The sequence below is a fragment of the Coloeus monedula genome, assembly GCF_965178545.1.
Source record: "Coloeus monedula genome assembly, chromosome: 3".
Classification (NCBI taxonomy): domain Eukaryota; kingdom Metazoa; phylum Chordata; class Aves; order Passeriformes; family Corvidae; genus Coloeus; species Coloeus monedula.
The window spans coordinates 28,503,190-28,624,176 of NC_138783.1; the positions used below are offsets into that span (position 1 = coordinate 28,503,190).

Genomic DNA, 120,987 nt, shown 5'->3' on the forward strand with positions numbered 1-120,987 from the left:
CCACCTGAACAAGAGGAAGAACTTCTTTACTGTGCGGGTGACTGAGCACTGGGACAGATTGCCCACAGAGGTTGTGGAGTCTCCCCCTCTGGAGATACTCCAAAACTGTCCGGAGGCAATCCTGTGCCCTGGGCTCTGGGATGACCCTGCTCGAGCAGGGAGGTTGGAGCAGTGACCCTCTGTGGTCCGTCCATCCTGACCCATTCGATGAGCCTGTGGTTTGGGCGAGGACGTGCTGTTGACTTGTTCCTATGGTTTTCCGTTCGCCTCGTAATCCAGCAGTGACGAGCAGCTGCTGCTGTGTCACAAAAGGAGACGGGTGGTCTCTGCTGCTACAGGACTGGTACAACCTAACACTTCCAATAGACTAACAAAGCAAGGGAATGAAGTTAAACCTGTGACCATGCTCTCTTTTTCTTCATCATGCCAGACCACTTTTGTGACCATACACCACGAGCCACTTGAAGGTTTAGAGCCCCTCGAGCTATGGAGTTGAGGAGCCCTTCCCCAGCCGTCCATTGCTACATGCACAGCGTGGAGTGGTGAAGTCACATGTGGGTATGGAGGGACTAAGACAAAATTATCTTACTTCTTTTGATCCTTAGGTTCTAAGATACACAGGCTTGTTTTTCCAAGAGGTCAGCATTCATTTAGCATCCTATACCGTTTAGGAGGCACTGGGTTTGGTAAATACTACATTTCACCCACCTTTCTCCTGCCTACTGCCCTACACCGTTCTGGTTTTTTCTGACAGTCTGTATAATGACAGCCATTGCTCAGGACTGAGTGCTCCCAGGTTCTGGCCACAAGGAGAAGTGACTAGATTTCTTTTTCTCTCTTTCCTCCCAAAGATCTTCCAAGACACCATGCCTTTATTTGGATGGATATACTGGGATTAAGTCTTCCAGCAGCCTGCACTTCAAGACTGAGAAGGTGTTATATAAAGGAATTGCAGCTGTTCGAACTATGAACTATCTTGCTGTTAAAACTATTTGGTTAGTTCAGAGATCCCCTATGTTCTGGAGTTTTCCATTCCTCTTCCTACAGTCATTTAAGTTATTTATGACATATTTTTAATTATTCAAAACACATTTCTTAGTCTTTCCAGTTCCCATGTGGAGCAGCTGGCTTCAGTTAGCTGAACATTATTGTTAAGCCTCACTTTAAAGTACTCCAAAATTCTTGTATAAATTGCCTTACACTCTTAATTAAGGGGAAGGATGTGGCTGTTACATTAAAAAAAAAAAAAAAATCTGCTCTCTATACAATGTCACAGTCCTAAACCAGAATCTCCCAAACACATCCTGCTTGGGGCTACCAGGGTGAATAGAGCTGATGTTAAGAATTAGACATTCTTAGAAATCACTAATTTGGTTAAGAGACCACCTGGGAACCCCGTCTTATCCCCCAAGCCAAGGCTAGGAAGATGTCAGAATTCTAGACCACTGAAATGGAGAGACAAACTCCCTCTGGACTTCTTGCCATTGCAGATACAAACGACAGGGCAAAGAAGAGACAAAAATCTAAATGCCTAAAATCTAAATTGCCAATCTCAGTAAAGTGTACAATTGTACAGTCTTTTAACTGTATGAACTGCCACTGTGAAGTTGCAAAATAAAGGGGAGAGGCAGTTTTGTGTGCCTGTGTGGTCTCACAGCAGTAGAAACTCTACCATTCTAGCAAAAACTAGTTCTGAGCCCTCAGTCCAGGAAAGCTTGTTATTTTTGCTTTCTTTACAAAGTCAAAAAGAAGGTTTGCATTGCTCAGGTCTCCAGAAGCATCCTCAGCCACAGAGGAAGTGTCACCATGGTAGTTATTCGTCGAGAGGTGGAATATTTTTTAGAGTAAACACTTCAGCAAGTTGAAGTCTGAGCATGGGCACAGATGATGGGCAGGAAGGTGCTTTCCCAGCTGAAGTAAGCTCTAGAGACCCGTGACCATTTATGTCTAAGCCTCAGCCAGCCTCATACGCTGATCCCTTGGCAAGTGCGGTAGTAACAAAGCCACATAGGCTAACCCCTGTGGTTATCACACTCCTCCCCTTCACCCCAGTTTGCTACTACAGCTCCATCCTGTAGTTAATCCTGCAGGTAGCTCCTGGTTCAACAGAGGACCTGTGGGATGAGTGATGCTGTCCAGGCCTACACCCCTCCCACAGGGAAGCTGCATGGCCTACGGAAGCAGTCTGCAGGAGTGGTTCTCAACCTTTATTGCTCTACAGATGTCGGTGTGTTTTCCCTTGGCAATGTGAACGCCTGCATACCAAATTCAAGCCTCCAGCTTTTCAGTTACCTTATGGACTTCTTAAATGTTGTCCAAGGACTGTGAAGTGAAGGCCAGTGCTTGAGAAGGATCCTCATGCAGAACCCAGCAGGAGACCTATAATGTCAGACTCTTGTTCAGTTACCTTTTGGCTGCTGAGGTACGTTCAGGTCTTCTCACTCTTTTAACATTCTCAGTTCAGAGGTCTCTGAACTTTGCATTTCCTGTCTTCAGGAAACACAAGAGGTACCCACGCTTCATTCTCACGAACAGCAAACGATTGATCTGCAACACTTGGCCCCAAGCTAAGGGTTAATTAGCTTTACAAATAAAAGAGGATGCCAAAGGCCACAGATTATTGCTGTGTCCATGTTTCAAAAACATATCCTGCTTCAGTAGCAAAACTAGGCATAGACTCTAGTTCTTTGGTGTCACGATTTCTTTTCTTGCAGTTTTTTTCCATTCATTACACAGACACTACATGAAATCGAAATGTTTGTTGGACCAAGTTACTACATCTCTCTAGTACTTTGGTGTTCTACTATACAGAAACAAGAAACCATGCACACAAATTTAATCTGTTGTACCTGAAAGGACGATTGAACAGGTACCTATCTTGTAGTTAAGGAAGAGTACAGAGCAATTTCATTCTGTGTTCTGAAACTGCACTAGTAAACTTGGGCAGCTTTCAGGTACATTACCTGCAAAATATTAGAAGAAAATCCTAAACATGATATATATCCTTTAGTTGATATAAAGATGATAAAATAATCAATAAAAATATAGAAGACAGACAGAATCTCATAATTATATTCTACATTAGGAAGAAAGTTGGATGATGTAGACACATCCATGAGGTAATGAAATATTACCTATTGCCAATGAGATTTAGGAAGATGTTTAGTTCTACTCATTAAATAAAACATCCTAGAAGTTGCATAGCTAGAAACTGACAATCAGTAATTTGAAAAGAATTATCTGGCAAGCAGATGGAAGCAATGGGCTTTCTTTTCCAATCAACTTTGAAGTTGTGAATGTGTTCCAGAAGACCAGCAAATACTTTTACTTAAAAAGTATTTGCAAAGCAAGTGGGCTCATCCAGGTTGCTGTAAGGCAGTTAACCTAACACTGATGTGGCAAAATCACAGTGTCATTGACGGGTTGCACTCAGCTAAGAAAAGAAACATATTGCTGTTTGTTTTAATTTAAAGAAAAAGACCTCATTAAAAGCACTAGATATCTTTGTATGGCAATATTAAGTTTGGTGGCTCAAGATAGCCATCTAGGCCTAATGCAGCCAAGACTTTAACTGAACACTACACAGCCTGGTCACTGAAGGGGAAAAGAAAGGCAACAGATAAGAACTACACGATGGAGCCAAGCCTTATCGTGAGACACCTAAACCAGCTCAATTTAATTCAGCTGTTTGGAAAGATGAATACAATGATTTGATCATGGTCTGTTATTCATTACATGAGAAGAAAGACTTCTGAGAGCAGAAGATTTTAATGTACTCAACAAAGGCATAACAAGACCCTATGGATTAAAGTAAAAAAGTAGTGATATAGAATGGCAGTTTCAATGGCAGTAATAACCAACAAAAAAGGGACATGGTTGATTAACCAAAAAGCTTTAAATTATAAAAGGCTTAAATCTTTTTTTAAGATTTAACTGAATTATAGACCAGCAATACTATCATTAGTCATGGCTGAGATTCAGTTACTGTTTGTGGGTGACTTTTCTAAATGATTTCCAGCCTACATGATGTTGCCTTTTAAAGCAATGATAATTTGTAAAATCCAGCTAAGAACAGAAAATCAGCTTGGAAAAGGACAAGGAGAAAAAGTGCTATTGCTTTTCATCAAAGATATGAGATGCAACCTAATACAGAACTCCAGAGTCATTGTCAAGTCTTCTTGGGTACAGACATATAGAAATGAATGGATTGGCATCACAATGAAAATGCAGGGTCAAAGAATTCACGGAGCTGAAGAAGGACTATGGGATCTTGTTAAGAGAATATTCCACTCTTGTGAGTGGGAGGTAAATAATTGAAGTTGTTGGCTTGAGTGCACAAAGCTGCAGACTGCAGAACCTCAGGCTTCATCTAAAGAGGGAAGAATTTTGTAAAAGTTGTTACATTTTGTGTCTCCCAGGTAGCTCCTGTACTTTTTAAACCACCTGGAGCACTTTGAATATGTTAAACAACCTTGGGAATCCAGAAAGGAAGACCTAATCCAAACTCAAATAAGTGACAAAGATAACAAGGATAAGGTATCTTCAATTATTCCCACATCGGCAACAGGACTGGGTAAACAGAGAAATTCTCATTGATAAGAAAGAAAAAGAGGCCTGGAATAAAGTGGCATTTCTGAAGCACAATGGGAAAGTCCCTTAGTAAGAAATAATTAGTTTCTTCCTGGGCAACAGTAAAAGCTATAGGCTCAGCAGCAAACTGCACAAACACGAACAGTAACACCTTTGAAATGACTGGTAACACAGGAATTGTACAGCCTTAAGTATATATGGATGCCCATGCTAGGTAGCAGATTCCAAGAAGGGAAAGGGTAGCAGACATCAGAAAACAACACATCAAACCAGGGACCAAGAAAGGCGATTTCAAGCACCTTTAACATATAAAACAAAAAATCATTGCAAAGAATTTTAACTTGTGAGCTATTCCCCAGGAATTCAACCAGTCAGCAAAGTATTATTCCAACTTTTAAAGCCTTCCCAGCTTAATTCAAGACACTGCACCCAAACCAAGCTATTTTTCAGACTTCAGGATGATGCATTCAAGATGAGAGAACAACTTGAGTGAAGCTGGCAGTTTTGTCCTGTTCATGTCAAATATGGACATACAGAGGAGAGCCACAAGTAGCAATAAACCTGTGCTGAGTCTGATAACTTCCAAGGGGAACAAAACTTTAAACTGAGTTGTCCATGGGAAAAAAAGAAGGCAGAGGAATATGAATTAAACTCTCCTGTAAAGAGAAACGTAACAGATGGAAAAAGTGAAGACCAGACAGCAACCAACATAAATTAGACACTATAAAAATAGAGAAAACAGTTAAGAAAAGCTTAGTGACTAGCAAAACTAATGATAAAGGAAAGGAATATTTTGCTCTTTCATTCCTTTCAGTCACAAAAGAAACAAAGAAACCTTACTAATAGTACTGATCCAAGGTAGATAAAAATGGTGAAAATGCTAGTGACACGAAACAGGAGAAACCAGTCAACAAATAGTTCCAATTCCATATAAAGAAAGGAACAGAATGGAGCAGTCATATGAAAATAGCAACTTCTATCTAGTACCATAGTGTCAAAGTAGGAGATGAGACAACACCTACTAGGGATGTATATTTTGAAATCAGGAAAGAAACAGGAGTCCTGGAAGAGTTCACTAACAAGCCCTCTAGCCCACTGACTCTGATCTTAATTAAACTTAGGATATTAGAGAAATACCTTAAGACACTCATGACATTTCTCCCAAAAGGCAAATGAAAGGACTCAGTAAGAAAATTATGGAAAAACTGTAGAGGTGAAGAACTAGTGAATGAAAAAATAAAACCTGTAACACAAAGGTTTTATGAAATACAGATTCTGTAGTTAAAGAAGGAAAACCCAAACCCTAATTTCATTCTTAGATGACATCATTATACATTTGGTTTAACAAAGGGGACTGCATAGGTACGACATACTTAAATTTTTATAAGGCATTGACCTAGCACCGTAAGTCAGAAAGATCTACTGTACATAATCAAATACTAAGAGGATTAAGAAATGCCCAGCCTACAAGTCTCAAAAAGAAGCTAATGAAAAGTTGCACTGAATGATGCTTTTCAAATTAGCATAGGTCAGATGCAATATTGCATTTCAACCTGGATCTGAACGTAAAAATAACAACTGATACAGTTTGTGGGTGACAGAACTATGGAAGCTGTGAGTAACCTGGTCCATCGGTCAGCCAGGTCCATTCACACTGGCTGGACTTGGACACAGCCCCACGTGAAGCATCCAGGAAGTAAGAACCCAGAGCATACAGCAGAGAAGGGAAAACACTATCATGGAAAGCTGATGGAGACTTTGGATGATGAGACTTCACCAGACAAGCAGCCATTGTGAGCTCCTGTGTAACACTGTGAGAAGAGGGAAAACACAATCTTCTGCAGACTTAAGGCAAAGGGCCAGGGGGACCTCATCCATGGCACTGAGGCTTCAACACCCAATTCCAAAACCAACATTTTTATAAGATACTGAAAAATTTGACCAGATGTAGAAAGAAAAGACAAGAATTCATGGGCCGGAGGAAATCCCTTACAGTGGAAGGTTTACAGAATTCTATCTGTTTACCGTGTCAAAAAGTGGATTGAGAAGGGACATTAGAGTGTTTAAATACAAGTCTGAGGGGGAGAAAGTCCCATTCAGGCTCGCTGAATCACAGATTTGGATGTTTCCAGAACTAGTAACCAGAAGCAAAAGGAAGGAGAAATCTGGCTTAAATATTTAAACAATGAGAACACTAAGCCCTTGCAGCAGGCTACCAATGGATTTTGTGTCCCAGTGCCTCAAAATGAAGCCAATACATTGTCAACACAGTTCAAATACACATTAGTTCTTGGGGCTCAATACAGCCTAAATGGATTGAAATGTCACCTGTGAAATGCAGGAATAAAACCAGACAGGTCCTTCTAGCCTAACCTATGCACCTACCAAACACTCCACCCGTCTGCAGCCAACCCTGGTGACTAAACGCAGAGAAAAAGGTCTCTGCCACAGGCTCCCCGCGTGCAGAGCTCCTCGCTCTCCTCGTGCAAACCCCAACGTGCCAAAGGCAGGGATGCGCCGCCCTCGCGCCCGCACAGCCCCTCGGGACTCACAGCAGCCACAGGCTCCTGCAGGGGTTGGGTGCAGGGGGAAGGAACACACGTCACAGGGGCAGGGTGCTCACAGCAGCACCTTTGAGGAGCCTTTTACACCAATTTATTTCTATACAGGGTGGTTAAAAAAAAAATAGAAGCCCCTATTGGTTGTTCATACAGAAGTCTGGGATTCTATAGGCTTTGGGTGGGTGACTGATTTTAAAACCCAACAATACATGCTTTTTCCCTTGCCTTCTCATTCTCTTCCAAGTCAGCCTCCATGATCCAAAGAAACTAACAAGTAACACACAAGACTAGCAGTCATGTGGACCAATTTAAAAAAAAAAAAAAAAAAAGAGGAAGAAGAATTGAAGACGAAGAGAAAGGGAAAAACAAACAAAGATTGAAAATAAAAATTCGCCAGGATAATGCGTTTTATAAACACAGAGATAGAAACAGTTACAGCAAGGACAGAGCGGGCCAGGGGTGGGGAATAGATATTTATATATATATATATATATATAAATTCAAGGGGCCTTCAGTTTATTCTTGTTGGCTCCCCCTTCTCATTAGATTGGTCTCTCTGTAGGGATCTTCATCCCCTTCTCTCCACTGTCCACCTTTTGGGGATTCTCTCCCATGACCAGGGTCCAGAAGAGGCCACCACTGCCATGTGAGTCCAGCCCGTCTTGGCAAGAGGGAGCCTGGGAGAACACTCTGGCAGGAGATGAGCAGGAGAAGCTAGCCTTTCCCTGCCTCCTGCCAGCTCCTTGAAAAGACTGGTCTATTCCTCCTCCTCTTCCTCCTCCTCCTCTTTCCCTTTGGGAAACTGGGGACAGGACAGGTATGTGAGTGTCAGAACTGCTGTCATTCCGCCTTTCAGGAAAGGGAATAGAGAAAAGGGTGATGATTATTTTGGCAGTCTCTTACCCTCCCTCCAGTTGCTTTTTGGTTTGTTGTTGATGCCTGCAGGCTTTTCTGAGGAGGTGAGGGGAAAAGCAGGAGGGAGAGGAGGAGGAGTACAAGCTGCTAGGATATCATCCACAACAGGCAGGAAGAGCAATGAGCAGGAACCCACATTCCTACGGGGCCATCGTGCTGCTCAGACAGCTGGGAGAGAGAGGCAGCAGCCAGTTCAGACAGACTCCTCTCTATTGCTCTCCACCAGGGGAGGAGAAAGAATGCAATACTCCACAGCCCTCGGGCAGTGTAGGCACCTGTCCATCCCAGAGAACATGCCTCACCTCTCCCCCCTCCACTGGTCTCACCTTCCACTGGGGAGAAGGTTTCTCCCATCCAGTCCTTGGGGCAGGACGAGCGACCCCTCCTCCCTTTCACAAGCAGGAGGGACAGGAATGGATATTTCTCTCTTAGACACTCAAGGCAATCCTCAAAGAACCCCATCCAGCTGTGAACCTTGCCACATTCTTCTGTGGCCTGCTAAAAACACGTGTCCAAGCCCCTGTACATACAAGGGCCATCTCTCCATCCCATCCACCATGCGTGCCTCAACACGCAACCCCACTTCGTACACATCCTACAGTGAGAGAGAAGGCAAAACAGGGGCCTTTCTTTGGGTTTCAAAGGAGGGGCTCTTGCATGAGGAAGTGATCCCAGCACAGGAAAGGGGCTCTTGCACAAGGAAGCATCCTCCTACCAGGCAGGCTGTTGCACAGAAGGAGCACCCCCTTGAGACAGGCTGTTGTTCAAGGGGCTGCCATGAACAGGGTTACACGGCCAGAAGAGGCTGTTGCAGGAGGAGAGGCCGGAAACTGTTGCACGAGGAGGGCCGCTGCACAAGCGGTGCCCCTGGCACAGGCTATGCACAAGAGGCGTTCTGCTCCCTGGGTTGAGGTCTCTCTAGGAGCTGGAGAGGTGCTCCACTTGGATGGCGCTGGTGCTGACAGTGAGGCAGATGTCCTTGTGATGCTCTGAAGTCTTGTAAGGAGTCAGGTCAAAGGAGCACTGGGGGGGAGGGTTGGGTTGGTTAGTGTCTCCAGAAGGGCCCCCTGCTGCCCCCCCGCCCTGCGGCTGGAAGTGCTGCTGCTGCTGCGAGGCCTGGGCTTGTGCCTGAACCACCTGCTGCTGTGGGTCAGGGATGTTGTGTTTCCGCATGTGCTTCATCAGGTACGTCTCCTGCAACGGGAAGAACCGTGTGAGAGGAGGGGACGACGCTCGCAAAGCCAAAGCCAAAGCCAACAGGGAGGGACATGACAACTCAGGGGACTACTCCCGTTCGATCTAGAGGAGCCGCTCCCTGGGAAGTTTGTCCACTTCTGCTACCCCCAGGGCAGCAAACACTCACCGAGGTGTAGGCCCGGCTGCAGATGGAGCAGGTGTAGACCTTGGCGTGTTTCACCGTGTGCGTAGCCAGGTGTACCTCCAACGAGGCAGCATCCGTGTACGCACGGTGGCAGTTGTGGCACTTGAAAGGTTTGTCTTTGTTGTGCTGCCGTCTGTGGGACTGGGGGGCGGCAGCAGTGGGGAGGAAAGAGAAAGCAAGCATGAGGAAGTGAGTATTAGTACTGGAGACAGCTTTACCTTGGCTTACCCCTTCCAGCCAGGCCCCAAGCTCCCAGCTGCTGAGGAAGGTACACCTGGCTCCCAGCGTAGGGACAGAACTTCCCCCTCCAGCCCACCACACCTTCCCCACACACGCCCTTTCTTCTCAGGCATACTGTGCATATGAAGAGTAGAGACTTAATGCTCCACAACCCCCATCTTCTTTCCATGTTTCTATGCAACTCTCAGTCTTTTCCTGGTCTCTCCTTTTCTGCCCCCCTACACATCTGCTCCCATCATCTAATACCTTCAGGGCAGGATTTGCTTTAACTGCTTGCAGGTGTTTACAGCTCTTTGCCATTTGGCACACTCTACAGTTCCCCTCCTCCAGGGTACTGCAACAGGACACACCACCTCTGCTTCCCTATATCCCTACCCTTATGCCCTCCATTTCATTGTAAAACAAACAAAAACCCATCCAGATACCCAGACTTTATTGAGTGTTACATTTTGCAAAAGTCTTGCCCCAGCTAAGTTAGAAAACTGCAAAACAGATGGGAGGAATTCATTAAGGTCTCACCGCTTTCAAGTCAAGTTAACAATTTTACAGATGTGACTGTTTATGTGGCTTCTTTGGGCCACTAGTGCTACAAATCAGGAATCTTTTCCCTGCCCAGGGCTTCAATAACTTTCTGTATTCTTTTACTCTCCTCCCAGCTGCCCCACTTCTTCCATCTCCTCTATCACAGGCACCCATGCCAACCACCACTGGCGAGCAGGACACGCCCAGCCCCTTACCTGCAAGTTGGAAAGCTGGGTGAAAGCCTTTTCACACCCAGGGTGAGCACATTTGTAGGGTCGGTCCCCGGTGTGGATACTGTTGAGGAGGAAGAGCACAAATGGGAGGCAGTGAGCAGGAAGACAGGGCAGACTGCCAGGGCCTGCTGCTGTGAAGGGGATGATGTTGCCTCCAGATGCTGTTCTAGCTGGACAAAGGGAGCTCTGTCCAGCTCCTGTGTCCAGTTAGAAGTTGGAGAGACAGGCAGTCAAGCAGATTTCAGAGAGTGACTAGGACTGAGGAGCAAGAGCTTATGAAGGCCTGGACAGCTCAGAAATGTGTTGGGAAGGGGTCTGGAGTCCAGGCTCCCTGCTCCAAGCTCAGGAGTCCCAAATGACCAAGAAGAGTCTGTTCTCTTGCTTCCACAGTACCAAGAAAGCAGCTCTGTTCCTTCTCAGGGTAGACACTCCAGCACTTTTCCTTTTAAGTAACAGGCTGAGTTTACCTACAGTGTTAATCTGTCCCTGTCCCCCTGCAATGCCAGGAGCAGCTTCCACACACGCAGTCCAACCCCCAGGTGCCAGGCTGGGATCCCCTACAGCCAATGCCTCTCTCTCTATCGCTCTCTCTCTCTGCGCCGCCCACGGTGCAAGACCAAGGATCCCCAGGGACAGCACGTGCCCACCTCAGCCCTGACGTGGTCAGTGTCTCCTGCGCAGCCTCCACTCCGTCCACTCTGGTGGGTCACCTCCTTCTGGGGGTGCAGCCGGCCGCATTCCCCGCCCGCCCCCCGCATGCTTGGCGCGCGTGCTCCAGAGGTGCATGCCGGCAGCGCGGGGGGACCAGGGCCAGGCCCCCAGCCTCCTCTGGCCCTTACCGTGTGTGCTGCTGCAGGTGGGAGAGCTGGCGGAAGGCCTTCTGGCAGTAGCGGCAGGTGTAGGGCTTGGCCCCCGAGTGGATGCGGAGGTGCTGGGCCAGGTAGGATGTGTTGGCGAAGCTCTTGGAGCAGTGAGGACACTTGTGCGGCTTGACAATCGCCGTGTGGAGCTTGGAGTGGATCCTGCCGAAGAGGAGGAGGAGCAGCAGCAGTTGGACATGACCGCCATCTGGCTAGTGCTGATGGAATGAGGGCACAAAGGGGGTGGGACAGCACCACGCTATCTGCTACATGAAGGAACTCCAAACACAGCATGAGCTCTCTTGGTCTCAAACTGTGCTCCGCTTGGATTCAAGAGACCATGGTCTGTCTGCACCGGGGAAGGATCCAGAGAGAGGAACTATAGAGCTTGGACTGAGGGGCATTGGCAGAGCTGTGTGTGGGAAGCCTACGGCTGAAATAGCAGGGGGGCTGCAAGCCTGGACTTGAGATGTTTGGCAGAACTACGCTGGGGTGACAGGGAACAGTCCTCCTATGGCCACTCTACTCTCACACTGACACAACCAGCCCTACCTCCTGTCAGAAAGCATCACTCCACTGCGAATGCCTCTCTGGCTGAGCAGAGCACCCAGCCCCTCACAGCCAGGGACCAGTCTCATGTGCCAGATACCGCTACTGCCAGTCTCACGTGTACGAGACCTGACCAGCCTGTGAAAACCAGCCAGGTCTCCCCAGGCCGTTGCCCACTGAGGTGCTCACAGCATGCTGGGATGACGGCAACATGCAGTGCGGAGGGCCCCAGCCTCCTCTGGCCCTTACCGTGTGTGCTGCTGCAGGTGGGAGAGCTGGCGGAAGGCCTTCTGGCAGTAGCTGCACGTGTAGGGCTTGGCCCCTGAGTGGATGCGAATGTGCTGGGCCAGGTAGGAGCTGTTGGCGAAGCTCTTGGAGCAGTGAGGACACTTGTGTGGCTTTGTCTCCGTATGGGACTTGGAGTGGATCTGCATCTCCGACTTGGAGTAGAAGGTCAGCGAACACATCCGGCACCTGGGACCGGGGCGAGGGGAAGAGACAGCGTCACATGGGGGTAAGCCCCAGTATGGATCAGCTCTAACTGCATGGGATATTCCACACTGAGTGAAGAAGGGGTGTTTTCCTACTCTGTGGTGCTGGGGAGGTTTCACCTGGGACACTGCTGGGCTGTGAGTGCTCCAGTCCCAGGGGGACAAATTTAAACTGGGAGCTGGTGTAACAGACCAAACAATACTTCACAGCCAGACAAGTAAAGGTGTTGGAAGAAACCAACTGGCTTGCAAGAGAGACAGGGCAGCACTTTGGAAATTTTCTGACAGCAATCCTAAGGGGACAGGAATAATTCCCAGACAAAACCCCCACTATGTTAGTCTATGATTTATTTTGGTCAAAAAAACCTTGGAAAACCTGGAAATCCCAGGTTACAGTTCATACTGAAGTTAATTCCATGTGCTGTGAAGTCTGTGAGAGCAGTTATGGCCAAATCCACTTAACTCTGCTCCCATTTTTGGCAAAGACACTCAAATATCTAGGATACAAAATGCTGAGAATAACAGCAGTGCTGCTTTCTTAGCGGGTCTCACCAAGATACTCTGGATATCAAATGTGGTATTTCATTGGTCTAGTGGGCTTTCATCATTTCAGTCTTACTGATGTGATGTAAAATGTTTTGTCTGGGCGTTTGGATCCATCTGTTCCCATAATGATCAGAAGTGTATTTGTTAACACACAGACTCTTTGAACAAGAAGAAGCAGTTGGCATCACTCTGCTATGGATGCTGCTGTTAAAAACTGTTCCTCCACCACACCACCAGGCTGTTAAGAGAAGCTCATACTGTTTTACAATTCAAGATGGTAAAAGCTTTTGTGGTTGATAATTTGACAGAGAGATAGAAGCTGCATCCAAGTTACTAAACTTATTTCCCCCACCCCCCCTAAATGTGTGTCAACCAAGGGGCAGAGTTAAGGTTTATCGGAATTTCGGCTTTTCATTTGCATTAAAGACAAAATTGAACCTCCACATGTAACTTCCAGGGTCACATTTGAGAGAAGAAATGCCATCCAGAGGAAGTCTGGTTAACACGAATTCAACCTTCACAGTGGTTTTGTCTGGGAATTTCCTGGAGTTTTATAGTGTTTACAAAACTGCTCAGCACCAGAAGTCTCTACAGGTATTACAAGCCACAGAGAGCTGATCCTGCTCCTCCCCATATCCATCTCCTCTCAGGAGGATACTTCATTACATCTACTGTTGTGACTCTGTTGGAGCCAGAAGCTTTATGATGTGTGCAGTCTGATTAGCATATGTCATGTAAGCAGTATTTATCCAGCACCTACCTTAACTTCCACAGGCCCTTCCGAGCCACAGCTTGATTCCAAGCCATATAGCTGGAAGCCATGCCTCCCTAGCAAGTGCTCTAACACACACCTGTTGTAACATGGCCCTCCTCTCCACCTCTGCTCTTTTACATTCATTATCATCTCTAACGGTTGTTCCCACGTGTTCTACCTTCATCTTTCTCTTAATCCATTTTAATTGCAAGCCCTAACAGAACATGCAAACTAAGTACATCCTTACATAAATCCCTCCTCACACACCAATCCCTTCTGGAATCAAGGAACAGAAGCAATTTGGCTGTTTATGCCTACATCTATTAAAGATAAAAGGAGTAAAAAGGAACATCAGCATCACCTTTTTAAAAAAAGTAGCTCTTGGTTTATAAACCAAACTATATCAAGTTGCAGTTTGCTCCAGACTTGCCAAAATGCTAGACTTGAATACAGCATATGTATTTTGCAGTAATCAAGTCATACTTAGAGGATGAGGACTGTGTATCCTTAAAAGCACCAACGTTAGAAATACAATTTGAGGTGAATAGTGAACTGAAAAATTCCTTTGAGTCCCCAAGTCCAGTTCCCTGCTAATGCAAGCAATTACAGCATAATCCCATGCTTGACTTTTAAGCAAGCTCCTTCTCAGCAGATGCTGACTTCCATTACTCTCAAGTGAACCCCGTTCCACAACATCAGCCCTCTGAAAAGGAACCATTCAATTGAGAACAAGCTCCCAGTGTGATGCTGTGCTAATATGGTTCACCAAAACAAATGGGAATAGCAGGTATCCTTTTTGTATACAGGAGGGGAGCAACTGCTCTTGCCAACAGCATGCCTCATTCTGAAGTCCATGTCCTCAACGATTACTGAGAAACTCACACAAACTTAAAGAATGATGGCATGTGGAAAACTGGCTTTGCAGGAAAGATTCACTGACTCCAGTCAATCTAGGTTTGGAGTAAAGCTTAAAGATAACTTGGTCAATATCCAAATAAATATACATAGGGAGAAAAACATCAGTTACTAGGGGCTTATTTTATGAACAAAAGAAGATATAATGAGAAAAAACAAGTGACAGTAGAAGTGAAAAAAAAAGAGGAAACAGGCCTTTTCCAACCGTGAGAATAATGCATCTTTGGAACAATGCTCGGAGGCTACAACATGATCTCAATCACTTGGCCCCTACAATCAATATTTTGAGAATCCAGCTACCTTTCTGAGAGAAATATCCGTCTAAGGGTTTTGCTCTAGTTTAATCTCTTCTGTGCTGTACACAGGACACTGTATTTTAAATAGTCTGTTCTGTTCTAAAAAATTAATGAACTTTACCATGCTGTCAAGTCTAAGTAGTCCCATGCATTAAATCTACAGTGCCATAAAGCCATCTACTTTATCTTCTGTAACTTCTGTGCACCCTTTCCTTTATTTATTTTCTTTGCCAGCTATCTGCCTTCAGGTCAGAAATTCTCTACAATAAACTTCAATGAAGAGAAACAGACTGCATGTCCTTTTCTATCTTCAAAATAAAATTATAAAGAAGTTGTTTCAAAACCTTACCAGCACTTGTGTGATTGTTAGAAAAAACAGGCCTCAACACCAGTAACAAAAGCCCCCCAAAACTCCAACCCCCTTAAAACCCCCAAAATCAAAATAAAAACCCCAAACAAACAAACAAACCAACCAACCAATCCCTGTTGTCTGAATTTAGCAGTTATAGACATTCTGATACTGTTTTTCAAACAACATTTAGAATGAAAATCTTGCAAGGACTCATTTTCTAATCATCTAATTAGCATCAACCCTGAGAGTGCAAGACTGTTATGCAGCATTAACAAATTCATGAGCCTTATGAGTTAAAAAAAGCCCTGGAATATAACAGAAAGCTGCATTTCAGAATTTTTTATTGTGTGGTATCAGGCTTTTTCAAGGGAACAAATGATCCATTTAATTAAGGGCTTCACATTCTGCCTCAGACAACATCAAATATTAAAGGAGAAGATGCAATCAGCCCTCTAGTGGGCAAATGTGGATTCAAAAAAATGTTAAATCTATATGGATAATGAGAACATCCCATCTGACAATTGCAGCATTTCAGTATTCTACTTCAGTGAAATTCTGGCTGGGGAGAGGAAAAGTAGGGAGTGCTCTTTGCTAAGCATGAATGAAACACTATATGAAGTAATTGATTTCTATCCTCCCTCTGTTTAATATCCATTTTTAATAGTCTCCCCACTGTGCTTCTAAACTACCCCTCCTTTGGCTGCATTCTTTCTGACAGCAAGTAACAGAAATGACTGCAGCATTCCCATTGACGGTGTGACACAACATCCCCTGCAGCTGCTTGTTATGGCTCTGGAAATTCAGACAGCCTTGGAGAAAATATCCTTAATAACACAGAGGTTCATATCAACAGTTAAATTAGCACTCAGCCATATGCCAGAGATCAAAAGTAACCCCTTCCAATGCTTACAATGCTTTCTTTTTATAGGAAATAAAGACATTCAGAAAATGCTCATGTTAGACAGAGACACTGAAAAATCATGAAATGCCAGTAAAAGGTGGATGTGCAATTCTAATTCTACTCCCATATGAAAGTCATCACAATGAGTCATAAACAAAATGATGCTTATAGCAACTACACTACAACTCTGTGGCACACAGCGCTGTATTTTTTTCCACTTTTCATGGAATGTTCCGCCTCATTCATCAGATGCAGTTAGGAGATAAAATACCATCTGAAACACCAGCTCATAGTAAAAATTGCCTAACATGGATGAACAGCCTTTTTCAATCAAGTGCTTAATTAATCAGTATCACAGTAGTGAAAACTATGTAAGCTTTTACATGGCTCTGAGAATTCAAATTCCTAGTATCTACTGAGAGTAGACTTACAAGTTAGTTGAGTCCTTGCTCCTTCTGTTAGGCTACAAATAGAAGTTAGACTATGAGTTTATTAAAATAAAAATCAAAACTGGAAGGTCTGAAGTTAAACCAGATTTAGGCTGTCAGAGTCAGCAGTTCATTTAGCAAGGAAGGAAATGTCCTGCCTTTGCAATGCAGAGTTAATGAAGTAACTAATGCAAGCATAGCATAATAATGGATGCACAGTTCATGATAAATGCTAACTTGACCCTTGCATTCCCTCAGTTTTTTTTTTTTTTAAGCTGAAGTTAAAACACTTTCTTGTTAATATTTTGTAAGAGGCAGGGAAAGGAGACAAAACTAACATCCAAGATACACAGGTACACTTGGGCAACACCTAAATAAAGCTAGCAAGTATGAAGATGCCAAATGAAGGCACAGGAATTGTACCTCTGTTTCCACACTGGCACACCCAGCATCAGCTCCTGTTCAAAAGCCAACACTGTGCTTCCACTGAACAATTTACACTACTGGTGTGTGTAACAAATCTATCCACTGTGGTCAGAGATCTTGGGCAACTTATTTCTACAGTCCTTCAGTTACCTGGTGGCTTGATAAGGCTGCAGAAAAGCATAGTCTCATATACTGGCAAGGCAGAGAGTAGTTTTAAATGCTCTCATCATATGGCACTTTCCCAGTTCTCAGATTTGAGAACATCCCTGAATTTTGTCCATTTTTCCAAATGACCTTAAAAATACCTGACCCAGAATTTTGTGGTATTTCAGCATACTTCACAAGTTGCCTGTCTTCTTTTAATGACTCTATTGTTTATGCTTTCAACAGTTGCACCTTAACCTTTTCTGTCATACTCTCGCACTGGGAGCTTTCATGATGTCACTTAATTCCTAAAAGTCTTTTTCACAGTCATTGCTTTCCAGGATACTGTTCCTCCCTTCTCCTTATCTTTAGATCAGAGACATTCAATAGTCTAACAAGACACTTCTGTCTGATAATGTTTCCCATTGTGTCCTAACATCTGGACCTCAATCCCTGGCTGCTGGAGACATCACGCTGTCCCAAAAGGCTAAGTCTTCCATGGGACTGTATTAAAATATATTTTGTCTGAACAATCAACCACATAAAGATCCCCTTTTTTTACAGCTATCCACCAGCATTGCTTTTATCTTTAGGTTATCAGCCATGACTTTCTGTTGACCTACAAATCACCTAACATCAGGCCTAAGATACTGTCTGCCAATTTTTGAAATCAGTCACCATTAGCATAAAAGACCAACAAAACAATAAAACACAATAAGGTGCTTCCTAGTATGGTGATAACATGCAAGAGCTAAAATTAGAAGAATACAGAAGCCCCATTAGAAAGCACTAGGAAATTTGGAAACACCAGGATTAGGGTCATCCATGTCACCGTAATTTGGCTCTGCAATGCAGGTGTGTTCTGATACAGCCTTATCGACTGTTTCCACAGAATTGCACTGTTATTTTGTTACACAGACATACTTAACAAGCAAATGTGGAGTTTTTTCTTTCACCACTCTGGACAGCCATAAGCCTTGTCAACCACATGCAATTCCAACCTCGTGAAGCAGAATCACTCATCTCTTGTACCCACCACAAAAATATCAGTGCTCCATAAGCACTCATCTATCCCCACAATGTCCCTGTTTTATTTTTTGTAAGGGAAAGGAATCACAAAAGACAGAGGGAAACACAGTAAGAGACATATTCACTAATTCCAAGTGGCCAAACTGATATCTGTGACCCCTTTTTTTCCCTTTGAAGGAAAATTCCTATCACATACATCCATATCACTGCTCCTATAGATGTCTATGCCACTGCTATGAGATGCAACACTTCTGCAAAGCAAAGCAGGGTCTGACCCGTGACAGAGGACTATTCAGTGATACTTGAGATTATGCTTTTGGGAACACCAAATGTTAATTATTGCAGGGTAACTCTCTGTGGTCATTTGTAGCCTGAGACAAATGCAAATCCACTGAAGATTTGACCTAATTCATACTTGCACACACTTCAAGGCAAGATTATCTGTAGGGCTGTATGATACCACAGCAATCTGTGGCAGAGGCAAGTGTAATCAGCAGTTCTTTGTACCAGCAAATGCCTTCCCCAGATCATCCTCCTCAATTCCACAATCCCATGTCAATGCATTTTATTTTCTTTTGACAGAACATTCCTTTCAGATTGAGCAAACATGCAGGACTCTGACAGGCTATCATGTACCAATAACTAACTAATAAAGGATAGTATCAGAGGGCATTGACTCAATAGGGCTGAATTAAGGTGTGATCAGGTAAGAGGCTCAAAAAATAGTTTTGAAGTTCCCTCTCTCCCAAGCTGAAATTGTAACTGTCCCACTTATTCCCTTGCACACACTCATTTCCATTGACAAGTAACATGCCAAAACTAGAATTTGTGACTGAAGAACTTCTCCTGTCAATTCCTTCTGTTTGGCACTATGAGGAACTGCCAAGGGAAAGCACATACATGCACACACACAGTTACAGTATCTCACCAGAAGGGAGAGAACTTACCATAACACAAGTTTTTACCTCATTATACTCTGAGGCATGTGGCCAATCTGATTGTCATTTTCTAACCTCCAAGCACTGCATTTATGTACAAAGCAAGGATTATGTGTACAAACTGCATGTGTATATGTAAATGTGCATGTGCAACTCTCTTCCTTAGAGTTGTGAGATCGTAAGCCAATTCCAACCAATCTGGAAAAGGGGTAAGGATCTTAAAAGTCAATACAAGTCTCAAAAATATGCAGCTGAGGAAAGAAGAGAGACTCTCTTGGAGTCCTCTGCTGAGGGAAAGGGCTAATAAGCTCACCCTTGATTAGACATCAGAGAATCCACACAGGAGAGAGCCGCTGGAAACCAGGCATCATTAGTTCCGCTGCTCACGGAACTACTTGTTAAAAAAAGCAAACAGAAATTCCAACATGTGGCATCATACTGACACCCACGTTGGTCATCAGCAATCTTAAAATCCATTGCACAGACCTCTGCCACTGCAGCTAAGATGATAAATGACAGCAACAATTCTTTGTCACCTTTTTCTAGCCTAAGAGGGAGATGAGGTTCTTTGCCAGAGGAGGTCACATTTTTGTGCTGACATCAAAGACAGGGCAAAATTTAGAAACACTGGGTTTAATATTTCTAGGCTTTGGAGGGAATGTGGTCAAACTTTCTGCCTGACACTTCAAACTTAATTCCCCCTTTGCCCTTAGCCTTCTAGCCCAGAGCAATCCCCTCTCCTGCACCAAAGCCCAGACCCAAGCTTTTTACCCATGTACCCCAGCCTCTCGATCCTCTACTGCAGGGGCTCTTCCCTATTTCATTCCCTCAATCACCTAACACTTATCTCCTCTCCCCCATGCTTCTGTTTGTTGGTGTACATCCCATACTCTTGTCCCTCTCTGTTCTGCAATTTCTAGCTATCTCATTTTCCAGCACCTAGCAGGTCTGGTTCTTTCCTCCTCCCCTCAGTTTTGGCCATTTACAGCTTATTCCTGCGCTAGCTCTCCCATCTCTCCCTTGCAAAGAGGCTCCCCATCATATCTGCTGCTGCATTCCCTAGTTTGTAGGCTCTTGTCTTTTCTCTCCTCCTTTCTAATTCCCACCTCAACCAAGTTTCCAGATTTACTCAACACAAACAGCTCCAGTCCCTGCACATATCTCATTCTCATCCCTACCACATTTGAACAACCAGTGTCTTCTCACGCCTTGCTTTTGTGCCCATCAGAAGGGGAGGTTACTGTCCACACTGAGCACTAAAGATTCCTTCCAAAACAGAAGGAGGAGCAGCTGTGCCGGAAGGAAAAGCATGCTTGGCCCTTCAGTGCAGCTCTGTAAGATGCTTAGAGGTGCCAAGAGAGCAGATACATAATCCAGCCTCACACAGAAACTGAAAGAAGTTAGGGTGTGTTTCTCTCCTCTCTGTGGAGATGGGATTGCCTGTGCCTGGAGTCGTGCAAGCCTCAAGAAACAGCAAAGAGAATATAACCTTCACTTATTTCAACCACCAAACTATAAATCATCTCAAAGCATGCTCAACAGATTTTTTCTAAGCTCAAAACAGGCCAAATTCAACAATAGTTTCACAGACATATGTGGCTTACAAAAGCCATAGCCACCACATTACAAATCAATTCAAAACTATGGGAAGTTCACCAACAGCAATGCTAAATCCAGTACAGGTCAGAAAAAACAGGCTCAAAACAAGGCATGTCCCAGAAGATGCTCACCTGCTGTATTCAAACCACTGGTTCCCCTCGTGTAGGTAATTTGCTCCCTAATGAGGGTCTCCATCCAGGTTCCTCACCTTCTACAGCTCAATTTACTAAGGCTTCTGTTCACTTTGCACCCTGGATTCATCTCAGAAGTTTCCTATGTCCCTCAGCTGCTTATTGTCTCTCAAGCTCCCTGCTGCTCCCCAGTGAAAGTAGGGAAACCTCAAAACTAGAAGTTGAGAAAACAGAGGTTGTTGATTACACTATGACAGCAAGGCCCTTCTCAAGCCTACGACCTTTCTGTTGGTATCCGCGGCTCCAGAGCACAGCTTGCAAAGCCATTCCAGACTACAAACCGGTATTCATCCTAGATTTTGCTTAATACCAGAACCTAGCAATGCCTATACTATTCTCTTACAAAGAAACTACTTAGACAAGTGTCAAGAAAAAGAGAACTGATGATCTGGGCCAGAGCAGCTGAACGACTTCATCAGTCTTGTCCACTGATCACATCACACCACAGACTTCTAAAAGTGCACATGTACAGGCACCACACCAGGACTAAACAACAATCCTACTGTATCCATGACCTGTTTGCTACCTTTTCCTCAGCACCTTTTAAAGCACTGGGATTCACAGTGCCAGCACCTTTCTAGAAAGACTCTTGATGCTGATCTCATTTTCCAAAGAAAAAGCAAGTTCTACAAAGATGTCAGGGAAGATTAACAAAGAGCTGACGATGAATCCAGACACAACTGAAGTGACATTACTCATAAAGGAAAATCCTTCACAGGACTGGGTTAGATGCTGTCCCCTGAAGGTGCAAGCACTCTTCCAGTAGCACAACGCAAAGCACCAAGGACTCTGCCAGACTAATCCTAAGGACAGGCATCGAAGAGCTGTAAGTACTGCCATCGTTAGCAAAAACCTCACACCTTTTCTTACAGAAAAACCCCTAGTCATAATTCTTGCACCACTTCCACAGCAGCCTTCTAATTCACTTCTAGAGATGATACAGCAGCAAAACAGCTGCCATTTGCTGGAGAAAGCATCTCTACATTTAGTAGAGAATGGGATGAGCTGTAATATATGTATCAAGGTATGTGCTTCAACTCCTTCCACATCTGCCTAGCTATGCTGCTCATTCAAGGCCTTACTCTGTCTTTATCACCACACTAGGAGTCAGGAATTACCAATATTAGCCACCTGCCCAGACACTCAAGACAAGAGAGCTCACAGCACTCAAAAAGAAAGCTTAAAAATATAATTAAATTTGACAAAATAATCCCAGGCTTTAGGAACTGGGTATTAAAAAAAAAAAAAAAAAAAAAAAAAAAAAAAAAATCACACTGATCAATATAGTACAACTCCTTCCAGGAATCTGAGTAGATTATTCTCAGCATCTCATCATGGGAATCAGTGAAATCATACAAACGTAGTCATATGAATGCCACAGCCAACTCCTCCTCCAGCCTGAGAAAGAAGCAGGAGTAGATGAACCTCACCCACAGCCTTAATTTAGCTAGCATATGTCTGCATACTGTAGTGACGGGAACTACTGAAATCATCCTCTAGAATACAGAAGGATCCCAGTATTCCTCAAAGTTTTAACTTGCGAGTCTATTCATATGCATATTATAGAGAAACGATTTTACTATGTTTCACAAAGGTTTTCTCTCCCACAGCTCCAAGAGAAGGTAACGCTTTCCTGTGTTTTTCCAACAGTCATTTTTAGTTCCAAACTTGCAAATGAAATGCATCATCCAAAGAGCAGATCTCAAGGAGGGCAGGAGCACTCCTTGGTGGTCTTCAATAAATCTCAATTTAGCTCTCTCACACCTTAGCACTGCTCAGAGGGAAGGCCTGCTTGGGATGGGGGCTGGAGGAAGAGGTACCACACTCGGACTAAACATAAAGAAATCTTAAAAATAAAGAAATTACATGTCCTCACATATATACTCATCTGTTTTTTCCCTGCAAAGCCTTTTTCATGAGCTGTTACACAGACTATGCGTGTTCATAAAGTTTCTGCTGAGTCACTCCACCTGGTCCTGGGCATTTTTTTTCCAAACTTACAAGTAAACAAGGAGCTATAATTAAAGCCCTGGTTCAGCTTTAATTCTAGTGTTCACTGCCAATTGTGTCCCCTGTAAATACATATTTAACAACCTAATTAGCAACCCAGACTGTAAGCAGCTTGAGTAGTGTGGAACTGTGGCTATGGCCCAAAATAAATGGTGGGATTACAAATAGCAAGCTACCTAACACTCCCACCCTTCCTCACCATACGCTGATTATATTTTCAAAGTGGAAGAACTGGGACATTGGCTAAGATAAAAAGGCTGATCCAAGCTCTAGTTTTGTACCCATTTAACCATGTTGATTAAATATGTAAGTATTTAAAAAATGCTATAGTTAAAAGTGAAAAAATGCCTGAGGTGGGTGCACAGATTCTGTGTAGATGCCTTCATATTCCTATGGCTTAATTCCAGAAAGATAACTCAATCTGTACCAAAACAAAGAGTATCTAGAATGATAAAGAGAAAACTGTTTGAGATGGGATCCTGGGCACATTGCAGGGAAGTGAGAAGACCTAGGGACCATCTTCTGTTTCTGTTTCAATTTGGCTACTAGTTCGCTTCTTATTTATCTTAATCATCCATCAGAAACACCTATCACTGAATCACCCATAAGTGCTCCTGCTTCCCACTGAAGACAGACCATCACATTTATTCCCTACCACTTTCTGCTCTGTCTGGTTCCCACCTTTTCTGAAACACCCATACTGTTTATCCTCTGGTTCAAGTATCCCCTCCTAGCTTATCTCTCTCCTCCCCATCACTCGTAAACTCAAGCCACATCCCTCCAAACTCAGAAACCCAACCTCAGGGCTCAGAACTCTCCTCCCTCTTATCTGACACACTTAGGGTTCAGAACCACCCTTATATTTAATTCAGAAAGACAATTTTTTTCCTTGTTTTATTTGGAGTGCTGAAATAGGAGGAGATCACATGGGGCAATACACACAGGAGCAAACACTATCACCACAGTTCACTTCCTGCTCTATGTGTCTCCAGTTTGTAGTCTTTACACTGGACAGCCTGGAGTCCTAACTGAGGAGCACCCAGGCACACCAGGGCTCTCAGCTACACCAAAAGTGCTCCAGCTGCACCAGACAGCACTGCACTCTGCAGTGCACCAGCCATACTACCTGGCCGTGACATCAAGGATATAGTTTAGCCTCCATAACATCCTGGTCATTAACTAACCTAGTAACATTAACAACTATATATTCAGGAAATCAAGACTGTCCACTAAAAGGAAATCCTTAGTTTTGGGTCAGCCCATCAGTAAATATTCCTGACCAGAAAGAAAACTCAACTCTTTCTGCAGCTCTAAGATTCTCTACTCAGGGACTTTCTAGGATCAAGGCAGAGATCTTCTCTTCCCCATGTAACCCTCTGAAGGGTTAAATACACCCCCATCCCCATGCAATGTTACAGTAAAGGTTTAACCCCACTCCCCACCTGTATGTCTTGCCATCCTTGTGCTGGTCCTCATCATCCTCGTTTGTCAGCACAAAGGGGTCACTCATCTCTGGCAGCCCTGACTCCTGCAATCGTTTCTTCTTCCGGCCCCGGGGTGGTTTGGGGGCAACTCCCCCACCCCCGCCACCCCCTCCACCTTCAGTGAGGGTGGTTGTCCCTTTCTTGGACAGGTCTGGAACCACCTGCAGGGCTGCCTGGGAGCCAGGGGGTAGCGCAGAGACAATCATGGGAGCTGAGATGGGAAAGGTTTGGGCAGAGGCGGCTGTGGTCACCAGAGAACCTGACGGGGAAGTTATCACCAGACCAGGACCTGCAAACAAAGGAAGGTGAAGGAAGTCAGTTATTACATCTCCAATTATGCTCAACCTCCTTATCTGACAGAAGCACCTACTTTTGACTACAACACAAGCAGAAGGGTAGCTTCCCCTCCCAAGGTATTCCCAGTCTCCACTGCTGGAAGTCAAACTTCCATAAAGAGGGGAGACGCATGGGGTGCCTAGAGATTCACAGTGAAACCATGCCAAGGCAGTCCACACTATCAGTAAGGCTAGGAATAATCTACAGGCCAATAAGGATTCCCCAGGATCTCGTGTTCCCCCATCCCAGAGTGCCCTCTGTACGTTGCTGAAGCCTTCGGAGTGCCCTACCTGCTGTCATGAGCCCAGCAGACTGCACTGGTACCACAGTGATGTTCTGAGTCACAGGGGCTTGGCTGTGTGGTGTCAGCTGCTCTGGCTTGGTGTCTGAGTCCATGGAGATACCAGTGGGCAGGGCCACAGAGGTGGGGACCGTCAGCAAGGCAGGGTAGTGGGGGGGAGCCAGGCTGCAGCCCTTCTCTGTGGGCAGTAGCTGCTCCTTCATCTTGTTAATAAACATGGTGTTCTCAATCTAAATGGGGGGGGAAGGACAGGTTTTAGCATACCCTGGCACAGCTTTGTCCAGCATTTGGCTGAGCAAGAAGTGCAACAGAAGCACTCATCATGCATGAACTTCTAACAGGAAGCAGGACCAACGTAACAGAGGTTGGAACATCTTACCTGTCCCGAGACGGTGGGCACTGCTGGCCAGAAGTACGGGGAGGAGTTGAAATGAGATTCTTCCATCCTAGCTGGGCACAGGGGGCAGGAAGAAGGGGGGAGGGAAGAGGAATGGAGGATAAGGAAGACAGACAGACACACACACACAAAAAGCCCATTAAACCCAAGAGACTCCAACATGGAACTGACTCAGTCTATTGCTGTGACAGTTCCTTAATCTCCCCTGTCTTTCTTGAGCAACTTCTCCCCCCTTTTGAGCTATCTGCCCAAATAAAAAAAAAATTATTTTCAGTGGAAAATGTTATTCCCATGGGCTTGGGTCCATCTGAAATGCCTCTGTCCTGGTAGTCCTCCATGCAAAGAACAGGACTGACTAGAAACCCAGAACACATCCAAATTTTCCCAATTATCATCCACCCAAGTACATGGCATAAATGAAGTCTGTGCATCTGCAACCAGGCAAATACAGATGAAAACTGTTTTTCAGCATCACAGACAGTCTGACCCTACAGGCAGTGAAAATTTTGGACTTTGCCTGTCCCTCCACCCCAGCTCAACACTAAGGACCCAGATGCAGCAAAGGGACATTAGCATTATGTTACACAGGAAGAAAGACAGGCAGAGAGAGGGAAATAGACTTGCCCAAGATAACAGACAGCCACAGCAGACCAAGAAGTCATACTTAGGGCTCCTAACTTCCTGCTGCCCATCCAAGCCCCACTCTTGAAATAAACACAGAAATATCACTCAGTATTCCTGCTCTCCTCCAATGAGACTAAGCAGTAGGAAAATAACCTGATTCCCCTGCTCCTGAGATACCCTATTTAAGCAAGATCACGTCACGGCTCTCTATTGCCCATTTCCTTCCTATCTTTGGGACAAGATTCTGTAGGACTGTCCCCAGCCAAGTGCCCACTGCTCCATCTCAACCCTCCATGCATTCAGAGGATCAGTTAGACACCAAAAGACAGTCTCTTGTTCTCTTTGGAAACACCTGACTGAAGAAGCGCTTTCCTTTCTAATCCTTACATTCCTCTGTGTAATACCATTAGTGGACAAAATTTGTTACACTTGCAAAAAGCTATTCAAAACCTAAAGACATTAACAAACCAATATTTTCTGAAGCAGAAGATACATCTATTCCTAGACAAATATGGCAAAAAGGGGTAGGTAAAAACTATGCGCAGAATACATCTGGCAGAGAGCGCAACCACTGTAGGTTTCTCCTGCAGCTGCCTGCAAACTGTCCCAGTCCTATTCCTGTTATGGTCTGTCAGCAGTCTAAGTAATTAAACAGTATTTTTTCTGAAGGGTCTATCTCAATAAGCAGGGAAGCTCAGAGGCATGCCCCCAGTAGCACAGAACACCTACATTACATAAGTGTATCAGGACAGAATACATACATGTGGAATTGCTGTGCATGAGCCAAAATGCGAAGATAATTTTCCTCTATGTGGAGAAGCAGTATTTAAATGAACCAAATTACCTGATAATTTTGGTTTTATGAATTGCTCATGCAACAGCAAGGCCAAGTATTCCTGCCTCACTCACTCACTGCAAATCAACCAATAAACACACTTAAGGATAAATTATTTACCTTACGTTGGTGGCATGCAGTCAGACTGCTCGCTGCCTGACTGAATTACTCTGGATTTACATTGCTGTGATTCAATCAGAGGCTGATGGGGCAAGACTCTTACCTTCATTCCTCTGCTTTCTTTTCTGAGCCAAATTAATTATTAAGTACACTGCCCACAGCACAGCTCTATGCAGGTAACGCCTAATTACACTTTTTTCTTCCACAGGGTGGGCACACATGAAGAGATAACACATCCTTCACAATTGAGCACCACCTGAATCAAAAAGGGTCTTTTGTTTGGAATTTCCAAGTTTGGGGGGTTTTGCTTGGTTTTGGTTTTGTTTTTAAAATAAATATGCCCTTATTTGCTTAGCTTCCACATCAAAACCATCAAAGTGGACCTGACTCTCCAAAAACATAAAGTCTCATATAATAATCAGATGCATTTCCCAAAGAAACTTTGTAGTTGTCCAAGACTCCCTTGGATGCAACTGCAAACTTCAGGAGTTTAACAGAAAGGTGCCAATTTAAGCAAAAATCTCACAACAGCTTTCTTATTTAAAGAGAACAAGTAATGAAAAGCAAGTTGATTTCCAGATTCCAAAATCCAGACTAGCAGAGGCCAGGACATTCAGTGTTTGCCTGTCTCCATCTAGTCTTCCACCAGAACTCCACAGAGAATCTAACTTTTGTTTGCTCAGTTTACAAAGTGTGCAAGTCAAAATACGGCTCTTACTGATTCTTCAAAGGATGGCTACACTGATTTCATTAAACTCCCTTAGAATCCACCTCCCCATCCAAAAATCTTCACGCTTGAGCGTATTATCAGGCCTCAAACTTCTGGCTTGAAAGGCTGGAGTGTGATGGAGTTATAAGAATGTGGAGGAAAAGGAGAAATGGTGTAAAAGTTGAAGCTTTCATGCAATTTAACTAGCAAGCCAGTCTTCCAAAGGCAGAAAACAAAGGTAAGATTCCTCCACCAACCTACTTGTCCTAGTACCCACAGCTGTCCCTCCCCTACCCCGTTTTTAGGCTAAAAGGGTATTTTGAAAACATGCACCCCTATTGGCAGCCCCCACTCAGACGCTGCTCACACTTACTTTACCAGAACTCTGCACGTAACCCTTCCAATTGCTCTATAACTACCAGACATGGGCTGGAGCTTCAACCCTGTACCACAGCACGTTCCCACTGCAGTGCCTTCATCATCCCAGCTTCCACAAACAGGCCAGAGATGGGACCTTCTTCCTATTCACCAGTCTAGTATCAGACAGATGTCAACGTACCCTCCTGATATAAACCAAAAACACTTTCTATGTACAGGCCACAAAGGTACATACACCAAATAAACAACCGAGTGAACCAGAGAACTCACAAGGGACAAGGGATCTGGAGGTTAGATCTCACAAGAGTACTTCACAGAATCATATACTTAACATGCTGGATTTATACTTCTTGGCAGGTCATCACTTTAATCATAAACAGACAGATAAAAGCATGTGCAAGTACACGGTGAGGTAGAGGCTGTGTTTCTGGAAGGCACAATCAAGGTTGGATATGCAGGTATTTATTCAGAGGTTGACTTTTAACACGGTTTTCTTTATTCTCCAGATGCCTGGCTTTTATTTCCTATTCGGCACGGAGCTTTCAGTCAACAAAAGGCCCTGAGTGTAATACTCGGGAACAATTTGGACGGTTGTTTTATGTCTGCCCAAGATCTTTGTTCAATCACAAGGAGCTTTTAGGCTTAATTGCTGCAAAATACTAAGGATGCTGAAAGCCACACAGGCTGTTAGATCAAAAGCAAAAATGCTTCCACGGAACTCATAAGCACCAAAAAGTTCAAACGCTGCTACACCTTTAGAACAAGCGCATTTGAACACACATCAGGAATATCCCGAATGTACCGGACAAAGTCCTGAATCCCAAACCCGCACGTCGGAAATAGAACTTTGGTGCCGTTCCCCGACACTTGTGTAGCCTCCACCCCGACCGGGCGAGCCTCTGTTGGAACAGGTGCCTGGAAGAGGGCATATCCTGCCCCTCAGTTCCTTGCAGGCGGTCAATCCCTTCTCCCGCACCCTGGAGCTCAAATGCCTTCAAGCCCCCAATTCCGGGACCCGCGGCCCATCCCATCTCCTCCCACACCGCGGCAGCCCCCGGGGCGGGGGGGGGGAGTCACTCACGCAGCTCCGGGAGCTCCTTACCCCTCTCACTCTCCCTCCTCTTGCATTTCTCCTCCTTCCAGGGCCGGCTCTGCAAACAAACCGCCTCGGTTACCGGGGCGCCCGGGGCCCCGCATGGCAGCGGGCGGCGCTCCGCGGGGCCCGCGGGCCGGGGCACCCCGGGCATGTGCCGGGCAGCCGCTCCTCGCAGGGCCCGGACCCACCTCCCCCCGCGACGGCCGAGGGCGGGGCCGGCCCGGAGCGCGGCTCCCCCGTGGCGGAGCCCCCGACACCGGGACAGACGGGCGGACGGACAGACAGACAGACAGCCCGCCCTCCTCCATTTCCGCTTCCGGATCGCCCCGGCCCCGGAAGTCCCGCTGCCCGGCCCCCTGCCTGCGGCCCCGCCGCCCCGCACATTACCGGGCTCCCCCCCCAGCGACGGCCCCAGCCCGGCTCCGGCGGCGGCGGCGACGGCCTCCTCACCGGAAAGACAGCGGGGAGGAGCTTCCGGGTCAGGGGGCGGGGCGCGCCTCGGCGCTTCCGGGTCGCCGAGAGGAGCGGAACGGCGTCATCAGCGGTTTCGCTTGAAAACGGGGCGGCGGAGCGGCGGCGGCGGCCGGGGGCAGGCTCCCCTGGTCGGGGGCACCGGCGAGGTCGCCGCGGCCGGAGGTCGGGGTGGGGGTCGGGCGCGCGCGCGCGCTTACCGGAAGCGCGGAGGGCGCCGGCGCGCGGGGAAGCCCGGGCTGGCGGAAGGGCGGAAGTGGCTGTGGCGGGCGGGGGGCGGGCGGGCGCGCGGCGTCCCCGAGCCCGGCCGGCAGGGCCGCTTCCGGCCTCGCGGCGTCACGTGACGTGAGCGGGCGGGGGGGAGAGGCGGGCGCCCTCATGAATATTCATGAGCTACGTGAATAATAATTCGGCCGCCGCCGCCTCTGGGTCAGCGCGGGCTGGGGCTGCCGGCGGAGTTGTCCCGAACGCTGTGCCTGCCAGCGCCTGCGACGGTCCCGGCCCGCCGGGGTGATCCAGGGGGGTTGTCCCAAAGTTTGGCTGCGAGCGCCTGGGACGGTCCCAGCCTGTGCTGGCTCGAGCGTTTCCTGGCACGCTGTTAAGCATGTTTGTCCTGCTAACCCAACAGAGGGGACTGCCCGCAAGCTGCTTCTGTGCCAGATGGGCAAACTGGACCATCTCATTCCCTGTCGGGAACAGGAGGGCAAGGCCAGGCGTGGAGGGGAACAGGGCAACCCTCTTCCCGCAGTGGGCAGCCGGAGGCTCCACGTAACCTCACCCAAACAGCAATTGTTCTATTCGTAAGCGTTCACAACTTGACCCCAGAGGGGGCTGCAGCTCACCCTCGTTCTCAGTCATTGAGAATGCAGTTTCACAGATTCAGCCCACCCAAGTTTTGTCTGGCAGCCTCCCGCTGCCTCCCGTGCGCTGGCACTGCCGGGCGCGTTGCCGTGCAGCGGGAGAAGCAGCAGGCAGTCACTCCCTTGAGCCTCGGGCACCGTGCGGGAGAAGGCAGGAGGCTGTTCCTGGCAGGAAACATCCCGGAGCCGCTCCACCAGATCGCTAAGCCGGGCTGGCTGGTCACCCCCACACCAAACTGCAGACACCCCACGAAATCAGCGCGCCGCGGTGGCTGTTGCTGCTCTGCTCTGTCTTAGACACTTCAGGTGGAAAAGGACTTTAGGATAAGATACGCTTCGTTCCGCTACTCGTAGCAGGGTTAACTTTGGCGCTGGGCCCACCTCCCAGGTCAGGTTAGGTTACCTTCTTCACCTGTGGCGTTGCGCACCGGGCGTTTGGCTGAGCTGTTTCAGTGCTCTGACTTGAGAGAAATCTCTTTTTTTAATTGTTGCATGAGTTTGCTGCCAGCTTGGCATGCTGGAACAGCTTTCCAGAGCCAGCATGAGTAAGAGGGTGGGACCAGGGAGAGCACAAGTACAGCAGCCAGCGGTTAGATTGGCTCGGGCGATCGTGCAACCGCAACATCCGGAGCAGTGGGCAGAGGGAAATCTCTCGGCGGCTGCAGCCGCAGCGGCCGCCTGTCCCCAGAACGTGCTGGGGTATTGGGCATCCCAGGCAGCACAAAACTTCGTCGTGGGGGGAGTCAGGATTAGCTCTACGTTCTTCAGCAGGAGTCACATGAAGGCAATTGTTGATTTATTTAAATAAAAGGAGTTGGCAGCCTAATCAGTTTGGAAATTAATTTCCTTGTTAATTTGGGGGTTTTGACTTGCTCATGAATATTCACAAATGCTCATCTTGTTGTGTTTTTTTTTTTCTCTCCTCTATGTAATTTATTTTTGTGATTGTCAGATCACCTCTGAAGGTGACATTTCTCTCCTCGTTCTGCAACGCAGCAAATGTATTCAATCTTATGCTGTGGAAGAGGAACTCCAGCCTGGCACTGACATCTCTTTTACTTCTCTCTTCTTTGCCAGAGAGTCCTTTATAGCCTCCTTGCTCCCTGCATGCTGCCTAGGAAGAAACAGGACTGAGTCTCCTCGAAGAGGGCTGGCCTGGACTTGATAACTGGGAGCGCTTGTCAGAATGCCCTATACCTGGCAAGGGAAATTGTCACTTGAGGATTGGGACAAAGTGGTTAATTTTTCTTAGGGTGCCTGGAGTTTTTTGCTCCCCCTCCCGCCCCGCACTGCCAAGCACCCTTCAGCAGCACGTGAGGCAGCGTGACTAACATCTGCCACAGACACTTGATTTGTCTTATCTCCTTTCATTCGGAGGAGGCAAAGTCAGAGAAACACGGGTATGTGTCTCTGGAGAGTACAGCTGATCTCTTTACCTTCTTTCCCAGCTCTCTGTTGCCTTCCTTTACTAATCCTGCCTGCCCTTGCTCCTCTCCACACCAGGGAAGAGCATCCTGGTCACCACTCCTGGTTTCTCCGTGGTGAGACATGCTCATGTCCCACGTGTGTGTTTAGGGCTTCTAGGATTTCATAACACTGACCGGCTGGGCTCAGCTAAGGAGTGTGGTGAATAAAAACCTGTGTAAAACCACTGGTGCTGGGGGCAGGAGGAGCAGTGTGGGGTGAAGAGGTGCCCTCCTTACCCTGTGCTTATGCACTGAGACAGGCTTGGCTGAGAGCTGGCCCCACAGCAAGTAGCATGATGTGTGTAGTGGAGACCCCCAGGCCCAGCCCAGTTTCCAGACCAGCTCCTTTCTTTAGAAAGGCCAACTTTGGTACAGCCTCCATCTATCCAACTTGCTCAGAGCATGCTTTCTTGGGGCTTGGAGCTGTGTGAGGAGGGGCGGCCATGCTGCACCAGCCATGGGCTTCACCCAGCGGCACTACCAGCCTCGGCTAGGAGCTGGGAAGGGGGTGACAGAGAGGTTTACAACTCCGCAGCAAGAAAATAAGCCAGCAGCAATGCAAACTAACTGCAGGAGGTAACCGAGCGCTGGAGCAGGCGGTAGGTGGAGGTTAGTGGGGCCTCCCTCCTGGGAGCAGAATCATGTGAACAACACAGCCGGGTTCCCACCTCCTGCTGAGGGCACCAGCTCCTGACAAGCTCAGAGAAGAAAATGTGTGGAGAAAGCCAGCCGGTTACCACGACAGTTGCTGTGTCACAACCTTTGTAACAAGCTCTTCTATGCAGCTTTGGCCCGGGAGGGCGGCAAACACACACCTCCACGCTGGCTGCCTGTTCCATCTCCCATCCTTGTTGCCTCCTCCACAATCACATCTGACTGTCACGTTCCCACCTCAGCGCTTTCCTTCTTTATCTACACTCCTGATTTCTCCATTTCTCTTTTCACCACCCCAACACAAGGCACCCACCCCTGGGCCTTCAGCTATGATTACAGACCATCCTCCCGGGGTGCCAGTGTATTCTCTGTGCTTGAACACCTTTTGTTTGCTGTCTGCGTGTGAACTGCACTGTTCATGGTGGCTGTCCCGGTAATCTAGGTGGTATTTTGTGTCATAGGATCCTGCTTGGCTGGCTTCTAGGGCTGGTAAACCTGGCCTGTCATGTTCATTAAGCTGGCTCAAGTGGTATCTGAATTCATTGGGGGTACTGACCAGTAGGCAGAGATGGACAGATAGACTCGGAAGGTGTGATGATGTAGTGACACACATTTTAAGGATGGCGGCTGTTCATTCTCGCCCAAATTTTTAGCTGCTTGTAGGACAATATTGGGTTTATCCTGCAGCTGGTATTTTAATCTGGTGAGTACATTTCTCAGCAAGGCGTGTTGTCCTCACTCTTTTCAGGGAACTGACATCTCTTTGGCAATCGGCTGATTAAATCCCCTGGCAGCACACAGCAGAGAGCATTTCAGCACGTCATTCTTGGTTGGGTTTTTTTTTGGTTTTGTTTTTTTTTCCTGCTGCATGGAAATAGATTGCATTTTCCCCTGATTGGTAACTTTTCTGCTTAGTGTTGTTTAAGCTTTCAGAAATACATGGTAATGGAGAGATATAGTTGTGTGTTATCCTGCACATGCTTGGTTGCCTGAATCATTTTGTTATAGTGGCATCTTGCTCTCTTAAGGGCAGAAACCACACACCTGGGATACTCTTTGGAATTTGAAGCATATGCAGCAACAATCCAATGCTTTTTCACTGAAAGAAGTAGGTTTCTCTGGAACTGGGAATTTGGAGGCAGGTCCCTGTTGGGCAGGAATGTAACAACCTCTGATTGGATCAGCCTTGGCTCCAGGCTGAGTTCATTTGGCCACTGTAGTGTAGTAAGGGCAGTTAGTTACTCAAACTTCTGGCCGATGTGCCATGAATACAAATCCCATGATTTCGAAGGAGGAAAAGTTATCACTCACTGGATGTGTCACCGCAGCAAGAGCGGCTGAGGACCTTCAGCACAGGGTGAAAATCACAGTCGCATCAGAAGTGCCTGAGGGAGTCTCTCTTGAGTGGGCACAGCCAAAGCACACCACACATGCACAGGCAAAGCCTGTGATAAGTTCTCTGTGGCAATAACCCCATACTTTATTAGATCCCCACAAAGTATCAAGAAGCATTTTAAACATGATTCAGCAGGGAGCCCTTCAAGCAATGAAAGTTCCCTGAAGCCTAGGCTGCATTAGCAAAGGTGTAGTCAGCAGATCAAGGGAAATTGTTGTTCCCATCCACCTGGGCACTGTGAGGCTGGAAGATTACACCCAGGACTGGCTCCTCAGTGCAAGATGGATGTTGACAAACTGCAGCATGGCCAGCAAAAGGCCCCCACGGTGGAGGGCTAGAGCACACAATGCACAAGGAGAAGGCTGGGGGAGGTGGTTTTGTTAAACAGAGAAGACCGAGGGGGTGTCTAGTTGCTGTCTGCTCCTACCTAAAGGAAAGCTGGAGAGAAGAGGAAGCTGGACTCTGAGAAAGCAGTGTAGTAAAAGGTCAAGAAACAATGGACAAATTTTGAAACAAAGAAATTCTAAACACGTGTGAGAAAAAATTTCTTCGTACCTAAAAAGAGTGGGATATCTCCATCCTTGGGGATGTTAATATTGTGTGAGCAAGGCCCTGAGCAAGCTGGTCTAGCTTTGGGGTTACCCTACTGTAAGCAGAGAATTGGGCTAGAGACTTCTAGAGATCCCTTCCCACCTGATTTTTTGTGTGGGTCAGTGTTTTTGTGCTGCTGATCTGCCGTGAGCCAATGTTCAGTGTCTTCATAACGCTGGAAGGCAGAAGGGCAGTATGCTTGCTTGGCCCTGTGGAAGTGCATCTGTGCTGACAGCAGCATTAGCATCTGTAAAGCCCTTCTGCACAAATGTCTCTTCTCCAGCTGGCTCGCCACCTTCTGTAGCACTACTTGTCCCATTTTATACTACAGATGAATCTCCTAACAGCAGGACCTGGTTGGTCTGGGGGTGTCTCCTTAAGCTGTAGCACCTATGTTTTTCTGAACAGCAGCAATCACTGAAATGTCATTTAAAACTATACTGCAGCATGTAAGAGTTCCCTCCCTACACACAAACCCTTCAGAAGCAGAGAGACTTTAATAACTCCTTTAAATTCTTGGGTTAGGTGTTTGCATGTTTCTGTGCAGTCAGAGAGAATCTGTGACGAGTTTCAGGGGATCTCTCTTCCCTTTCAGAAGTTAAACAGTCGCTTCTCAGGCCCCCTCTTTTTGAGAAACGTACCTGTCTGATAGCCTAAACTGTGGCTTTCAGCTCACCAGGAGAGCAGAGGGGTGGGTGCTTGGCTGATAGGCTCCTCACACCACCTTCAGTGCTCACCACAGTGCTGCTAAAACATGTCTGGGTCTTTACAGCTGCCTTGTGTCATTTCTCAATAAGAAGGATGATGCTGAAAAAGGTGGGAGAAGAGGATAGAAGAAAGGGTGGAGAACAGTAACTTGATGTATTAAGGCAAAAGCAAACCTCAAGAACCTCTATAACAGCAAAACCGGAGCTCACCACCTTACCTTGATATTTGTGGGGTTTTTTTTCAAAGCCGTCTGAGCAAGCAGCAGTTTTGGGAGCAAAGATTTGCAGCATATCTATCAACTTCAGAGTAAGCATGTCAGGGCTGGGAAAAAGGAGCTATATTTCAGGAAGAGAGAAAACAAAGTACTCTGGGCAGCTGCAAACCCATTACTCTAGTCTCAACAGAGTATAAGGTTAAGAACAAATTACAGAAGGAAAACAAAATTAAAGCTACAGCAGTAAGTGGAAAATGGAATCAAATACAAAATGGGTTTATCAACAAAAGCACTGTGTGCCCTTAACTTGATCCTTTACTCTACCTTTTTTCCCTTACCTGGGTGAAAAAAGAAATTGGTAAATCTAATCTAGTTGGATTTCAGTAGGGCATTTGATGCAGTAAGGGCTGGAAGGCAGCTAGATAAGCTGAAGTGAAAGGAATTAGTAGGAGAATTTTAGGTGGGTAAAATGCCGGGGAGAGGCAGATGATATGTGGAGTCAAAAGGGAACTGCCACCATGGAGGAATGTCACTGGCCTTGGGAATAATTCTGCTTGCAGTAATGGCTCTAGCTCAGCAAAAAGCAGCATGAAAAGGAAGTTTGCTGATTAAATGCATTTAGGAGAATTACTCACAGTCTGAAGCAGAGAAGTGCGAGGTCCTGTTCTTTGCTCCTGCTAACAGGAATGTCTTTTACACACAGAGATTTGCTGGTTAGAAATGACAGAAGAAGAGACAGATCTGGGTGCATTCATCATTCACGAGATGATTATGAAGCCCCGATGTGACGTGATCACAAAGACAACAGCCTTAAAGAGATCATTACGTTAATCTTATTTAGGATGCTATATACAATTTGTCACTCATATTCAGCAGTGGGCTCGGGGCTGGCAGCAGTGTGGGGGAGCTGGAACAACAGAGTCTGTCTCCGTGCCTACCCCTGCTCTCCATGTGAGTGTTGAAAGGACATGGAGTCTTCCTTAGCTTATCAAAAGGCTGGAATGGATGAACTTCTCTCTAAAAATCCATTTTGTACACAGGGATGTGCCCAGCAAAATGAGCCGTTATAGAAGGGAAGGAGCTCAGCCATGATTTAGTTGGGCAGTCCCTTTCTTTTCTGAGTTTGGCTCTTTTTAAGGCTGCACAGATTTACCTCTCCCTGCAATTTGCTGTGCTTCCTTGGCAGGCAGAGCAGGTTAGCACGACAAGCACAGCATTATAAGAAAAGATGTACTGAACACAGGCCCATAAGGCCACATTTTTCTGCTCCATCCCTCAAAGAGTTTTTCCTTCAAGGGTAAGAGATCAGTCCAAAGTCCTGTGCTCTTTATGAAGGCGACTACTTGGTGTTTCTCCCACACAATGCCTGCTCCCGTAAGCTCTCAGAATGGAAATTTAAAACCCAGCATCTCAGAAAAGGCTTGGTTCTTTGGAGAAATATACAAAAGCCAGTCTGAACTAAATGTACCACATGCCTGTGCAGCAGAGCTGAAAGGGTTTCATCGTGCTGGTTTTCAGTGTTGGGGAAAGAGTGGTAGGTCTTGAACCTGTTTACACCTGGATGGGATTAGTGCTGATCTAACACTTGACTGGGGGCGGGGGGGATGCAGTAGGTATAGCTTGCTGCAGCTTGCTTCTGACAATGATTTCTGAGGTTTATTTAATTTAATTGGGGGAAATGAAATTGGGACGAGACCTCGGGCAATCATGTAATTCAGCCTCCTGACCCGACGACAAGATTAAGTAAGCACAACTCATTCCTGACAGATATTTGTTGAACCTGTTCTCAACAGCCTACAGTGACAAGGCTCCCTGGCCAATCTAGTCCAGCGTTTTATTGCTCGATAGTTAAAAAGCTTTTCCTACACACAGCTTAAGCTTTCAGTGATGGGAATGAATCTATCGGTTTCCACGGCCCCGCTGAAAAGTGCCTTTCCGCCCTGACAGTGCAATCTCCCCAGACCAGCTGTATATACTTTTTGGCAATTGTGTGCATCTTTTGGCAATTTCAGCTGTGGTTTTTTCCCACTCTTCGTGCCTTTCACTCTATCAAAAGCTTTGAAGTCAAGATGTATCACATCTACTACACCCCCCCAGTCCACTAGTGCAGTTACCCTGTCAGACAGTGAGGTTAGATGGGCTTAATGTGATCTTCCTGATGAATTGGACGATTTTTTCAGGTTTGAAGTGCACATTGGAGAGGAAGCTAATTCATATGTGCAGCTGCTGCCTGACAGGGATGAGAAAGAAGCTGGGGGAGAGGGGCTTGGGGCTGTGGCCAGCTGAAGGGGCAGGAGGCAAATCCAGCCAGGATAAAATGCAGTGATGGACAAGTAGTCTGCTCTTTGGGTTCTAGGGATAACAGTCTGCTAGGGGCCCCTTGGGTAAGCAAAAGTGTGGAAGGACGGTCTGCTACAAGTGCTTTAACAGTCTGTAACATCAGAGATGCATCAAGTCTGTGCACCGTGAACCCCTCTGGAATTCATTATGGACTAAAACATACTCAGAGGTTTTCAGAGTTAACAGGCTTGGGCTGCATCACTCTGGGTGGCTTTTCATGTTTCAGCAGTTCTTGCGCCTCTATTGTATCCCAGAGTTTTCACAGCATCTGGAGCAGATCCCTCTGGTCAAGACTCCCAAGTTTCAGGTAAACATCATGTTCAGGGAAGTAATTTTTCAGATGTGTTTACAACATCAGCAGGGAGAACTCACCAGCTGCCTTGCTTCCTCTCACTGTGCTGTGGACAGCTTATCTCCCAGGGTTACTTCATCGTCCTCCTTGTGCTGTAGTTCCCAAAGAGCTAAGCTCAGCAGCAGTAGTGTTAGCTAGTCACAGCACATCTTGCAAGCTTGCCACTGTTTCTCCCCCATATCACATACCTGGACACTCCTTTTTCCCCAGCAGGCAAGACACATAGCCATATGGCAGGAGGGAACAGCTCCTGATGAGAAGAGCAAGTTGCAGTTTCCCTGTCCATCAGGGAAACTGTCTGCAACTGTATGTCCTTTTCTCCCATACCAGCTCCATCCTTCCCTCATTCTACCTCTTTGTGGGATGGGGAAGTCACCCTGTCCTTGTTAGAGGCTCAGCCTGCCACCTCCTGAAGCCATGGCTGTATTTGTGCCAGAGTACTCAGCCCTGGGACTTGCAGTCACCCGTTCTGTCACCCTGCTGCTGCAGTTTTAGCCCAATTCAGCTATTGCTGCCTGAGACAAGGCCCAGGCACAGCCTGGGGTGGCACTCTTCAGAGACCATTCCCAGTAAGTGGTTTCACAGAATCACAGAGTGGCTGAGGTTGGAAGGGAGCTCTGGAGGTGATCTGGCCCATCCTGCCCCTGCTGAGGAATCACTCAGGGGCCTCCATCAATCAAGAGTCAATGCTAGGTCCTGGCTTCCCGCTAGACTTTGTGCCACTGCTCAGCACCCTCTGTGCCTGGCCATTCAGCCAGGTTTCAGCCACCTCACTGTTTGCCCATCCAGCCCATACATCAGCAACTTGTCTGTGAGGGTCTTGTGAGAGATAGTGTCAAAGGCCCTGTTGAAGGTGAGGCATTTTATCATAGAAGGTTATCAGGTTGGTCAAGCATGACTTCCCCTGGGTGAATCCATGCTGACTATTCCTGATGATTTTCTTGTCACCCATGTGCCTGGAAATGATTCCCAGGATTACCTGTTTCATCACCTTCTCAGGGAGCAAGGTGAAGCTAACTGACCCTGGATCCTCCTCCTTGCCCTTCTTGAAGACAGGAGAGATGTTTGCTTTCCCCAGGCCTTCAGGTACTTCTCCCAGGTGCTGTGACCAATCAAGAGTTATTGAGAGTGGCCTTGCAATGACTTCTGCCAGCTCACTCAGCACTTATGGGTGCATCCCATCAGGATTTGATGTATTCCTTCTGTTTCAGAGGCAAGCAGATCCAACTGCCTGTATCCATAAGCGTGTTCTGTCTGTTTGACAGAGCACTGTCCTTTTCTCATTTTGCACTCTCCATCTTTATGTTCCTCACACTCCACAGTGCTGTCTGCTCTCTGGGTAGTTTTCCATTATTCCAGCTGAGTGCACTATTTGAGCAAGAGTTGCAAACTTGTTCCTGGGCCCTCTTACCAGACCCAAAAGCTCCTGGATTATTTACTGATTCTCCATGTGGAAGCTTCTCTAGATAGGGCTTTAGGGAATCCAGACATGGCCAGGTATTCTGTCTGGAGGAATGTGGGACCCAAGGGCACAGGTTTCCTGCCCAGTGCCTCATCAGAAGCAGCAAGTCCTTGGATCAGGGCAGGTGAGTGCAGAGATGGAGCAAGTAGCACTCTGCAGGTTCAAGTGCTTCCTTCCCACTCATCTGGCTGAGCTCCTCCTCCCAGACAGGCTGGCATAATGATCTCCACATCCGCAGGGCAGTCCTCAGTCTCACCTAGATACTCAAGAGTTCCTAGAAAATCTTTTGCATCATTGCCGCGCCTCATTTTAGTAAGGATGCTTGTGTTTTCCAGGAACTCCCTCAGCACCACGGTCACCTGGGGCTTCATTTCCTCCAGCCTTGCAGGCAGAGTGAGCATCTGTCGCAGAAGCCTTGGCTCTGTCTGAGGAGCAGCTGCCACCTGAGAAATCACTCTTTGCTCATTCCCTCTCTCCTTTTTCTGGAGTGGAGCCCTCCAGGCCTGCTAGCTGACGGCCCCCAGATCAGCTCCCATCATCTGCACGTCCTTGCTATGGCAAGTATGGCCAGCTGCCGTTTTGGGTCAGCAAGAGGGCAGGTACAGCACACATTCCATATGTGAAAAACTACAGAAAGTAGAGAATAAATTTGAGAAATGCTACTGCTCCCCCCAAACTGCTGGAGATCAGGAGCCCGGTGCAAAGCCTAGCTGGACAGAAGGATGCTGAGCAGCCTGAGGCAGGATTTGTGGCTGCCCTTCATATTGAACTTTCTATAAGCCACTCATTAGAAAATACATACCCAGCAGTGAACACTGTAAGAAAATTTGTTTTAAACATTGGCAGTTTCTAAAGCATTAATGTTTTAATGCAGTGAGAGAGGTGAGATGGGTAACAGGGCAGTGGTGTAGAGAGGGAGTCCTTCTGGCCATTCTCTGCTTCTGTGCTTGAAGCTTCTGCAATCACCATGTATTAGAATTTCCAAAATTTTCAGCCCTGGCTCTTGTGCACTGTACATCTCTGTAGCCATGCTGGCAATCCTGGCCTGAATTCCTTTAATATGGAGCCTGGGATGGGGCTGAAGCTCATGGCAGCCTCCTAGCATCCTTCACCTTAGACACAGCAACCTCTGTGGTAGAAACAGCATGACTGCAACTTGACAAAAGGGCAAACAGCCTGATGCTGCCAAAAATCGCAGGAATCCTCCCCAGCTGTGGTTGTGCCAAACTTGCTGGGCTAGCTAAACCTGGAGATGGCTTTCCCCCACCCCAGTGACCCTGCAATGCACTGGGTCAGGACCTGCTCTCCCGGTGAGCACTGGTGTGCTCTTCGCAAAGCACTGATGCCACACGGCTGCATTTTTATGAGTTGATGCTTGCCAGAAAGTTGTTGCCTTCGGTGTTGTTGCAGAATGGAGTGCCTGGTGAAATCTTTACCCCAGGACGTCCTAATCACATGTAATCTCCTTCTGTCCTTGAAAGTGGTGCACTGAAAGAACCTGGCTATCCCATGGGCAGAAACACTTTGCCTTTCATCCTAGAGATGGCAGCCAGAACCCCCCCTCCCCTGCCCCCAAGGGACTGGCTCTCCCCTCCTTCCTCACCCCCTCCTGTCCCAGGTAACGCTTCCACTGATCATCACAGAACACTTTATACTTGACACAGTGAATGCAGACAGAGAGCTGACAGTCCCTCTGGCAGCTGCCAGCTCAGAAGGAGCACAAGGAAGGTTGCCTGGGCATGTACTTTAACTCTAAATGCCCTGTTTTTCCACAAGTTTGCGTTTTGATGAACATAATGTTCTGGGAATGAATGAGCTATCACCAAGCAACATTAACTCTGTGTTAACAAAGGGTTTTGACATTGAATTTAAGCCTGAGGACAATGCTGGCACAAGAATGAGTTATCACAGGCTGGGCCATGGGTGCACTGAGGATGGAAATTAGAAGGAGCTTCCCACCTGCCAGTGTAAGGATCTGGAACAGCCTTTCAACAGCAGCAGTGAGGCCAGGAGACAACTTGTTTTGGGACTGGCAGTCTCTGAGCAAGAGGATGCAATGGGGCTGCCTGCTGCAGGCCAGGCGATCTCTGCCAGTCCTCTCTTCTTATGCAATTGCAGGACATTTTCAGAACGACTTGGCCCTTAAAGCAGCTCAGGCCAAGCTGAGTGCCTGGGGCTGCCTGGAAGTGGGGCTGTAGGGGGCTGTGGGATGGTGTCCTGGGGATACTGCAGTGTGCTGTAGGGTTGTAATTACCCATGGAGTGCAGGATGTGCATCCTCCTGCCTCCAGCATGCAGAGAGCTAAGCATGGAAATTGGAGGGGACAGTATGTGACAGGCAGGCCCAAGACCAATTGCTTCAGGTGACGGCTGGGTGTCTTGCAGATCTGAGGGCATTTCTGATGAGCAGAAGAGGGCTCCTCCACACTGCAGCCCAGGGGAGAGTGAGCTGGGCACTCAGGGGCTTTGAGGCCAGCTCCCCCACTGGCTTAGTGCCCAGTCAGGGTACTGGTTAGTGGCCAGGGTCCATCCATCACCCCTTTCCCAGAGTGTGCATTCAGTTGAATGGGACCAGTTTGGCACAGGATGGGAAAAGGAGACAAGAGAAGGGGATGCCCCAGGAGCATCTGTCAAGGGCAAAGATGACAGCAGCTCTCCCAGGGCAGCCGCAGGCTGGGCGCTACAGTGAACCAGCTGCATCTGCCTGGGAGCACCATGTGCCTCCCTCCCTCGCTCCTTTCTGCCACCAGCCCTGGACACCAGCAGCCCTGGGATGTGGCCCACAGCTCCAGCCACCCCTGCCTCCCAGCACCTGCTCAACTGCCCAATACAAAAATCCTTGCATGAAACACTTCACTGTCAGATTACAGTGGATTATATGAGCCAGAGATAAAAGGGGAGTTACAGCAAACTCAGTGGTTGACTGTCTCTTTTCTGTTCTTTAACAGATGATTAAGGCCTTGCCAGAATGACGTCTACATCTTTCCTCAGTGAGGAAGGTTAGGGGTTTCAAGCCTAGCTGCTGACTCATAACCCAGAAGAGGAGAAAAGGGAAAATTAGCATGAAGAATGTTGCTGAAATGGCTTGAATGTGTTCCGAGATTAGTGTAGACAATATATTGCTGCCTGTGTTATGGCTGGTGTGTATAGTAGATGTTTTTAATGGAATCTGATCTTTTGAAAAACGTGGAACACCTGTATGTGGAGCATTTGCCTTATATCTGCAGATCCACGGCCAAAAAGGGCAGATTGTAAACAAGCTTCTCCAGAAAGCATCTTTAATTCCTGACTTTGTTAACACCAGTGCTTTCTTCTATGTCTAGATGCCTTTGGATATCTTGGTGAGCTGTTGAACCACTGGATGGCATGTCCCTGTCCAGAGTGTATCCTGGCTCTGCAGGGATTAAAATTTGCTCCCCGTGAGTGCATGTCTGCAGACCCTTCTGGGACATGAGTTTGGTCCTCCAGCTTCCCCATCAAATACTTGATTTCTGGCTGCATTAACTGGCAAACTCAGCAGAGGCCTGGAACATGACCTTCATCTAAGCTGTGTTACCTCCAGTGCACATTTCCTCTGGATCAAGGCTGAGGCAGGCGGGGGAGGCTCAGGCTGCTGCTCCTGAGATAACTGGAAGGATCAGGGGAGCTGGGTGAGTGCTCAGTCTAAACAATGGCTTCAGAGTCAGGGCTGTGATCATACTCAAATTAATTTCAAATATGCACAGTAACACAAGAAGCAATTTGCATAAGACGTCACATGGAGTTGCATACAATTTCGCATATTTAAACAAAGTACAATAAAGCACAGCTCGGGCGGGGATGTGAAATCATTTGTGCAGTGAACCGTGCAGAGAAACGACATACAGTTATCACCAAAGAAGAAAACAAATGGCAGCAACCACCCAGGATGCAAAGTCAGCTCAGAAGTTGTGAAACACCAGCTTCTTCCTTCATCCACCATCCTGACAGATGCTTGGAGTCAGGTTATCAGGCACTTCTTTTCCAGCAGGCCCTTCTGGTGCAGAGAATGGTGCTTGCTGTTTCATACCACTACTCACTCCTTCCTTCACATTTGCATCCTTGGCTTAAGCTTTGCTAAGCACTTTCTTCATGCATCATTCTTTCTGGGCTTTCCAGTGCATAGATTTCCAGGTCTGAGAGACTCCTCCCTCACCAGGCACCGCTCCAGGTGGTACTGTCCTTGCCCTTTAGTGGTAAAGGCTAGAGGCCAAAAGACTGGCTGTGGGAGCCCAAGGGCAGACACTGGCAGCCTCATTTCGGTGGTCTTGGTGCTGTGCATGTTCAGAGCACGATCCCTATGGCTTAGTTCTTGGTACCTCTGTAGGTCACGTGAAGTGGGCTCAGCTCCTGGAAAGTGATGGCTGGACAACTAACATAGATAAGGAAGCAAGAAAAGGGAACAACATCCCTTAAGTGGGAATGTGTTGTCTTTTGGAGCAAATATCAGAGGGCTGAGACCTTTAAACCTGCAAAAGGGACTCTCAGCCCCTGACCTACATTTCGTGACAGTCCTGCATTTCTCACACATGGGTTGGGTCAGTGCTGCAGCAGTGAGGCTGAGCTCTGAGGGCTGACCCATGAGCATGTGCTTTCCCTTCTCTTCCCTCCCCAGGAGGCAGGCAGGCAGGGGAGGATTCAACTGCTGTTCCTGAAACAGCTGGAAGGATCAGGGGAGCTGGGTAAGTGCTCAGGCTAAACTGGGGCTTCACTGTTGGCAGCACCCCGGTCCCTGTGAGCTCCCAGAGCCCTGCTTCACCCACTTGGTCTTCATTTACCCTGTGCTTTTAATGCCCCCCAGCTCTGATCCCTGCCTCTGATCCTACTTCTCCTTCCAGTTCCATCATTTAATCCTAGCTAGTTTCTGGTTCTGCCCACTTTCTCCTCACCCTGCCTTTTCCTGCTTCATGTCCCCCTCATGTACCCTCCTTCATGTTCCTGCTTACTCAATACCTCTCTTTAGGCCTTTGCTTGACAGCCTCAGCTCCTTATATTTTAGTTAGGCAATTTGTTTCTCTCTGTAGGACTGCCTGAGTATCAACAAAGAACTGTCACCAAAGCCCTGGGAGAGGCGGTGTTACGCTTAGTCACCCTTTTGTCCCAGCCCTCCTCTAACTTGCAGGTACAAGGAAAAAATCTGTCTCTTCCCCATATCCCGCACTCAGAATTACTGCACTGCATAGGGAGCTGTAAGCAAGCTGTGAGTAGCTACAAGAAACCCACATTTATCCAGGACAGTCTTTTTGGTCTTCAGTTTTGTCATGGAGACCCTGATGCTTGGTATAAGAGAAATCTCATTATAAAGGATCCTCTTACGGTTCCTGCTGTGTATCCAGCCAGCACAGGGTAACACTAAGCAGAGCCTCGGATCTCATTTGTGTGATGTTCACTCACATGTAACATGTCACACAAGAAAAGAATTGGCAAAGCAGAAAAAGGCATGGGAGAGAAACCATTTCAGGCTTAGATAACTCATCTTGGTGTTGCCAAATGTGTCTGAATCAACGTAATAAGACCAGCACAAGCCTCCACTGTAGGTGTGTTTAACCACTGCACTCATGTTTTGGTTAATGAACTCATTCAGGCAAAACTGTGTCCATTCATGGTGCACTAACCTGGCTAGATTGACTCCCCTGACACTAGCAGAGGACACCCACCACTGACTGCCCCTTATTTTGGGAAGGGACTCAGAAAGCTTCTGCAGTCTGTGTCACTTTACCAAGGCTTAGAGGGTACCTGAGAGAATCATGATGCCCTGCATCCTTTCATAGGCAAACTGACAAGGAAACCAACTGTCTCCCTAGCCAGGCCAGGCTGTAACTCAGATTTGACCAGTGCATGCTGTAGGCATCACACCATGTTTGTCTGATAGAAAACAAGTCACCCCAGGCTTGTTTGCTTGCTTTTTTGTTGAACCCTTGTGGTATGTCCAGCTGTCGACAAAGTCTGAGCTTCAAACTCGACTGGCTACCCTAGAGCATCTGCTCTCCTGCCACTGGAGCACTAACTAGGAGCCACAGAGAGGCAGGACAGGGCCCCGGAGCAGAGACTGGTATTTGCTTCCCTGCCAGATCCCTTGTGAGGATTGATCTGAGGTTGGAGATGGTTTGGCTTGTATTCTGGTCACTCCCAGGGAAAGCTGGGCTTTGGATCAATGTGGAATGCGTCACTGAATGGCCTATTATTCACTGAGTGCAATGTGCATTCGGAGACACAGCAGCCCTCAATAAAGATTCAATTCTGCCTCTAAGGATCAAAGCAAGAATGAACCAAGGGAACGACTCAACTCTTTTACATGATGCTGAAATGAGAGGTTGCTTGTTTTGGGGCGACTCTTTATGGCAGTTTCAAGTTGTGCATTTCTCCTAATTAAATGGCCATCCACACAGCCAGGTCCCTTTAGTAGAGTGCAGAGCTACCTCTGATTGAAGCTCTCCGTTCCCCCTGCACGAAGGCTCACACTTGAGTTAGCACAGCTTGTCCACGCTGTCACACCCGCTCCACACCCACCCCGAGGTGCACAGTGATGCCCACAGCTCCAGAGGTGTTTTCCCACCACTCCCCTCATGGCCACAGTGTCGGGACAGCTCTCTCACAAGGTGCGCTGCGAAGGCACACAAAGGAATGATACCCAACAGTACAGGCCTGGGGAGGAGGGCAGAGCCAGAGCGCAGGGAGTCCTAACTTCCAGACACAACTCTGGAGAAGGTCCTTGAACAGGGGAGCTAAGCAGGTGTTGTTGGTTGCTGCCACATCCCTGCAATACAGACACTTCCAGCTGACAGTTGCCTGATTTTTTTTCCCCATATTGGGATAATTTATTGCAGGTTATAGAAGGCACTCAGCTGGAGGAAATCCCAGACTTTGGAGATGTTTTCAAAATGTTTTTCTGAACTACTCTCTTTCCCAGGAAATCACAGTGCTCAGTAACACCTCATGCTTGTTTTTTTGACCACTCATTAGGATGATTTTTGTGTGTCTTGAACTTATTGTACAGGTTTTAGATGTTCTTCTTTGATTTAAATGATTGCATTCATTCCTCCCATCTCTGCTGTCCTCATTCAGAGTGCAACTCCCAGTGCTAGCTCCGTGCTGGAGAACAGGATGTGGGGGAGATGCTAGGGAAGGAGGCAAGGCTGGAGACTGGAAAGGAAGGGAGATGCTGGAAAAGGAGTCAGGGCTGGGACCAGACTGGAAGGGTGGGAAGTCAACATGGACAGGTGGGTAGGAGTGATGTAGTGGGGAGTGGTGATGGGAGGGTACTAGACCAGGGAGTCAGTGTATTCTTCAGGAAGCCAGAAGAATAAGGGGCAGCTTGTGGAGCTTCTCCTGTGAGTCAGAGAGTGAGTCCTGGTGAAAAGGGGTATGTTTGGCTGAGTGCCTGCAGCCCCTTATGTGCAGAGAGGGGCACCAGATTAAAACCATCTGATGACGGAGAAGTCAGCAGGAAGGGCTGAAACTCTGGCTGGAAGCAGATGAGGTTTGTGCAAAACATTTCACTGCACCAATGAGTACAAGTGTAATTTCAGCACAATGAGAATCTATCACCACCTCTGTCAAGTTTCTCTGACTTGCCCAGCCCCAAAGCTGTTGACTGGAGAGGATCTTCCACCTAGAGCAACAGGGGTGAAGGACTCTGCCCTCCCACACGCAGCACAGGGGCAGAAGAGGTGCTGGTCGGCCCCTTGTGTGTCTGTAGCCCGGGACAGCCACCGCAGGAGTGTATCTGCTCTCTGATGGGCCTGGGCCATCTCCAACCCACAGAGATCCTGTCCAGGGCACAAGGTGCCATGTGGAGGGGCCTGGCCCTGCAGCAGCAAGGGTCCTTGGGCAGAAATCCCAGAGTCTGAGGTCAGGTCTGGCCTATGAAGCCTGTTCCTTCCTCCAACAGTAAAGCAGAGGATCAGGGACACCTCCAGTGCCCAAAGGACTCAGTGACAGGGCAGAGGGAGCAGGGGCTGGGAACCATCCCCATCCCCTGCAGTCTTCCAGCCATTGCCAGGGAGCAGCTTTCGGAGTGGCCATCAAGCCCGGTGCGCCCCCAGCCCCGGTTGCCGCCGGGCTTGCGGAGTGGAGGAGTTGCAGGAGACAAGGATGCTTAATTACAGAGCAGCCCTGGAAACCAGCAACAGCAGCAGCACTGTGGCCAGGAGGGGAGGCAGCAGGGCTGTAAATAGAAATTGCGGAGGCAGCTGCGGGGAACAGAGTGAGGGAGGCTTCTGCGCTTGCAGCGCTGCATGTCCCTCCCTTCCCCTCGGCTTCTCTCACCTCTCCCGGACACCATGGTCCCCAGTGTGAGCCGGAGTGTGACAAGCGGCATGTGACAAGCAGCCCCAGAGTGTGGCTGGGAGGCAGCAGCTCCAGAGGCAGGACAGCGGCTTTGGGTGGGGAAGTGGGTGAAGAAGGGCTCCTCCTCCCATGGAAGTGTATGAGGGTGGTCAAAGGGCCTCTTTAGCCAGCAGAGACCAAGGCAGAATGGACACGGGGCCAAATTGCCCTCTGTGCTCCCAGGAAGAGAGTGTGGGATGCCAGGAGTCTGAGCCCCCATCCCGCTGGGGTTCTGCCCATGGTGCAGTCCCTCTCATCCCACCCTGACTTTTCCAGTGTGGCATCATCCACAGCAGCAAGAGGTCTGCTTTCAATATTTTGCAAAGTTTTATTTAAAAATGTTGAAACTAACATCCCACAAGATTTGAATATTTCACCACAAGGAGAAGAGAAATCCTACAAAAATATATATCACAGCGCACAAGGGCAGGGGAGGGGGAAGGGCGAGACTGAGCAGGGGAGCAGAAGGGAGGCCGGAGGGGAGGATGGAAGCCGTGGCAGAACGAGACCGAGTGGCAAAGGGAGAACAAGAGAGGAATAGGGAGAGCAAAACAGTAGGAGGGGAGAGAGAACCAGGAGGGAGACCATGGTACAGGACAGGAGTGGGAAGAGGGAAAACAGTGGGAGAGGGAAAACAACAGGAAAAGAGGAGTAGAGAGCCAGCAGTTGGTGAAGGAAGGGGACCTCTCCCTATGGTCCTGCCAGGGTAGGGCCAGGACTACAGTGGGACAGTAGCAGGGATGCACCTGGGGAGCTGGAGTTTGATCCAGGACTTTTGTGCTGCAGGTCTCAGCTCTAAGGCTGTGCCAGAGTTGTGGTTTGTCAGAATGAAAAAACAAAACCACAGTTTAATTCAGAACAGTCTCAAGGTGGTCCTGTTTGAGAACTTGCAGGGAATGAACAAACCACTCCTTTCCAAGCATTTTTCTTCATCGGGAAATAGAGTGGGAAATGAAGGGACCAGATTTGCAAGGGCACTTGGGTGCCATTGAGGAAGAGGTAGATAGCCCTCTCTGAAATTTTGGGATGCTTGGCTGGATGTGAGTCCCTGGAAACTGGACTGGAGGAGAGGTGTAGAAGCACACACCAGAGGTCTGCTCCCTGCCTACCAGTTGCTACCAACCAGATGGGAAAGCCCAAGCAGGATTTGGCCTTGTGGTCATACCACTCTCTTGGGTAAAGAGAAGGAGACTCCAGTTCCTGTTTCGAAACAGGAACTTCCCTCCCTTCCACTGCGCTCACAGAGAGACCACACTTGTGTTAAAAAACCAGGGCTCTCCAGGAGACACAGTTACTTCATCTCACTCAGCCCACCTGGCTGTTCCCTTTTAATAGCATAGAAATATTGGGCAGAATTAGCCCAAGACTACGAATACTTCCAGTTGGTTTCCCTGCACACTTCTGTCTCTGCAAAATTTTCTAATGGGAAAAAAAAAAGTCTTTCTCCTCCATTCATCTAGAAGACAGGGAAACCTGATGGGCTGTGACTAAGAAGGTGCTGCCCTCTGCCCTGGCTTGGTACTCAGTGCTGTCAACCCATCCATGTGCACATCCTACAAAATATTACCCTGGGCCAGGGTAGAGACCTCAGGCATGCTCTGGCTCCAGTCTGTGTAGGGGAGGATGGTTTATAAGGCTCCAGTCATGGAGCAAACAGATCCAGTGAGATTATTTATTGACTGAAAGAAGCGTGTGTGTCCACATGTGTTCTGTGTTTTGTTCCAGGGACAAAGCACAGCAATGAATGTTTGGGCAGGACAATGAAGTTGTTTCCCTGTATCTAACCTGTTTTGTTTGAGACATTGAATGACTGCCATAAAAACGTATTTGGCTAGGAAAATTGTTCTTAGAAAAGATGTTTATCATACCCAAGCTTCTGTTGTTGTAAGAGTTTTCTCTACACAGCTTCACCAGCTTTCCCCTTACCACAGTATCCATGAAAGGCTTCACCCCCTGGAGACACTTTTACCAAAACCAGAGACATGTAAAAGGGGGAGGAAAAACCCCCAAACCACCAAAATCTGATTTGTTTGCAGAATTTACAAAAGCCTGGCCAGAAGAACACGGGGCTTCCCCACATCAAGTGTTGGAAAATGTTTTCACTATGCCTCCTGTGGTCCCCTGCTACTTCCTTACAAACCTTCTCTCCATGCAGCATGTGGAAAATCCAAGGACAGCCCTTGAAGTGGAAGAGTCTAAACTCTGGCCTTGTTTCAACAAATGCTGTTGATCAAAGAATAATCTAATTAATCTGGTCTGGAAGATTACTTCAACCAGTTCAAGGTATTGTAAATTGCCAGCAATCAGCAGTGTAGCCTCCTGCAGATGTCCTTCCCCAGCAGGGATGTGCTGGAGAGAGGGGTAACAGGGGCAGCAATGAATGGGGCAGGGAGCAGGAACTGCCACCTGCTCCTTCCCTGTCCATCTGCAGCTTAAATGTCCCCCACAACCTTGCATGGATCCTGAATAAGAACAGGCTCAGTAGCAGATTGATCTATGGTAAAGCACTAATATCCCCTGCTGTAAGCACAGACTCAACCTATGCTTAGACTAGAGATCTCCAGAGTCCTTTTCCACCTACATCTTTCAACCACTCTGTGCTTTTAATAAGCCAGTAATTTTATTTGACCTGTCATTTTCTCCAAATCGCTACTGTTTTTGGGAAGCTTATTGTAATCTACACTCTCGTTTAAATGCCCTTCACAGTGAGTCAGTTGGAACCCGAGAACACCTAACAGTTCAGCTGGGTAAATGGGCAGAACCAGGCCTCTTGTGAAATTCCCTGTGCTTTGTCCTATAAAGAACAGCCTTTTAATGCAGAGATAAAGAATGAAAGGCTGCTTCCCTCTCTCCAAGATGACTTTTGTCAGAGACCTTGTATGGTGCATGAGGGCCTTCAAATTGTGGTTGATTTTCCTGCCTCTGGCCACATCAGTCCAGCAGCTGAAGGTGTTTGTATGCTGTAGGGGCAACCTTACCTAAATGTGCATCTTTTCACCTCAGTGGCTGTCAGTGTGGGGTTTTAATTAAAGTGTCCATAAAAGCTAAGAGCAACTATTGTCTTTAAGGTGAAATTTGCCATCTCACGCTTCCTCAAAGTGACACTTATGGGTCCATGCCTAGGAAGAGGTGGAGATGCATGGATCTTGCTCACACAAATAAGTGACAGTGTGGCTGCCAGCCCCACAGACCACCACAGCCCCAAAGGAGCAACCAGTTTGGACAGATACCTGTGCCATTGCTTTCCATTTCTAACCAGCTGGGGAACTGAATGAAGCTTCACTTGGGAGCCCAGATACACCTTCTCTCGTGCCCTTGGTGAGCACTGCCTTGTGGGTTTCCAGTCACCTTGCACTCCAGGAGACCTCCCAGCAGTACATGGCAACACTACCAATGTTCCCAAGGCCAACTCTAAACTGCTCTTGGTCATCCCAGGTGCAGAGTCCTGTCTGCTGCCTTGTTGCCTCTGCCAGGAGTGTCTGAAAGCAATTCTCTTCCTCAGCCCAGCAAAACTCAAGCTCCTCGTGCCCAGCTATGTCTGCATGCCATGCTTTAGCTGTGTACAGCACACTTGTTAAATAACATGGTGAGCAGAGGGCTTCCCCTCAGATTTTCTGGAAAGCATCATCATAGACTGGTGCTATTCAGAAAAACCTTGCTGAAGGAGGCTGAAGTGGTGAAGAGGGACAGCAAGGAGGCTTTCAACAGATCAAAACATTTGGAAAGCTAAAGGAATCTTTTCTAACTTTAACTGGCAAGAGAAGTGGCATGGGGGTGGGAACTGAGGGGAAAAAACTCTGTACGGAGAGAGGAAGAAAGATACAAGCTGAAGAGAAAAAAACCCAAAGGAGTGTTAGGCAGAAAGAAACTGCAAAGATGTGAGTATCTTCCATCTAGGGGGAATATGATGTTTCCTTCAAGGAAATGGGTTGTTGAGAGGGCCCAGGTGCTCTGTGAGCCTCTTCTGCCCAAGCTTCACCCACCCTTGGGACTCTCGGGAGGGCCAAGGTCTCAGGAACAGACGAAGTTGCCACCTTCCGAGTCACCTGGCAGGCAATCCTGCAGCCACTGAACTCCAGACGTTCACTGCAAAGCACACGACATGGGAAGGGACACACGGAGGGTGAGGGCCCACGGGGACAGGGGTACGCCTTTCCACCTTGCCTACCCCCGGTGTCAGGCATGCACTGGTGAGAGAGTCATGGAGATCCAAGCGTGTCTGTGCACATATGCTAGGAGAGGGGCTGGGAAGGTCAAGATTTCACACCACCAGCAGCTGTCTTCCCTCCCACCATTCTGCTCTCTCGTCACCCTGTCCTGCATGGGCAGGGCGGGTCCCCAACTTCCCCCAGCAGGAGACTAAGGAGGCCCAGGTCGTCCATTCGCCCAGGCACATCCCGGTGGGGTTAGTTAATAATGGTGGTGGTAGTGGGCCGTGGCACAAGGAGGTTGTTTTTTCCTGGGGTAGCAGAGGTGGCAAGAGTCCACGCTCGCCAGCTGTGACAGGAGGGTGGGGACGCCAGCTCAGCCTCTCCCGGGAGCTTCACAGGTTCACCAGTGGGATTCTGGGGGAAAGAGGGAATTGGAAATTAATTAGCGCTTACGCTGCCCCAACCCACCACCCCCGCTAACCAACATCACCTTTGCCCTGCCTCAGTGTGCCCATCGCCCTGTCCCCTGCCAGCCCCTCCTGCCCCGGCTCGCTGGACACTCACCGGTTGAGCTGGAAGGCTGCATTCTTCCCATGGCCACCCAGTTTCTCTGCACCCTCCTGGCCCTGCCTGGACTCCTCTGCCTCAGGTGCGGGGGCCAGGGGGTCTCCGTAGGGCCCCAGGATGCTGACGGTGGTGGGGGAGAGGTCTGTGAAGGGCTGCTGGCTGTCCGGCTGCCTCCCACTGCTCTGCTGCCCCGAGTGACGCCGGCGTTTCTGATTACGGTCCCAGCTTCAGAGAGAGCAAGGGGTGAGGTAAAGAGATAAGCCCCAGCCCTTGATGACAGAGAGGTTTGTGGGATGGACCCCACTATGCTCGGCATTAGAGCCCAGCGTGGCCAAGTGCCAAACCTTGCAAGGGACTGCAGCACCAGACCCGCACCCCTGGGACAAATGGGTCCAAAGCCCGTGGTCCTCCTGTAGACACCAGCCCAGTGATAGCCTCCATTGGCCCAAACCCCACTCACCAGAACTTGACTATGATTCCAGTGGCAACCAGGACAATGATTATGGAGATGGTGATGGTGACGTACAGCTGGGGGTCCACACCTGTGAGACAGAGGAGTGAGGGTTGTGGTGGTCATTCCCTCCGGTCCCCAGAGAGCAGCAGGGCAAGGGGAGGTTCCTGATGAGTTTTGCAGAAGGAGCTGCTCCTGCAGGGGACAGGGGGTGACAGAAGCAAAGGGCAGATTTACCTTCCCCCCTGGGCCCGAACAAGAAGGGCCGCAGGGTGGCTGGGGTCTCGCGCAGGTTGAGCCCCGCATTGTGCAGGAGCGAGTGGGAGTTTGGCTGCGCTGTCGCCATCCCGTGCGGCGAGACAAAGGTGTATCCCAGCGGTGGGAAGCCTGGGTTGGCTGAGTTTGTGTCCCCTCCATCCTCATCCGACACCGTGGGACCCCACACGATGGCCCAGGGGTACTGGGAGGAGGGCATGCCGTCCTCGAATCCAGAGGGGGTGGCGGGCCGGGCACCCGCGGCCTGGCGCCTCAGCCGCACCACGTGCCGCAGCTCTGCTCCCCGCGCGGGCAGGGCACGCTGGCGCGGCAGGGCCGAGTGGGAATCCGAGCGGGAATCCGAGCGGGAATCCCGCTCCGGCTGCGAGGTCCTTTCCCAGATGCAAATGGAGCGTGGGGCCGAGGGGCTCCGGCGGGTGCAAAGAGGCCGAGGGGCTGCTGGGCCCCGAGAACGAAGAGACCATATGCCAGGAGGAGGGACAGCCAGGACGACGAGGAGGAGATGCCACAGCTGCAGGGAGTGGATGCGGGAGAGGAGTGGAGGCATCCTGCTGCGGGGTGGGGGGAAGAAGAAGAGAGCCTGATCTGAACGTTCCTCCTGGTGAAAGGCCAAGCAGCCGGGAGCAGCCCACCACCCACACTCCTGTTTTCTTCCCGCCTCACCTGCCACTGTGGGAAGCTGTGAACCTACCAGGCACTGGGCTCCATCTCAGATGCAACGGTGTCTTTGCTCAGTCAGGATCTTGTCTCATCTTCTTCACTGGGAACCAAAAGGGAGGGGTGTCAGTGTCCCCTCACACAGCGGTGACGGCTCTCTCCTTGCAGGCAGTGTGTGCCACCCCGGGTGAGCTCCCGCCCCGGCAGGCAGGATAAGGGGAGCCCATGCACACACACGTGCACCCTCTCCTGCTCCCATGCCCCCCATGCACGGAGGTGCATTGTGTCCCCGCAGATGCCAGCTCCACACAGAAACACATGCATTAGCATATGCTCACAAAAGCAAGGAGTGATCTCTGGAGCACACATGCCCAGGCACATGCGCAGCTTCTCCAGGGACTCTCCTGTCTGAGGGCCAAGAGGGGGATCCAGCATCTTTGTTTGCTTATCACTGGAACAAGTTGGAATCTTAATTCCTGTGTTTATTTATAGTGTGGAGCGTGTAATCCATTTATTAAAAAAGAGCCTCTTCATTGTGTGCCAGAGCGAGGGAGCGAGAGGGGAAGCACGAGAGTGATAAACCAAGACGACTGAGAAAGAGTGAATCAGCGAGAAAAGTCCAGCCTCACTAAAGAATTTAAGAGAAAAAATATGCCTATCAAATATTTAGTATTTACTTTCCTCTTAGCTAACATGAAATTACCTTCCCACACTCCTTGTCTTAATGTCCTCTGCACTGTCCCATCCCTCCCTTTCACCCCTGTTCCTCCCTTTTCTCTCCCACCTCCCATGGCCGAACAGCAAAAACACGGAGTGAGGTCGGGTTCCCTCAGCCGGATTTCTGCCCCGGACGCACAGCACCCTCCAGCATCAGCCCGGTGGCAGCACAGCCGCCCTTCATGCTGCCTGCCCCTTCCTTTGGCTGGGCACAGCGCGGTGCCGGCCCTTCCCCGCTGAGCTCTTATGAGCCTGACCCCGGATCCTCTCTGCAACCGCACGCACACACAGGACAAAAAAAAAAAACCCCATGCGAGGTGTTCAGCCTGCTCCTTCATCGTGAAGGGGAGAGCATGAATGCCGACAACCCATGGTCATGCCCTCCTGTGGCTGCCGGGATGGAGAAACAGCAATGCTTGGCCGAGGGAGTCAATGCAGAGGCCAACCCTGCCCCTCCAGCTCTGAGCCAGCTGTGCTGCACCTCCCGGCTTCCAAGGGATTACTGCCATCCGCCCCTGCTCACCCCATGCCCTGACCTAAAACTGCAGCCCCTCCTGGGTGGGAGGCTTCCTTTTCCTGAGGGAAGAGCCCGGTGCTTGCTGTGATGTACACCTGAGAAGAGGGGCCAGGAGGAAGGGCACCCAAGAGTAAGTAGCTGTCTAGCTCCTGCTGCATTAACTGGGGATATTTTTAGTTTCCTTCTGTTAAATATTTAAACAAAGTTCACAGAAAAAAAAAAAAGAATTGTTGGTTAATGTGCCCTGCCCCTCCCTCTGGGGCAAGATCAGTCTCTGGAGGGATCCTGAGACGAAGATGAGGAGAAAAGAGCAGCTATTCTCAGCATTTCTTTGTACTTGCTCCTGAACCTCTAAGCCTTGGAGGGGACTCAGTATTAAAATGCAGCTCTGCAGAGAGGCAGAAGAATGGAGCAAGTTTCTTCTGAAGCCAGATACTGGTGAGATATTGGCCATCTGGATTATGATCATGATGCCGTGGCAGATCATGTCTGGCAACACAAATCCATGACACAATTTATTTTGGACCTTGAAATGGAGGGAATTCCAAGCAGGGAGGACCTCCTCATGTGAATCCCCAGGCTAGAGGGCACACAAGTTGCAGGAGGGGTTTCAAGGTGGCCAGGAGTGCCTGGGGCCATGCCTTGGACTCACCACAGGACAGTAGTTCCCTGGGATGAAGAGCCTGCTCTGCTTGTGGCACGGCACTCTGAGTCACAGCTCAAGTCTTCGGGGGCTGGGGGCTGTTTTGCATTGGGAAGCAGGAGATGTGGGGCTGGACAGCGCCATCCCAGCAGGAGAGACCTTCTCCAAGTGCAGGTAGACCTCAGTGCCAGTCCCACAGGGAAGTGTGCTGCAGTAGGGCTGCATGTGTAACCTCTAGCACTCCTCCTAAGAGCAATGGCTCTACCCTCAGAAACGTGCCTGGGTGTAGGAATGCTGGGGTCAGTGCGCTCTCCTCACTTGTTGGGAGGTCTCATACTGGAGACATTGGTGTTCTTCTCAGCTGAGATTGTGAGCTCCAGCAACGACACCCCAGTCTATGGAGTTCCAGGGCTGAAAACCTGGGAATAAGAAACCCTACAGAGCCAAATCCTGGATGGCTTTCTAAATTTCAGCCCTATGGAGCAGGTAACATCTGGAATGAGCTGAGGGGGGGTGAGCCCCAGCACTGACCACCTCAGGGGCACATGATGCTGAGGAGCTGACAGCCCATCCATGGGGTGCAAGCTGTGTATGGGTTCTGCTGCCCGCAGTGAAGAGCTGGTGACTCCCGGTGCTCCCACCCCAAAGGTAGCTCCAGATGAGTGCGGGAATGATGCAAAGTCGGTTGGTCTCCGTCAACACATTCTGGTTTGTTAATCAGATCCTGGCCAAAGACTGAGAGTGTGTCCTGCACTGGCACACCCAGGACTGATTGTGGAAGAGCTGGGAGCAGAACAGAGGTGTCTCCCATGGCATGGAAGGTGTGGGAGCAAAGGAAGGTTTCAGGTGAAAATACCAGCCAGCACAGGCTGGATTCCACCGAGCTTGGAGCGTTTATGTTTGAAATGGAGCATAGATGTCCCCGTGGATTATTGACAAACCAGCAGACAAAGCACGTCTGGGGCACTCTGCGGTCAGCCACTGGCAGTGGGATTGTGTCCTGGGCACAGACCCTGCTGCATTGGAGGGCAAGAGTAACACATATCCTTTGTTCGGCTCTGGATGCAGCTCCCAGTGTGAATCCTGAATAAACTGGTAGACCCTCAGAGCAGAGGAGGGGATGCCAATGCTCCTACTACCTGGGAGTATAAATCCCACCTTATACCATTCAAGAAGTCTTTGTGTGCCAGAGAAGAGAGACTGGATTTCTGCACCAGTACCTCATAGCAAGGCTTTTGCTTTCATATATGTTTCCCAGGTTTAATGGCAATAAAAGTGGACAGGGCTACTCCCAGAGCCTGAACAGGAACCTGTATACTTTCACTCTAGGTACAGAGCCTTCATCTCAGCGTTCTGGTCCCTGTGATGCACAGATGACAGAGTGTGAATGACAAAGCTATTTCCCCAGGGCACTTCATTGAGCTCAGTTTGTGAATCTTGGTGCTTGAAAGCAGTGAGTAAGAATTACACTGTTCTTTGCTACTGCATATGGACCCCACCACCAGTCCAGACTGGGGCTAATCTGTTAGGAGCTGCTCTCATTGCATTTGCAGGATGGAAGCAGGAATCCTGCTGCTGTTCCCCACACCCATCTGTGCTTCCTCCTTCTTTGTAAGTCTCCTGCAGCATGGACCTGCCGCTACTGGGACATGAGAGAGCAGATCTCAGTAGCCATACCCCAAAGCATATATAGCAGTTCAATGAGGAGGGCTGGGAATTTACACCCTACCTAATGGCTAGGAGCAAAGCCTGCTGCACTCCTGCTCAGAGCAGGGAGCTCCGACTAAATCCTGAATGTGACACCCTGAGCTCTGGAGTTCAGATACTGCTGTGCCCCAGGAAAGCCCTAGGATTCGCTGACAATAGCTCCTTCTCCATTTTCAGGATTCTTGTATACCTTAATGCCATGGATAAATCCTATCCAAATAAAAAAGGCATCACAGGAATAAAAAAACCAAGGTGCCAGCCGTGTGCTGTAGCTCCCTCACATCCGATGCAATCTGTCACCTTCTGCTACAAAATGCTGAAGTTTGACAAATTCAAATGAGGAACAATACTATTAATAAAGAGGGTCACACACCAGCACAATTCACCTAGGCAGGTGGTGTGTTCCCTACTGCCTGCAGCCTTTGCCTGGCTGTATTCCTAAAAGAGATGCTACAGTTCAATCAGAAGTTATGGGCTTGGCGCAGGAAATTAAATCAGTGAAATTCTCTGGCCTGTGCTCTGCTGTAGGTCAGTCTCGATGATCAAAATGGTCCCTCTGGCCTTAAAATCTGAGAATCTCACAGCTTTCTCGATGCCTAGCTGAGATCAGCTCTGACTGGAGAGCAGTTGGATGAAGCCAAGCGCACACAAGCCGTGTTAGTGAGGAGCGGGTAGAGTCTCCTTCCATCCAGGGATGGGAAAAGAGTTGCACCCGATTCTGTCTGGCTCATCTGGCAGATGATGATCTATCTGTATTTTTGTAACATCTAGAGCTTGACTGCTGTGATACTGTGCCTCTAGGAATGAAGCTGCCTGCTCTCAGAGCGCTCCAGCTAGTTCAGAATGCAGCAGTCTGTTTGCTCAGCGACTCGAGCTGCCGGGAATGCATCAATGTGCCCCTCTGCACCCACATCGCCTCGCCTTTGAGCACAGAGCCCAGTTCAAGGTCTCCAAACCAGCATTCAAAGCCCAGCATGGGACAGGCCCCAGTGACCTAAGCAATCAATCACCTCTCCTTATGCAGCGATGACCTCACATGACGGATATATTCCACTGGAACAATGAAATTGCCAACCAGTTTGGGGAGAGGGGGAAGGGATGGAAGAAGGGTAAAGAGGCTCATGACCCTGAAAAACGGAACATTCACAAGAGCTGGGCCAAGATTATGAAACTTACTGCTGGCTGAAATAACGCTCGCCATTAGCAACCCCGCAGCACCGAGAGCTTCATGCAAATCCTTGCTTCACCCAGCTCCCCCACTGCAACAATTCCACTCAAAATAGTGATGAAAAAATCAAAACAAACCTGAGGAGGACCAGCCCTCCTTACAGAGAAGGAATGCTAGGTTGGCTGTCATTTTTTAAACTCCCAGCCAGCATTAAGGGCTATGGTGACAGCTACTGATACGAGTCTGTGATCTGGGACCACGGAACCTAGCAGCTATCTCCAAGCACCAAGCAGAGCGAGTTCAGGTACTGGCAGTGAGACCCCCCCACACTGCATGATGCCCTGGGCACACCACACCTGTGTTTTTCTCAGTGGCCATGAACACCCTGGAGTTCATGGTCCGAGAGGCAGAGATGCAGTCATTACGGGTTTGGCAGCAGGAAGCATGAACCCCGGTGTCGGTAAAAAGGAGTTATGTATATGCCCTGCTGTATTCGGCTGGGTGGGGACAGGGAAAGGGAGGAATCCCAGAGCAGACGACCCAGGGAGACAATTCTGCTGCACTCGGAGGAGTTTTGGCAGCTGGGACCGTGAATCTCAGTGCTGGTAACCCTGGGGTGGAGATGCCAAGCCCATCCGGGGAAAGAGTTCCCGCTGTGCATGGGGCTGGGGGCAGCACCTCCCAGAGCTGGCTGAATTTGGGGGCCGGCAGTTGGAATGCAGTGGCTCACGTCAGGCTGGTCTACCTGATATCTGAGGCTGAGAGGGTTGGTGGCAGCACCCAGGAGGATCCAGCAGGATCGCGGAGGGGCTGACACTGCTCGCCCTGAGTCAGTGCAGGTCCTGCAGCGTTCAGTGACTTGCCGATGGGAATTCCCGTGCCAGGCTACCAGGGTGAGCACTTACGGGCTGGGTATGGCAATCCTGGGCTGGGGCGGAATGCAGGGCTGGAAGGGTGATGCTGCATTCGGACATTTTCATAGCAAGGGAATGGGCGTGTGAAACCCATCAATGGTCCTCTGAGCTTAAGTCTCCCTGCATTTGGGAACTGTGAGTGTGGCCCCATTCCAAGCAGCACTCTAGGATGCCGGTCCCCTGCCATCTAGTGCCTGCCTGCAATACATGTCATGAGTCTGACAATCTTCTGCCTCCCAGTTTCCTACTGTTCCCGGGCATCCAAGTGCTTCAAGTGCTGAGTCTCCACATCTGAATTGCTCTCTCTTGCATGGTGCACCCTTGGCCAGGCAGGAGGTGGGATTGACCCCTCTATTTCCTTTCTCCAGCTGCGCCAATTTGGCTGAAGTCGCCTTCCTCAGCGCAGGCTCCAGTGCTCCAGCACAACAGGTCTGTGATGGAGCCCGGAGCTGGAGGGCAAGAGGCAGCGATACCTCGGCTGTGCCCCCTCCCTCCCGGCCCCTCAGGCATCCCCTGCTCCCGACTACAAGAGGAAGAAAAGGAGGGGGAAGGAAGGAGACAGCCGGCTAGAAGGAGACAGAGAACCTAGATGGAGAAAGGGAAAAGAAAAAGGGGGAGAAAGGACACAGGGAAGGAGACGGGGAGAGATGACTTGGAGACGGGCGTGCAGCCCCCCTCGCCCCCGCCCCTGCAGCCCCGTCCCCACTCTGTCCCCCAAGCCCGGGCCGAGAGGATGAACTTACCTTGCGGGGAGACGAGTGGGGCGCAGCCGGGGCGGCGGAGCAGGGGGCTGGGGGAGCACAGCTGCTGCTGCCCGTGCCTCTCATGGCCAGGACGAAGGAAGGAGAGGAGGAGGAGGAGAAGGAGGAAGAGGAGGAGGAGGAGGAAGGTTTGCTGAGGCTGAGCCTTGGCTGAGGGAGAGGGAGCGAGAGATGCCTTGAAATAAACAGCTGCCGAGGACTGGTCCAGCCCCTCTTTCTCTCTCTCTGTCTCTGTCTCTCTCGCTCGCTGCCTCCCGTTAACCCCATGGCTGCTGGCACGGGCGCGCCCGGCACCGTGGCCCCCGCTGCAGCCCGCGGGGGGCGCCGGGGCGGCCGGGCGAGGCCAGCGGCCGGGCGGGGGCAGCGCGTCCCCCCGGCCCGGAGCCCCCTGCCCCGGCGGCCGGGCGCGAAGGCTCCTCCCGCTCCCGGCCCGCCCGCGCCGCGCTCCCGCAGCCCCGCGCCCGCCGGACCTGCCCCCCGCCGCCTCCCCGCCGCCGCTGCCCGCACGGCTCCGCTGCGCTCCGCTCCGCTCGGCTCCGCTCCCCCGTCTCGTCGGTTATTTCGGGATCTTCACAGGAAGCGATTAGGTTGCCATGGAGAGAGGTGTCTCCAAGGGACCCGTCGCTCCAGCTCGCTCCGGCGAATGCCACCCCCGGACGGGTCCGTCCTTGGGGGCGGAGGCCCCCCGGGATCCCGCTCCCTTGGGCCGCCCCCCGGGGCTCACCCCCACCGCCCCTCGCCTTTCCGCCCCGCAGCAGTGCCCTCGGGGAGATGCCACCCCTCGGTCCCGCCCCCCGTCCCCCGTCCCCGCATCCATCATCCCCGCGCTTCGGGCCCCCGGGCCCCCGTGGCCGCCGCGGTACCGGGCGGGGGGGGGGGCGACAGACGGGCGGCCGCGGCGAGGCGCATCCCCGGCGGGGCAGGCGGCGGGGTTGGGTCGAGCCTCACGGGCAGAGCCCGTGGGACACACGGGTGAGGTAGGAGCAATGGGGAAGGGGCGGGGAAAGAGGGGGATCCGTCCAAGGTGTGTTTTACCCGTTGAGGAATCACCCAGGTCTTTTGAGCGTGTCCTCAAGCGCGTTTCTGCCAGGGATCGATGGGATGCGTCTGGAAATGGTAGGGATGTGACAGCAAAATTAAAGAAAGAAGCTGATGTGCCTTTGAGGGGCCGAGTGTTTCACAGGGAACATCTCCCTCCACCATCAAGAACCAAACAGAAAGCACAGACCAAATCAGAAGGGAGCAGCTGAGCAACCAACGGGCGAGAGAAGAAAGTCAATGACAGAGAGACAGTTTCCACTCCAGGGCCTGAAATATGAGGAAGCAAGAAAGTAATTTCCTCAGATCCTCAAAAACAATCAAACTTTTCATCATAAAGCGATGAGGAAAGACTGTGACTGACCCTGGGAAAAAAAAAATACCAGAAAGAAATAGTAGAGACAGCACTGAGCTGTAAAGCAACCTGCCACTGCATCAGGGATGGACGCACGTGACAAATGGACACACAGTACCAAACCTGAGCACGGCAGGATGCCCGGAACAGGCCGTGCCAACTTTGGACAGATATCTGAAGGCTCTGAGTCTGTTGTTCTTCACCAGACCTCCTGCGTGCTCCTGTGCTAATGAACCAGGCTACTCCGAGCTTTCCCATGCCAGGATATTTGAGTCTTGCACTTGTATTTGTGAGCATGTTTGGGAGAGTCAACAGGTTTTTCATGTGCTTGGGAGTGCTGTCAGTGTGTGTTTGGACATATCAGCATGGGGATGTGGTTATGTTAAGGCTTACTGTCACTGGGAGGTCATGGTATGGGAGGATGGCACTGCGGGCAGCTGTGTCACAGCCGAGGCTTGTGTGAGATGCTGCACCACTGTGTGTCACCAGGCATGCACACACCAAAGACCCCGGCTTTTGTCTCCTTCATGTACATGGGACTTTATGTCAGAGATTATCCAGGCTCCTGTCGTGCTCTCCAGCCTTTTCATCTCCAGCTCTCACAGGACTCGTACAAATCATCTGCGCAAACCTTGCTCAGTGATCCCTCACACTCTCATCCTGAGAAACCCCCTGTGCAGACACGGTGCAGCAGCACAAGTTGGCATTCAGCTTGTCTTGCTCTCTGTTCTTCTTTTCCTGCTTTCTCACCTGGGAGTAGCAGAGGGTAGAAAGCTCTGGAAGGGGCTACATCAGGCACACAGGCTTTCTGACCTTTTCAAATCCTGACGAATGTGTTTAGTATAATTGGGAGGCACAAGACAGAGGAGAAATTTCAACCAGGGAAAGGTCAGCTAAAGGGTGAAAATCCAAATGACGCAAACATTGAAAATCCCCCTGAAGAGTAAAACTGCAGAAGGCAGCAAAAGGAGTCAGAAATATGAGAGAGGACAAGGAACAGGATTTTGTAGGGACCAAGGAAACCTTGGGAGATGTGGTGGGAGGAGTCAGGAAAGCCGTCGGGATGACAAGAACAGAGAACTCAAGGGCTGATGTCACTTGTACCTCACTCTTACGTGATATAAATGGAATGCCTTGTTTGGTTTCCTTTCCAAAGGAAAGTTAATGTAAAATTACATGGAAAATTGATGGGAGAGATGGAATCAGGTGATACTGGCTGTTATTTCTGTCTGGCAGTGATCACGTACAGATCATTTACACCCAGGAGTCCTGAGGCCAAGCAGTCCACTGCTGCTGTTTTTAGTGTTGTTTCCTATGTTGTTGCCCTGCTACCTGCAGAATCCTGTCTGTGTGTCAGTTGTCACGGATTTGACAAAATAACCAGATTCTAAAAGGTAAATAAGCTCCAACAAATTGTTTGAAAACCAGCAGCCTGACAGAGGAAAGAGATGCTTCCAATGCCTGTGCTGGAACAGAGCCTGTAGCCATGCTGCTGGGCAAAGCCCCACAGGTCAGAGCAGTCCATCCAGCAGGCCAGAAAATGTTGGGAAAGCTGTGCTATTTTAGAAACATAACAAAAAGCTATGTAAAAAAGCTGTGTAATGTTAGAGAATGGTGGAGGAGCCCAGTGATGCAGATTATAGAAGAAAGTGCCCCTCACAGATGTGGCAAGCTGTGCAAAGGGTGCCATCAATAGACTTGAGCTGAAGGTATGGTAGTGGAAAGTACAAAACATACAGGCAAAAAGTCCACAAAGAACCTAGTTTCCTCTGTCCTATTTCTCACCAAACAAGGGGTTAATAAGCTTTGGAATATCAGAGACATCCCAGAAGACTGGAAGAGAGTTGTGCCCTGTGAATATTTGTAAAGAGCAAACAGAAGACCTGAAAAATTCTAGGCAAAGCAACAAAGAGCTGATATGAGATTCTCCAGTTAATGCCAATCAGCCTGGTTGGAAACTGGAGGAAACTGATCTTGCTGCATAAACTTGTTTTGTTCTTGTCAGTCTTTGATGTGACTTGCAGGTTTGTTTGGAAAAGGTGATGGCTTAGATCTATCCAGGCTTCTGGAAGTGGTAATTTCCCAAAGCACGCTGATAAGAAAAAAAAAGCGTTATGCAACATTAACAGAGCAGGAGGTTAAGTGAGCTGGTTAACTCTATTTAATGCTTTGTAAACACAAAGGAGGCCATCCCTGGAAGCCCACCATTGAGTGGCAGTGTTTCTTATGAGGATGCCCAGGAATGAGTCCCGGGTCAGGTATGACTCACCATTTTATTCAGTGCTTGGTGAGCAGATATAGTTCCTTCTGACACAATTTACTGAGGGCACAAATACTGTTAGAGTGTTAAAAATAATGAGTATAGGACCAGGACAGAGTGGCCTGCCCCTTTCAGTAAGATGGTCATTCTCATAAAACTTCTCATAAGACGGTTGAGAGTAAATTGTACAGTCATGAACAGGAAAAAAAAGTCCATGTCTACAGGGATCAACTTCCAGTCCTGGAAAGAGGTGCTCTGAAAAAGATGTGGGGATCATAACAGGCAGAAAACTGAACACAAAGTCAGTGGTCCAGGCTGCAGCAATGGATCTGAAGTGATCCCTGGCTGTGTAAAGACAGAAGTAAGGATGGGAAGCGAGGAGATGATTAAACCTCTCTCTGTGTCTGAGAACATCTCATGCTGGAAAACTGTACAGTGCTTTATGCTCCATATTTTAAAAATAACTTTGAATCAAAGGTGATCTGAAGGCTGGAGAGCTCAGTAATTTAAAGAGGTCAACCTGTTTAATATATCAAAAAGCAGAACAAGACATGACTTGCTTGCAGTATCACTCCTTTCCTGGAGAAAAGTCTACCAAATATTCTGGCAGAGAATAACAGTCACTGGAGAGTGATTAATCACAGAAACAAACTACCTAGTGAAGTGCAAGATCCTCTCTCTTCTGGAGTCTTTGAATCACAACCAGAGGCCTGTCTGGAAGACAGTTCCTGGTCTGCAAAATCCTGAGGGCTGTGAGAGCAAATCAGAGGAAGAATTATCAAGCAGCTGATACTGGGCTGACTTTAGGTTTAACCCCTGTGTGCATTAGCCCAGTACAAGCCAAAGGGTTAAATGCCTTCTGCATCATGTTGGTATCCAAGAGAGTCACTCCAGCCTCCTTTATCCTTACAGTGTTTTTGTCTCGGAGTCCGTGTTACACACAGTTGTGAAAAACCGTCTCATGAGATGTGACTCTGCTATGTTTGGAGAAGGACTGGTGAAAAAAATATCTTCAGCGTTTTGACAAGTTATTTGAATTCTGTGGTGGCGAAGAAAGGAACAACCTAGAATGAGCCTGTACAGCTCTACAGCTTTAAAGTGGGACAGTGAGCACAGAGGAAAGAAAGTGGATCTATAGCACAAAGAGAATGGAGGTTTCTTTCTGCAAAGATCAGAGCAAGATCAGAAGAGAGGGATGATGCTAGGGGGTGGTTACAGCTAGGATCAGAAATCCCAAACATTCAGAAATAACAAGACAGAACGTCTCCATGTCACAAGATTTATCTTAAAATTATGAAATGTCGTACAGACTTGCTTTCATCTGCACTCTTCGCCTCCTACTTTTGGCTCTTTCGGTTACATGAAAATCACATTTCACAGTTTCCCTGTGACCATAAAGATAGGTGTTTGCTTTGTGAGGAAAGCAAAAGCGTGGAAGTTACTGACTCCAGGCGGCTGGAATTTAATTTCAACACCCAGAAGCCCAATCCAGGGATGAGGGCACAGTTTTGCTAAGTTGGGGGATGTTACCCATAACTTTTGCTCTTGTGAAGGCGATGACCTTCTCATTCGGAGAGTACAGGATCTGAGTCATTCATAGGCCCTTCTGGTCTTTGCCCTTGATGCAGGATAAAGAAGGAGCAGACGAAAACATGGGGGCTCAGCACACAGGACATAGGACCTGGGGCCAAAGTGGAGAAGGAGACAGAGACAGCATCATGCAGCTAGGATGCTCAGGCTGCCAGGCTTTATCTAACTAATAATGAAAGGCAGCAAGCATGTCAGAGAGTGTGAGAGAAACAGATCGATAGAGAGATAAAACTGAGATGGAAGGAGCTGGCAAGGGGGTGGGGAAGAGAGTAATAAAACACTACAAATCAGCAGGGTTACTTTTGAACCTGATTTGAATGCACTCTGCACTGGTGTAAGTGAAGACAGCAGGTGTGAGGCTATGGTGAATCAGGCCTAAATACAGAAACAGAGAGGGAAAAGCGGGGAGGAGATGGTGCTCTTGTCAATATTGCCCTGTAATCTGCCTTCACAGCTCTCATCCAACCTTACCTGCCCTGCTTCTCCTTTCATCCTGATATACAGAGAAGCCCAAATATTGCTGGCTCTAAGAATACAGACAGATAGACTTTCCTGCTTCCCTGGGTCATCAGGGTCTTCCTGAAGAAATGCCTGTTGGTTAAAATGTGTCTGGGTCACGTTTTACCTGACTTGAGCATAGCAAACTCTCCTTACTACCTTGTTCATTGAGGAGCCAGGGCAACTTCCAACAATGCCCTGAGCCACTGGGTGTGAGGCACCTTCCTAGGAGAGCTGATTGACCGTGCCCATGCTCAGTTACCAATGGAAGCTGATCAGAGAAGTTTCTTTGCTCAGCTTCAGATTTTTGAGGCAGAGGAGACTGTGACATCTCAAAGCTGAGATCATCAGAGCACATAAATGAAAACGTGCCCTACAAGAGCAGGACTGAGGGTTTGGGTGCCTTCCCCTCTCAGGGCACGTTTGCTTCCCCAGCCCAGCACTCAGAGCTGTTTTGCTCCTTATGCCTGGAATTAGCTTTAAGTGATGTCCACCTAATCTTTGTGGCATGATCATTAACATTAGAAGTTCAGTTTTCCACACTGACCATCGCTGTCCACACTGTTCCCTTCTTCTGTCACTAGCCTCAGTGAGGAGACCAAGCACTAAAGGAGCCTTAGGGACTGAAGAGGATGACCCTGGGAAGGGGAAGTGACAATCCATATGGCTGTACAACTGAGCTTGGGAGACAGTGATCCAACTCCTCAAGGCAGCAACAGGCTGTATTTTCTAGCTCTGAAATTGTGTTTGGAGCAGAACTGTACCCCAAAGGAGCCTTCTCCATGACTCAACCACAGCAGCTGTGTGACAAGAACTAGAGTCAAAGCAAGAGAAGAGAGCTGTTGATACTGGCAAGTAAAACCTTAACAAACGTAGACTTTACCCAGATGAAGATTTCAAGATGTTACACTTATTTCAAGATGTTACGCTTACAGAAGTCTGGCAAAGCACAAGTCAACTGCCTTTAATATGTGCTAAACTGATCCAGATGAAGACCAAATCTCTTGCTGGCAATCACGTGCTGGAGTGCAAACTTGCCCTGATACCTCTACGATTTTAACTTGTTGAAACCATGCTACCTGCACAGACTGTATCAGGCTCCCATTGATTTGTTGCCTCTTTTTCTTTCATGGAAAATCATCGTGGATTTCTGAAGGAGCCAGCCATGAGGAAATTAGTGATGCACTGGAAACTCTTGGCCAAACAGCTTAATAGTGCTTATTGAAATGCATGCTGACTGCATTCCTCCCAGTCCCCCTCACAACTCACCTCTGCCTACCATGTCATTTATACAAGATGAGAAGAGCTCTGAAGCTTTGGGTTTTTTTTCCCAAAATGACCCCCACTTTTTATTCTCTCTCACCTGGCACAGGGATCCGTGCCCTCAACAGTGCCTCCTGACTGCATTGCTGTAACTCATACACCCACGAAGAGGTACTTAAGGTGCACTATAAACATTTCTATCCTTGTGGAGCATTTAAACTATCTTTTTATGGCCATACCCTGCCTGCATCAGGGATGCATTTCTTGACAAGTGCGATGGTTAATGATTCAGCAGATAGTAAAGTCATTTTTTGGTAAAAATTAATGCAGTAGGGGAGGGCAGGCATGCAAGGATTTAAGAAATGCACAGCTTAAATACATAAGTACGGTGCTTTGCAACATAGGATTTTTTACATTTACATATCCCCAAAACACAGCCCAAAATAGTGAGATCTTAATAGTGTGAAAGCAAAAATGAGAGCAATGTGTGGGCACACACAAGGTATTCCATGCACCTCTTTTAATTCTGGTGTGGTACTTATAGAATAGATCATTGAGATGTGAAAAACACCATGCCATATAGTAGTGCATCTGTTTTCTCACCAGTCATTTCAACATTAACCATAGAATCACAGAATGGTTTGGGTTGGAAGGGCCTTAAAAATCATCTTGTTCCCACCCCCTGCTGGGGGCAGGGAGCTCTGCTATTAGACCGTTTTGCTCAAAGCTCCATCAATCCTGGCCTTGAACATTTCCTGGTGTACGGATGAAGAGTAGATACTTGCCAGACGGGCAAGAGCCATAAATACGTGGATATTCATCTGGCATTGATTGCCGTGTTGGGACACATTTCACTGCGGCTGGGCAGCTTGGGGCAGTTTTGACAGAGGCTGGGTCGCGAACAATAAGGGAACGGTGAGCAGGCGCTGCTGGTGAGCAGGGCAGGGCATGAAAAAAGTGCAGAATGGAGTTGAGGGCTGGCTGGTGCCTGTGACCAGCAAGGCTAAGGCTGGGGACCAGCCGGTGGCCGCTGTCAGCCTGGGCGGAGGCTGCGCCCCAGGCAGACCACAGCCCGGGCCGCCCGGGGGACATGAACGCTGCCGTGGCAGGGTGGCAAGGGCGGCCGGGAATGGCTGGGAATTGCCGGGAGTAGCGTGGGACGGCCGGAGGATGCGGCGGACGGAAGGGATGGCCGCGGGACGGACGAGACGCGGCCACGGCCGGCAGCGCTCAGCCCCGCCAGCGGGGGGCGCCCTGGCGGCGGGACTGCGCCGCCGCGCGGCGCCCGGCCCGGCCAATGGGGCAGCGGCGGGGGCGGGACGAGCCGCCGGCTCCGCCAATGGGCGGCGGGTGCGCGTCACACGCGGAAGCGGCCGCGGTGCGCCGGCGGTGTCGGGAGGGTGCGCGGGGCCGGCCGGGAGCGCCCGGGCCGGGGCTGCGGGGGGCGAGCGAGCGCGGCCGCGCCGGGCCGGGCCCCGCCATGGCGGCCGAGGGGAAGGTGACGGGGCAGAGCCAGGAGCAGTTCCTGCTGCTGGCCAAGGCGGCCCGCGGCGCCGCGCTCGCCAGCCTGATCCACCAGGTGCTGGAGGCCCCGGGCATCTACGTGTTCGGGGAGCTGCTGGACATGCCCGCCGTCCGCGAGGTGAGACCCGCCCGGCCCCGCGGCCCCGCCGGGCCCTGCCCGCGGCCCGGCGGCGCCGCCTGACCCTGTGTCCCCGCAGCTGGCCGACAGCGAGTTCTCCCCCGTGTTCCGCCTCCTCACCATCTTCGCCTACGGCACCTACGCGGACTACCTGGGTGAGGCCGGGCGCGGGGCCGGGCCCCAGCCCCCCGGGCCGGCGGTGGGGATCCCGCGGGGCGGGAAACGCCCGGGGCGCAGAGGGCCTCCCTCCCCCGACGGCCCCCCATGCGGCCAGGGCTGAGACCCCGGCCTGACACACGTCTGGTTGTGGTTTGGGCCCCAGACTAGCGGGGTACCTGGCTGTAATTAACGGTGCCATTTGCCGCCTGCCAAAGAGCATCCTGACAGAGACGTTTTTGAAGGGCCAGGGGAAAGACTTAGGTGTCCATTGGGATGTGCAGACCCCCATAAATAAGGCATGGGACAGCTAGAGAGGCTGAGTTGAGGGTGGTGGGAGGAAAGGCTGCTCAGAAAAGGTCTTTTGAGCTGAGAATTGATGGGGATGGCTTGGCAAGACGAAGCACCACTTGGGGGATTGGTGTGCAGGCGTTTTAAGAGACGGGTGTGGTACAGATGCTTCTGTGTAGAACTGGGAAATGAGGCATAAATTGTAATATCCCATTCTTTTCCCTGACAACAGCTGAAGCAGCAAACCTCCCTCCCTTGACAGAGGCCCAGAAGAACAAACTGAGGCACCTGTCAGTCGTCACTCTGGCTGCCAAGATCAAGGTAGTGGCCCTGTTTTTCCTGAGTTCTCCTCCCACTGGGATTATCTCGTGCTCGTTACCATCATGTTTCCACAGTGCATCCCCTACTCAGTGCTGCTGGAGCAGTTACAGCTGAAGAACGTCCGGCAGCTGGAGGACCTGGTGATTGAGGCTGTGTATGCAGATGTGCTGCGAGGGAGCTTGGATCAGCGGAACCAGCGCCTGGAGGTGGATTACAGCATTGGGAGGGACATCCGGAGGGAGGAGCTTAGCACCATCACCCGCACATTGCAGGAGTGGTGAGGAGGAAGCCCCCAGTACTAACACACAAAAAAGGTTGCAGGAGTGGCCGGGGCTTCCCTGGATCCTCTGTGTGTCACTAAGGGTGGGTGGTGTTGGGAGGTGACCTACTTGATCCCCTTTCCTGTATGCCAACAGAAAGTAATTTTCCAAAAGTAATTTCCCAGATTCCCCTGTTTGTGGCTGGTGGGGTGGCGGGGCCGCAGCAGCCTTTGTGCAGCACTGGCTGCTGGCAGGAGGCTTCCTCAGTGTTTATCTGGAGTTCTTAACCCAGCATGGCTTTGTCACCTGTCCCGCTCCCAGTTAATAACATAATTCCTTGTATTACTGTGTCAGACTCCTGCCCCTCTGTCTGCCCTGCCTGGCACAGCTGTCACCTCCCAGTGTTTTTGGCCTCTGGAGTTGAAATCTGCTGTCTTTCACGTTTCTCTCTATGCTGTGCCATTTCCCTGGCCTGTTCAGTTCTGGGTCTCCTCTCCAGGTGCCAGGGCTGCGAGGTTGTCCTGTCGGGCATCGAAGAGCAGGTCAGCCGGGCCAACCAGCACAAAGAGCAACAGCTGGCCCTGAAGCAGCAGATAGAGAGCGAGGTGAGTGGGTGCAGCAGGGAGCAGCCAGTGCCCCTCTCCTTAAAACAGCTAGAACAAGTACCCTGTGGTTGTTACAGTCTTTGCTGAAGAGAGGCATTGCCTTTTCCCTCGGCCAGGCCCCCCAGGGACTTGTGCCTGAAGAAGAGTCTTAAATCAGCTTAATACTCCTCTGCAGTGCAGGGGCCTGGACAGATGTTGGTTCTTTTGCTTGGTGTGAGCTTGCAGCTCTTAGCTCCAGGGTTTCCTTTAGAAACAAATTTTTAAAAAAACCCAAAGTGAAACTAAAAAATCCTGTAGACAAAAAAAAAAAACCCCTTTGGGAATTGCATTAGTTCTTGCTTTGCTGCTCTTGCAGGTGGCAAACCTGAAGAAGACCATTAAAGTGACAACAGCAGCTGCTGCAGCAGCCACATCCCAAGACCCAGAGCAGCACCTCACGGAGCTCAGGGAGCCGGCCCCTGGCACCAACCAGCGCCAGGCGAGCAAGAAAACCTCCAAAGCCAAAGGGTGAGCAGTGTGGGCAGACAGAGAGTGTGTGTGTATTGCCATCAGTGCACTTCTCTGTGTGCACTTTGGAAGGAAGTGAGATAGGAGCCTGAGTGTCCACTCTGAATTTTTATTTTTATTTTTTTTCCCTGTGCCCACAGGCTCCGGGGCAGCGCGAAGATTTGGTCTAAATCAAACTAGTTGGATCTCCCTTCACAACTGGGAGGGTGAGAGGAAGAGATTTGGGGGATGGAGGGGTAGCAGGGGTCCCAAGTGTGATGCTTCTGAGTTCTTCTCTGAGATCAGTCTTGCCAACTAACTCTCCTGCATGTTTGTTCTCTTTCCTATCTTCTTTACCTACGTTCCAGGCAGTGTCTCCCTCCTTTTCATCACAGCATTTCACACTCTGAGCTTCAGGTTGTACGCGTCACTGTTTCCCCAACCGCTCAAGCCCCCGCCGCCACGGCCACGTGTTTCTCTCTTTCTCTCTCCCTGTCTTTTGACAGGTCAATTTCAGGAGCCATAAATGTGTGACAGTCACCTTGGCACCCCCAGGGCATCACAGAAGCTTGGAAAGAGGGTGCTGGTGCTCAGCAGTCGTTTTGGCTCTATGAGACCCCTGGGATACTTTGCTCCAGGACACCGTCTTTGATTGTTTAATCTTTGTTTTGCTAGGTGGGAGGGTAGTTTTTGAAGGGATTCTTTTAAAAAATATATAAATATATTATAAATATATATAAAACAATAAAAATATAGATCTATGGACATATCTATACAAAGCTGTGCTCCTGTGGGTGGCATCTCTTTGCCTCGTACACCAATTCTGGAGGTTCCAAAATAAGCTGTGGTACTAAGAGCCTCTGTCCCAGTTTGGGGTGGAATATCCTCAAAATACTCAGTTCCCTTTTCAAAGGGTAGTGCCACGGTATCTGTTGGGATGAGAGTCCATAAAGCAGGATTAATCATAAATCTTATTTAAAGTGCTTTTTCTGTGATTGATTTGCCTCTGGACCCTTCAAAAGGTGATTTTCAGGTAGTCTCAGAGGAAGGTGCAGAGACTGAGGAAAAAGTCCTTACTTGTGTCAATACTGTGTGTCCTGTGATCCTGGAGAGAATGGAAAGTGATGTGGGGCCTTGCCTGACAGGTGAAGGTAACGGAGTCAATGCCCACATGTGGGAGTTCTCACAGTATAGGTGCTGCACAAGCTGTTCTTGGGTGGTGGTGGTGTCTGGTTGGAAAAAAAAAATCCAAATCAGTGAAAATTATTCCTTTGAGATGCCCAGGGAAAAAAACTAACTGGGATTCTTCAAAGGATGCCTCCTGGAGGCTGGCTTGGAGCCGAGTCAGACGGATGTCAGTGTCATACTGCCTCTCCACGACCTGTAGCTGATGTAAATGTAAATTGACACTGTGACTCCCACCCCCGCTTGGTTCTGCGCCTTGTGCCAAGACTAAAATTTGATTCCCTGAACTTTCTGTGTGTGAGCAAACCACGGAAAAAATTATCCAGTGAAGGAAAGCTGGGAGCTTTGTCTCTATGGGGAGTTGTTTGGTTCACTGGCTGGGGTGGGTTTTCTCCTGGGTCAGCTCCCTGTGCAGACAGGTGAGAGTTGGAGCTGAAGCAATGTAGGTGTGAGCAAATCTTGTGAAGGGGGCGGGGAGGGGGGTGAGACTGCACCTGTTTTGGTGGTAGCAAGGTGCCATCTCAGATCTCGAACCCCACAAAATGCAGGTGGAATGCAATTTCCCTGCTTTGCTAATTCCAGACTGCTGTAATACAGCACTGTCAGTGGGAAAGCCCTGTCACCCGAACCCATGAACTCGTAAAACTTCCAAGCAGCTTTGTTTGTCCCTCTCTGTGTGGTCACAGGGCTGGGCATACCAGCTGGCTCTGCGGGCACAGGGATATGCCAGCTGTCCTGGGGTGACGGCTCTCACTGGCTGGGGTCTCCCAAGAGCTCAGGCAGCCCCACACCTTTCCCTCCTTCTGTGGCATGAGGCATCTAGCACTTTGGCTGTCATTGCCTGGCACAGAAGTGCCAAGTAGGAGAGTTTTGGTATGAAGTTGTCCAGATGGGAGACACAAACCTGGCTGCAGGAGCACGTGAGGGGATAGCTGGGCCAGGATTGTGTCGACCCATGTAGAGAGACCTGACGCATTTGCAGCCATAGGGAGTCTACTTGATGAATCCTGTTCTCCATAAGTTGTAGGGAGGGATTGTGACAAGGCTCCCAGCTTTCATTTAAATCACCTTGAGCCTTCCTCCCTCTGTGTCACATCACCTTCATCTGTCTCTGTCAGCGAGGAGAGGCCCTGCACTCGCTGCATTTGCGATTGCAAGAAGCAGTAACGTCCATGTGTATCAGATCTTCAGCTCCCTGGGAAGGGCTAGTCTGGGACCGAGGTGCCAACAGGGGAGGTGATACCTGTCAAGCACCTGCCAGATGTCTGGCACCTCACACCCTTGGAAAGATTTGCTGCTTGCAAAGCCATTGGGGTGTGAGGAGAAAGAGTGAGGAGAACAGGCTTGGGATGGAGCTGAGCAGCCGGACAAAGCATGTGTCCTAACAGCCACTGGCTGAGGTCCAGCGGGAGCTGGGCTGGAGCGGTGTCACCTCCAGGGAGAGCTGAAGTTACCAATAATGGAGGAGGAGGAGGATATTTGTGTCCCACAAGAACCTGCTGCTGCTTAGCCAGAGGAGCTGTAACAGCTCTTTGCCCCGAGTGTCTCAGCTCCTCTCTGGTCTGTTGGGCTTTGCTATCTTTAACAAAACTGTGGCTCTTAGACACAAAGGGTCTGTTTAAATGCCCTGAATCCACAGTTTAAATCCAGACCGCAGATCTCAGGAGTGGAGCTGGAAGCCAGCACTGAGAGTTCCAGGCTGGTCGCATGTGATAGTGCTCGTGTGACGCCCTGCACAGCAAAGGCCAGGCAGAGCAGTGCCTGAGCACTGTGCCAAGCACAGCCATCGGCCTTGGAAGCACAAAACCCCCACACGGGTGACAGCAGCCAGAGCGTGAACCAGCGTGGCTCTGGGGGGGCTTGCCACGCCAGTCCCTGGCTGTGCTGAAGCCCCAGACTCAGATGCCCACGGCTCAGTCACAGTTGGCACAAGCCCGGCTGTGTCCTTCTGCCGCAACTTTGTTACGTGGCATCCTGCTCACCCCATCTCCCAAGGTCAGCTCATCTCTCTGGTAGCAGCATTTGCCAAGCACAGCCATACACAGGCCTTGCTCCCCCTTCCCATTTGCCTGTGTCCCCCTCTCAAGGATGGCTGTGTTATTGATTTTAGGAGAGTTTGGGATTAAGCAGAGCTCTGAAAGTCTTCCATTTTGTTTACTTTTCAAAAGGAGCACCTTTTAAGACCTCCATTAAGAAAAGGAAAGCTGGAGGTAGCACATAAAATTACTTCAGACCTTTGGTAGGACTGAAAAATAAATGAGAGGGTTGCAGTGCAGAATGAAAGTATTGCTGCAAATTGCCTTGCTGGATGGCAAACAGAGGGCAGGAGCATAGGTTTGCCTTTGCCCTTCACCTGAAAACCACGCTTTTTATTTTTCTGCTCATTTCAGCCGTGACTCTGAATTTCAGTCAGAGAAGATGTGAAGATTAATTAATTAGTTAACATTTATAGATCACTTTGAAGATGGCAAGAGTGAGGTAAGTACTGAGCATTATTGTAAGTTTTCATTTTTAAATGTCTTTATGTTTTAACCCATTTTTTTCCAAAGAAAAGACTGAGAAAACAGACCCTGAGTAGAGAACAGAAATACCTGGACACGCTAAGCCCTGCAAAGGAATCAGGTTTAGGGGACTGTGGAAGAGAGGGCACAGAGAAATGTCTATCCCAGCATGAGGAGGAGGAGATCTGCCATCCCCAGCACAGAAAGTCTAACAGCTTTTGTGCAGTGATTCATTGCAACCCCCTCTTTGGGTATCTACCCAGGGCTTTCATGTGTGGGTTCAGAGGAGGGAGGAGGTAGGACAGGACCTGAATTGCTCTATCACAATATCCAACTTTTGCCCGCCACCTCCAGCTGCCCTGTGCCAAGAGGTAACCAGGGATTCTTATTAGGCATTTGGGTTAATTATGGTAATTATTGCATTCCTGGGCCACAATTTCTTCTGGGGAGCTTGCTGCTCCCTTCTTGAAGGTGGTGGAGGTGTTGGGCACCTGCTGCCAGCAGCTTGGCCCCTGCCACAGTGCCCATTCGGACCTGGTGAGTGGGGAGAAGTGTCACAGCCAGGCAGACGCCCTGCAGGACTTCTCTAAGGTTCTCCCCATCCTCCACTGCTCTGTGCCGAGGTACCTCTGGAGTCAGAGGTAGTCTTTGTGTGCTCAAAGGGAGTCAACATTTTGTTTACTGGGGTTTCTGAGGCTGCCCTTGCCTGTGGTCTCCAGAGGAGACCTTTGGCAGGGTGGTTTGTCTCCTGAAGAATGGATGGGCTGGTGTGTATCCAAGTGCTGTTACACATTACCAAGCCCCCTTTGCACCAGTGGTGCTGGCTGGGGGGCACATCTCTCGACAGCAGGTTTCCTCAGGCCTGTCTGGGGGCAGCAGGGAGGGTGGCAGCCCTGCCCAGCAGCAGGACATGTGCCCCTCACCTCCATCCTCCTGTGAGCTCCCGGTGCCAGCTGAGGAGTGGTGCTGCAGCATCCCACAAGAATGCTGCAGAGGCCATGGTGATGCCAGCCAGATTGCAGGGTGATCATGCAGCTGTGTGGTCCCCCAGAGCTTTGTGCAGGGATGCCTTGCCTCTGCTCCAGCAGCGCAGTGGCTCAGTGCTCCCCTGAAGGCCCTTTGTGCCAGGTGGGTGCCCGCAGTCTGGTGTGCTGGGAGAGCTGACACGGGTGATGTGTGTCCCCCTCTGCTGCCCGTGGGGCTGTACCTCTGCACAAAGACCCCCTGACAACAGCAGCCACTGAGGGCTGTGCCTGCTGCCTGCCACGGCTGGACCATCCTTCCTGGAATGAGGCCCCGGCTCTGCAGGATTCTGATACAGAGCAAGGTAGAGTAGTCAGAAGAATCTCACAGTTCATGTCAGCTGCTGCAAATGAATCTCTCAGATCACTGACATCCTTCTTGTCTCCTTTTTATGCCCTGGAATAGCTGCTCATTTTGCTTCTGTGACCCCTTTCCCTTTTTGCCATCCTCTCCATGGGAGTCTGTCTGTGTTCCCATTTGCAGGGCTCTTCTACCCTCATCCCTTTTCCTATTACTAGTCATTGCTTAGCTGAAATACTCATATAAAAACCACCTGTTTTTTTCTACTGGTTCCACATGTGCCCCATCTTTTGGGTGTTTTTCTCTCATCTTCTGCAGTTTTCCAGGAGCATCCCTCTTGGTCCAGTGTGGAACTAGGCTGGGCTATTGTCTGCCTCCTCTGCTGGTGGCAGGCTCTTCCACTGCCAAGGAAAGGAGTTCATTTGCAAAAATTCTTTGTGCAGTGTGCAATTATATTCCTGTTGTGATGAATTCAATAGGCAGCAAAATGTCAGCTGGATTCGAGAGCCGTGACCCTTTTACGGTAACAGGAATGTTCAGAATTCCTGTAGCACTTGTGCACGTGTGAAAAGCAACCCTGCATCCTCCTGTTCTGAGAACAAGTAAAGCCCCAGCCCCTTCAGATCAGGAGAAAATGTTTCTGGGGAGGCTTTGCCTGCATCTGCCTCTGAAGCATTTAGCACTGTTTTCAGGTGTGGGCAGATGGATGATCTCTTTGGTGGGAGCAAAAGCAAGGAGGCTCCTGTTGATCAAGTGTGATCTCTTACCACTGTGGTCTCGTAACCCCTTGCAAAACCTTCTCAAGTGCCAACCCCAAACTGGTTAATTTCATTGTCCCCACTAGTCCCCTTGGCAGGCTGCCCCAGAACCCAACTGCTGTGTGGTTAAAGTGTTTTCATTTCCAGCTTAAATGGATTCACAGCTAGTTTACATTCTCTTGTGCCTGTGCCAGTGTGGCTCCAGCTGAAGCTGTACTTCCTCCCTGGTGTTTATTTCCCTTGAGTACAGACTTCACTTTGCTTAACTAACCAAATCAGCCCCCTCGTGCACCGTGAGCTCTCCATACTCTCTTACTTGCTCTTCAAATAGAGTGCAAAATGCTCTCTTACCTGCACTTCAAATTAAGCTTTCTTGGCTAGAAATGAGCACAGTTTTCTTCCACAGGTGAAGTCTGAGCAGCATCTCGCACAGGCACAGTAGCACAGACCTATAGCTACCAGAAATGCCTCCCGGCTTGCATGTCTTCTCCTCTGGTCATCAAGAGTATTTCTTCTTTTCTGATGGTTATAATCAAAGAAGCTTCAGTTTATAGCTAAAATCTTGATTTTTAGGTCCTATGCACCTTTTCCCTTTCACTTTGTGCTACAAACTTTAGCCCTTTTGCTCTTACTGACACCTTCGGGGCCACCTACATCCTCCTGGGTGATACCTGCATCCAATTTGGCAATGTTGATGGGTTTAATTTATTTACTCATGCATTTATCTTTTGCAATCTTTGTTCTCCTTTTCTCTCGCTAGTAAGGGATGGATATTGTGAGGCTAGGATGTAATATTCCAGCTTACCTCTGGACATTACATCACCAGCAGTTGAAGATAGGTAGCGTCTGTTCTACTCCCCTTCCTTTTATTACTTTTTTCCCTCCACACTAAGTTTGCATTAAGTGCCCTCAGGATTTAAAAAGCCATCCAGATGCGAGGAGATAGTGGAAATAATAATAACTGAAGTGAAGCTTCCCCATGAGAACAGTTTTTGAAGTGTTGTCTTTAAAAAGGAAAATTCCCAGGAGGAAAAAACCCAGTTACATTTAAGACAGAGCTGAAAAATAAAATCAAGACCATTTTTTAGAATGTTATGAAAAGTAAAAAAATATTGCAAATCAAACAAGCCAACTTTAACTTATACCCTGTATTGAGGTCTATTTAAAATCCTTTTGTTCTCCAGCACTGGAGCCAATGCCTGTAGGATTTTACACTCCAACCCCATGGCAGTGCATGTTTGCTTCCCAAACAAGCCATTGTGCCCAGAGAGAGCTCTGTTTCCTGCAGTTCTTTGCGGTCCCACCTGCTTTGAAGCCCTTGTCAAGTCACAAGGTCTCTTCTTTCCCTTCCCACCTTTCCCTTCAGTCTAGGCCTGTGCCAGTCTGTTTCCCTCTCCTGCCCATAGATTTTTGAAGCCCAGAGGGAATGGTATAATCACATCGCTTGGCTTCTCAAGTATCCAAGAACTCCCTCACCCCATTCCCGTGCCCACTCCGCAAATTCTTTTTGGGACACCCCATGGGGTTTGGAGTAGGGAGAGCTGGGAAACAGAGGTGTGCTCTACTGCTCTCACACAAGGTCTGCATTCATTCCCAGCTCCACCGTGAGGTCGCTGCAGGTTTTCTGCTGGGTTGAAGAGCCCTCTACTGTCAGAAGCCTTGTTCCCATTTAGGTAATGGTAGCCCGTGCTCCAGTGGAGTGAGCTCAGATGCAGAAGTCTTGAGTTCTTATCCTGTAGTGCTAGGCAGTGTTTCCAGGCTTCAAGCCATCCTTGTTTCCCTCTTCTTGAGTCTTCTTTGGTGTCCTTTTTAGTGTCTGATACCCACATTTCCCACAGCTGGCTCACTACTGTGAAATACCAAATTAATCAGAGGGATGGAGCACCCCTCCTACAAGGAAAGGCTGAGAGAATTGAAGAGAACGGGGATTGTTCAGCCTGGAGAAGAGAAGGCTTTGGGGTGACCTAAATGCAGCCTTCCAGTACCCAGAGAGAGCCTACAAGAAAGATGGAGAAAGACTATTTACAAGAGCGTGTAGTGACAGGGGAAGGCAGATGGCTTCAAACGGAAAGAGAGCAGGTTTCTGCTGGATATTAGGATGAAATTCTTTACTGTGACGTTGGTGAGGCACTGGCACAGATTGCCCAGAGAAGTTGTGGATGCCCGATCTCTGGTAGTGTTCAAGGCCAGGTTGGATGGGGCTCTGAGTGACCTGGTTGAGTGGAAGGTGTCCCTCCCCACGGTGGGGGGGTTGGAACTGGATGATCTGTAAGGTCCCTTTCAACCCAAACCATTCTGTGATCCTTCAGAGGGGAGAAGTTTTACCTCTGTTCTTGGAGAAGACAGGCTAATGCATCCCAGTGTAACCCCTCTGCACAGATGAAGAATTATGCAAGTACCATTAATTTCCTTGATCGTCTTCCAATCCCAATTCCTTTTGGAGTCCTCCATCTTGAAAGAGCACAGACTATGTTTACGTCCCTGGATGAATGTCTTTTCTGCATTCAGTGCAGCCAAAAATACCTACTGTTTATAAATAAACACACACCAATAGTTACTGACTGTTCAGTACATCTCATCTTTTTCCAACATTTATTACTTTCATTGTTCTTTGTATCCTCTAAAAGCTTCATCAGCACTGGCTTAATACCTTCTTTCAGATCATTAATCAAGTTTCTAATGAGCATTAGTTTCAGAACAACATCCTACTGGAAATAATTTCATATTCTACAGTCTCTTTCCCCCCTCATTACTTGAAATTTATCAGTGAACAAAAATTTATAATATTGGCCCTTTTGTTGATTTAATAATTACTAACTTATTTTACATCAGAACATAGTCTTGGATGGCCAGATAAAATGCCTCATGCTGGTTTAACCTCTGACTCTGGGTTGCTGTAGTGCCTTCATTAACCCAACCCATAATTTAATCAGAAATTATCACAGTTGCTGGACAGGAACAATTTTGAGAAGTGAGGTCACATATTATAAGCACTGACACACAAATATTTATTTTTAAATTTAATGCATTTTTCATCTCTTATCTTGATTTAATGCCAGCTTACCTGGTTTACAGGTGTGGATATCATCTAATTTTTTATTTGAAAGTATTGGCACAAGGCTAACTTTCACAAATTTCTTTCTCCCCAGTATTCTACAATTCCCTCAGTATTTTACAATGCTTCAAAAAGTACAGTGAAAGATGCACAGACCTTCAGGGCTATCCACAAAAACATTTAAGGGCAAAGTTCCCACTAGCCCTAATGGGTTTTATTTTCATGATATATTTTCAATTATGGAAAACTGAATATACAGCAAACAAAACCACCTAAGTTTCTGGTTTATTCTGGTGCATTCTCATCCAAGGTTATGCTATCCATCTTCCTACCAGTGTTTCTAGCCTCTCTCCACCTCATTCTACCCATCTCCCCTTACGTCTGTCTCTTGAAAGCATCAGGCCCCTCTGTCTCATTTCAGGTGCCTTACTTGCTCCTTAGGAAGATCCAGTAGTACCTCTGAACTGCACTGATTTGGTGCTTCAATTAGTCCAATTTGAAGGTGACAGCTGTGGGAGAAGGAGCAAGAAGGGATTTTGTCTCCCTTGGATGGATAAGGATGACTTGGAACCATGCCCTGCACATCTGAAATAAGCAGTTTGATTTTCATATTGGGAACATCCAGCCTTCTCTTTCTCCATCTTGCTGGCACAGCTCTCACGGACATTTCAGAAATGGAAGAGTCTCATCCCAGCCTTTCCTGTGCCTGGATACAGGAGGTGGACTGCTTTTACGGGGAAACCATTTCACTTGAAACTGTAACTAATAGGAAAAAATTAACCCCGGGTAGGTGTGTCCCCTTCCTTGGAAAAACTCCTCCTCCTTTCTGAAGTCAGAAGTTAATGTATCCTGTCAGCCTTGGGACAGGCAAAGGGGTCGCCGTCTCAATATACTTCTCCTGCTTCCGGGTTTGGGATGTTTAAAACACTCTCCTGGCCTCCTGTCTTAACACAAAGTTCTCCTCTCACTGAACTTCTTTTCCATATTCCTAGACCACCAGTGCCTTGCTGCCCCTGGAGAAGGCCAAGACCTTGGGAATGATGTGCAGCAGCTAGCAAGGCTCAGGCAGCCAGGTAAATCACCCTCCCACTGCAGAGTGGAAGAGCACGCAAGAGTCCTACCTAAATCCGTAAGCAGGACAGCACCCAACAGGGAGCAGAGACTGAATCCAGATGAAAGGATTTGGGATTAGATCAAGATTAGGAAATCCATGCCCAAAGAGGAATGGATCCTCACAATCAAAGGTCAATGTTAATCCCCACCACCCCCATGGCCACCTTCTTGTTCTCTGTCTCAGACATCGCCTCAACACCGGGCCAGGACCCAGCAGCTGGTTACTGCCACTGTCTCCATGCTGTGGGCACCCCTCTGAGCTCAGCTGGTTCTTTGCTGGATCAAAACACCAGGTGCCACATCGTGCACTGGCTTGAGGGTGCCAGAGATGAGGGCTGCTGTTATTGCAGTCCTTTCTCTCTCAGTCTGGCAATCCCAAGATGACTTCCACGAAACCTCTCCCAGGCCCTGCTCCTCCTTCAGCTTTGCTCTCTTCAGGGCCTGTCTTGACTATGACACCTCCAGAAAGTCACTCCACTGCCAGGGACAGCAGTCTTTGAAGTCTCTTCCAAACCATTCTATGACTCCTACTGGGGTTTGCCATGGGACGAAACAGCACGGGGAAGCGGGGACAGAGCTTGCCACCAGCCAAAGCTCTGTTCTGCACTTCCTTGAAGGGTGGAACACGCGCAAACTCTGCCCCGAGCTTCCAGAGGGTGGATGCTGCAACCTTTTTTCAGGGCAGGACAGTCAGTCCCCAGCAAGGTGTCTCTCTCTGTCAGTGCCCACATGTACAACAGAGGGATACACGGGAAGATCCCAGTGCACCACTTCCAAGTGTAAGTCATGAATTGATTTCCTGCCTTCTGTTCCAAATAAAGTGATGAAAAGGTTTGTGTTAAGGGTGTGTACCAGAGCAGGAAAATGGCCAAGAACCCAGGAGATCTTCCCTGGTCCTGTATTCCTAATGCCTCTCAAGTTAAGAAAAGGTCATTCATAACGTCACCCTCGGTCGCAGTGATATAGTAAGAAAATAATGGAAGTATTCCCTGTCTGTGCAGGAACCCCAGAGGCCCAATTCAGGGCTACACAGCTCACCAGGCAGCAAGAAAGACTGACAAATTTCCCTTGAGTGCACAGCAAAACTACAGCAATTAGAGGGCATTTTTTGCAAAGGGTGAGTTCTTGTATCTTCTTTCATGACTTCCATGTTGAGCATCATCTCACTCTGTGACTGCATGGGAAGGCTATTAGGCTATTTTCTGTAAGAAAACAAAACCTTAGAATTTAACACCAAGTTTCTCCTCAGCAATTTCCCACGGATGTGAAAGAGGTTACTTAATTCCACAGCATGCACAATTACGTCAGCTGAAGGCAAAGACTGATCCACCAATTCTTTACAGTTTGTTTCTTTATTCAGTAAACATCTAGTTACAAGTTTCACAAATTAAAAAAGTGGGGGAGCTGATTGAAGAGGGGTCGGGGGGCCCACAGGCTGATCCAGCTTTTGTTCTGCTCCTCCCTTCTCCAACGCACACATCCTTCTGCTTCTCCACAGATGCACCAAGGAGCAGCAGGGGAATCAGAGCCTCTGTCCCCAAGAGGGGACTGACGGGGTTCTAGCAGAATTCCCTCATGTTCCTTTCACAGGGGACTAAACACAAACTTCAGAACCAGCCCAACCCAGCACAGAAAGAGTGGAAAGGATGGAAGAGGCAAGGTGGCAGCTCCTCATGCCCACCACTACTGGCAGAAAGAACAGAGCCAAGGGACAGCAGAGAGGGAATGGGCAATTCATGTGTTCCTTGCACATCAGTGAGATTCCCCATGGCCCACTGCAGCACTCAAATGGGGTGAAAAAGAGCAATGCAGAAGATTAGTTGCTTTGTTTCAATTCTTAAGTGGGAGGGAGGTTAATACTAAATTCGAGGAGGGTCCAAGTGGTGCTTTGAAGGGGCTTCAGAGTTTCACTGTCTGTACCTGGGAGGAAAGGAAACAGAAGACATAAAACGAGTAAGTGGTACCTAGAAAGCAGGACAGAAGACAGATAAAGACATGTTTAAACCTTATGTCTAGACATCAAAAAAAGGGGAAAATGTTCCTTTTCAAGCACTAGATCACATCCTAGTGAGCCCTATTCAAAGCGCAGGAGAGCAGACACCAGCACTTACCTACATTTCAAACTGGATGGACAGCAAACAGTCCCTGAGTTCTGTAGAGTGACAATATAAACACTCCACAGATTGCAATCCTACATGTCATACTATTTCAGCCAACAGTTAAGGCTGACACCACAGGTCTTTTGTTCATGACAAAGCTAACTTAAACAGCTTCCATCTTCCTGTTCAGCACAGCATCTTCTCAAGTTCACACCTTTCCCTGCTCTCTCAGAGTGGGAAAACCCATTCGCAACCGAAACTTCAAAATAATATAAGATTAGTGTGAAGGAAAAAAAAACCCTATGACTAAGAGGCAACCATGCAGTAGAGACAAGGAAGGAACTTGCTAAGACTTACAAGAGCGTGTAGGTAGATTTGGGGGTGGCCACGCTGCACCCCCCACAAGGTCTGCTCCGAGTTCACCAGTCATACCGGCGGGACTGTCTGGAGGGAGAATCCTCAGGGCCCTGGATGGCGAGACGAGTCCCTTCGGCCCGCCGGCCAGCGCTGCCTTCGTGACGCCGGTAATCCAGGCCCCGCTGCGGCCGGAAGCGGGACGTCTCTCGCCGCCACTCGTCGTCAAACGCGGCTGCGTCGCCTGCGCAGGGAGACAACAAGCTCAGGTGGAGGAGCAGGGGGGGAAGCGGCACCTGGCTTTGCTGGGAAGAGGACACGGGCACTACTCACTCTCATCCATGTTGATGTAGTCCTGCCTCTCCTCCTGGTCACCTGTGCGATGGTTCCGGGACCGCTGCATGATGTGGGCCCTCTCCCTGATGTGGTGTCCAATCGACATCTGTTCCAAGCCGCTGTCCGAGTCCCTTACGGTTCGCCTTGTCTCACGGATCTGGGGGCAGATTCCCATGTGGAATCAACATTTTCATTCCTTCTCCCAGCCCCTCAAGGCACCCCGATTCCTGCCTCCAGTATTTCAGCCAATTTGCACTGCCACCACTCCCAGGACGCCAGACACGACGTTATGAAGAAGGAAGAATGGATTCCCTGCTGCCAACACTTCCCATTTCCTCCCGGGGCCCTTGGCACGGTTCAGTGAGTCACAAGAGCAAAGTGTGCTCCTTGAACTGCAGCTGACTGCAAAGCCAAGTGCTGTGGGTGGCCACCCACAAAGCCACCAAACAAAGCCCACGCTCTCACAGCAAAGCCAGCAGCTGCTTCCTTACCCCACCAGGTGCTGAACGCATCTCTGAGGTCTCCTGATAGACTTTGGGCCCATCACCCAGGTTGGAGTAAGAGATGACGGTTGAGGAGGTAAATGTCTGGCAGTTAGCACCACTTGTCATATGCTCCTGCAAGAAGGAATGGGGAATGGCGGAAAGAAGGGATGGGAGGGAAGAAGAGATGGCATTTAATTCTCTCTATACAATGAAGTAGGAAGAAGTTACAATAGGAAGAATATAATCCCCATGGGTCCATTTTTCTGGAGAATACATCTTCCTGTTAAATTCATACCTATTTCTTGCTAAGCAAGTCCGCCCCTACACTTCCTTCCTCACCCCTGTCCTCTCCCTGCACTCAGGATCAAGCTCTGTCACTGACTCCCAGCGATGAAGCAAAGCTTACAGCCTCTGCCACCTTGGCAGGTGTGGCTCAGTCCAGCCCAAGCAGCACAGTAAGGTGGGACACATTAGAGGGATGGCAGAAGCACCCTCAGCACTCCCCTCAATACAGAATGGTTCATGGAGGGTTCTTACCATGTTTCCAATCATGTCATTCATCATCCCAAACATATCTATAAAGCCACCTGCCTGATAAAAAGGAAAAGAGAACACAAGAGTAGTCAGTCTGGGAAGAGACATGAGGAAAGAACAACAAACTATCTGCAAAAAAACCTGCTGCCTAAGAAGAACCTTGGGGGTTTTTTCCCGTTCTTTCAGTAGTGCAGGAAAAAAATCCCCAGAATTTGGGGTTGCTGTTCTCTCCATTCTCTCAGGTTGCATTGCTCAATGTTCTGGCAAAGGTTGTTCTTTTAGTTTCAATCCAACTACTGATCCACTGTGCTTTGTGAGCCTGGGAACTCAGTGAAGTTAAGAGAAGAAATCTCAGCATGTGCACTAACGGTGAGCTTAAGAAAAGTTTCCACTGATTGTTTTCTTTCTAGCATAACAACAAATTTGCTTATTTTCCCCTACAAACACCTACCTTTTCCATCCTGTAAACCTGAAGGCTGCAGTAACACCCTGGGCCAGCAGGTCTCACAGGTTAATTGTGCAATATGTAAACAAAATTATAATGTCAGTTCAAACTTGCTGATTTCTTTTTTTTTGTTTCCTCGAGTAGCCTCTTGTTCTCGTTTCCAGCAGAGCAGTACTCACATGCAATGTTATTATGCTTTGAAGTCTATGTGTTTGTAGTCTTATTAATCCTCCTCTGAGCTACAGAAATTCCGGGACTCTACAGTCTCTTTCATGAGGCAATTCTGCAGAGCAAGACAGCTGAAGTTGCTGGATCTGGAATAACCTATTCCCACTGTATTATTTCAGTGGAAGATGGAGACCAGCACGCCCCGAGCGCAGGGCTGTCACGTACACACAGCCATTCTCATTCCAGCCCTGTATACCTAAAGCATCCTGCTGGCTTCTCCAGCCACCACCACTGGCAGAGGAGGTGCAATCATCCCCTCTGCCTACTGATGGCCAAGTCCTTCCCTCGCATCCTCACAGCTCCTCCATTACCTACAGATCTGCAGCTTCTTTTCAGACGTATGAGATTATTATGGGACTACCTGCTCTTCCCAGATATTAACTGTCCCAATTCCCATGAAATATGGTGCTATAACAGCTTTATGGCTTTTCTCTGGTCAAGGTGCAAATACAACTCCCCCATATAAAGAGAGTTAGACTCTCTCTTTGAAAACAGCTCACGGACAGGATTAAAACATTAGAGGGGAAACAAAGTAAAGGCCTGAAGTCATAAACCAACTCTATGAGAGGTCCACGAGGAACCAGATGCTTCCAGTTTCAGCTCAACACCCTCTTCCCTATCCCATTTACTATAAATCTAAAGCTCATCCTAGTCTCCTAAGACATTCACATCCTTCCTACCTGGTAGGATAGCCGGTCATGCTCACAGATGGCTACATTTTAGCACTGGTTGCACACAGTGCTGATGAATCTCAGCATGGAGCCACTACTTGGAAAGCCTCTATAATCTGACCCAGAAAAACAGAAAACTTACCATGCCGAGCATCCCAAAGGGTGAAACAGCTCCTGCCTGCCAGGAGAACAGAAAAACAGAACAGAGAATGACTTTGCAACAGCCAAACACTATATCCTCATCAGAACACACTAATCCTTCTCAGAAACAGAACTGGGAACACTCAGGCTCTACAAACAGATCAAGAGCGAGCCCCATGGATTCCTGGGAGTTCAACCCCTAACAAACCAGACATGAGGTGCTGCTCCTAAATATCTCCCTGTTATATGAATTCACATCCTTGAGAAACAACACATATTCATTCCCTTCCTCCCATCCAACCCAGAACGCAGTTGCACTCAACACATTAGTACAGGTGGAGTAAAGAGAAGGACAAGAACACCACTGCACTAGAGATTAATTCTGCACCCACCACCCGTGTGGAGGCAAGGGGGGTGCCCAGCCCAGGAATGGTGGGAGGCAGAAACTGACGTGGCAGTTTGAGAAATTCCAGCCTGTACTCAGCCCCTCTGTTACCTGCATCCTGCGGCCAGCCTGGCGAGCCCCAGGTGTGGTCCCATCCGTGATGCCAAGGAGCGGCCCGAACCCGAAGCTCCCAGACAGCATGCGGTTCATGTGCTGCCGGTGGATGGCAAAAGGATCCCTTTTGGAAAGGTGGAGAGAACAATGGTGAGGACAAAGCCCCATATAATCCACTCCTCCTGACTCTGAGTTTTCCTTACACAACTGTACATTCCTTCCCAAGCTGAAAATTCAGAATCCTGAGAAGTAGGAGTTGCCTATGGTGATCCTTGGGGCTGGAAGGGACCTCTGGATCCCATCACATCTCTTGTGATAGAAGGTTTTATACCACAGAAGCCCTGTCAGGTACTAACTGCTGTCTGCTCGGAAGTAGGTTGGTGTTCTGCTCTCAGAAGTGTACTGCTTTGGAGTAAAGCATGGCCAAGGCCGTTCCAGAACCTCGCTGCTCTAACACCTTTTGTAGGGAGGTGCATGAAGACCCTCCTGGCTGCAAAGAGAGGGCTGCACTTAATGGCAGCAGGGAGCAGGAGATCCTACATATTGTCCTCTCACCCCTCCACACACATACACATGAACAGTGAAATGCAAGACTGGAACCTCCAGAATGGACTGTATGGCCTGACAGCCCTCTGCCCCCCAGGGGGTGAGACCATATACAGCTTTTCCAGATTTGAGGGAGAAGGGGAACAATAAATGGGATCCCTAGCTGGTTTTCCCTTCTTTTGCAGCCTCCACTTTGAGGGCTGCACAGATTCACACATCCTGGAGAAGCAAGAGCAGGAAAAGAAGGGTAAGGATAAACAGTCACAGAATACAGCGACCACAATAAGAAACTTCTGGGAAATACCATAGCTTTTTTCCTGCCCATCTTGTAGTCTGCAATTATCCCTCTTGAGCATTAATAACCTCTACAGCATAGACTGTTCCTGAGATCACAAAAGTACCTACTACAACCCAGTACTTTTCTGTCTCTACTGGAAATGCTTCCCATAATAAAAGCTAGACTCATACCTGCCATGTTAATGAGAACACGCTGTCATTCTGTGACTAACTGGGACATCGAGGTCTCCTCTCCTGCTAATTTGCTCACAGCTGATAAAAGTCTTGCTTACCACTGATTTCATACGCAAAAAAATGGACTGTTCTTCTACATGCATAAATTTCACCAAATTTCTAGTAGTGTCTTGTTTAACGTAATCAAATTCTTCCTGTATTACAGCCTATTCCTTATCCACTTTGGCAAGGGCTGCCAACTTAGTGTCACTGCCAAAATTTATCAATAGCATCCAATTTCTGTACTGAGGACAGAAACAAAAACATTCAGTGAAAGGAATCCCAGGAAGAGTTCTTGGGACCTTTGTTGGATTTCAATACTTGTGTTTCAAAACTACTCGTTGTCTTCTCTTTACTTTGTTCTTCACAACTTGACAACTGCTTCAGCAGCCTTCTCCAGCTCCATTAATGACTTCCTGTGCAGAACAGCAACAAACACTGGACAGAGCAGCAGATTTTAGCTATCTCAACTGCAACCCTACTTCGCATGAGAAAAAAAAAAAAAATCCTTGCGCGAAGAAAAAGATTAGTTATTCCAGCCCTCTCTTCCTCTCAGACAGCTGCGATGCCTTTTGGCCTACTTTATTACGCTTTCCTCCAAGACCACGCTCCAATACCGCAGAAAGGAGACCGACGCGACCCATGTTATTGGCCGCGCTGCCCCTCCGGAGGATGTTTGTGTTCGTCCCCAGACAGCTGCGCTGCGGCGGCGCTCCCCGGGCCCGGCCGGCCTCTGCCCGCCCGGTGGGACGCGGGGGCAGCGCACACCTCCCGGGGGACGATCCGTGCCGCAGCCCCCCCCTTCCCTCCCGCCGATCCCCCCGCAGGCTGCCCACCCCGACTCACATGGCAAACATGGGATCCTCCGGCTCGCCATCCCTCATCAGCCGGAACATGCTTCCCTCGCTCGGGGGCGGCCTCTGCGGAGGGGAGAGGGCGGTGAGCGCAGCCGGGGCTGAGGGCGGGGAGGGGCGGAGCGGAGCGGCGGAACCGGCCCCCCCGCCCCGCCGCCAGTCCGGGCAGGTGACGGTAGCGCTCGCCCCCGGTCCCGGCCCGCCGGCCGCGTCCCTACCCTGCCGTGCCTGCCGGTGTCGGCGGTCCCGGTTCGGCGCAGCCGGAGCCCCCGGGCCGCTCACGCCTCCGCGCCCATCGCGCCCCGGCCCGCGCTGCCTCCGCCCCGCCCGCGCCGCGCATGCGCGCCCGCCCCGGGGGAGGGCGCGGGCGAGGCGAGTCCGCGCGGCACAGCGCCCCCTGGCGCCCCCGCGGGCCGCGCCCCCGGCCCGCAGCTCCCACCGGGCAGCCCGGGAGGGCAGAGGGAATGTGAGGGACCGGGCAGGCCTCATCGCTCCGCACAGCTTCCTCACGAGGGGCAGCGCGGGGGCAGGCACTGATCCCTTCTCTCTGGGGACCAGTGACAGGACCCGTGGGAATGGCCTGAAGCTGTGTCAGGGGAGGTCTAGGCAGGGTATCAGGAAAAGGTTTCTCATCCAGGGGGTAGCTGGGCACTGGAACAGGCTCCCCAGGGAAGTAGTCACAGCACCAAGCCTGACAGAGTTCAAGATGTGTTTGGACAACTCTCTCAGGCACATGGTGTGACCCTTGGGAATGGTCCTGTGCAGGGCCAGGAATTGGACTCGATGATCCTGATGAGCCCCTTCCAACTCAGAATATTCTGTGACTCTGTGGTAACCCCTGTGGCTCATGGCCAGTTGGTTCCCAGCCAGAGTCCACAGCAATCCCTGGCCGCTGCAGGGGCAGCACTTATCCCAGGCTTCCTGCACAGCATGGGCATGTAGGAGGCACCGACAGAGCTGCTTGGCTGTGCTGAACACATGGACAGTGGGTGCACACCAGTGCTCTGCTGACAGAAGCTGGGAGGGTACTTTGTAAGCCAGCTGTGGGTCATCACTGATCCTGGGAAGCCACTGGGAATCACAGGCGAAGCACAGGTACTTGTGTGCACCTACAGCGGTGGTGGGGAATCTCCAGAAATCGGGGGGATGACACCTCTGTCACCATCTCTGGGGAATGCTGGTTGCCTTCAACTACCGCCAGCTCCACTGGATTACAGGGAAGAGAGCAGACTGACTCATGCCAGCTCCAGCCCAGGGCACGCTTCCTCAGTGGTGCTTCTGTTGACTGTTGCATCCGGCCCACCATGTGCAGGAGCCAGATTGGACCCATGCCAGAGGACTCGAAATAGTAGGTTGCAAGAAGTGGTTGAGAAATCGAGCTCCTGAGTTGTGGCAGGAGCCATGTCCTTGGATTTCGGAGTCTGACAGAGGAAAATGACCCAGTACCGTGCTTCACGTGTGGAAGGCATAGAGGACCTGGCAATACTTCTTGCTACAGCAAGTCTCAAAACTGCTTAGTATTGCGAAAGAAGACCTCTCACTGGAGGCCCGTGCCTGTGTGCATGCAGAAGGCTCTTCAGAAGTCCCTCCTGTACACAGTAATTGCATTCTACAGAGGCTAAAGCCACAGCATTCACAATAGGGGAAGTGTCAACAGGACAATGGTGCAGGATCATGAGGTGGACACAAGTCCCATGGGCAGGGCACACACTAAGCAGGGCCAAAGCTCTCAGAGGGAGGTTGTTCATAAGTGAGCTGCTGAAAAAGCCTCCTGTCACCAGCTCAGAGCTCATCTGCGAGTGCTGAACTTCACACAAAGCCCCTGCTAGCACTGTCTCAGCCTCTCTGATGCTGCTTCTGCAAACCTGAATCATCCTTCAGAGACCTCCAGTCTGGAAAGCCTTTCCTGTCTGGTGTGTTTTCCTTTAGCTCTGAGGCTCTCTTGGTGTTTGACTGGAGTGTGGAGTTGACCTCAAATGTCAGGATGCAAAGGGAGGTAAAGAGCTTCTAGGGCAGAAATGCAAACATCTCTTTTGGTTTTCTTATTTTTTTCTTTCTTCTTTTCCCCAGATCTGGGATAAAATAAATTGCTGCCCCTTGGTACCAGTGATCCTCCCACTCCTGCAATATCCCAGAGATGGTAAAGCTCTCTCAGTTTTTCCAAATAATAAGTCAGGCACTGCTGCCTTCAAACAGAGGGGAAAGGAACAAAAAAAGAGTCTGGAACAAATACTGCTTTGCAGATCCTTTTTCTGTCCCTGATGCTGCTCCTATGCAAGCACTACCCAAGGGCTGAGTTTATGAGACTGGGGGCTGAAGCTGAGGCTGTGGCTCTCCCTGGGTATTTCTGCACCTTACAGGCAGTCCTTACACCTGATGGACACGTTACCAAAGGCTGTATTTCTGGGGCTATTACCAGTTCAACAAACCTTAAGGGAGCCTTGCTTGCAGACAGTCATGTTGGTGGCAAATGCCGCGTGAAACCTTGGAAGGAGGAATTGGAACGGCAACCTTTTTGTGGATTGTGGACAAGGCCACAGTTCTGAGGAATGCAGGGGCTGTTGCTGCAGTATTTGTAGGAGAGGCTTCTGCACAGCTCTCACCACGTTGTGCCCGATGTGCTCCAAGGGGACGGCCATGTGCTGGGTCGGAATGACGAGCAACATGGGGGTGCCAGTGAAAAGCAAGGCTCCCATCTTGCTCCTCTCACACTCTCTATTCAGGCTCCTCTTTTTCCCCACGAATAAAAACCATTATATCTCTCCGTTTCCTTTCTTTTTTTTTCTTTTTTTTTTTTGAGCTGCCCAGGTTGTGCTGGGGGCGGCGCGGATGGGGGGAAGGGGCGGGAGAAGGCGCTCAGCAGCAGGCGGCCCGGAGGAGGTGAGCGAAGGGCAGAATGGGACGGGGGGAATGGCGCCTCTGCCCCCGGCTCCAGCTCGTCGCTGCCGCCGCCGCCGGCTGCTGCCCGCGGTTCCCCCGGCCTCCCCGCCGCCCTCACGGCACGGCCGGCCCGGGGCAGCCGCGGCGGCAGCGCTGGAAAGCGAGCGGAGCATCACGTGGTGAAGGTAAATAAAGGGGACGGCGAGAAACCGTGCCTAGTTACCTGCTGCTGCCACGGACCGAGCATTTGGGCCAGGAAGGCAGAAACAGCTTCGTAACGCGTCCGAATGTTCCAGGGCCCCTGTGGACGCCTGGAAGACAAAGAAATGCTCGTTAGCAGAAGTCAGAGCTACCCACAGCCATTTCCTCATTGGTTCCCTTCATCTGTGCCTCTTACGTAATCCTCACCCAACAAGTATCTCTGACCTCAGATGAAGGGCACCCTGAGTGAAGGACAGCTCTGATTTGATCTTCAAATGTGACAATTCATATTTGGGATGCTACAGCCAGCTTGTGGTGGCTGCAGCTTGCGTTGCGTGGCAGCGATTACTTTCAGAATATTTTGCTCGTGTTAAGAGTGTGTCTGTCACACTGTGAGTGAGAACCACGACCTCCATCTGTGCTGTGTTAGCAAAGAGAGGATCACAAAAAATCACGATTGAAAACATCCCTCCCCTTTCCAGTCTTCTGACAGGCTGTGTCACCCCTCATCACTCCCTTCTACTCCTCTTGCTTCCTCTCCTTGGGTTACCTACCCTGCTTCCCAGCCCTCCTGCAGGGCTTATTTAAATATGCTGCCTCTCAGGAAGCCATTTCCCAATGCAAAGTTGGCCGGTGGTTGAATTCTTGGGTATTTCCTCTTAACTTTAGTATACGTTATCATGAAAGAAGAACAAAGCTGATTATCTGCATGGATTTTTAACGGATGCAGTACAGAAAGATGAACAGCGTGGGTTAAAAATATAAGCACATTCAAACACGTTCCCTCTGCACATTGAGATTTTGCTAGTTTTGCTGTAAGTGAAAGAACAGATATTCTCCGTTTCTGGATTTATGTAAATCTAAGAAAATTTAATGCAAATACACATCATTCTGCTCTTTTGTTATTCAGCAAACAGTTTGGAAGAGGTTTGGAACCACTTAGGAGTTAGCTCAGTAAATATAATTCTTAAAATACCCAGTTATTGTGTTTTGCTTTTGCTCAGAAAATGGCTCACATTTAGTTAGTTCAGCCTTCAACATAAACACAAAAGTCACCGTCCCCTCTGCCCCCCAACAGAACGCAGTGACATGACTAGCAAGGTAATAGACCAAAATGCATAAATAATTGCTCCTAGGTGCATTCACCCCGCATATGCTGGGAGCAGAAAAATAGATACCACGCATGAAAGCCCAGACACATCTCAGCCACGTGCTCACATATGATGGCACACGCCTGCAAGCTCAACGCACGCCTCAGTAGAAAAGTACCATACTTTCTACGCTCACAAGAGTAAAAGCATGTAAAAGAGGGAAAATATCCCTTCTGCACACAAACAGGTGTGTATTGCACCTAAACACGTGCACACACCTACATAAACACCAAGCACAAACAGGGCACAGCACCAAAATTGTGACACCGTATGGAGAAAATGACGTTCCCATTGTTGTCTGGGTTGCAGGCAGACGCGCAGTGTCTGTTCCACACAATGACCTGTCATGTAACTTCTGCACCTCCCTCATTTTGTCTAAGGACATAAGTCCCCAAAAAGGATGGAATATATTCTGCTGAGTCGGCAAAGCAACTACAGACAAAGACTACAGAACATACTGAGCAGGGACTGGCATCTGCAGAGTGCACAATGAGTGTACTCGCGCTTGCAACAAAGGGGAAAGCACAGATGGGAGAGAGGAGCAGAGAAAAGCTGCAGATCGATCTGGCAGGCGAAATGCAGAGTGGCACAGATCAGGTGGAGGAGCAGAAGTCACAGGGAAGAGCTAGGTGAGACAGTCAATGGATGCCCTCAGGGCCTGAGGGAAGCAGCTGCACACTAGAAGCCCAGAGAATCTCACCACCGGAATCGTAAGGGCAAGAGGAGTCGGAATGCAGAAACAGGCAGGTCACAAGGAACGAAGAGTTTCACATTGGGTTTAAGGGGAAAAACATAGCTGATACAATCAAGCAGGGCAAAATGGGACTTGAGAAACAAAGGAGGGGATGCAAGATGAATTTTGTACATAAGATACAGGATGTCACAAAGAGAAGCCAGGGAGAGGGCCATGGGAAGAGTGCTACCAAGAACACAGGTAGGAGGCAAATGCCAGGAAGGAGCAGATGAGGTAAAAATTGCAAAGGGGATGTGGTGGGGAGCATGGAAGGGACAACGTGAGGTTGCACACTGCAAGTGCTGGGGGGGAAAAGAGAGGTTGCTGCTGGCATGCCAATTTGTAGTGCTGACCCAACAGCCCCATCCCACAGGTTGCTGGAAACAAGCTTCCCTTGCACAAACAGGTGTTTGTCTATTTGCATCCGTGGGTGCGCAGTCTGTCGACGCAGAGCTTTGGGCACGGCAACATCTCTGAACATAATCCTTGCTTTCTCCCCTGTAGGATGTTGTGTCAAGGCCTGTTTGTGCATTAATGTGAAGATGTCTTTGCCAAGGGATATGTGTCGGTGTAGTTTTGTGTTTTTAGTTGAGTGTGTAAAGGAAAAGGATAAAATCCTGGATTGGTGAGGAGAACAGCAGAGCCATGAGCCATGTACCTCCTTACAAGCTGAAGCAGAGAGGAACAACATCTGGCCACTCTTTAGATTCTTTTGGGTCCTATTTTTAGGTGTATATCTAGAAATTAAGATTTTCTTCTTGCAAAAGAGAAGGATGAAAGAGGGGTACTTGAACCAAACCAGGGCTGGAATGCTGATAGCAGCTAGACCTGAGAAATTGGCCAGATGGGTTTTGTGAAACAGAAGGGGGGGAAATTAGTGCATGCATTTTCATAATTTGGTTTATTTTGGTACTAGTCTAGATCTGTGCGTCTGAGTTACAGGACTGATTTTTGGGGCAGGCACTCTGCACTGTGTGTAGCTGGGAAGAACGTCAATTAGTCAGATCATGAGCGAAGCAGCTGTAGCTGTGGAGGAGACGAGATGACAAGGTGGGGACCTTCTACCTCCCTATCACACAGATTATAATTTATCCAATCTCTTTCATACTTTCCTTCAGGAGATATGTACTCAGTGCCCTCTGTTCCACAAATACCAATGGCTTTTGCTGTTAGATGCTTGAACTGAGACACATTCGATTAAACTCAAGAGCACCAGCTCTAAATCCTGACTTTTCACAGAGGCTGAGTTTGTATCTGAAGGACAAGAAGGGCTTGTGTACCTCCATACATTTCCCAACCAGATGGATTAATAACCTTGCCTTGTACCTGCGAGAATGACTGTGTACACGTGTACATCCATATGCGCTCATGTGCATGCTTAGTTCTGTATGTAGGTAGGCTTGTGAACGCGTGCGGATTTATTTTCTTCTTTTGTATGAGCCTGTGACTAAGAGCGGGACAATATAAACCTTCTGGGAAAGGTGAAGGGAATTTAGTCATCCTGGTCTGCTCAAGCTGATAAACAACGGGCTGAAGCGCGGCTACAGGAACATCTGTTTCGTTAGCAACAAATCCGTGCAGCTGCGAGTCACCACCTGCGGTTCTGCAGGAAGGACCTTTGGCTAAAGGGAGACTCGGAGTTGGGCGGTGATCCTTCCCAGCCCGGGGGGAGGCACCGGTGGAGCGTCTACCAGAGCCCGGGTTCAAGGCGGGCGGGCGGGCGGGCGGCAGGGCTCAGTGTTGCACGGCCCGTGCTGGCCGGCCGGTGGCCCGGAGCGGGAGGCCGGTCCCGGGCGAGTCGGAGCCGAGCCCAGGGGGACAATGCCCGCACCGCGGCGACGGGAGCGGCGCGGCGCCCGCGCCCTCGCGCACCTTCCCGCCGCCCCACGTGCCAGCGGCCCCTCCCGCCTCGCACTGCACCAAACGGCCCCGCGCCCCCGCCCCGCCGGCGCGCCGGCCGCCGCCAGCCAATGGGAAACCTGTTGCCAGGCAGAGAGCTCATTTGAATGGGCCAATCAGGCGTCCCTGCCCCGAGCCCCTCCTTATATGGGGACGGGGGATGCGATCGCTAATCCACCCCCCCGCCAGCGCCGGCTGCCCCGCCCACCCCCTCCCCGAAGCACCGCCCACTCCCTTCGCCGCGCGCAGAGCGCGGGAAAAGTGCCCAGCACCGGGCGGGCGACGGGGGCGGGGGGGGAAGCGGGGAGGGGCGGGAGGAGCCCCGCCGCCGGGAGCGCTTCCAGCGGGAGGAAGGGCGGGCAGCTGGAGTGGAAAATTCCAGGCAGGAGGCCGCGTGTCGCCAGCACTGCCCTCCCACACGGCCCCGCAGCGCCGCTTCTCGCCTCCCCCGGATTCCTCTTGGAGAGCCAGTCAGCCTGTACGGGCGGCTCCCCGGGCGTGCTGCGGGCAGAGCGCTCGGTTCCCCTCCCCGGACAGTGCCCGTCGGTGCTGCAGCCCCGTGGCTCGGCGCGGAGCGGGGCTTTCGCCTGGCTTCGACGGGGCCGTGCGGCGCCTTGCGGGGACCCGCGGTGCGCCCCCGCTGCCGGGCGGCCGCGGCGGAGCGCACATTGTTGTAGCGGCCCGTCCCTCTCCCCTCCCTCCTCCGCCTCCCGTCCCTCTCTCCTCCCTCCCCAGGTCCCTCCTTCCCTCGTCACCGGCGCTGTATAAATCCCCTGCCCCGGCGGATCCCCCCACCGCGGGAGACCCTGGTACTTTGGCCCCCGGGGCGGGATCCCGCCGCCGCCTGCGGACCGCTGGGACTTCGCGCTCCCGCCGCGGACCCCTCCTCGCTCTCTTTCTCGCTCTCTCCCTCCCTCCCTCGCACAGTTCCCACCGGCCTCTTCCCTTCGCAGTCGGGGGGCCAGGATGTCGGAAAAACGCGTCGAGGAGGCACCGGCGGAGCTGAGCGCTAAGGTGAGACACCTCCCTCCCAACCCGCTCCCCGCTTCCCATCCTCGCAAGCGAACGCGCTCCCGACGGGAGGGGAGGGAATGGGCTCGGCGGGGGAGTGGGGGGGCGGACGGCTCCGTGAGGCGCCCTGGCGGCGGGGGGCGCGCGCGGTCCCTCGCGCGCCGCCCGGCCAATGGGGGGGCGGGGGCGGGGCGGGGCGGGGGGGGGGCCCCCGAGGGCCCTCGCGCCCCCCGCCCCGCCCCCGCCCCCCATTGGCCGGGCGAGGCGAGCGCGCGCTGGGTTCGGCTGCGCTCGGCTCTGCTCGGCGCCGGGGCGGGGGGGGGCGGGAAGCGGTGTCACCGCGGAGCAGGAGGAAAGTTGTGTGGACACAAAGCGCGGGCCCTCGGATGGCGGGGGAAGGAGGAGGGAGGGGTGGAATGGAGAGAGAGGTCCGGAAACGCCTCGATCCTGCCGACAAGGTTGGGGTTTTTTTTTGTTTTGTTTTGTTTTTTTGGGTTTTTTTTCAAATCGTTAAAACTCTTCCATGCCGCTTCTGGTTTCCACACGCGTGTGCGGGCTAAAAGTAGCTCTGACGCGCGTTCGCTGCTGTTTGCCTTTGTCAGGCGGGCGGATTTAACGCCTAATATGTCTTCTCGCCCGCTATTCCGCCTCTCCTGCAAGCCTTCTTTGTTTAGGCATCCCCGTCTTTTATTGCCGCTGACCGCCAGAATGTTGTTGGTTTCCCCCCCCCTCCCCCCGCACCTCATTTCACATATAGGAAAGGAAAGAGAAGAAGGAAAAACTCGAAGAGAAAGCAGTCCACAAAGAAAAGAAGAAGGAGACAGTAGAGGTGAGGCCCTTCTGAGGGACAGATTTGAAGACGTCGGGGGAGGGTTTTGTGCTCGATGTGGGTAATGAATATGAAGGGCATACGGGAGATCAAGAAAGAGGGCAGGTCAAGGGAACTCCAGCATAGAGGTAATGGGAGAGAGAGCTCTCGGATAATTGTGGAGAATGAGCCTTGAAGGACTTAGTGTAGTCAGCACAGCCCATCACAGAGAAAAAAGGTCAAAGAAGGGAATGGAGCCAAGAACAAGTAGGAGAATGTGGCACGGGAGATGTGGTCCTGCGCCCACGAAGTACCCTGAGGCGCACAAGGAGCGCGTGTTGGAGGTGGGGGGAGGAACAAGGAGGAAATGCACAGATTGATGGAGGTCGGAAGGGATCTGGAAGCAGATGTACTGTGAGCCTCGGCTAAGTCATTAGCCTGTAATCACAGAGATGCTTTGGTTGTTGGGAGGGATGGCGGCAGCTCATCAGGATGTAAGCTTGTGGGAGACAAGGAGCTTCGTGTTGTTGGGGATGGACTGGAAGGATTGGCTTTGTAAAGCTGGTTGGGAGGAGTGTTCAGCAGGAGTGGTGGGAATAACGGTGTCGGAGTAACAATGCACTCAGTGCACACCTGAGGTGGCTGGAGCTCTGGAAATTGTGCTTGTAGCAAAGAGAATGTGGAAATGTCATCCTGGCACCAGTTTCTGCTATGACTGATCTGTTTCATTCAGGATGAGGAGAACGGCGCTGATGAGGATGATGAAGAGAATCCTGATGATGTGGATGAAGAAGAAGGTGGTGATGAGGATGAAGGTAGGGAAACCTGAAGGAGTAGGAAGCTTCAGAGGAATAGAAGATTGTGGAGGGAAATTCCTTCTCTGAGCCTTCTTGACTGTGAGATTACATTCCCTTAAATGCTGCTTCAGTTTAACCTGTGATTTTCCTTTCTTGCTTGTGCTTAGAAGGAGATGAGAATGGGCAAGAGCAGGATGGCCACGCAGAGAAACGATCTGCAGAGGAGGAAGAGGTGAGTAGTAGTGAGTGTGAGGATAATAGTGGGGAGAAGGAACGAGGCGACTCGCTGAGTGCTGATCAAATCCACGTGGATGCTGCTGCTGAGAATCTCAAATTGGCCTCAGGTCTCATTGCTTCAGCGGCAGATGGGTAAACAAACCTCATGTGGCAAGGGGATAGTAAATCATGTATGCTCCTTGTAGGATCTGGGTCCTTCCACCAGCAGTGCTGAGTAAGTGAGAGGGAGTTGAGGTGCTCGAGGTTGTGCTTGGCAATGACCTTTGAACTACCTGTGTCTTCTGGGCTTCAGGCCAGGAGATAGACTTGTAAGGGTGGACCCTGGGGTCTGTCTGCAGTGGTGTGAGCCTCGGCTTCTTATACCTCCTGGAAGTAACAGCATGGGTGTGGTGTCCCTCCAGATGGAACTGTCCACATCTTAACCATGACCAACAGAACAGCTGTGTCAGGCACTCAAGGGTGCTTTAGATGGGAGTGGATTTAGAGTGGGCCTAACAGAGATTTCCATATGGAGGAAAGAGCAGCAGTTAAGAATTTTGTGGAGAAATTATGTGCCTTGGAGTGGTCACTGTTTGATGGTAACTCCCTCTTTTTCCTCTCCATGGTTGATGTAGGATGAAGTGGATCCAAAGAGACAGAAGACAGAAAACGGCTCTTCAGCTTGAAGAGCTCCCCTCCCATCTCCCTTGTTCCGTCCATCTCTCCTCCTCCATTCCAGCCTGTGCTTGCACTGCCCGTTAGCCTCTGGCTTCACACAATCTCAGATGAGGAAAGATTAGAAGTGCTCTCAAATGGGGAAGACAGCAGGTCCCTTCTCTCCCAGAGACCTAACCCATCCATGACATTCCCCAGCTGAAATTATCCCAGTCCCCTGCATCCCTTCACTGTGCCCCACTTACCAGTGCTCCTCTTCCCTCAAGAATCTCATGGTTTCCTGGGCACACAACCTCGCCGGGCACTTCATGTGGCAGAGCACCTCCCATCCCCTTCTCACCTGCCTGCCTGTTTTGTCACTGGTATGAGGTTCTTGAGAGCTCCTGCTCCCCAGCCCAGCTGCCAGAGCTCCTCCATGAGCCAGGAGGCTGCGGGCACAGATCTCATGGTGCGTTCCCCAGTCCTAAGCCTCTTCTCATCTGCTTTCCCGCTGAACCCTGAGAGGAAAGACAATATTACAAGCAAATAATGGTTCTATTAAGTGACACATGGAGACAGGATTTATTTTAAGCTTTTGGTTTTTTTCCAAGTTTACATGACAGCAAGCTGGCCCTCGCGAATTTTTCGGAAGATAAGGGTTGCTTTTATATATGAATTTCATCTGAGCTGTGTATTTTTTTAATTTGGAGGCTTTTTTAAAACAAATCAAGAGAGAAACAATTGGGGACCAAACTTTGATTTCCATTTTTTCCCTTCAGATTTTCTTGTGACCATTTTTTGTAAATTAAAGGCAATATAGCCACAGCGTTTTCTATGGCACAGACATCACAAGGATGATAGATATAAATATATATATTGTTTTCAACAAGCACTGTAAATAAAAGCGTTTAAAAATGTTTCAAACCGCTGGTGTGGATGGCTGTGTCTTCACAACCTGCAGGGGTCGGTGGGAGTTGGTTTGTGGGAAGAGGGCGTGGCTTGTCCAGCCGTGGGTGGAGAGGGGAGCCAGAGGTTGATCAAAGGGCACGCGTTGGTTATTTGAAGGGCCCCTTGGGCAGCGTGTTTGGGTCCTGTTCCCTGTCATGCTGCAGTTCCAGCGAGGGCAGAGCACAAACACTGGACGAAGCTCCAGGGCTGTCCCGAAGCTCTTAAAACTGCTGTTGGGCCTCAGCACTGGGCAGAAGGGGTTTGGAAAGGGACACCAAGCTGTAGCTGCTGGATGCAGCCCCGTGTTGCTCTCACCGTACGCTGCCCCATGGCCCCCTGCCCTGGCTGGCTTCAGGCATGACTCACACAGCACCAGGCGCAGCGACCAGGGAGCGTTTCAAGAGGCAAGAGCTTCAGTTCTTTGTCCCACCGGCTGCCTTGGGGAGAGCTGTCAAGCGTTTGTCTTTTTATCTGTGCAAGACCTTTAAAGCTGCTGTTCGTGTTTCTTCTTTTTCGACTCGTACTTTGGCACTCGCGCAACAAGCCACCGGGAGCTGCAAATAATACCAACTTTTGTGTGCGCGTCAGCGGCTTTGTGCTTGTCCGACTGCAGCAGCGGATCAGACACTGGAAGTGCAAACACTTACTTGTCTCCAGAGGGGCAAAGCATCCGCTTGTCATTTTCTCCAAATGCCGGTGTTGGGCTGCGCGCAGGGCACAGGGGGACACAGCTGCTGCCAAGCCCCTGCTGCCCGTGGGTGCCTCCCGGGTGCGATCCCACTGCACCTCGCCCCGGCACCCGTTCCTGGTGGAGCTGCCAGTGGCTGGAGCCACAGCCAGCTTGGGTGCCTTCCCCCAGAGCCGGGTTCCAAAAGCAGGTCGCTGCTGCCTGGGAGGGACTTGCAACACCCCTCTCTGCTCCCGCCCGCCTTGGGCGCTGGGATCAGTGGGCTGCTCCAGCCGGCGCGTACCTCGTAGCTGCGCTGTCGCAATTTGGTATTCCAGCATTGCTCCATTTTAAAAAATTACAGATTCTAGTCTCTGCTCCAGATTTGGGCAAGTCCTCAGGACTTCCCCAAACTTTCTGCTCGGCAGCCAGCTTTTGCTGTTCTGTACTGAAGACAGATTATCAGCGGATGATACAATCTCTGCAGAGGCAGATTGCAATTTTCATACTTCCTCCCCACCACCACTGCAGCGCCTGGCTAGGGGTAGTGAAGAATGTGCTTGCCAATGAGAAGTTATGGAGGCATAACTCCATCTCTGCTTCCTATGTGGATGCAACACCAGTACCACTGTCTCTGTCCAGGCAGTCATCCAGAAGGAAGTGGGGCAGCAGCTGATTTTTAGGCCAGCACTAGCAGTGTGAGCAGCCATCCTTCCTTTCCTCTGAGGGAAATACTGCAGGACAGAGGGAAGTGACAAAGGACTGCTAGACGGCTTCTCCATGTCTCTGTGGGCCCTTTGATCCCACAGTTTCTACTATTTCTTCCATCTTAGTTTTATTGAACACCTTTATCATTGTCTATGGATAGTTAGAAGATACAGCTAGAGATACACAAATAGAAAAATACCTGCTTTGGGTTTTTTTCATGTTGGTGACCTGCAGGACATCATCTCTGACTGGAGGTGAGGGCTACAGATAACACAACTGAAAATCACACTGTTTCTTCCTTTCCTGTAGACCTGCAAATATCCGTGCTGTATCCAGCGGTATTTTGGCTGACAGAGGGAGCACAGCAAGAAGTTGCATAGATTTCCAGAAAAAGGTGAGAATGCAGGGCTTTGCACTGCACTTTATGTCAAGCCTGCCTGCGTGCTTTGTTTGCGTCCAAACCTGCAGGTGTTTTTGTCTTTCAGCCTAGTTCTTCTTCCACAGTGTGATCAGCCATGTTGTGCTGGTGTCATGAAGGTAAGAACAAAGCCTGTCTTCACCAGTGACTCCTCTGAAGTGACGATGCCATTTCGGGGCCTTACTCCTCTTTCTCAGCTCTGTGCTAATTCTCCGCTCATTTCATTTAATTCCTGTGACCATCTGTTAACCTCATCAGCTGGGGGCAGAACTCCCTCAGCTGTCCCTTCCTTGCTTCCCATGGAACCTGCTGCAAGCTTACAGCAGATCTGGTCCTGCCAGCCAGGCAGCACTGGAGATTTCCTCCTTTCTCCTCCTCCTCCAGGTCGGCTTGCTTTGAGGGAATTGTGGAGGAGTCACAGTCATGCTCTTGCACGCTCTGCTGAACTTCCTTCTAGACTGACAAGGGCTTCTGATGGCCCTTTTGTGTGGTCTGGAAAAGCAAATGCCAACACCAGTGCAGAGAGCAGGTAGAGCCACCTGTGAGGTCTTAACTGGGTCCCTGTCCTCACTTGGATGAGCGAGTGGCCCCTCACTCCTTGGCAGGGATCAGCGGACAGGTGGGACCTGGGGCCACCAAAGTGATGAGCAAACCTCCTGAAGGCTGTGGCTGTGAAAGGGGTGCCAAACCTACTGGGACAGCTCTGGCTGCTGCAGGTGAACAGCAACACTGCCTTGTTGGGTGAATAAAACCAGTTGATGCTTCTGGTTAAGCAACCTGATGTAGCTCTGGAATCAGCTCTGATGTGACCAAGGAAGTTGGGCTAGGCATCTTGAGATGTCCCTTTCCATCTACCAATTTCTGTGATATATGAAGAAATAGAGGCCTGCCATGGAAAATTTGAGCTGAGTCTGAAGATATTTTGAAGTGCTGAGCCCAGAAATGAATGCTCTTTGTATCTTATAGCTGTCACCTTCTCATTTCCCGTTAGACAAATGATCCCCTCTGCCCAGCTTCTTTTGTCTTTCTCACCAGTTTTAATGCAATAGATGATATAGGACTGGAATAATCAAAACCATCACATGGGCAGAGTCGTGAACCCTCCTTCAGACCTGGAAAAAGTGAGTCCTCCAGCCACTGCTGGTCTGGGAAGAAAACCCTTCTTGCTTCAGGAAAGTCCATAATCACCTGGTTGCACTAGCTTTAAAAAAAACAGTGAAGACCAATTATTTCTCCTCCCCCCCCCACTGCTCCCTCTGGGATCAGGGGCTCCTTTAGTCCCCCTGGTTAGGAGACACATTGCTCAGCCACTTCCCATATGCCATATGGGAAACTGAAACAACTTGCCTTCCCAGATCCTTAAGAAGCCCGTGTACTTTTCCCTCCCACCTCTCTCCCTTATTTCAAGCACGGAGTCAAAGACAGACACGCTCATGGCTGCTCCAGTCTGTTTTCTCAGGGAAGGAGTCTGTGTTTACATGTGTGGGCTCAGACTCGGGACATACTGCAGATGGACAGGACATCTTATCAGGGGGTGAATTTGGGGTTTTTTTCTGTTGTGAGTTGACCTTGGCTAGACCCCAGAAGTCCACCTAAACCACTCTAATGCTCCCCTTCTCAACAGGATGGGAGACAGAAAATATAGTAAAGGCTCATGTCAGGAAAGGTTCATTGGTCAAGATAAGGACAGGGACAGATGATTCACAGGCAAAACAGACTTGACTCGGGGAAAATTTAATTTAATTTATTACTAATCAGATCAGAGAAAGATAATGAGAAAATAAAACCAAATCTTAAAACACCTTCCTCTCACCCCTCCTTTCTTCCTGAGCTCAATTTCCCTCCCAATTTTCTCTACCTCCTCCCCTCCAACAGTGCAGGGAGTTGCAGCCAGTTCTTCACATGTTGTAGTTTCTCACAGAAACCACCCCTGGAGCCCCTCCATGACTAAAACCTTGCCACACAAACCCAGTACTATTTCCTGGTGAGCTTTTATCGTTTTAGCAAAGCCTGGACAGTCACAGGGCTCTAAGGTCTCTAGGTATTCATGGGTCTCAGCCACACAACATGGTTTATGGGCCCAGCGTGGTGCCACCAAGCACAGCTTCGCTCTTGTGGGAGGCATTTCCTATTAGACACAGAAGAAGATGCTGTCCTGTCTCAGGCTGTTCAGGAAGCCTGAGTCCCAGCTGGAAGTATCTGTGCACAACAGCAGTTCCTCAGCTGAGCCTCACAGAACTGGGATATCAGAGCAGACAGAGTTCACCTTGTCAGGTGTCCCTGTGCAGGCAGGCTAGAGCAGGGGGCTCGGTGACCTGCAGCATGTCACCCACGGAAGAGGGCAGAAGAGCACACCACTCGTATGTGTGCTGTGGGTGACATCTGACTGACGCTACTTGTCACCAGGGGGCTGTAGGAGCCGCACATTCTATAGACCTCCAGGGCTTTTTGAAATGACGTTTATTGTTGCCATTCTCTACCACGTATCTTAAACATCGCATCTCAAAAAGTCCAGGTCAGCTTTTCCAAGGTCCTGTCTGGATACAGGATGCTTTATTCTCGGTTTAGTCCCTTAAGCCACGCAGTGGTGTCATGTCAGCAGGGTGTTTGGCTACATGTCCTGCATGATGGATCTTGTCCTTAAGTCCAAAGTGTTACCAGGGCTCCCTGCATCCAAGAGAGAAGATCCTGCAACCAGTAAAGGATGTAAGATGTAGCAAAACCAGCCAGCTTCCAGAGCCCTGTGATTACCTGTGTCTGCCAATACCTCGCTGGCAGCTCAGGGAGAGTCATGGCTTAGACTTCCCCCAGTCTTACAACAATTCATGCATCATTTTAGGATGCATTTATTAGGCTGCATAATTTATAATGACAACTTTCAAAGCCCCTTGCCTGAAACATTCTTGACAGAAAGGTCTTTGCTGGACAGCACTTCCCAGCATGACCGCAGGTAGCGAGTGCTCCTTTAGGCTTGTCCGTAAGCACACCTAAAATCCCACCAGAAAACTTATAGCTGGTTGCTGTTTCCTTATGGGGAGTTTCTTGGTACTTATAATTTTTTTTTTTTTTACGCGAGATCCAGTCTTGAAAAGAGCTAAAGCTCTTGAATATGGCTCCAACAAACCTCCAGAGCTTCCAGGACAGCTGCATGGTAAATATGGACCCAGATTTGAGCTGGGAATTTGATGTTTCTTCACAAGGTAAATTTCACAGAAGATTCAGTAGGGATGTTTGGAAAAGCCAACCGTGTAATTCAAATGAGTCAGGAGGTTTTGCTCATAACTAAAGAAAATACAGACTGCTTCAGGGTCTGTGAATCCCTTTCCATAGCTGTAGAAATAAGCAATCTGCTGTAGCATTGCTAACTGTGTGCCATGCTGACTGTAGTTTCTCGCTGGGAGAGGATCCTGTTCTGCCTCAGTTTCTCTATGCTTTAAAGGGCTTTCAGATGAAATCCTGACTTCAGATCAAATCTCCCATCTGTGGCAGGATCCCTATAGGTGTTCCCAGTATCCCCCAGGACTGCTTTTGCTTTTACTTCCAAGTGTGGAAAGCCTACAGATGGGATTCCAGACTGCAAACGGAAAGGGAGACAGGTGTCATGGAATTGGGATACAGTGGTGACACCTGGGGTGTCCCAGCTGCTGTACAGCAGCACACCTTAGTGCTGTACATGTTCTTAACGCTGAGGACTCCGGGGTGATCTGCCTTAACTCGGGGCACAAAGGCTGAACCCTAATCTCTTTTTTCAAGACCTCTGCTTGTGCTGAAAAACAGCAGCCCCCTAGGAGAGCAAGCAGGCAGCACGACCAAACCCAGCTCAGACTGGAACCTCTCAGCGTGGAGGGCGCACCGTATGCTGCTTTTCCTGATCGTCTGGGACAGACTGATCGCTGGGACAGGGATGGCCGGAGTCCCTCAAGCACAGCTTTCCCGCCTAGCAAGGGCCCCCTGGTGGCACCAAACCCGACGTGCCCGTGAATACACGACTGGAAAATCGTGAGGAAACCTCATCCCAGTGCCTCTGTACCCGACATGCCGGGCACAGGGCAGGCTGTGCGCTGCCTCCCAGCGTGGAGCAACCGGGAATGGCTCTGATCACACCAGCGGTGAGCCTGGACAGCTGAGAAGGCCCTGTGTGCTCGGTCATGGTCAGATTGGTCCTGGCTGCGTGTCCACAGGTTGATTTGAACACACACAGGTGTCTCTGTCTTGCTGGAGACATGGTCCTTTGCCTAGAGAGTCCAAGGCAAGCCCAGGGGACCTCCAATAGAAAGGCACATATGCTTTTTGGACCCTTTCCCAGTGGTGTTCCTTCTCTTATTGGATCCCCTGGAGCCTTGGAGTTTGACTGTCCCACCCTTAGGAAGTAGGGGCCTGTTTTTCTCACTGTCTACAGCTTCAGTTCTACATCAGCAATAGCATTTTAAAAGTTTTCTGTCCTTTCCACCCTCAGCACAGTTCATCATCCACTCAGCCATGCTTGGGCAGATGTCTGTAGGAGCCTGCCATGGAAGCAATTTTAGTTATTCCCTATTGTAGTTACACACTCACATTTTCTTCTCCTCCTCCTTTTAAACCAAAATTTTACATTGGTCTGTCTTAGAACCCCATGAAGGACCATATTATTAGAAACTGTGCCAGAGGCAGTGAGTATGTAGCCAGGGGCTGTCATTCCCTGTGGCATTGAGGCAGGAAGGCAAGCTAGGAAGAGTGTCTTTTAGATCAGTTTCCTCATGAGAACAGCTGTAAGGTGGAATCCCACCCTCAAGAACCTGGGAAGGTTTCCAGGTCATCTTCTGACCCTTCAATGAGGATGCCACATTGCTTTGAGAACTCCTGTTTTTTATATCCACTCCAAACATTTGTATTTCACAGACCAAGACACGCTGTTACTCTTGGTTTGGTATATTTTTTTTTCCTTTTGAATAACTACTCTTGCGCCAGTATGACTGTAGCCTCCTTTTCCATTATTAAGGCTTCTGAACTTTACCTTGGCTTGTGACTGGACCATTTTGCCCATATTTCCTCCTCTGCACAAGCTGATCTGGTCTTACAGTTCAACAGGGGGCACACAGAGCCCTTGGGGTTGCCAGTCCTTCAGAGTGACTTTTATTTTGAATTAATACGCAACAGACAGAAGAAAATTATAGTAATTGAAAAAAAATTATCATGAAAACATAGAAACCCCTGTATCTCCTTCAGGGCTGGAACAAATGAGCCCTCTGAGCACCTGTAGCTAGGGAAAAAACTGGCGGTCCCTGCCAAACTCAGGGGAAAGTCCCCACACCCACATACCACCACCACCCCACTTCATCTGAGTCCAGGAGCTTTTTCCTTCCTTTTCCCTGTGGCTTAAATGCCTCAGCTCAGCAGTCACGCTCATCCACTGTTTCCCTCCACTGGAGTTTTCTTGCAGAGCAAGACAAGCTGGCTTTTACTTCTGAGTCTTGAAAAGGGCACACATGAACTCTTAGGGAAGCCCTCCAGTCAGGGCTGTGAGTAAGGGCAAAGCCTGGAGAAATATGAATAGATACTGTTTTATTCTTATGATGGTGATCATCTGGCTTGGTTTCCTTCATCCTGCAGAGCCCCGTATCCTAGGGCTGAGCAAGAGGATGCCATCGACCATTTTTCAGGTTAACAGTCTGCAGGTGGTGAAAAGGCCACAGCAGGAGTTCTTCCCGAAACATGCACCTCATTTCCAGACAGGTTTTGGGGTTTAATTTCGAGCCTCTGGTCAGATTTGTGTTCCTCTGCTGGAGTGGAGAGCCTGCCTCTATCTCACATCTTCTCCTCGTGGGAAAAAAATATCAAAGATGGACTGTGCAAGAGTCAGGGACATCCTCAGCTGCCAGTCGTACCAGGTCAGCACATTTGAAAGCCAGAGAGGAACTGATCCTCAACAAATAGCCCAATCTGTATTTGAACTCATTTATACTCCTGGCCTCTACATCATCCTCTAACAAGAATTACTGTGTCTTTGTGACACGTAAAATGAATTTCCTTTTGTTTGCAGTAAAATTGCTGCCTGAGCTCACCGCTGTTTTCTTCAGATTAGGTACAAGAAATCAAACACCTCAAGTTAATTCATTTCAAAGCAAGATCCCCAGGCTCCCAAGTCAGATGGCTTTTTTTGTACCACTCTTCTAAATCCTTTTCCATTTTTCCACATCCTTTTTCGAAATATGGACACATTCCAGTAACTTGTGCTGTAAACAGAGGTAACACAATCTGTTCACTCTTTGAGATCCCATTTTATACAGCATGTTATCATCTATCTCCCTCCCTGGAGTCTTGTCTTCCCAGGATACTGTATTCTGTTCTGGAAGCGTGCTCCACATACTTTGTTCCTCAACATAGAACCTTAGGTTTGAATTCAAAATGCGACTTTACCAGGGGTCTTAGGAGGCAGTGGCTTCCCATTAACCTTGCCAAATATATGCACCATGCCAGGAGAGACAGTCACACCTGCAGAGCTCTGCAGCCCTCCTAACCATGTTTTGGCAGTATAAGACATCCATGGACATTTGGATGCTGAACAAATCATGTGGCAGCCTAGCACTGGAAGCTCATGTAGTCTGAATTTCTAGGACTCTTTCATCTCATCAGCAGAGGGTCTGAAGTATTTACACAGGACACAAAAGCATTAGCTGCTTTATCTTCTACTCTCTCACATGCTGTGCAGTTAAAGAGAGTCCTTTGGTCTTTTGTGGCTTTCAGAGGAAAACCTGGCAGAGAAGCCTGTTACAGTGGAGAGAACACTGCTCAGTGTGTACTCCTCCTGGAGAATGGGATCTGATGTCTGCAAACTGAAACTTCTTATAACCAGGAAAAATTATAAATGGCACCAAAAAAAAAAAAAAAAAAAAAATCAAGCTTAAAACCATGTTTATTCCATGTGGCCTCAATTGCACCCCAGTGACCAGCTCCTGGCAGAACTTCCCAATATTTACTTGGGTCTCCATCTTGATAATCCAGGTCTCTCCCAGCCCTCATCGTGACACAGGAGAGCCCATCCCTTCTTGAGAAATTTAAAGTCCATTTATAGTTTCATTTCTTTGGTCCCAGCCTCCCTTGAGGGTGAATAAGGCTCAGCCCTTACACCAAGAAAGCCTGTTGTGTGTGCCAGTCATCTTCCAGCATGGTGAGAATGGGGGTGCTCCAGAGCCATTGAGGTCTCTTTGTAGTGCTAAAGGCAAGAGCACAACAAGCAGTGATTATCCACAATGGGAGGTGTTCAGGATTTGCCTGGGCCAGGCCCTGAGCAACCCAGTCTCATCTGAGAGTCACCCTGCTGGGAGCAGAGGGGTGGAGTGGAGACCCGGACGTCCCTTCCCACCTGAATCTTCCTGTGATGCCGTGACTAACAAACAAGTGGGTTTCTTTGGTTTCGTGGTTTTTTTTCTTAGTGGGGCAGTAGAAGGTATCTTCGAGAAGAATACAGGGTGCTACCTGCCATGAGGTGCCAAGTGGAGAGGAAATTGAAAAAACAGCTCAGCTGCCAGCACCCTCTGAATTGCAGTCTGGCACACAATCCTGTTAACCCAGCACAAATTGTTAGTGTTGCAGAGAGAGGCAATCCCATCCTCCCTTTCATCTCTCCTGCTGCCTGTCTTTTGTCAACACTGATGAGCAGCAGAGAATTGATCCAGCTGAAAACTAAACTATAAAGGAATAAATCCATTTTGATTTACAATGAGCCCTTTCAGTTTAAAAATGCACCATCTCCTTCCCTAGCAATTCTTTGTTCAAAGCAAAGTGGCTGGGGATCACCAAATCAGAGACTTTATTCTCTTCAGGACTATTCCGGAGCACTGCTGTGCTCTTCCTTGCTGTGCCATCGCCCACAGCAACCTTCCCTGTGATTGTACTCTTCTGCAAATGATTTCTCATAGTATCATATGCTCCTTGAGTTACCGTCTACTTTTTCTTATCTAGCTTTCCCACTAAGAAAGAAACAGCATATTCTCTACTTAGTAAGTGTTTGCCTGCAGCTTCCAGAGATCCAGTGCACCATGAGACACGGGCTCCTGTTCTCCTGCCATGATGCACCATGAAAACACAGCACATGGATCAGATCTACTTTTCACAGCTCCTGAGGACACATGCAACTAAGCCTACAGCCAGATCTCTCTGTGCTCTGAGCAACACTTGTCCCCCAGCATCTGCAGCAAGACCAAGGTACCTCTTCTGTGTTGGAGAGACCCATGGTACTGCCCAGAGCAGGACACAGAACGGATTTGAGCCCCAGGAGCAGAAGGCACATCCTTTTCTGGTGATTTTTCTCTGAGGGGATTCTGTATTGGCAGTTGAGAGAAACAGCAGCAATGGGGATATGAGCCTGGAATATGTGGATCAAACTTTCTCTCTTGGCACCCAGAGAAATATCATTGTTCCCCCAGATCTGCTGCTGGGTCTTAAGACCAGAAGACACAACCCAAATCTGTTCTGGAGGTCCCACAGGCCAAAACATCTCCAGGAAAAGCAGTCATACAGCCCCTGCAAAACCGTGAAGAGACTGAAAACCAAAGAAGCCACACCTAAGAAGGGGCTTCTTTGCAGTCTGTTGGGGGAATCTGGGTGCCCTGGTTTCACTACATGTCCAGCATCAGCCTCCCAGCCTGTCCTGACACCACCTTGGCACCCACCATGTGTCGAGCTCCTGGGTACCTCTTTGCTCTTGAGAAAACCCACTGCAGCCCTGGGATGTTTGGGAGGCTATTGCATATTTTTCCACTGGATTAAAAGCATGAATTCTGCAATGAGAGGTGAGTCAAAGTGTAACCTAGCCTGCTGCATGGATTTTTGTGGTTAATCCACCTCACCCTCTGTGTTGCAAAGCACAGGGGCTGTGGCATCAAAGACATCATGTAACTAGATACTGACTAAGGTACTGATAACCATCTCCACAGGTAGTTGTGGATGACCAAAGGGGATCCTGCAGCATCCCATCTTTCCCACAGGAAGGATCTTTTGAAAGAGAACAGTTACACACTTCTCCAGAGGGAATGCTGGCCAGATACCAGTTGCCTGCTGCCAAATATGCCCATGAATGCTGCAGATTCTCTTCAGTAATTAAGTCACCAGGGTTTTTTTAGCAGAAATGCATCCCACAGCTTCAGTCAGCAATCCCCAGTGCTGCTCCTGACTTTCTAATTCAGGTTTCTCTGGGATATTTAGCTGTCTGCTGAAGATTGTCTTGCAAAGGGTGCTTGCCTTTTAGCACTGTAAAGAAAGAGGCTGCAGATTTGTCCAAAAACCCCATAAAGCTGTGCTTTCCTGAAGGTGTTCTCATGGGATTCTGGGAAGCAGGCCACCACTAGACTCCCCTCAGCACCACATCAGAGACCCGTGGTGACTCTGGCACTGCCCATCCAGCAAAACCCTCTAAAAAGGGCCTTCAAAAAAGCCTCCCAGTCGAGCATCCAGTCACTCTTCCTGCTCCAAGATCTTCTGCAGGGGCACATTTTGCTTTCACCCAGATCTGCTGAGAGCTGTGGACTTTCTCTTTTCCAATCCTCTTCTCCTCACTACTTTTTGGGACCCGTCACCTCAGGTGGATGGGTCCCTCTGATATGTGGTATACCCTGCCCCGGGGGGATAATTTGCTGCTTCCAGGCATCACTGAGGGACAGAAATATCTCTGGAACAGCCACTTCCTCAAAAAAGGAAGTTTGTACCCACCCTGAACTTAATTTCGTACACAGAATGCATCTCAGGTTGGTGCCCTGGTAGAAACCATCATGGCCCTCTGTGTGGATAGAGTGGCTTGCAGCGCCCTACCCCAGGGGTGCTACTTCGATGCATTTCCCCACTGTGCATTTCACACAGAGCCTGCCAAGATGTGGGCACTGGCTCCTTCTGCTTCAGGGTTCTGCTGCCTGACCCTGCTGCAGCAGCACGGTGTTGGCTTGGGGACCACTGCGTCTGTCCCAAGTGCCCAGAGAAGGGCAGCTCCACTTCTTCCCCTCTGCAGCTGACCTTAGATCTCTTTTAGCTCCCTAAGCTTCCCAGTCAGTGCCAGAAGTCTTGCAGTTAATCCCAGTCTGATCCCTGGAAACCCTGCTGCCTGTGCAGGTGCATGTTGAGTACCAACCTGCCCAGCAGCTCTTGCTCACACCACATCCTTGCCAGACTTTCCCTTCTGTTTCCCCAGGTGTGGCTGCTTTTTGTTTACAGTTCCTTGCCGTGAAGTTATTAGTTATCTCTTATTAGTAAGTAACTTGTTTTTGCCTGCTGTGTTTGCTTTTGCACTGGGCAAACAGCAATCAAGATGTTTTACACAAGGTCCTTCTGTTGAGAACTCTATCTCAGGAACACCCAGACCAGCTGATAACCCAGGCTACAAGCCACGGCGTGGTTTCTTAGGTCAGCTAAAGTCTGCATATAAATTCTGGAGCACCTCAGAAAGTCAGCATAAAACAGAAGATTGTGACCAGTTTCAGACTTGATGCTGCAAGGGTCAAAACATGAAAGTGGAATGTCTCTGAGAAAAACATGGTATCACAGAAATCTGGAAATGCAGCGGAAAATTCCTTCGGTGACACTAACTCAATGATACTGCAGAACAGTGTTTTCTATTCCTACTTTTCTTGGTAAGGGTAGTTTGCACCTGTAAGTCATGCCAAGAGAGACAAGAAAAGCGATGTATTAAGGCTGTGCACAAGGTGACTGCTGTGGGTAAGCCTGGAACCTGGCTGAAGGTACTGATGCCTGAGGCAGACAAAGGAGCATTTAGTGAGCAGGCCTCCTGTCTCCCGGGCCCTGGCCACTCCCGCTGTAGCCTGCCTGTCATTCCCCACGGCTCTGCCAGAGTCCCACGCGTGCCTGTCAGCCTCGCTGCCCAGGGGACCCACACAGGCGCTTCTGAGAAGACGTTCCCGTGCTGATCTTTCTCCGGTCACTGTTATCGCTGCGCCGGGGTCCTGTTCTGGGAGATGACGAAAATGCCATTCGAGGGAGTCAGCACTTAAAGTGGGTCGTTAGAGAAACGTCACCGTGTCTTTGCTAAAGATAGCCTGGTGCTGAGTAAAACGGCGCCTCCAAAGCCTTCATTTCACAACGTGCTCACTCAGCAAAATAAGCCCTCGGCCCCAAATACACACCACACCCCACACCCCCCCCCCCGCCACCCCAGTGCCAGGCAATGCCTGTCATTTTCCTGGGCATCAGTCCCTTGGGACCGCCTCTCGGGAAGAGCCAGCGGGATGGAAACACATCTGGTTTTTACAAGAGACAAGCATCTCCCAGAGCACAGATTCCACTGAGGATGGTTTGGGGAGTGAGAGGGGGACAGTGCCAGGGTGCCAAGGCTACGAGTGCAGGGAGAGCTGAGACTGAGGGGGAGAGTAGCGAGCTGGGTGTGTCCCCTGAAGAAAGCCAGGAGAGGGGGGAGCAGAGGATGCTGGACTGTGGAGCTGTACGTGTCTCCCCACCACAGTTCCAGCTGCCTCCTCTCTCTCTCTCTCTCTCTTCACCCACACACTCACACCATTCTAGCGCTGCTGATTCAAGGGAAAGAGAGGTTGATGTTTTCTGCTTGAACTGGTCACCACAAACTGTTTTTCTTGAACAGGAGGAAAAAACACCTCCTGACAACTGTCACAAGTTCTCCCCTATCTTCACTTGTCTCTTCCTCTCTCATGCAATCCCCTGGGCTGTGTCACACGAGAGGTCATGAAGGGCCACTACAGAGCAGTCCCTCAGGGGCATGGAGGCACACAAGGTTGCACCTGTACACCAATCCCACAACTCAGGAGGCTGGAGAGCCACGTGGGATGAAAGACCTGAGAGCTGTCACTACAACAGAGGTCTGCTGAAGTGAAGCATAGCGCTGGCTCTCTTTTATCCTCCACCTTCACCACACAGCTGAGGAAAACTAGAGAGCGAGCAAGGATCCTTCCACAGTCAAGAAGCAGCCACTATGAGTCACCTCCCTTCTCTCAGCCTCAGAAAAAGCCCAAGCCCGTGGTGGATGAGCCACCGAGGGGCTTGGGTGTCTGACACCCATCATGAAGGGCTGATTAAGTCCGAAAGAGTCAGAGCCAGTGGGTTGCTGGAAACTGTGAACACAACAGTGGGGGTTCTCTGAGACAAAAAGGGGCCCCAGGATGAGGCACATGGATGGAAATGTATTGCCCTGTGCAAAGGTCAGCAGCTGCATGGGGGCTAGGATGAGCCCCCCGAGCACATGAACTTGAGTGGGTTTCCCCCAGAGCTCCTGGAGCAGGAGGGTTCCTTCCTCACACCCCTCAGAGTGCCACAGCATGCAGCCTCTCACTTCAGTGCTTATTTTTTCTCTCCTGGATGCTCCTCACTCTCTCTCCTTGGACCACCTCAGCTGTGTCCCATACTAGCCCTGGACTCTAGACTGATGAGTCACATGTGCCCTGGTTGGAGCTTACCACAGACCCTTTCCTCATGCTGTCTGTGAACTGACCAATGAGAAAAAGCAGAGAAATCAGCATATTTGAAAGATTAAAGAAGGAAAAAAAAATTACAACGATAAGAAAAACAACAAAAGAAAGAACAACAGAAAAAAGACCAACATGTTCTCAAAAGCCCTGAAAGAATTAGAGACAATCTGTAAGAGACGGGAAGATCAAACCAAAAAAGGTAAGAGATGAAAGAAAAACATGAAGGGTACTTGCTGGGAAGTGTCTTCTACACTTTTTCCACTGGCTATATAGAAGCGAAACCTGTAAGAAAAACAACAGCGACCCAAAGAATTTCCACTAAAAGATGCTTAGAGCAGTGTCTCTGGTCCCTCCCTCCTCTGCCCTCACGTGCCTCAGGCTTGTACTGGTTTCTTGGTCGTGACGCATCTTCTTAGTGATACGAGGAAATTAGCTGCCCACCTGCAATATAAAGGCATTTAAGGAAAGGCTTTGATCAGAGAGAGAGAGAGAGCATGAGAGCAAGCACATCCCACTGACCCCTCTGTGCTCGCCCACCCACTCTAACACCTGCTTTGCCCATGCCTCATTTTTGCTGATCTCCTTCAAGCTTTGGGCCTCATCAAGCACAGACCTGAGTGAGAGGCAGCCCCTCTCCTGGATGCCACCATGAGACTGGTGTTCCTGGTACTGTTCCTCACCTTCACTCTGCTAGCTTTCTCTGGTAAGAGGGGCTGAACATACTGGGGAGGGCAGACTAGCTCAGTAAGCTGAGTCTGGGGGTTACTTGATCCCTGGAAAGGCTGGAAGGGAGAGTTTGTGCCTTTCCAACTCCACAGAAGGTGACTGGATATCACCCCATATTCTAACCCACCCTGGCAAAGACGGCAATCCCACCCCAGAGTGGGATAATATTGAGTCCCACTCTTTGCTCAACTCTTCATCTTGTTACAGCTGGCCACATCCCACCGGGATTATCGGAGGGGAGAAGCAGGGAGCAGAAAGTGTGGGTCAGAGAGGGGAGCTCAGCCATGCTGCCCTGCCCCCTGATCCCCAGAAAGACGAGGGGGAGCTCGAAGCAGCTGCCTGACAAGATATCTGTGGTGTGGAAACGGCATGGGGGAAGGTATGCCAGGGCCAAAAGAGATATGAGTCCTTCTGGGGGGACTGGGGAGGGTTGGAGGCCCTTTGAGCCCCTTTTCTCCTTCTCCACATTCCCTCATTCCTGCCCCCTCCCTTGATCTCATGTTTGCCTGTGGCATGAACTGCTCACTTGTCCTGCTTGCAGTGTGCACCAGGAGCCACATGTGGTGCTGGAAGTGGGGTACTCGGGCCTGCAGAAGACAGCATTGCTCATGAAGCCCCGGGTGTCACTCCAGGACTCTGCCTTACGCAATGGCAATTTCTCCCTGCGGATCGACCCCGTCCGGAGCGAGGATGTTGGGCTGTACGAGGCATGGGTGAAATACAACACAGAGGTCCACAGCTGCCATGTGGAGCTGGGGGTAATCACAGGTAGGAGAGGATGGAATACCTGGAGAATGTTGATTTTAGGACCGGGGAGGTTGTAAAGGTGGGATAGGGTGGGGATGTCGTGTTTGGCAGGGCAGGTTGGAGTACAGGCAGCACCCTCCAGAAAGTGCAGTTTCCTGCTGTCTGCCCTCAGCTCTGAAGGGACAGCTGAGGGATAAAGTTAGGACAGGGAGGGCACGAAGGGATGGTTTGGTAGTTCCCCTGTGACCTTAGCTCACCCCCCAACCCAACACCTTCTTCTTTTTGCAGTAACCTTCAGTCCATCCAACCCTGTGATAGAAAATGAACTGCTCTTGATGAGCTGCAACTCCAGTCACTGGGCCAGCCTTGTGGAGACATGCTGGTTCCATAAGGAGCACCCGGGCCCCACCTCCAGGACCTTCTGCTCCTCGTCCGGGGCTCTCTCCATCCTCCATCCAGCCATGAGTGATGCGGGCTCCTGGCGCTGCCAGCTTCGGTACTCTGATAAGGAGATCATTTCTGCCACATATAACCTGCAAGTACTAGGTGAGCTCAACCTCTGTGTTGATACACCAGCATCCCCAAGCCGATCCCCTTGATGTGCCTGACTAACCCCAGTGACCCCAGCTTCCCAGCTCCCACCTTGTCCTCACTTCCCAGGTCAGTCACCTCCCTGAGGAGCTCTTTCCAGGCACCACCCCACATTGTCTTCTTTCTCTGGCTCAGGTTTCGATGGCCCAACCAACCCTGTGGTCTATGCTGCAGCTGGCTCTGCAGCCGATCTGCCGTGCACTCTGAGCTACCTTCCCAGTGCCTTTGGGATGAACGTGGTGGCAGCCCACTGGAGCCACCTTGCAGGAGGACATTTGCAAGACTGGGACATCTCCCACAATCTGAGCAGCAGAAGCTTCCCCTTGCATCTCCCCGCGGTGGGGCTGGGTGATGCAGGGCAGTACCGCTGCACTGTCTCTGTGGGCCACAGGACAATCAGCAGGGACGTGACCTTGGCCATGGTTACAGGTGAGAGGAGAGACTGGGAGGTGTTTTGCCCCTCTGGAGTCCCTCACTGTAGATAAACCTCCCCACCTATCAGTGCAATGAGCAGGGATAGCTCCTTGTTATGTGTTCCCACCCTGGGGCAGGAAACAAGACCTCTGTTCAGGGCACTGCACTACATTGGACTCTGCTGGAATCAGGAGTTTTCCTGGGTGACTTTCTCTTAAGACTGAGAAAGACAAAGAAAATAAATTAGAGGAAGTAATAAAGAAGAGATGCAATAGAAGAAGGATGGATGAGGAAGAGATGTGGACATGCCTGTAGTTTTTCTTGAGGTTACTTTTTTCCCTTTGCCGCAGTGACTCCGAGCATCCAAGGACTGGTTTCTGAGGGGAATCGTTTGCTGCTCATCTGCCACCTCACGCACTCCCAAGGACATGAACGTTTCCAGTGGAAGCACCTTGACTCAGCCCCCACTAAGAGCAAGCTGGCTGTGGCTACTCCCAGTAACTTGGAGGCCCACAGTTCCCAGATGGGACCCATCTTGGAAATACCCCAAGTGTCACAAAAGGACATGGGCACCTGGGAATGCAGTGTATATGGCCCAGAAGGCAGACTGGGAGCAGTGGAGTATGACCTGCAGATCACAGGTACCGTTCCCCATGGGTCTGCAAACAGCCTCTTCTGCTCACCCTACTTAGTTCTCTGGTGCCCTTTCCTCTCTCAGCCTCACCCTGTCCTTCTCCTCTTGGACCACTTGGATCCCATCTTCTTGTCATCCTCTCCCAGCTTTCACCAGTTCCACATGTTGCTCCATCCAGTTCCCCTCACTCTTTCCCATTTTGCCTGTTGTTGTGCAGTCCCAGCCTTTCCTCGGTGCAAAATCAACTGTCCCTTCCTTCCTAACCGTGGTTCCTCCTCACAGGTGCCCAGGTCTCCAGCACTCCCTCCATCTTCAGTGGGCAGGTTACTTTTGGGCTCACACTCACCCTCTTCCTCCTGCTTGCTGTTTGTGTTGTGGCTCTGGCCCTACAAAAAAGGGTAAGTGTCCATCACCCCATTTCTGTTATTTTTCCTGTACATCCACCCTTATTTGACCAGAGTACTCCAGAGACAGCAGTGAAAGGTCCTGGGGACACAGTGGCCAGAGGAGGCATGGGGCTGTGGCAGCCTGCTGAGGGTGTCATGGACGCAGAGTGAAAGCTGTACCCGGGACATTGGCAGGCCTGGCTAACCATGGCATTCCTCTGGGGGCAGGTCAGACACCTCAGAGAAGGAAGAAAACCTCCTAAGAGACAATCACAGCCCAGCTTTGTTTATTCCCCCAGAGATCAAGCCACTCTGTAGTAGAGGAGGGCTAATTTCCAGGCTTTTGTAGATGTCCTCTCTCTCTCATTCCTTAGTGGGATGCTTTAATGTAACCATCTCCTGTTCTGTATCAATGCCTGCTGGTGCCCGGACTCGGATCTCAATGCAGGGCTGTTGTTTCTGGCTCAGCCCTCACACCTCAGCTCTCAGCTTCTGGCAACTTAGTGCCCTTCATTTGCTCAGCTTGTTCCAGTATCTCATCCTCTGAAAACTCTACCTTGCCTTTATGACCCCCAAGACCAGGCCAGGACTAATCCTTCCCCAGTATGTCAAAAAAAAAAGTGCAAACAAGTCAGACCATTTCTCTGCAGTTTTCATATTATTGTTCTGCAAATAACATGGCAAAATCACCCTTCAGGGTTTCCTTTTGCAGGCAAGGGACACCTTTGGGGAGTAGCTGTGATGCAGCTGCCTCCTACTTAGCCTCATGGAAAGGGCCCACGATGACAATTCTAGTGGGGAAGAGGCTGGGCAATTAGAGGGAGAGAAGTTTGGGAGAGCTTACCCTGGTGCAAGAGCTGGGAGCCTTGAAACTGCCTTGAGCTGAAGATGAGGGATGTGACAGAACTGATGAAAAGTCTTAGCAAGTCCCAGTGGCTGGAGACTGAAGGCAGGCAGCATCACAAAAGAAGCAAGGTGGAAATTTTTTAAAAACCACTGTGGGTAGTGCAAGAGCAGCTTGCGACAGGTTCTTTGTCATCCGTCCTTAATCAGCACTGATGGTAAAGGATAATATGAGACAGAAATCTATGGCTTTTGTGTGACTCTCTAGACTGCGCAAGCCCAGGGCAAGGTGATCAGAACCAATCTTTCTGGCCCAAAACCTTGGAGAGGAGCCCCTTGACAGTGTGTCTGTAAAGCCTCAGCTAGCAGCAAATAGGATACCTGCGTGTCCAGCTGTTTGCATACACAGCTCTCATCCCACCAGGATATTCACCACCCCCAAGCATTCACATATGGCCCCATGGCCCTGCTGTGCTGAGCAAGCCAGGCTCCCATGTTTCAGCACAGGTCCTCTATCCATGGGTGTTCCTCGACTGGCTTCAGATGGCCCTGCTTTAGCAGGGGGGTTGGGCTGGATCATCTCCAAAGGTCCTTCTGAACCCAACCGCCCTGTGATTCTGTGATTCACACCCTTCTCTGCACAGACTCCCCGCTGGGCTCATCCTCCGTCTGAGAGCAGATGAGGTGCCTTGAGCAGCGATATCAGCTCTTCTCTGGTTCTCTCCCTCTCTCTGCTGACATCCTCTGAGATTACATTTGCTGTTCCTGCGCTGGTTGGACACTGGATGCTCTGCACGGTGTATCATGCACACCCAATGGGCTGTTGCCCACACATGAGGAATTCCCATTCCAATTCCCTGACCCTATCAATGTCTGATCAGTACTGTTGCATTTCATTGATCTGTCATTCAGCTTAGTGCTACATTCTCCTAAAACATCTGGGTCTTGCGTGACGTTCTCATCCTCTTATTCCAAATGAGGCTCCTCAACTTCATCAGCTGCCCAACTCATTAGCGCTTTCACACTCTCTGTACCAATAATGACTGGTCTTTGAAGACTCATGCTTTTCATTTCCCTTCAGCCTGGCAGAAACCTGTCAGCGATACCCCAGTCCCTTCCTCTTAGCCGAGATCACACCTACCAAGCCATTATCTAACTAATCTCACCATCTTGCTGTACTGACTGTGTGTCACCCTATACTTTGCTGCTATCAGGAGCCCTGAGATCTACGTTTTTTCACTGTCTAGAAAGTCACTTGTGGAAGTGGTTCTGTCTTTAATTTGTTCTTATCTCATTTTGCACAAGCCTTCATGCCTTTATTGCCTCTCTCCGAAAAGGCGTTGTAAAGTCTGGCACACCATCAAACCTGACAGTGGCCTGACCACTGCCCAGATCAGTCTTTGCTCTCCCTTAGACATGTCCTACTTTGTTATTCCTGATGCCCATGACACCACAGAGGATCGTGTTGAGCCAGCATTCCCCAGAAGATATTGCCTGTATCAGAGAGTGTCTTCTTCCCTGGCTCTGGGATGGAATGGGAGCCTTATGGTTGAAAGCAGCAGGACTCTCTTCCATGGCAGGGAGAAGCCCAGACTTGTGCCATTCAGTCTCTCTCCCGTGTCTGATGTAGCCTCTTGCTTCCCTTTCAGGCGCAGACTCCTGCCTTCCCAGCACTGGAAGGGATGTTTGCAGCCAATGTGCCGTGGAAGTTGATGGAGGAAAACCAGAAAGGGAAGATCCAGCAAACGGAGTGCTGATGGAAGCAGGGACATTGGGGCTAGGCTGCATGGGAGGATGAAACTCTGTGTGCCACGCTGCAGAGAGATGGGCACCATGCAGACCTCTCAGGAGGGACTAGCGACGGCATGAACAATGTAGGAGACCTTGGGAGCTCTGTACCTGCAGAGGGGCTGGAAGCTGCAGCCAGGGCAAGGCAGATTCACCCCTGCAGTCAAGTGGCCAGCAGCAGAGATGCTTTGGAGCTGTTGGGAGTATTTGAGCCAGTAGCTACTGCTTGCTTTGGTGCCACATCTCTGTCCCACTCTTTGCCCCTCCTTCATGGCCTCCCTCTCAGTCTTTCTCTGGTGGAACACTTGGATGCAGGACATGGCTGGAATTCATCTCCCCTGCAGCCTGACAATGTTTTCTCCCCCATGCTCACTCTCTTCTCCCTCTCCCTGCGCTGCCCTGCTCAC

General features: G+C 49.7%; 6 protein-coding genes across 17 annotated transcripts; 3 read left to right on the top strand and 3 right to left on the bottom strand.

Moving 5' to 3' along the window:
• Positions 1-7,527: 7,527 nt before the first annotated feature.
• Positions 7,528-29,852, bottom strand: ZNF384 (zinc finger protein 384). Of its 11 annotated transcripts, none has more exons than XM_082278368.1 (11): positions 29,823-29,852; positions 29,158-29,206; positions 28,051-28,240; positions 25,372-25,442; positions 24,982-25,222; positions 24,314-24,644; positions 12,101-12,325; positions 11,282-11,464; positions 10,425-10,503; positions 9,430-9,588; positions 7,528-9,260 (listed from the first exon to the last, which is right to left on the bottom strand). In XM_082278368.1, exons 4-11 carry the CDS (start codon positions 25,435-25,437, stop codon positions 8,985-8,987), a joined length of 1,560 nt encoding a protein of 519 aa, XP_082134494.1. In that variant the 5' UTR covers positions 25,438-25,442; positions 28,051-28,240; positions 29,158-29,206; positions 29,823-29,852; the 3' UTR covers positions 7,528-8,984. The 11 variants fall into 11 exon arrangements, with proteins under 11 accessions (XP_082134494.1, XP_082134486.1, XP_082134490.1 ...); XM_082278360.1 differs by lacking the exon at positions 29,823-29,852 and adding an exon at positions 29,539-29,758 and having other exon boundaries at positions 25,372-25,438; positions 28,051-28,210; XM_082278364.1 differs by lacking the exon at positions 28,051-28,240 and having other exon boundaries at positions 29,823-29,846.
• A 22,701-nt stretch (positions 29,853-52,553) lies between these two features.
• On the bottom strand, positions 52,554-55,357 carry PIANP (PILR alpha associated neural protein; the record flags this gene model as incomplete). Its single annotated transcript, XM_082277777.1, has 6 exons — positions 52,554-52,575; positions 52,726-52,953; positions 53,189-53,270; positions 53,417-54,006; positions 54,119-54,163; positions 55,353-55,357. 6 exons carry the CDS (start codon positions 55,355-55,357, stop codon positions 52,554-52,556), a joined length of 972 nt encoding a protein of 323 aa, XP_082133903.1.
• A 13,559-nt stretch (positions 55,358-68,916) lies between these two features.
• On the top strand, positions 68,917-72,083 carry COPS7A (COP9 signalosome subunit 7A). Of its 2 annotated transcripts, none has more exons than XM_082279113.1 (8): positions 68,917-69,185; positions 69,265-69,340; positions 69,865-69,953; positions 70,028-70,230; positions 70,713-70,818; positions 71,174-71,325; positions 71,466-71,531; positions 71,673-72,083. In XM_082279113.1, the coding sequence occupies exons 1-7, from the start codon at positions 69,024-69,026 to the stop codon at positions 71,503-71,505; spliced, it is 828 nt and encodes a 275-aa protein (XP_082135239.1). In that variant the 5' UTR covers positions 68,917-69,023; the 3' UTR covers positions 71,506-71,531; positions 71,673-72,083. The 2 variants fall into 2 exon arrangements, with proteins under 2 accessions (XP_082135239.1, XP_082135240.1); XM_082279114.1 differs by having other exon boundaries at positions 71,811-72,083.
• Positions 72,084-82,572: 10,489 nt separating this feature from the next.
• On the bottom strand, positions 82,573-89,274 carry MLF2 (myeloid leukemia factor 2). Its single transcript, XM_082278372.1, has 9 exons — positions 89,160-89,274; positions 88,934-89,007; positions 87,029-87,155; positions 86,534-86,569; positions 85,051-85,104; positions 84,520-84,645; positions 84,026-84,185; positions 83,696-83,936; positions 82,573-83,159 (listed from the first exon to the last, which is right to left on the bottom strand). Exons 2-8 carry the CDS (start codon positions 88,981-88,983, stop codon positions 83,758-83,760), a joined length of 732 nt encoding a protein of 243 aa, XP_082134498.1. The 5' UTR covers positions 88,984-89,007; positions 89,160-89,274; the 3' UTR covers positions 82,573-83,159; positions 83,696-83,757.
• A 7,008-nt stretch (positions 89,275-96,282) lies between these two features.
• Positions 96,283-99,463, top strand: PTMS (parathymosin). Its single transcript, XM_082277738.1, has 5 exons — positions 96,283-96,819; positions 97,574-97,645; positions 98,358-98,439; positions 98,589-98,653; positions 99,273-99,463. The coding sequence occupies exons 1-5, from the start codon at positions 96,772-96,774 to the stop codon at positions 99,321-99,323; spliced, it is 318 nt and encodes a 105-aa protein (XP_082133864.1). The 5' UTR covers positions 96,283-96,771; the 3' UTR covers positions 99,324-99,463.
• A 15,636-nt stretch (positions 99,464-115,099) lies between these two features.
• LAG3 (lymphocyte activating 3) lies at positions 115,100-120,549 on the top strand (the record flags this gene model as incomplete). Its single annotated transcript, XM_082278544.1, has 8 exons — positions 115,100-115,154; positions 115,385-115,556; positions 115,719-115,945; positions 116,213-116,470; positions 116,651-116,944; positions 117,280-117,570; positions 117,846-117,961; positions 120,442-120,549. 8 exons carry the CDS (start codon positions 115,100-115,102, stop codon positions 120,547-120,549), a joined length of 1,521 nt encoding a protein of 506 aa, XP_082134670.1.
• Between the last annotated feature and the right edge of the window lie 438 nt (positions 120,550-120,987).

Coding starts and splice junctions, on each gene's coding strand:
- PTMS (XM_082277738.1), top strand. CDS start 96,772: ATGTCGGAAAAACGCGTCGAGGAGGCACCGGCGGAGCTGAGCGCTAAG. Junction 97,646..98,357: donor AGAAGAAGGAGACAGTAGAG/GTGAGGCCCTTC, acceptor TGTTTCATTCAG/GATGAGGAGAACGGCGCTGA. Junction 98,654..99,272: donor GATCTGCAGAGGAGGAAGAG/GTGAGTAGTAGT, acceptor TGGTTGATGTAG/GATGAAGTGGATCCAAAGAG.
- MLF2 (XM_082278372.1), bottom strand. CDS start 88,983: ATGTTCCGGCTGATGAGGGATGGCGAGCCGGAGGATCCCATGTTTGCC. Junction 87,156..88,933: donor GAGGATCCCATGTTTGCCAT/GTGAGTCGGGGT, acceptor CCTTTCCAAAAG/GGATCCTTTTGCCATCCACC. Junction 83,937..84,025: donor CTACATCAACATGGATGAGA/GTGAGTAGTGCC, acceptor CTCCCTGCGCAG/GCGACGCAGCCGCGTTTGAC.
- COPS7A (XM_082279113.1), top strand. CDS start 69,024: ATGGCGGCCGAGGGGAAGGTGACGGGGCAGAGCCAGGAGCAGTTCCTG. Junction 70,231..70,712: donor ACCCGCACATTGCAGGAGTG/GTGAGGAGGAAG, acceptor TCTCCTCTCCAG/GTGCCAGGGCTGCGAGGTTG. Junction 70,819..71,173: donor AGCAGCAGATAGAGAGCGAG/GTGAGTGGGTGC, acceptor CTGCTCTTGCAG/GTGGCAAACCTGAAGAAGAC.
- ZNF384 (XM_082278360.1), bottom strand. CDS start 28,103: ATGTCTGGTAGTTATAGAGCAATTGGAAGGGTTACGTGCAGAGTTCTG. Junction 11,465..12,100: donor CACCTGCAGCAGCACACACG/GTAAGGGCCAGA, acceptor CCTCTTCGGCAG/GATCCACTCCAAGCTCCACA. Junction 9,589..10,424: donor CCCAGCTTTCCAACTTGCAG/GTAAGGGGCTGG, acceptor GCCGCCCCCCAG/TCCCACAGACGGCAGCACAA.